This window comes from Ochotona curzoniae, unplaced genomic scaffold, assembly GCF_017591425.1.
Source record: "Ochotona curzoniae isolate NIBS_2020 unplaced genomic scaffold, NIBS_Ocur_1.0 contig_883, whole genome shotgun sequence".
In the NCBI taxonomy this organism is placed as follows: domain Eukaryota; kingdom Metazoa; phylum Chordata; class Mammalia; order Lagomorpha; family Ochotonidae; genus Ochotona; species Ochotona curzoniae.
The window spans coordinates 16,987,203-17,109,098 of record NW_024466599.1 but is presented as its reverse complement, the minus strand read 5'-3'; the positions used below and the strand labels follow the sequence as shown (position 1 = coordinate 17,109,098).

Here is a 121,896-nt window from a genome sequence, read left to right as displayed (position 1 = left end):
AGAACTTGCTGCGCACCAGGCATTGTCAACACTGGACGGATAGCATTTCCCCACATCCCACGTCACTGTCCTTGGGAATCTCTCTTTGGGATGCTTGTTTGGCATGGCTGTTGAGATGCTTCTTGGGACACCTGCATTCCAAGCTGGAGAGCCTGGGTTCAAGCTCTGGCTTTGGTTGCAGTTCCAGCTTCCTATCACATAATGCAGAGAGAAGGCAGGTGATGGCTCCTGTGCTTGGGTCCCCGCCTCCCAGGGCTGAGAAAGGAATGAAGCCCCTGGCTTCTGGCTGTGCCCTGGCCCAGTCTTGGGGAGTAAACCAGCAGATGAGCAATCTCTTGCCCTGAGTCTTTGCTTTCCATACGCACACATCCTCTGCTGGGTTCCCAGGGGCAGTAGCAGGGAACTGGATCAGGAATGGAGCCTCGGCAGGGACTTGAACCTGTACCCATTGGGGCTGCTGGCTCCCGAGGCAAAGGCTCAACCCACTGTGCACAGCGCTGCCGGCCCCACACATATCTACATTAAAACAAAACAAAATAAAACATTTTGGGCCAGGAGATTTTTAGAGGAAGCGATTACAGCCTTGTTTTTAATAGCCACATTCTAGTCCATTTTGCATCCATCATTTGGTCTGTGCCCTGGTTGCTTTCTTGTCTTTGCCCTGCATAAGTCTGGCATCGTATTTTAGCATGTTCCTCCACGGATGGGCCTACAGTTACGTAATATTTTGTAAAAACACACAACAGCCTAACACAGAACAGAAAGCAGCAGAGAAAAGCATGGCGCTGGTGGCAGGGTGCTGGGGACTGTAGTGTCCGGGGCTGGGCTGGATGGGGACGGGGCGTTGAGGCCACCTGCGCGACTGCTGTCCCCTCGCAGCTGGACACCCCGAAACCGGGATGGGGTGCAGCGGCCCGGCGCTTGCGCGCGCCGTCCTCTGGAGGCTTCCGGGAAGCCAGGGAGGTCCCGCCTCCCCCGAGCGCAGCCATGACTCCCGGGCGCGAGCGCGGGCAGCAGGGCTCGGCACCCCTAAAAGCGTGTGGGTCCCCATGCGTGTCCAGGAAGGGGACACACAGGGCCCGGGCAGCCCCGTGTCGGGGTCGCAGGTGGAGCGGTCCAGCCAGGAAGGACCCCGGGGGAGCTTGGGGTGTGTCCTCGCGGCTCGCTGATGGGACCCCACCAGGCAGGAGGGCGCTGCCGCGGAGCCCAAAGCTTTGGGGAGTGGGACGGGGAGGGCAGCCTGCTGGAACTTCTACCCCCTGCACCCCCATCCAACGTGCTCTCATGGCCTGGGGCCACCCTGGGCAGCAATGGAGCACCTGTGAGAGCGGCCAGAGATGCGGCTGTGTGACTAAATGGGCAGCACGCCCTGTGGCCGGTGGCCACGGTGGGAAGGCAGACCTGCGGCTGTGTGTTGAGGGGGGCTGGGAGTTGGGGGTGCATTCGGGTCTTTGCGACCCCACAGCTTCCCGTCGTGCATTTCCTCGGGTTTGTTAACACCTGCCTGTCCTGCTACGACCACAGGGACTTGGTGACTGCGGGGTTGGTGGTCCTGGGGTCTCAGCGAGGGAAATAGGATGCGGCTCGCCCTTGCTTCAGAGAGGGGAGAGAGAGACTGGGCTGGGACCGCGGGCAGGGGACAAGCTGTTTGGGTGGCTGAGAGGTTGGTCAAGCCACTGCCTGCAACACCATCCCCTATGCGTGCTGGTTCCAGTTCTGGCTGCTGCACTTCCCATTCGGCCCCTGATAACGCACCTGAGGCAGCAGCGGCTTTAAGTGTTGGCCTGTCTGCACCCCAGTGGGAGACCCAGATGGGGCTCTGGGCTCCTGGCTTGATGTTGCTCTCACCCAGCCCTGGCCTGCCTTTGCGGCCATTTGCTGGGAATCTCTCTGTAACTCTGCCTTTTTTTTTTTTTTTTTTTTTTTTTTAAGATTCATTTATTTTTATTGGAAAGGCAGATATACAGAGAGGAAGATCTTCCGTCCGATGATTCACTCCCCAAGTGACCTCAACGGCCAGAGCTGAGCCCATCAGAAGCCAGGAGCCAGGAATTTTCTCCTGGTCTCCCACTCGGGTGCAGGGTCCCAAGGCTTTGGGCCGTCCTTGACTGCTTTCCCAGGCCACAAGCAGGGAGCTGGATGGGAAGTGGGGCTGCCGGGATTAGATCCCATATGGGATCCCAGGCGCTTTCAACATGAGAGCTTCAGCCACTAGGCGACTGCACTGGGCCCAAGATAAATAAATCTGTAAAATAAATAAATAAATGGTTTCTTAAAAAAAAAAAAAAAGCCTGGATACTGATCATGGAAGGAATACGATGTGGCCCAGCAGAGCAAACAGATCAGTTGTAATTCTAGCTTTTTTTTTTGAGTTAAACTCAAACAGACACAGTTGGCAGCCTCTTTCCCCGCGGTGGTGGTTGGGATTGTTACGATGGCTGATCAGCTCCATTGCAGATGGAAATAACTGCTCGGCCAGTGAGCTCCAACCTTAGGGGGTCCAAGTGGCTCTAGCCCGACTCCCTTCCTTCTTCTGAGGGATTCCCTAGAGCAGAAGTAAAGCAGGAGGGGCCTACTCGGATGGAAAACTGACACCTCCTCCATCTTCTTCCTTTACCTGCCCGGGATGGCTGGTCGGACTACCTGGCTCAGAACTTCACACTGGCTGCCAGCATCAAGGTGGGCACAGGACCTGGCTGCAGGGGGAGATGTCCTGAGGGCAGTGAGTACTGGGGTCAGATGGCCACCTCCCACTAGATTGTGCACCCCAGCAGGCACCAGGCTCTGCTTGTGTGTCTCACCTTTGTGTCCCCAGTGCCCAGGTGGCAGGGGGTGTCCTGCCTTCCCATATTCCCATCCAGAACATCCAGGAATCTGGGACATAGGATGCGGAGAAAGCTAAAACCCATGCAGGAGTCTCCTTGGAACCACCTCCCAGCCTCACCTGGCTTCCAAAGAGACCAGATGCTTCTCTGTGCCTCCTTCTGGTCCAAGAGAGAGGCAGTTGGCTGGAGACACTCTCCCTAGGCATGGAGCTGTGCAGCATAGGGTGTGCTATGAAGTGAAAGGCCAGGACCAAGGGCCCTGCAGAATAAAAACAGCCAGGATGTAAGGGACACAGCAGGGTGCTGGCCATGCTGTTCTAGGCAGTGCTTGGAGTTCCTAACCCCTTCATGGGATAAAGGAAGTTGATCGGAAGCAGAAATGGGGCTGGGAACTCCAGGATCACCCAATGTAGGGAGGATCTGTGGCTGCTTCTGATTCCTGCGTGTCATGTCTTCCAGTGTGTGGATAGGGACCGTGGTCAATCTGTACTCAGTTTTCTGCAAGCTTTCCCGGATGGCATTGCACAGCATCACCACCAGAGGGCAGGGCCGGCCTAATGTCAGGGTAAAGGGCAGGATTAGGTACAGAGCAGGGAAATCACCTGCCCCTGGTCAGACGTTTATGATGAACCAGAACACAAGAACCAGCCCCAACCTGGCTCCCTAGTTGGGGAAAAGTGTCTCTCACTCTCAGAAAGTACAAACACCTGACTCCCCAGACCCAGTGCTTGCGAGTGCTTGTGGAATTAACGGTGACCAGAACGAGCCTGCCCCAGTCTTCCTGAGCCCCAGGAGCCCCCAGAAAGACACAGCCCTGCGGAGTGCCAAGGTCTTGTGCGATCATCACCAACTTAGCCTGGGAGCCCGGTGGGCAGTCACAAGTGCACCCACTCAGAAAATCCCTACTCATCACCACCGCTTGTAACATTGCCCATTGCCTTTCAAATAAACAACGTGTGTATATTAAATTTTTTTTTTTTTTTTTTTTGAAAAAGGAAGCAAGTGCAACAAAGACCAATCTTCCATGTGCTGATTCACTCCCCATGTGCCCACAACAGCCAGGGCTGGGCCGGGCTGAAGCCAGGGTCTTGGAGCTCCATCCAGGCTCACAAGGTTGGCTTGAGTCCTCACCTGATGCCTCCCAGGGCGTGTAGTGACAGGACGCAGGTAGGAGGCGCTCGGGTTTGGGATGCAGGAACTCTAGGCAGTCTCTTAGGGCACACACCACGTGCCCAACCCTGCTAGATTTTTAACTTGCTCATTTTAAACAGCAGTCGACTTTCACTGTCTCTTCCTTGGCATCCTGCTATGCATCCTTCTCAAATGGATGCTTCACACTGAGTCAGCCTTAAGATTGGGTTAATATCGCTCACTGCAAAGACAAACTTGGGGATCCGATTATACCTCCTGCCTGGCAGAGATTTCTGCTGTTCTTAGGGCTTTCCATTGCTTCAGTGTGCATTCGCACCCCTGAGGTTGTATCTCCCCCACCCCCCGACGGTGTGAGGCTTCGCACACTTGGCAATCAGGGTGCATTTGGTCACTGACCTGCCTACCGGTCTCTTGTTGGAACACAAGCTTCTGAAACGCAGCTTGTTGGATGCCACACAGAGTTCCAGCACCTGCTATGCTGCCTGTGTCTGCCTCATGGTGGAACCTGTCTCCTGAATGGAAGTGGAGTGACCACTGGGAGCTGGCGTGGCCTTGGGCAGCTGAACAATGCTTTCTGGAGTGCTCAGGCACCAGGTGCCAGGCACTGGCAACTACTGCCCTTTTTCTCCTTGTTGCCAGTCAGACTGGCCGCTGCCACACAGCCCTGCGCTGTGTGCGAGGACTCTGGGTCAGGAACTCAACTCCACGTCAGTGTCCTATAGTTCATTCTATTTTTTGAAAGGCAAACTTATGGAGAGGAAGGAAGAGAAACAGAGAGAAAGAGAGAGAGAGAGAATGGGAGCTATTCCATCTGATGGATCACTCTGCAAGGGACCGGCTGGGCTATGCCAAGGTGAAACCAGGACCTGGCACACCATCCAGATAGTCCATGTGGGTGGCAGGGCCCAAGCCCTGGGGCCATCTTTTGCTGCTTTCCTAGGCACGTTAGCAGGGAGCTGGATCAGAAGTGGAGCAGCTGAAGCGCCAAGGGTGCTCCTTGTGGGATGTGGGCATTACAGATTTAACCTGCTGTGCCACCGCACGGCTCCCTTAAGTATGTTTGTAAGGAAGCGGCACAAATAAGACGTTGGCGTGGCCTTGGCTTGCAGTTTACTGCTGGCTTGTCGCGGAGTGTAAGCCACTGTCCCCGCAGTGCAGAGGCCCTGAAGTCTGTCCATCTGAGGCCGGCCTTGGACACCATGGTGGGCAGCCCCCTTGCACTCTCGTGCCAGCACAGTGGGAAAGAACACCGAGGTATCAGAACAGCAAGGCTGTGGGTTCTTCCTCCCCTGACTGTGAGAGACCCAACTTTAATCCCCAGAGACTGGATCTTATCCCAGATGGTTTTGGGGGGACATCTGGAGGGCACTCCTGCCGCTCTCCTCCCTTGCTTCACTCCCTCATCCTTCCCTCCACTGGACTCTCCCTCCCACCTCCCAAGCCCTTGCCTTCCCATTACCAGGTCAGTCCGGGCGCAGCAGCATCTGAGACATTGCCGGGCTGCGAGTCACCAGGCCGGGGGCCTTTGTGTGATGGCCACTTCACCGGGGAGAGAGCAGCGGGCTGAAGGCCACAGGGACAATGGCAAATGGCTGTCGTGCCCGCACCAACGGACGCACGCACAGGGCCTGTCTGCTCCCCAGCGCCGGCTCCATCAGGGGCCACTGCCTCTTCAAGCTGACTGCTCTCCTGGTCCCGGGGCTTTTAGAAGCATGACGGCAGCTGGCGAGGGATATGTCCTAGGCCCCTCTGATCCAGCACCTCCCCCCAGCTCCAGGCACTGCTGCTTGGCTAGGGAAGCAGGACCTGGGCTGTCCTTGACAACATAGGTTTCCTGTGGCGGCTGGTGGTGGTGGTGCGGTACTGCGTTCTCAAGGCCCCCAGCTGCCCTAAGCCCCACCGAGCTGGCCCGAGGTGGGCCTGGCCCTGCCAGGTGACTGCGGGGTCTCCCTCTGTCCTGGCTGCTGGGAGAATCACGGGACACCAGGGACAGTGAGTCACTTCATTCTAGGGTGCTGGGCATTTGGCACAACAGTGAGGATGCCAGGAATCCCCATTGGAGGGCCACGCGGAAGGTTCAAGTACTTGGGTCCCTGGCTGCAACGTGGAAACTCCGGAGGGCGCTCTGGGCCTCTGGCTGGCGCTGGAGAATGAATCACTGGACAATCTCTCTGCTTTTCAATGAAGCTGAAAATTTAAAAAATCTTTGCAATGAGGGTTTGATTTTTGTTTTTTTTTTTTTAAGATCTATTTATTTTTATTGGAAAGGCAGATTTTTCAGAGAGTGAAAGAGAGTCAGAGAAAGATCTTTCCATCCACTGGTTCACTCCCCAAGTGGCCGCAGTGGCTGGAGCTGAGCTGATGCAAAGTCAGGAGCCAGAAGTTCTTCCAAGTCTCGCACATGGGTGCAGGAGCCCAAACTCGGAGTCATCCTCCACTGCTTTCCCAGGTCATCAGCAGAGAGCTGGATAGGAAGTGGAGTAGCCCAAACATGAACCAGTATACTATGGGATGTTGGCACTACAGGTGGAGGATGACTTGCTGTGCCACAGCACTGGTCCCCGAGGGTCTGGTTTACACACAGTGACTCACGTGGCTGAGGAGTGATCGGCTTCACTTTCAGCAAACTCATACCTCTGTGTATCCCACACCTGCATGCTCACACAACATTCTGCCCAGAAGGGCACTGCCTGATGAAGACAGGACATTTCCTGGCCCTCAGCGAGTGCCCTCATGCTTCTCCCCATCCAGTCCCCTCCTCGCCCCATGCCCATCCCTAAGTGACCACCACAGGTGATATCCTAGGACCCGGATGAGCTGGCGCTAGGCAGCGGGGATGATCCCACTTCGTTTCAGCCTGGGGACCGGCATAGGCAGCTCCGACCTTCCCATTGCTTCCCTTTTCCATTACACTGAGATGTCACCCCTTGAGTTCACCTGTCAGCGGACACGTCAGCTATTTCCGTTCTGTGACTTCAGCCGGGGGTGAAGCTTTTGCTGGCTGAATGCCTGGGGAATGACGGGGTCACATGATAAGAGCATACTTACATTTTCAGGAAACTGTCAGATTGCTTGCTGCAGCGCCTCTCATCTGACATTTCCACCAGCTGGGTATGCGAGTCCCAATGTCTCCCTCTCCTTGCCAATGTTTGTTTGTTGCTTTTTGGTTTGGAGGCTTTTCCTAGTCAGCCTACTAGGTGTGAAGCTGTGTCTCATTGTGTGTGTGTGTGTGTGTTGTGCATATGATTCAAGATTTATTTATTTGAAAGTCAGAGTGTCAGAGTGATGGGAGCCTGGTGTGATGACTCAATGGCTAAATCCTCATCTTGCAGGTGTCAGAATCCCGCGTGGGCACCAGCTTGTGTCTTGGCTGCTCTACTTCCCATCCGGCTCCCTGCTTGGGCTGGGAAGGCAGTGGAAAATGGACCAAAACCTTGGGTTCCTGTACCTGTGTGGGGAGACCTGGAGGAGGCTCTTGACTCCTGGCTTCAGGTCAGCTCAGCTCTGGCTGTTGCGGCCATTTAGGGGTAAACCAGTGGATGAAAGATCTTTCTGTCTCTCCTTCTCTCTAAAGATTTGCCTTTCCAATAAAAATAAAGAAATAATAAAAAAAAAAAAGAGTGATGGAGTAGTGTGCGTGGGGAGAGAGAGAGAGAAAGACTTCACTTGCCAGCCTGGAACTCCATCTGGGCCTCCCCTGGGGGTGGCAGGCACCCCAGTACGTGGCCATCGTCTGCTGACTCACAGGTGCACCAGCAGGTAACTGGGCAAGCCACCTGCACATCTGGAATGTGGGAGCCCCAGTGTTTGGGCTTCCCTGTGAAGACATAGGCCTTGCTGTGGTTTTGATTGGCATTTCCTGAAGGGTTAATGCCGCTGGGCATGTCCTGCCCCACCCCTGCTCCCGCCTTTTTATCTTCTTTGGAGAAAGGTATATTCAATTCCCTGCTCATTTTAAAAGTTGACTTGTCAAGGGCCCAGTTTGATGGCCCAGTGGTTAAATCCTCTTCTTGCACGCAATGGGATCCTGTATGGGTGCCAGTTCATGTCCCCAAAAGGCCACAGTGGCTGGAACTGAGCTGAGCTGAAGCCAAGAGTCAAGAGTTTCTTCTGGGTCTCCCTCATGAATACCAGATCCCAAGGCTTTGGGCCCTCCTCCACTGCTTTCCCAGGTCACAAGCAGGGAGTTGGATGGAAAGTGAAGCAGCCAGGACACAAACTGGCACCCATATGGGATGCCACGCTTGGAGGTGCAGGGTTAGCCATTGAGCCATGCGCTGGGCCTTAGATAAATCTTTGTTCAAGTGAAAGTTCTCCTGCAGTCTTTACAGGAACGGAGGGGGGGATATCAGCCGTGCATTTCATTTCAAGGTAGTAAATACGATGTTACCGCTTACTTACCGGCTCTTAAAAGGCAACTTTGTTGCCAGAGAGAATATGAAATGAGGCTCTTCACCAAGCAGCTTGGCAGTTCTTCAGAAAGTCAAACATGGCTGTCACTGTGAGACCCAGCAATCCCAGTTCTAATGATAATCCACTCACATGCTTTTTAAATGTGGGTGCTCAGAGCTGACTGGCATTTGGCATGCCGTTAGTCACAATAGCCCACAAGTGGCACCGCCCCGAGGTCTGCCCACTGTCACATGCATCAAGAATGGATGGTTAATGCCTACAATGGACATTCATTGGCGCTAAAAAGAAACGGAGTGCTGACGCCTGCTGCAACCTCCATCGCAATATTAAAAATACGATGCTGGGGCTGGCATTGTGGTGCAGCGAGTTAAGCCACTGCCTGCAGCATCTGCATCCCATGTGGGTGCCGTTTTAAGTCCTGGCTGCTTAACTTCTGATTCAGCTCCCTTCTGATGCATCTCCAAAAAACATAATAAATGAAAATAAGGCCTCTGTAACAGAAAGAGACCATTAACTAGCAAAATAACTAATTAACTAACTAAATACAGAGACCATAACAGATATTTTTAAAAATGTGACTTTCAACTTGGAGGTTGACCTTCTCAGGCAAATTAAAGCTCTCCTGAAGGCAGCTCCCCAGAGGTTTTGCTAAGGCCCCATCATGGGCCCAAGGGAGCTGCCCAGGGGGCTGTTTGAATAGAGCTTTACCCACACATCAAGGTTTGGCCCTGTTTGTTTAAAACTGGCTGAACTGTGGCCAGTGCAATGGCTCAATGGCTAAATCCTCACCTTGCAAGCGCTGGGATCCCATATGGACTCCAGTTGGTATATTGGCTACTCTACTTCCCATCCAGCGCCTTGATTGTGGCCTGGGAAAGCAGTCAAGGACAGCCCAAAACCTTGGGACCCTGCACCCGTGTGGGAGACCCAGAAATAGCTCCTAGCTTCTGATGGGTGCAGCACCAGCCGTTGCGGTCACTTGGAAAGTGAATCATCAGACGGAAAATCTTCCTCTCTGTCTCTCCTCTTTTCTGCATATCTGACTTTCCAATAAAAATAAATAAATCTTTTTTTTTTTTTTTTTTTTTTTAAAGCTGAACTATCTTACAGAATCCTCACATCTCACACCATACACGTAAAGTCATGGCCGGTCACAGGGTCCTAAGGTCATATGGTCACGGCTTTTGGCTGTTGCTGGGCAGGCTACTTGGCCTGTGGCAGTGACCCTGGGAACACAGCAGGGCCACGTGGGATCAGGTGGGCTGCTCACATTTGCAGGAGGTTCCTTTGAGTAATAGGCCTGGAACTGGATGGCAGGCAGCAGCGGCCCGCAGAGCAGGAGCCGGGAGCCCAGGCTGGGTTGAGTGACGGTAAAAGGCCACTTGAAGCCCATTGTTGGGTCTGGAGGACGGAGGCCCGCTGCGGCCTCTGAGTGCCTCTCCAGGCATGCACTAATGGATGGGCATTGTCAAACGTCCTTCCTGCCCACCTACCCCGAGCCCCAGCCAGAGAACACAGCATTCTTCGGGAAAAGCGCATCCATGCCTGAGGCTCACAAAGGCTTCTCCAGCGAAGACAACCTCGCCATCACCCCTGAGTCAGCGTGCTGGCCGTGGGCGCAGGGCTGCCACTGAGACGGGAGGCTGCATGTAGGGACATTGCCCAGGCGGGGCTGGTAGATCTGCAGTGCAGAGACCCAGCCTCCGGGAAGCCCCCTTGGATTGCTCTGGAAGCAGCATTTCAGTGTGAAAAGTTGTTGGGATAAGGAAGCCCTGTGACTTCCCTTGGCCAAACACCCCCACCTGCAGAGTGCAGGGTGAATGCAAGCAAACCTGACGGTACGGCGCGGTAGCCTAGTGGCTAAGGTCTGCTGGGATCTCATATGGGCACCGACCAGTTCGTATCACAGCAGCCCTACTTCCCACCCGGCTCCCTGCTTGTGGCCTGGGAAAGCAGTTGAGGACAGCCCAAAGTCTTGGGACCCTGCACCCTTGTGTGAGAGACCTGGAGGAGGCTCTGGGCTCCTGGCTTCAGATCGACACAGCACTGGCCATTGCAGCCACTTGGGGAGTGAATCATCAGATGAAAGATCTTCCTCTCTGTCTCTCCTCCTCTTTCTATATCTGACTTTGCAATAATAAATAACTAAATAAAAGCAAGCCTGAGTTTTTCCCCTGCTTTCCCTCTCACTTTTCTTGTTCTCTCGTGCTATCAATGGACACATTATGATTACACCTGTGTGTGTGGGCACAGGGTAGAGCCTCACAAACCAGTCATTAGGCCTCTCTTTTATTTGAAAGTATTTAGCTGTTTATTTGAAAGAGAGAGAATCTTGCAGCCACAGGTTCACTCCTCTAATGGCCAGGATGGCGTGGGCTGGGCCAGGAACTCCATCCGGGTCTCTGCTGTTGGTGCAGGGGCCCACTTGTACTTGGCTCTGCTGCTTCCCCAGACACATCAGCAGGGAGCGGGATTGGAAGTGGAGCAACAGACATTCTACCCTGACCCCATGTGGGATGTCACCACTGCAGGCCCCAGAATGGGACACTTCTGAGGCAGGGCTCTGCACACTCATGGGCCTTTGCTCTGGCGATTGCCCTGAAACAGGCCCCAGGGGTCATCCGTTGTAGGAACCATGGTGGTTAGTTAAATTCTGACGTCTGGAGGGTGCTCAAGTTGGGGTGGAGGTCAGGGCGAGCAGGTGTTTGAGGAACAGGGTGACAGACAGAGGGCGCTGTTGTGCCCCTGGCACCAACGCTCCAACTCTGTCTGCCCCAGGGCTGGAGTCCAGGTGAATATGAGACTCGGCATGCCAGGCTCACGACCTCCGCCTCCCCATGGCCAACCTCTGACACATCCACCCTTCTCGGAGGACGAGAAGGCTGAGGCCCAGGCTGCCAAGGCCAGGTAGCCCAAAGCTGGGCCACAACCCAGGTCACCTCATACTTCCTCTGCTCTGCCTCAGCAGCTGACTGCACTTCAGCTCCTCCTCCCCTTGTCCAAGGATGGAATCCCAGACCAGGGAGGGGGCTGGGCCCTGGGGGTTCCCTCTCCCGCCCTCAACCCCCGCCGTGGCTGTTGGCCTAATGCACACATTAGCCATGGTCTCAAGGGTCTCTTCTCAAGGCCCCTTTGGTTGCCATAAAGCAAATTAAAACCCTTTTGAAGGTCAGTTGAAACCTCTTCCATTGCAATTCTCTGCACAAATTGATTCCTACTCACCCTCGGGGTCAAAAGGGGGGCTGAGGAGGGAGCAGCTGCTGGGAGGGCAGGGCCAGGGGTCCAGGCGCTGCAGCTGTTTGGGGGTGGCTGGCAATAGGGCTTTGCCATCCCTGGGCCTCCTTCCGCAGGCCAACCCTGTGTCTGCCCCTCCCGCCCAGCCCGCTCCCCTTGCAGGAAGTCCCCATCAGCGCTCCCAGTCTTCGGACTTTCTCAGATCTGCTGGAAAATCAACGATGGCCCAAGTGCTTGGGCCCTTGCCACCCGTGTGGGAGACCACGATGGGAGTGCAGGCTCCTGGAATCTGACCTTGACGGCTGTGGCCATTTGGGAAGTGCACCAGCAGATGGAAGACAGCCCCACCCCTACATCTTTCCCTCTCTTTGTAATACTTTCAAATAAATAAGCTAATCTTTATTAAAAACGAATGGAAACACCCCAGGGAGGTGAAAACCAGCAGCGGTTTATGAAGACGTGTGTTTCGCTTAGATGTGGGGAGTACTTGGGAAGGAGCAGCTCTGAGACGTGGCTGTGCATGCCAGCTCACCTGCCTTTCACAAAGCGCAGTGGCAAATGGGCCCCCGGCGAGCTGGCGAGCTTGCAGGTCTTGGTCCCAGTGCTGGCTTTTGGCAGAGGTTGACTCAGGCTTGGGAGGCCCACATCCCATGTCAGAGTGCTGCTCTGGCTCCTCCACCTGCCAGCCAGCTTCCTGGTGCTGTGCGCCCTGGGAGGCAGCACAGGATGGGCCCTGGGTCCTGCCACCCACGTGGGAGACCTGGAAAGAGTTTGGGGCTCCTGGCTTCAGCCTGGCATGGCTGCCCCGGGCATCTGGGAGAGGGTCCCAGATCTCTGTGCAGCTCTGTCTTTCAAAGGAAAATGGAATAAAATAAATGCATCTGTGCTGTGCTATGCTGTGCTGTTAGGCACCGAGAGCAATCAGAGAGCCTTTCTGTCCGGGGCCTGGCTGGCTGTGGCTCAACAGACCCTGCTGTTTGGTGCTGGCACCTTCTGGTCAGCCACAGCAACAGCCCCTGAGACCTCGGCCCACGGGGCTCTTCCTTCCATAGACTGCCTTCTGCCTGTCTCTCCCACGCTGCCCCAGGGTCCTGCATCCCTGCCCTTCCTCTCCATCTCCCATGGCACCTTCCCCGCCCCCCCCCCCTCGCTGTAATGATGACTGCTCTCCCTAATGGAATGCCCCCTGCTACCAAGGCTGTAGCTCTGCCTGTCCAAGGCTTGGATCCACTTTTGGTCTCTGGGAGGCCCCTTCCAGCCCAGAAACCTGTGGTGAGCCTCTCAGAGCTGTCCTGGCCCCCTGCTGCTGCCACCCGGGAAGGCTGTGGGCTAGCAGCAACTGAGCAGGCCCGTGCATCCCAAGGCCATGAGCTTCCCCACATCCCGCTCAGCTGTACAAGGAACAGGTGCTGGCCAGTTTCTGCCCTTCCTGGCAGCTGTCAGCTTAGTGAGCCCTTGGAGAGAGTCTGCAGCAGGGGCTCCCTGCCCAGTCCTCTCTCCCGCCTCTTTCTGCAGACACCTTGCCAGGGATGGACCCAGACCAGGCTAGAGGAGCTGGGCCCCTTGGACCCTGTGGAGTTGAACAGCAGAAGGAAATGGGTGGGAGAATGTGGCTGAGAGGGGCCATTCATGGGAGGGGGAGGCTATAGGTCAGAATGGAGCTGAGGTTCCAGTGCTCAGGTGTGAACGGCAGAAGCCTGATCCCTAAACCGCCCCTTCTCCCAGTGAGGCCCGAGGCCTGGAGGCTGAGGGCACTGAGGCCCCTGTCCATGTGCCAGGCCCCATCCCATGTCCCCGACTCCCACCTCCTAGCCCTGTCTATCCTTGTGCTGCCCCCACCTTCCCGCCCAGCCCTGTACCCTCCTGCGGGGAGGCCGCCTCTGTACCTGCCTTTGATTTGGCATACTCACACCCTGGTGACAGCTCTTTTCCAATTAAACACTCAAAGGTGAGAAGCTGGGTTGATGAGAGCAGCATACCAGCCTGCGCCCACGGCCACCTGGCCTGACCCCTGCCAGGGAGGGGGGTGCATACTTCAGGGGGTCCTCCCCTCCAATACCCCTGATGAACCCCACTGCCCCCTTGTCCCACAGACCCTGCTTCTGGCTTCTCCTTCATCCCCCCACTTCCTCCTCCCCCTCCTATCAACCCTTCCACAGGCTGAGCAGGTGCCTGGCCCAGGTTGACCTTGCTGGATCCCTGTGATGGAGGGAAACATGACAACGGAGAGCAGCTTCCCCCCACCCCACTTTCCCCGGGGTGCTCTGGCTGGAAACCCTGCCAGTTGTCAGCTCTGGCTGTCAGGAAGGAGGGGAGAAAGCTTGGAGAATGGACTGTGTGCTCGGGGCTCTGTCTCCTTCAAGCAACTGGACACCTGCACTGGCCTGGATGCAGAGGCGCCCTGGGTCAGCGGGAGGATCTGTCAGGAGCACGCGCCTCGTCCCTCTGCTCCAGCAGAGCTGTGCTCCAAGCCCGGCTGCCCCTGGCTGGGTCTGGGATGACAGTGAAGTGTAAGTTAGAAGTCCGACTTCCTGGTGGTCCTAGTGTTCTGCATTTAGAAGGGACTTGAGTGACTGGGATTGCTGGCTGAACTTTGGGGGGTTGTGTTTCCCACTCACACGTACACCCCATGCCATGGGTTCTTATAGGGACCCCAAGGTTCTCTTCTTGAGTATTTGGGGCTGTCTGCCTTCACCCTGATCCTGCCTGGAGTGTGTGACTGCCTTGCCTGCTGGCACGTGGCAGGAGAAATGCTCCTGGGTGGGAAAGCAGCAAGGCTGCCGGCCTGAAGGCTCCCACGCTCTCAGGCCTTGGGGGCAGGAGCCTCCGCTGCTTTGCTGGGGGCATCCCAAGGCTGGGAGGCAGAAGGATCCAGCTCTCCTCGCCCCCAGCCCCAGGGCCAGCCCTGTGTGAGCAGCTGCAGAGAACTTAGCCCTCAAGTCCTGCGTGTCTGCCATGCTGGGTCCAAGCGCTGCTGGGAGCTGCGGCCCTGCTCACCCTGGAAACACCAGGACAAATGAAAACATGTTTGTTTTGAACCATTCAATATGGGTGTGTTTGTGACGTAGCTCAGATGCCCAGATAAATCATTGTTAACACGTTGGGATTAATTTTAATTTTTATTTGAAAAATACAGTTACAGAGAGGAGGGAGGGAGGGAAGGGGAAAGAGAAAGAGTGTGAACCCAGCGCAGTGGCTAAATTGGCTCATCCTCTCTTTGCAAAAGTGCCTGGAATGCCATATGGGCTTCCATCCAGCTCCCTGCCTGTGACCTGGGAAAGCTGTGGAGGACGGCCCAAAGCCTTGGGACCCTGCACCCACGTGGGAGACCTGGAAGAAGCTCCAGGTTCCTGGCTTCGGATCAGCTCAGCTCTGGCCATTGTAGTCACTTGGGGAGTGAATCAGCACACAGAAGATCTTCCTCTCTGTCTCTCCTCTCTGTATATGTGACTTGCCAATAAAAATAAATACTTTTTTTTTTTTTCCCAAAAAGATACTCCCATACAGGAGTCTTCGCTGCTGGGCTAACCACTTGCCCCTCTCTCTGTTCTCTGATCCTGGGTCTATGTTACCGCCACCACCGCCCCATGTTACCACTAGCTCTCTAGAGAGAGCTGTTTCCTTTGTATGCCAGGACCGAAGGGAGAGATGGGCCAAACCACAAGGACAGTGGGGAGATTTTAAAAGCATACATCTTTCACCAAGTAATAGGCTGGGATGACAAACAGAAAGGCTATGGACTATCTGCTCACAGAATGGGACCTGTTTGGAAGTGCGTCTGAAACACTAACTGAAATGGATCATGTGCTCATCGGGGCATCCAGGGTTGTGACGCTGGTTCAGGTCCCAGCTGCTTCGCCTCCCGTCCAACTCCCTGCTAATGGACCTGTGAAGGGCAGTGAAAGATAGTCCCAACTCCTTGGGCACCTGCTGCCCGTGGGGGTGGAGCTCTAGGCTCCGGACTTTGTTGCTGCCATTTAGGGAAGTGACTCAGTGAGATTCTCTCTGTCTTCCCTTTCTCTCTGTAAACCATAAACAAAGAAAAATTTGGTCCGACACAGTGGCATAGCACACTAAGACTAAGCCTAAAGAACCAGCAATGCTTGGGGCACCAGTTCATGTCCCAGCCGCTTTACTTTCAATCCAGCTCCCTGCTTGTGGCATGGAAAAGCAGTACAGGATGGTCCAAAGGCTTGGGACCCTGCACCCGTGTGGGAGACCTGGAAGAATGGTCTAGCTCTGGCTTCAGATGAGCTCAGCTGATGTGCCCTTTTAGGAAGCGAACCAGCAGACGGGAATCTCTGTAAATCTGACTTTGAAGTAAAAATAAATAAAAATCTTTTAAGAAATCATAATTAAAAATTTAAATTTACTTACATAAATATATACAAACGGAATAACATTTAGAGACCAATGACCTAAGTCAAAGCATTTATTTACTATCCAACTTAATGCAGAGGAGAATAGTTCATGAAAGCCTGTGCTGGAGAGGACACATTTCAGAACCAGACCATGGAGAAAAAAATGTACATCCCACGCCAGAATTGTTTCTTTAAAAATACTCATAAAGCTGATACACTCCTGGGCCCAGTGCAAGTGGCATAGTGGATAAATCCTCAACTTATGAGCAGTGGGATCCCATATGGGTGCTGGTTCATGTCTTGGTTGTTCTATTTCCCATCCAGCTCCCCCTTGTGACCTGGGAAAGCAGTGTATCTGCCTTTCCAATAAAAAAAAAATAAAAAATAAATCTTTTTTTAAAAAAGAGTTACCACTTGACTGAAACACCAGCAGGAAACTCAGGCCATCAGAGGATGGGATCCAGGCTTTCAGAGGAGCTAAAGGTACAACACAAGGACGCTGTGGCTCTTCTCTGGTCTCTGGCTGAAGTAAGAACAGCCACTCTCCATCCTGTGCATGGAAGTGGCCCACCGACACCTGTGTTGTTGACAGCTCTACCTGGGGCCTCTTGTCTCCCACGGTGCTCTAACATGCCGTCTCCTCTGGCTCCAGGGCTGTGATCTTGGTGGTAGGTTCAGCCCCCGCTGTGTCTATGGGTGGGTTTCATTCCTCTTTCCCAGTAAAGAACGGTATCCCCCATGAGGCCCGCAGGCTACCCCCTCCCAGTTGATGGTCCAAGGTGAAGGGTACTTGGTGTGGCTAGGGCACAGATGAGCTAGGCAGGTCCCTGCAGCTTACCTGCCACCCCCAGAGGACAGAACAGCTTGTCCCAGACTGCAGGTGAGTGGCTGCACCCCTCTCCCTCCTTCCCCACAGTGGAGGACGGGAGACCCAAGGCCCGTGGCTGGTGATAGCCACATCATAGTTTCCAAAGGCGGAAATCTCACTGCTGTGACCTTACCGGCAAATCGGAGGAGGCAGATGTCAGCCCCACCACGCACAGGCAACTTCACCCTCGCCCCAGGCCTGCCCCACACGTGGGTGCTAAGCCTCTGGCTCACCCCAGGTGGAGACCCAACCCCTCGGTAATTAAGCTCTTCCGGACGGCGGGCTGCCAGGTGCGCCTTCGCCAGGACCCTGCTAATTCCGACCTCCGGCCTTTTCCTCCGACTCGGCTGCGGAAGCCCCTACCTGGAAGCCCCCGGCCTGCGCACTCCCGCCCCCCTCCTTGCGACCCAAGAGCTGATCGTGCCGCAGGAGCGCAATCCGGAAGGTCACAGCGGCTCTCACTCCACCAGTATATAAGGACCTCGGAGAGCGACGGGGACTCAGCGGAGGCGCCGAGGAGCACCGAGGGCAAAGAGAAGCAACCGAGCGAGGCCGTGAGCATCCTCGTCTCCCGGGAAAGCGGCCTCCACACGACAGGTGAGAACCATGCTTCGCCCGGGACCCCGTCCCAGCTCCCGGAGAAGCTCTCCGCTGGCCAAGAAGGCTCGAGGGGCGCCTGGAGTCCTCCGTGGGTCGCAACTTTGCGGACAGTGTTAGCGAGCCGGAGAGTGACTGCACGCAGCATGGGGTCCCCAGGGAGGTGGGGAAGAGTGGCCAGCCACAACCCCGAGACCCGAGGCTTTAGGGAGACCTCGATTTTAGGGACTTTCTGGGTGCTGTTGGATCCCGTGCGCCTAGCGCAGGTTCAGGTTGCAAGTGCAGGCAGGAGAGATGGGACGGAAAGCCACGGTCAACTCCCCATTTAATTTTGGATCCAGATCTTCCCGTTTCCCTCAACCCCATCCTCGTCTCCCTGCCGGCCTCCACGCCCCGACGTGTCTGCGCTGTGAAAGCTGCGTTCTTTCAAGACAGGACTGTCGGGTTGTTGCTGTCCCAGGCCCCGCCAAGGTTAAGAGCAGGTGGCCGCCGGAACTGTCCGAGGTCCTGACTCGCTTAGTCTCCCCTAGGACGCGCTCAGAGGACCCGCCAGAGCACCAGACCCAGCAGACGCCAGCTTGCTGGACTCGGGCATGGCGGAACTCCCTGGGGGAAGGGGAGCCCGTCTGCGGGGGTTTGGATTCTCCTTTGTGTCAAGGGGGCGGGGGACTTCTTACAGATTCTGGAAGGAGGGAACGACAAAGTGACAAAATGTTCACACACCTCATTAATGTTCTCTTGGTTCCTTTGTTATAGGACTTGAAACAGGCAAACCTCCCCGCAGCTCCTCCCCTAATCTTTGCAGAAGGCATGACAATGGGAAGTTTTAAAGTCTTGTACCGTTCACAGGCTCAGAGTCCCAACACCGAAGTCCCAACAAGTGTGCTTTTTATCATAAAATGTAACATGAGGGGTAAAAGTTCCAAATTTTCATTTTTCCCACCCAGGATTCCATGATGGTTTGGATGATCAAGATTGCATTGTTACATTATATGTGCTTCCTCCTTAACAAAAACACACCATTGGCCAACTCCACAGTTTTTGTTGCCATTTCAAAGCGGTACAAATAGAAACGACTGATTGTAGAAAAATGGAGAAAATGTATAAGCAAAACCCAAACTGTTTGCTTTCAGGAGACCATCTATTCGTCGTGATAGAGCGGGAGCTTGGGAGGTGGGGGGAGTGGGAATATCTTTTTTTTTGCCAGGTGCAGCTAGGACTTCCCAAAGGGCAGGCCAGCTTTGAGAACTGAGATGTAGTTGTGGTAACTGTCAGATCTGAATGATTTTATTCTTTTTCTCTACACTTGTGTCCTTTGATGACATCTGTAATGCGATTTTTTCCCCTTGCTCTTCCTGCGACACCAGGGCATTTTTTTTTTTTTTTATGATCTGCATGTGCTGTGTGGTCTCAGAACTTTAATCCAGCTGCCTTGTCCTCTGGCTTCGGGTTGTGTACCAGAGCGACTGCACAGCAGGCTCAGATAGGAACAGGCTGTCAATCCCAAAGGGTAACAAGGTTTTTGGAGTTACCCCCTGGGCAGACTCTGCTCGCTGGCTGCCAGCGCCATCTAATGGCTATTTGGGGAACTCCAAACTTTGCCATCTTTCAGAAGGGAATCCTGATTCCAACCCAGGTTAGGAGAATGGAAATGGGGGTCAGGCAGAAGGAAAGGAAGCAGGGGCCAGGGGGACTCTCACTTCCCAACTTGCTGTGTAGCAAATACCCGATGCGCGTCTCTCTGAAGGAGAGGTTTCTTTTAGGTTTGAGCCACCCACCCCTACTACCTGCAATACTTTTCTCATCTAATTAGGTTTCTTCCTGACAGCTGGTTGGGAAAACCTTCTGAAGTATAAAATGACCACAGGGTTGGTGCTGTGCTGACTGCAGACTGTGGGGGGGACACAGGTGGCATAACAGTTATTGGCACTGGAGACTGTGGGCTCCCACCTCTGTAGTGTTTGTTGATCTCTGGGGCTCCCAGCAGCAGGTGCTTCCGGGATTCACCAGAAGGAGCCCTCTGGGAGGAGGTTTCCCTCCCCTCAACTGCTTTGCCCTTTTTCAGGTCCACTTCAAACGAACTTGGAAAAGTTTGTGAAGAAGTGGAATTAAAATAGAAGTAGGTATTGGTGCTTCAAAAATGCGGAAACTCGCGCACGTTTGAAGGCTCTCAATGCCAGCCCACATTTGAGAGCCACCGCGGACAGCTCAGCTGAGCTAGTTTTTTTTTTTCTTCAAAGATTTATCTATTTTTATTTTTTATTTTAAAATAAGATTTACTTATTTTTATTGGAAAGTCAGATATACAGAGAGGAAGAGAGACAGAGAGGAAGATCTTCCATCTGCTGATTTACTCCCCAAGTGGCCACAATGGTCGGAGCTGAGCCCATCCGATGCCAGTAGCCATGAGCTCCTGGAGCTGGTGCAGGGTCCCAAGGCTTTGGATCATCCTGGATGTGGTTTTCCAGGCCCCACCACTGGATGGAAAATGGGACCACTGGGATACAAATCAGATCCCATGTGGGATCGTGGTGTGTGCAAGGTGAGGACTTTATCCACTAGGCTACTGAGCCAGGCCCAAGATTTACCTAGTCTTTTTATTTGAAAGAAAGATTTACAGAGAGAAGAAGACACACACACACAAAGAGAGAGAGAGAGGGAGGAAGCAAGAGAAATGAGAGACACAGAGAGCGAGAGATCTTCCATCCACTGGTTCACTCTTCAAATGGCCTCAGTGGTCAGAGCTGGACCAATCCAAAGCCAGGAGCTTCTTCCAGGTTTTTCACATGGGTGCAGGATCCCAGACACTTGGGTCATTCTCTGTTGCTTTCCCAGGCTATAAGCAGAGAGCTGAATGGGAAGTGGAACAGCTGGGACATGAACCAGCATCCAAATGGGATGCAGGCACTGCATGGTGAGGCTTAGCCTGATAAATTGAGCCAGTTTTTTTTTAAAGATGTATTTATTTATTTTTATTAGAAAGTCAGATATACAAAGAGATACAGAAAGAAAGATCTGTCTAATCGTTCACTCCCCAAATAGCCGCAACAGCTGGAGCTGAGCTGATCTGAAGCCAATAGAGCTTCTTCCAGGTCTCCCATGCGGGTGCAGGGTCCCAAGGCTTTGGGCCGTCCTCGACTGCTTTCCCCGGGCCACAAGCAGGGAGTTGGATGGGAAATGGAAAAGCCGGGATATGGGATCCCGGTGCTCATATGGGATCCTGGTGGATGCAAGGCACGGATTTAGTTGCTAGGCTATTGCGCTGGGTCCACTGAGCCAGTCTTAAAAGACTTGGATTCTCCTTTAAAAGATGAATCTATGTGGCGTCCCGGGGCTAGGGGCGTGTCTGGAGGCATGGAGAGCACCTGTGTGGTCTGTGTACAGGACATGAGGTCTTGACTAAATGAGCCAGCAGTTCTACTGGCTCTTACACAAACTGCATGCTCGTGGTAAACCGAAGCTCCTAGGGGCTGTGGACTCCTGGGAGAGGGGGAGGGAGAGAAGCCAGAACCCCTTTAGCAGGAACTTTGTCTTTCCCAATTCATCCCCACCCCGGGGTCTTGAGTGCTAGACTTGGCGTGGCTCACCTCTCTCTGCTGGGCGCTGCTCCTGTCCTCAAACAGCCTTGAACTCTCCAAGTGCGGGCGTTGTTACTCTTGGCTCACCAGCCTTCCTGGTGAGTGGCCAACATTGTTCTGTTCCTTGCAGGGGTCCCGCCAATCTTGTTTGCCTCGGCAGAGCCTCGGGCTGCCTGGGAGATGCCGAGACCGGGCTCCAGCTGCTCAGGGGCCCTGCTGCTGGCCTTGCTGGTACAGGCCTCCACGGAGGTGCGTGGCTGGTGCCTGGAGGGCGGCCGGTGTCGGGACCTCACCACGGACAGCAACCTGCTGGTAGGTGCACCATTGGTGATGGGGGCTGGGACATGGGATTGGGACTTGAGGGGCTTGGACAGCTCAAAAGAAAAGTGCAGCGCTTGGGGGAGGAGTGGGGAGAGGAAGTTCCCAGTGTCAGGGCTGGGGCAGGAGCGGGAGGTAGGCTGTGAAGTTACAAGTGTGCCTGGGGTGGGAGCATGGTGGCGGGGAGGTGTAGAGGAAGCCACCTGCTGGGGGATGGGTCCTGCTCACAGCTGCTGCTGTTATCCTCACCCTCTGCCCCTGTCTTCTTTGGCGACTCCCTGCCACTGAAACTAGACGCGGTGCCATGCCTTCAGCCCATCCTAGCTCTTCAGTTTCCTAGTGCTCATGTACGTTATTCCCTTTTCAACAGCCATGCAGGATTTGCCATTTCCACTTCGTCTTTCTTCTCTGTTACTGTTGTACAAAGCCAAGGGAGGTGGCTTGCTGAGGGAGAGGGAGTGTCGGGGACCCGGGGCCTCACCCTGCCTCTGAGGGTTGGTCTTCTGCCAAGGTCACCTGTAGGTCTTTCCAGAAGCTGCTGGCACGGGCAGGGAGCCCCCTCAAGGTCACAGCTGTGTGTGTGTGGGGGCACGCTGGCACCTGTGCATTGTGTGTTTTGTCCTTGGAGAAGCTCTCTGAACTAAAGGTGAACAGAAACAGAACAGGTTTTGTAGGGGGAAAAGCCCAGGGTGGAGTGAGGGTCCTGTGAGACTCCCCCCTCCCAACACACAATTCCTGGGATCACTCCCCTCACCCCTCGCCCCAGAAGGAGCGCTGGATGCGTTCACAGCGGGTTCTAGTCCCACTTCTGCCACCATGAGGCAGTGAGCCTGTACCCAGATCCTTTTGCCCCAGCCCCCTGCTCCCTTCTGGATCCCGGGGAGGCTGTCTGTAGTAGTTGGTTTTACTTTGTTGCGGTGAACAGATTTCTATATAATTCGTCTCTTCGTCTCTTCGCAAGTAGGTGTGGGTGCCAGAGGACGCAGCTCACAGACCATGGCGTGGCCTCGGCTGTCCCAGACGCCCCATGTTTCACACTTGCAACCCTCTGGGCCTCAAATCCCCCTCATCTTTATTTATTTATTCGTTGGCTAGCCAGTGTTGAGCAATTCCTGTCAGGTGGGCAAAGTGCCTCCACCCACGTCCGCTGCGTGTGACTTGTGGGCGCCAGGTGCCCTCACCGCCTCCTCCTCGCTGTCCTGCAGGAGTGCCTTCGCGCCTGCCAGCCCGACCTGTCGGCCGAGATGCCCGTGTTCCCGGGCAACGGCGACGAGCAGCCGCTCACCGAGAACCCGCGCAAGTACGTCATGGGCCACTTCCGCTGGGACCGCTTCGGCCGCCGCAATGGCAGCAGCGGCGGCGGCGGCGCGGGGGTCGCGGGGCAAAAGCGCGAGGAGGAGGAGGAGGAGGAGCGGGTGGCGGCGGCCGGGGGTCCGCGCGCGGGCAAGCGCTCCTACTCCATGGAGCACTTCCGCTGGGGCAAGCCCGTGGGCAAGAAGCGGCGCCCGGTGAAGGTGTACCCCAACGGCGCGGAGGACGAGTCGGCCGAGGCCTTCCCCGTGGAGTTCAAGCGCGAGCTGCCCGGGGCTCGCTCCGGCCCCGGGGCCGCGGCCGAGGACCTGGAGTACGGCCTGGCGGCGCCGAGCGACAAGAAGAACGACGGGCCCTACCGCATGGAGCACTTCCGCTGGGGCAGCCCGCCCAAGGACAAGCGCTACGGCGGCTTCATGACGTCCGACAAGGGTCAGACGCCGCTCGTGACGCTCTTCAGGAACGCCATCGTCAAGGGCGCGCACAGGAAGGGCCCGTGAGCGCCGCGCGGGGCGGCCTCTTCACGCCTGCTGTAGTTAGGAAATAAAACCTTGGTCGTGTCACACCCACCCGCCTCGGACTTTGAATGGTGACCGGAAGCCACGTGGCCACGCTTAGGTGGCCCCCAAATAGCCTGGAGGGAAATGCACGTCCAGTTCCTCCGACGGCCCAGAGGAGGGCTGGGCAGCGCGAGTCCTCTCCGCCTAGCACTTCCGTGGTGTCCACGAGTGTACTCGCTTCCGCCCAGGGTGATTGTGGGGATGGATTGCAGCTGCGCCTTTAGGAGAGGTGGCCCACGTCAGGTGGCGGCCCGCGGCCGTGCCTGTGGCCCAGGCAACTCCCTGCCCGTCTCACCCTCCACCCACCTTTCCTCGCTAGACTGAAAGGAGAAAATAGGTTTTTTTTTTTTTTTTTTTTTTAAATCCCCGGAAAGCTAAGTGTGAGAGTGACAATGTCTCAGGCGACTCACAGATACGCTAACACGTGGTCTCACTTCCCCAGCACACACCCACGGAGACACCCAGTTCAGGAAATGGGACACAGTATACACAGCTGCCTCTTCCAGCCCTCAGCTCACTCCTCTCCTGCTACCCACCCTGGCTGGGCTCCTCCCTCCTGTTGCCGGGCTGTGCTTACAGCTCTTATTCCTCCCAGGTATCACAACAGCATCCCGGCCAAGGAGTCTTTGCCTCAGCGACTCTTTGCTCCACCTCCCATACAAACCTCCCCTGACCAGGCACAGGGAAATCTTGCTTTCTCCACATCCCAGGGCTCAAGAGCCCAAGTGGCACCCTCTTCCCCAATTTCCTATTAATTCCCAGGTACTGGGCATCGCACTAGCTAGCCCCTTACCGAGCCAATTTCTACCGACCCCTGGATGAAGGCTCCTGGTCACTGGCTGGTATTCTCCCACCCGCTTCACCTCTGTCGGGGTCTCCCCCTCCCCTGCTGTGCTTCACCATGAGAACAGGCTCAAGTTCACCTCTGCCGGCTGGTCTGCCCTCTGTCAGCAGCCCGCCTGCTCCCTGCCTGGAACCTCCCTTGCTTCATGCTTGTCCTGTCCCTTCCTCCCAGAGGACACCAAGCTCTGCAAGGACAAAACGAGTTTGTTTTCACGATCCATTTTTTTTTTTTTTTTAATTTGAGGGCATTGTAGCCAGAGAGGGAGACGCAAGAGCTCTTCCATCTGCTGGTTTACTTCTCACTGGGCTACAATGGCCGAGCCAGGCCAGATCCAGGAGCCTCTTCTGGGTCTCCCATGTTGAGTGGCAGCAGCCCAAGCATGTGGGCCATCCTCCACTACTTTTCCAAGTGCACTAGTAGGGAACTGGGTCAGAAGCGGGGTCACTGGTGCCCACTCGGGCTGCTGTGTCACAGGTAGTGGCTTTCTCGGCTATGCCACCATCTCCCGGTGGTGGCTTCACAGAGCTGGGGCTGTACGCATCGACAACTCCCTCGCGGGAGGCTCCCCTAACACCAACATGTACACACAAGTGTCACCGTCACCAGACAAGCTAGTCTGCCATAGAAACTACAGCTGGCGGAGCTTAGCCAAGGCCCGGGAGGTGCCATGTGAAGGGTGTCAGGGTGTCGGAAGGCCAGCTCCAGGGAGGTCTGACCAGCCTGGCCTTCTTCACCATGAAGGGTCCGTGTGGCAAGGCTGCCTCACTGCCTCTTCCCACCCAAGACAGCCAAACAAATGATGGCTGGAGGTAGCAGGGAAGGGGAGTTGCCAAATAAATGCCAGCGGCGAACAGCTGCTATTTTCAGATTGTTTTCATTTTTTTAAAGATTGATTTTATTATTTACTTTTTAAAATTGGAAAACTAAATATATAGAGATAAGATACAAAAAGAAAGCTCTTCTGTTCTCTGGCTTACTCCTCAAGTGGTCACCATGGCTGGAGTTGAGCTGATCTGAAGCCAGGAGCCAAGAGCTTCTTCTGGGTCTCCCATGTGGGTGCAGGGTCCCAAGTCTTTGGGCTGTCCTCCACTGTTTTCCCAGGCCACAAGCAGGAAGCTTAGAGGGGAAGTGGAGCAGCTGGGACATGAACCGGCACCCATATGGAATCCTGGTGCATTCAAGGCAAGGACTTTAGTCAGTAGGCTATTGTGCTGGGCGCCTGTTGTTATCTTAAAGGACCATTTACCCTAAAGGAACCAGATCGACAGCCATGTGGTGACAATATTAACATTTATTGGCAAAGGGCGTTTGTGAAGGCTCCCTAGGAACCTGTGCCGAATCCTCCTAAATAATGCTAAGGTGAAGTTCCCTCTTCCTGTCTTCCCCCCTCCCCCACCTCTCCCTTCCCTGAAAGAACATTCACCAGACTGTACAAGTTCTAAAACACAGAAAGCTGCCATGGCCACTAAGTGTGCACTCACACATACGCATCGTCCACTATGCACGCACACCCTAGCCCGGCCACGAAGGTCCAGGGGCAGAGACAAGGGACGGCCAACTACGGCCGCAGCATCTGTGGATTCATGACCATGCCTGCCACGTGCCAGGATCAACAGTCACAGTGGAGGAGCTCAAGGGGGAGGCAGGGGGGACTTGGAAGGCCGGTGGTCCCCAGAAAGACCACTAAGGACATGCTAAATGACTGCACAGAAGATGACCTGCGTCCAGCCAGCCTGCTGCCCCACGCCTACCAGGCCCCCGCGCCTATAGCCCTCAGGTCTAGGCCACATCCGGGCTATGGGGTCACACTAGCTAGAGTTCTAGGGGTGACAGGTGCCAGCTCTGCCTTAAGCCTCCTCCCCAAGAGGTAAGGAGGCAGTTTTGCTTTGGCACAACCTACTTGCTAAGATGTGGGTCACAGGAAGCAGGGGAGGCCTGCTGAGACCACCTGCCTGTTGACCTTTAACCCTGACCTCAGCCTAACAACATAGGTCTAGTTAGTCCTTCCCATCACTCATCACCCAGCTGCCATTTTCTGTTTGAAGAGGAGGCTGATAAAGACCCTCCCTGCTCAGTGGTGCCCCCAGTAGCTAGGCTGGACGGCCTGAGGACACTCATGTGGTAACTGGAAGGCTTTGTGGCCCAAGGGGCAGCCTTGCCCGACTCAGTCCAGTTGAAACATGTCTGTGGGCACCTAAGACTGATGGCCAGGCACAGTGCCCGTGTGGCCCTGGTGCTGCTGATTGGGGGCAGGGTGCTAGATGGAGGGAAGGATGAAGGAAGGGGTCTCTCTGGTTCTGACTGGTACATGTGCCTTTTTTGGCAAGGAGTCCATAAACCGCTCATTTTCAACTTTTCAACCACAGAAGCACACGAGCCTTAGTACAACAGAAATGGGGGTGAGTGGGGGGCATTCAGCCCATCGGTGGTACCCTCCATCCTGCCCTATGCATGCATGTGGGTGGGGCTTCCAGGGGCGGCTGGTCTGACTGCACCAGCTCCTTCCGGCTTAAAGCTGCAGAGAAGGGATGGGAGATGGCGTTGCCAGACGCCTGAAGGCCGGGCAGGCGGGACACAGCGAGGCTGGGCTGGGGCCCGGGCATCTCCCGCCCTCTAGATCCCACCCCTCTCTGCCTCTCTCCCAGGACTCGGCGGGGTGGGGCCCGGACACCACCTCGTTGACCATCACATTGTGCGCATGAACACTCTGTATTTACTAGGATCCAGACCCTACTCCCTGTCAGCAGACACCCTGGTGTTCTTCTAAGTGTAAATCTCAATGGAGATGTAGGAGGGGACACTCCAAAAAACAGCCCGTTCCAAGGACCAGTGGCACAAGAAGAAGCAGCGGGCAAGCCCAAGGGCTTGGCACAGGAAGTGGCTTCTGAGTCCCAGGATGGCTGCCACTCCGGGGGGCAGGGCTCACGGTGCTGCTGCTGCTGCTGCACAGGGTGGATGCCAGACATCGGTGGGAACTAGTGGGCCCCTCCACAAAGCACAGCCGAGGACAAAGGATGGCAAGGATGGCAAGGCCCAGTGAGAAAAGAAAAGACTTCTTTGTGGCTCCAGGTCTAGACTCTCAAGTTTCTTCCTAAGGTTTTTTTTCCCCTCAAATTGGTTTAGTGTTTTTGGGATGTGGGGCTGCTTCATAAGAGATATTGAAGAGAAACTGAAGTTCCTGTTCATAGATTTGAGCTTAAGTTGAAAGCCATACAAGCAAAAAAGCTGTGGGGGAGAGCAGGGGCTGCACCTGCAGGACAGAAGCCACTGGACAGGGTGAGGCGGGGAGCAGGCAGCCACTCCCCAGGAAACATGCACACGTGATGGGGAAACCCATGTGCTAAACTCTCCAACACCCGCCTCCCACTGTCTGTGCAAAAACAAACAAACAACGAATTCTTCAGAGGGAGTTTTGCCCATTCCTTCTCACTGCAGGTTACACCTGCTCAGGAAAAGTTAGGGGAGGACGGACCGGAAGAGAAGGGAGGGCTGGATGTGGATCACAGGCGGGGAGAAGGCGCAGGGAGAAGTCTGCTACCCATGATGTCGGAGGGGGCCATGCCCTTGCAGCTGGCTCCTTCACCCTCTCCTGATGCTCCTCAGCTATGCCAGCCCCTCCTGGGCAGGTGGCATCCAGCACGAAGGCGAGTGGAACCCAAGAGCCACAAGCGTTGTTCCCGGCACTGCCATCCCAGACCTTGCCCATACAGGCCAGAGACATTTCCTGTCTGGGGTGCAGGGCCTCGGACCCCAAGTGAGACATTCAGAGAGCAGCCTTCTGACGTTCTTGGGTCCCAGAGTGGCACCCATCCCACCCTTCCTCCTTCTAAGCCCTCCCCAGGCCCAGCTGGGCGCCTCTTCTGTGGGAGGTGACCTTGGAGTGACCTTGGGGCTCCTGTGGCTCCTCCCCCTTCTGAATCTGGTTATCCCATTCTACCTTCCCTTTGGCTCTGAGCCCAAGAAGCCCTTTGGGGTTCTTTGGGGAGAGACCCCCCAATTCAGAGAAATACCTAGAAGGGAGGGCCTACACAGGCTTGTTCTGAACTGAGTCAGTGAGAGGGTGCCACAGGGGCACTGGGCAGAGGGGCCTGACTGCTGCCTATTCCAGCCTTACAGCAAGACACGGGGTGGGGGCTGCAGGAGCAGAGCATGGGCTCCTGCTGTCCTTAAGCAGCAGCTGCGCCCCATAGTCATGGCCTCTCTTGGGAGGCAGCCTGACTCCTTGGTCCTGTGGACCCAGAATGGCAGACAAAGGAGGGCTCCCTAGGGGCAGGCAGGAAGTGGCAGGAGGGCTACGCAGGCCAGGAAGTATGGGGTTCCACCTCTGGGAGCTGTTGCACCCCTGGGTAGGAGGGCATGAGGGCGGGCCCTTCCCTCAGACCCCGCCCCCCAGGGTGTGTGTGCTCAGGGTCCTGGAGTTCAGTACACACAGAGATCTGGGAACTTCATCTCGTAGACTGGGATGGAGTGGTTCTGTGGCTGCCCATAGGCAGCTGTGATGGTTCCTGAAGGACTGGGTGGAGGCCTGGGGGCAGGAAGACAGTGGGAAAAACAGGTGTGAGGAAGGGGTCATGGGTTCCCTGTGCCTTGCAGCTGAGCAGCACAGGTACCCAGGTGTCCCTTGGCCTGGGAACCACGACCCTGTCACCCCTTGGTTCCCCAGGTGCTCAGGCTGTTCTAGAATTACAGCTTGATGTCAGTTCCTGTGGCAGCAGTGGGGATGGGGGGCTCAGGACCCACTAAACAAGCCCCCTTTTCCCTCTGGTCTAAGAGGAGGGCTTGGCAACAAGGAGTCCCAGCACTGGGTCCCGGATGTGGGGGCCCCTGCCCGGGGGTGCTACTTACCGGATGGTGATTTCAAAGATCTGATTGAGCTTGCTCTGCAGCAGCGATGCCTAGACACAAGCAGAAGAGGCAGTGAGCTGTGGCTTCGGCAAGGGCCCTCCTGTCTGGGGTGTGCACTGTGTGCAGTACTGGGAGGGCAACCAGGCCCAGCCCACTGCCAGCACGCATCACCTGCTGGCATGACTGAGGGTTCAGGTCCCCAGTGAGCCACTCCCTGCAGGCTGGTCAGAGATAGGGCAGAGCGCCAGCACCCCGCGTGAGGACCTGGGGCCAGATGGATTTCAGAGGCCCTTGCTCTGTGCCTCTGAGCCACTGGCGGCTCTGCAATGTGGTGGCCTGTGACCCACGGCTCTGCTGCAGCCTCGTGGTCTCTCAGGCTATGAGAAGGGATCGCGCATACTCCGGGCTTAGGCCTCGACTCCAAGCTCAGCAAATGGGCAGTGCCTGCCTCTGGCTGTGGGAGGAGAGGTGCGGGTAACACAAATCCAGGAAATTCCTATTTTATACTGACTTAATATACATGTATGTCTGTGTGTGTGTATAATACGTAAATATTACATGAGGGTACTTCAAAAGGTTCATGGAAAAGTAAGTTCAATGTTGAGTTTATTACAATATTGAGTTTATTACAAAATTTTGAAAGCATGTATATGGGAGGTCCTCAAAAACTTTATGGCAGGGGCCTGGCGGCATGGCCTAGCGGCTAAAGTCCTCACCTTGAACGAGCCGGGATCCCATATGGGCACCGGTTCTAATCCCGGCTGCTCCACTTCCCATCCAGCTCCCTGCTTGTGGCCTGGGAAAGCAGTCGAGGATGGCCCAAAGCTTTGGGACCCTGTACCCGCATGGGACACCTGGAAGAAGTTCCTGGCTCCTGGCTTCAGATCGGCATAGCATCAGCCGTTGCGCTCACTTGAGGAGTGAATCATTGGATGGAAGATCTTCCTCTCTGTCTCTCCTCTCTGTATATCTGACTTTCCAATAAATAAATGAATCTTAAAAAAAAACTTTATGGCAGGAGCACATTACAAGGGACAGTGTTGTGCTGCAGCACATTAAGCTATCACACTGGCATTCTATATCTAGTGCCAGTTCAAGTCTACTACTTTACTTCCAATCCATTTTCCTGCTTTTGAACTTGACAAAACAAGTGGGGTTTCCAACTTGGGAGACCCTGTGGGTGGCAGGGCCTGAGTACTTGAGTCCTGTTACCTGTTGCCTCCCAGGGTGTGTGTTCCTATCCCAGGAAGGTGAAACTGGGAGCAGAGCCAACTCTGAGCCCACGAACTCTGATATGGAATGTGTCTTACGCGCTGCCTCAACCCCAACTGCGCGCTGCCTCAACCCCAACTGCGCGCTGCCTCAACCCTAACTGCCTGCCCCTGGCTGTTTCGTTCATACCTAATTCCTGAGGCCTGGCTGCTCCCTCCCTGTGCCAGGTGCCCCGGTTGGAAGAACACTCAGCTGTTTGTGCTGCCCACCTTCACTTGCCATCATGATTATACTGAGAACGAGCACAAATACTGTCTGACACAGGTGCCCATGGGGTCAGGGCTCTTCCCTTATATGGGAATTGCACATAGTGCTATTTATAAACTTGCCATCATGACTATACTGAGAACGAGCACAAATAGTGTCTGACACAGGTGCCCATGGGGTCAGGGCTCTTCCCTCATGTGGGAATTGTGAGTTCTGCAGGACAGTCTGGCTGACACCCATGTTTCCCACATTTCCTGGTTCATGGGGGAGCAACAGGGGACATGGGAAAGCTTGAGGTGGCAACAGCAGAACTTGCTGTGGTGGAATACAAACCCTAATTTTGGGGGGTGGGGACAAAGCGCAAAGGTCTCAGTCTTGCTCTAGACTCACTTACCCGGGCCCCGCAGTGTGCTGCAATCTCCTCAAAGGGAGCCTTCTGGAACTTCTCCACCACCTGCCGCCGCCGCTCCCGTTCCTGTTCCTCAACCGCTACACTGTCCACTGTGGAGCAGAGTTGGTTAGCACTTGGGCCCTGTCCCTCTGACAAGAACAAAAAGTGTCTTGAGAAGACAGGAGGTGGACAGACTTCCTGCAGGGGACTTTGCCCTCTGCTGATGGTAGCCTAGAGGGTTTGATCCCCCTCCCCCCATACCTCCACCAGCCCTTTTCTTGTTTCTGCCTGAAGCTTGGCCCTCTTCCATGTGTATGATCTTGTTAAGGTGATCCTGGGGCTGAGCTTTTAAAGCCCTAATTAGATGAACTGCCAACAGGACTCTTGGATAGAAGACCAGAGAACATCTGATCCTTTGAAACTCTGGCGCTATTTTTAAAAAGGGGCATTAACAATGGAAAAACCAGAGTGGCCATGAAATAGCACTAATGCAGAAACCTACAGCAGGCAGTCTCGTGCCATCTAGCTTAAAGCTTTATACATGCCACTTGGTACCCCTCAAAGAGGTGGGAACCAAAAGAAAGAAAATGAGGGTCTACACTAGCAGGACACAAGAGTTAGGATCCAGAGCCTGGAATCGAACCTAAGTACTCAAGGTGAGACATGAACATCTTAACCACCTGGCTAAACATCTGTTCTGGATTTCAAAATATTTTTGCATGGCACATCTTCCTGTTCAGTTTTTGCGGGGAATTTTTCAAGTGCGTTCCTGTTGTGATCTGTCATGGTCATCATTGGTCAGCTTGCTCTTCTGTATCACACTGAGCTAAACAATGATGGACAACTGCCTTCTGTCCATCTGCCTGGCTCTGTCCCTCAGTGGTCCTATTAGAGGCAGCTGTCATCTGTTCAGATAGGGCTATCTGACATGTGCCATCAACCCCCATCACAACGGTCAGCTCTGGGAACCAGCCCTCCTCTCACTGGGGCCCTGACTCACCGATGGCCTTCTTCAGTGTCTCGTACGTGATCTCCTCGGCGGGCACGCGCTGCAGGACATGAGACGGGAATACTGAGAGAGGCAGAGGACTGGGACAAGGGGAAGCAAGGGCAGAGGGGGTCCCAGATTTTGCAGCATCTGCCAGCTCCTCTTGCTTCCCAGCCTGATGGCATAGCTTCCCAGGACACCCCCATTCTTGTCAGGATCCCCCAAAGCTCCCTGGGCAGGTGTGAAGAAGGGCAAATGAGGCATAGAAGAGGAAAGTGGATTCCATATCAGATCCTGGGTCACAAGAGCTCTGTCCCCTGCGCAGCCTGTCTGGGTGGGTAGGAAGGGACAGAACCAAAGAAGAAATGCAGAGAAGTGTGGACCTCAGTGAGACACTGAAAGGAGGAACCACTTGGAAGGAGTTCTAGGAATTGCCCCTGGGGACCTCATGCTGCCTGCAATTTATTCAGGTTGCTGCACAGACATTGTGGCACGTGGAAGGAGCCAGCACAGAAATGATGAGTTCATAGACAGATCAGAAAGCAACATGATGCAGGCTGTGGCTTCCACTGCGAAGACGGATGCAGAGGCCAGGTCTTGGGGCCACAACCGTGTTCCACTCCACAGCCCAGGTATGAGGTCATGGACATGCCCACTTTGTGAAAACGCAGTGGGCTGTGTGCTTTACTTGGTCTTAAGCAAGTGTTTGTGTGCGTAGGCAGACAGGAGTGTAGACATAGGACACAGTCATCCCACAGAACAGGACCGGGGCCCACTACGTGTGGGGCTCTGAACCCAAATGCTGAGCTGGGCTGGCCCAGAAACTGCAGGCAAGAGACAGTATGCTAAGCTGTATGCAGCTCCAAGGTGCCCTGCACCTGCACATGACCGCCGGGCACTGGCCCACATCAGAAGTTCACAGGCAGTGTGCTGGGGAGCTGGGTGCTGGCAAAGAGAAAAGGAAGCCCTCTGGGCAGACAGGTCCATGCAGGAAGTGGTACATGAGCTGGGCGCCAAGGTGGGAGGACAGGCAGCTCTGACCCAGATGTGTGCACAAGCAGAGTGGAGGTAAGGGGTATGGGAGACTGAGAATGGGACCACGGTGCTGGACTGGAGACAGGTACTGGGGACGCAGGTAGGTAAAAGGAAACATCCATTTCGCCCAATCCAGCCAAGCCCTGCCCTGCTCAGCCCACCCCAGTCCCACCCAGCCCAGCGGTGGCTCTGACTGCCAGGAGCCAGCACTGCAATTTGCCTGAGCAAGCACTGATCTGTCAATCACGATGCTTCAATTGCTTAGGCAGAGCAGATGCTGGCAGGAGATAATCAGTGTGGATCTAAATGGAAATCAGATAGTCACAGCTCATAAGAGAGGGTATGGTGGAGGGAGGGGGATCTTGGAGACACTGCTGCCGCTTTCTCCGAGAGAGCTGTGGGGATCGGGGTGGACCTGAGGGCGCACAGGGTCAGCGTGGTTATAGCAGTGAAACTCGATCCTAGGACAGCAGAGGTGTGCTGTCAGGCGTCTGTCTGAACCTCAGGACAGACAATACCAGGAGATGTGGGCTCTGGGCAGTTTCAGTGCTGGTGGCAAATGCACCTTTAGGTACAAATATTAATCCTCAGGGGAGGTGGGATGCAGAGGGCAGGAGAGCTCTGCCTCTTTTTAATTTTGCTATGAACTTACAGCTGCTCTAAAAAATCTCCATCTGGATACAAATTGGAGAATCTATTAGTCCATGTGGAGGAAACACCCCAAAAGCTACTCTCACCCTCGTGAGTCCGGCTGAGAGTGCCTGCCCGCTGTGAGAAGGGGGTGACAGTGACAACACCCTCACAGGGGCACAGGGACACTCGCAATATCTCCACTGAAGCTATGCATGTGTGTGGGAGCTGGTAAGAAAGCAGAGTTGTCTGATAAATGACTTTCCAGGTACCTTCAAACAGCTGTGTGGGCATACCCAGCCCACGTCTGATGACCTGCCGGATGGCTTGGTCTGGCCCTACGCAGGACACTATAAACATCCACTTGGCGCTGGGCAGAACAAAGCTTCCCTGGTGTTGCACGGGGAGCCTGGTCAGCACCTACTTCCCAGTGGCTGGGAGCAGTCTCACCTCCTCCTTCTCTGGGCTGTTCCTCGACTCGACCTCCACCTGCAGTGAAATGGTCTCTCCAATGCTCTTCCTCTTGGACAAGCGATCCTCATCTGGAAAAGCAGCGGCCAGAGCTGGCATCCCCAGCCCTCAGAGAGCCAGGGTTGGCTCGCGGGTCCCCACTCCTGCACCCCAGAGCCTTTGGTTAGTCCATGGCTCGGTACCTGCTGTGGGTACCCCTGAGTCTCCAGACCCTTCTGACACGATGGGCGTTCCCCACTCATTTTTGTCTGCTTTTGATTTGAGGGAACAATGGTCTTAGTTCATGGATGAGCCAGGGAGCAGAGCTCAGCTGTCTCCCACCAAGGGCAGTCACTGGGCGTGTTACTTCATGGTCCTCTGAGGTCTACCCTCTAGGACAGGTGTTGCGAACTCACCTGGTTTACAATCAGGGTGACTGAACTCTGGGGATGGCAGGCACTTGCCTGAGATCTCCCTGGCTGTGGGCTGCATGGAGGTCTGGAACTGGCCACTGAAGGGTCCAGGGAGACTCCCCTAGCCAGCTACCTCCAGGGACACCACCCTGAGGGAGGTGAGGTAGGATAACCAAGAGGCTCGCACCACAAATTCCACCATGACATCTGAGACATCACGAGTGATCCATGGTAGGGGACCGAGTCCTTCACACTCAGCCCCTCTCTCCCCTGCCCTGCAGGGCTCGTACCTGTCAGCTGCGGGACATAGGGCAGGCAGAGCCTGTCTGCGTTGTAGCCGCTGCCCCCGAGGACTTCACTGATCTTACTCTGGCGGAAGAGGAGCTCGATGACTGCTCCGTCGAGACTTGGAGACAGCCTGGCCCACACGGGGAGAGGAGACGGGTCAGGGAAGGGAGTTAGGGGAGGTCGCCAACAAGCTCCCCTTAGCTCCCTAACCACACTGTGCGAAGAGCCGAACAGGGAAAAGGTGAGCCAGATGGGCCGCGGCCCCATTCCTGGGGATGACTGCTACTTGCAAAGCTGCACCCAGGTCCTTCAGCCTCAGCCGTCTGTGCAGACACACGCGTCCCTCCCCACACTGCCCTGTCCCCATCTCTGCTCAGAGAGCGCAGATGCACTGAATGCCCTCCCCACACTGCTGGTACAGTCCGCCCCTCTGTCATCATGGGGATGGGCCATCACCACTTTTCTCAAGGTTTCTGAGTCTTTCTGATGCTGAAGGGACCCTGGCCCACGGCCCTGACTGAGGAATTACATCACTGGCTCCGTCAGGAACCCTGCCTGGGGTTGTATTTCCATGGGTTTAGGCAAAGCTCCACACGGAGTGAGGATGGTGTGGCTCACAGGAACACGGTGAGATCCAGTTTCACCCGTGATTTTCGGGTCTCAAGGCAGGGTCCACATGGGCACCCCAGCCCCCTGGCGTCCGACTTCTCCTGGGCCACATCCTAGGGGCACGCCTCACCTGGGCCTCTCCACAAACAGATCCTCAGGGAGCATGTAGGGGGCTTCCTTCTTCCTCGTCTCTATTACCTGCATTGGGGGAGGAATTGAGCGGTTGGAGCTGGGTCCAGCGGGACAGGGGTGGGGGGCTCCAGGCAGGCTGCGGGCAGACCCCTCTACACACTGCTATCTCCACGTCGACTCCCTGTGGCCTCCCAGCAGAACCCACCACAACAGTGCTTCCCCAGTAGGAGACTAGGTCCCTGGTGACCCTTGGTGACCCTGGTGGCCTACGAAGCCACGGGCCACCAGCAACACAGCCATGGCCAGCGTCCTTCACACACGGGGCAGGAGACTGCAGCTTCTGCCTGATGTGCCTGTCTTGGGGTTTGCTGTCTCACTTGCCAAATGGGAATCTCTTATACCACATCCCCAATCCACATCTGGGAGAAGCAGCCTGACGCCTTTTCCTTTCCTTGGTACTCCTCTGCAAGCTGTTGACAAGCAAGGTGGCCGTCTCAGAGGTGGTGGGAAGCTGAGGGAGGGGACGGGGTGGCCCGCAGGTATGTGCAGGAGGTGGGAGGGGCCTGCTTCTGCGGGGAAGCTTCTGGCACCTTCCCCCAGCTAGCCTGGGGCCAGAGATCGCCGGGGCTGCTGCTTTCTGTTCTGTTTTGTGCGTGTCTTTTACAGTCATCCCTACACAGCACACCATTCTACCTGCAACTTCAGGGAGATCCTGATGTGACAGCTGAGGCACAGGGTGCTAGCTGATCTCAAGGAGGTCTGCTAATGTGCATCGTGTGATCACAGAGGGACTTTAAGTAGCCTTGGCCCACTCACTCTGAAGGCTGTGTCCCCTGGGCACTCCCTGCACAGGCTAGGGGTTTGGGGGGCGGCGGGGAGCGGGTCAGCAGTGGGTGCAGCACACTCCCCGCACCCTCCCGTCTGCCCGACTCTATTATGTCAGAGAATGGGGGATGCTGCCACATGCAAGTTCTGTTACAGATCTTCATTTTGATTTTTTTCTTCCCTGCCTGAGACCTAATGCAATTCAGGGTGAGCTGGTCCTGGGACCCCCACAGGGAGGGCCTCCAGGGCACAGGAGGGGGAGGATCAAACCTCGTGAATGTGCTGGCAGAAGGCAGGCACGGTGGTGAGCTGGCTGATGAGGTTCAGGTAGGCGGCGCCCAGCGCATAGAGTGCACAGCGGTTGTACACAGGCAGGTTCTCCTCATTGACCTGGGCCACGTCCTGCGGCGACACACATGGCCCCTTGCGGTTTTACTGACAACCTTTACGTTTCTGTACTGAGCCTTTCTCAACATCTGTCCCCTATCTTCCCACCAGACAAAAATCATCCTTCTGAAAGGGAAAGCAGGGAATCCCTAGAACCAATTACCTGGGCGGGGGTGGTTCTCAAATACTCAACTCCTGGGCTGGCGCTGTGGACTAGCGAGCAAAACTGCCGCCTTCACAGCTGGCATCCCACATGGGTCCCGTTTCTGTACCAGCTGCCTTACTTCCTGTCCAGCTGCCTGCTAATGGCCTGGGAAAAGCTGCAGAAGATGGTCCAAGTGTTTGGGCCCCTGCCTCCCATGTGGGAGACCTGGATGAAAAGCTTCTGGCTTCTGGTTTCTATCTGGCCCAGCCTTGGCTCTTGTAGCCATTTGGGGAGTGAACCAGCAAGATCTCCGTCTCTCCCCATCTCCAATTCTTTCAAATAAACAAATAAATCTTAAAACAAACAACTCAACTCCCCACTCTGCAGCTCCAGTTTTAGTGACCTTGACCATCCAAACCTTCATCAGTAGCACCCCAACCTGTTTCATGCTAAGATGCTATCTTCTTCACTACTGCTGATTCTTGGGCTAAAGGACTGGCTCGCTAAAACAGGTTAGCATGTTAGGTTGGCAAGGCTGGGGTGGGGGGACTGGGATACAAAAGAATTCCAAATTCTAGCTCTTCAGCCCTGCACAAGCTAGCAGTACTGAGCAGGTGGCCTGAGCGGCTCCATCACTGGCTTCTCAGGCTTGCGGAGCTAGCTCGGGCTCCCCTGGGCTGGCGGGGCTAGCTCGGGCTCCCCTGGGCTGGCGGGGCTAGCTCGGGCTCCCCTGGGCTGGCGGGGCTGGCTCGGGCTCCCGCTGGCTTGGACTCCCGCTGGCTCGGGCTCCTGCTGCCCCAGGCTTCCGGAGCCAGACTCGGGAATGCACCTTACCAGCTGAGCCCGGTGCCATGCATGCTCTCTGAGTCATATGGGGAGTGCTGAATGTGCAGGTCACCAGGCCGGGGCAACTCCAGGCAACCCGTAGTGGGGACAGCACTGCGAAGAAGCCCTGGAGGTGGTTCTGAACACAGCTAAGCCTGTTTTGGGGTTCCTCGGGGTTCATGGGCACTTTTTTTGGGGATCCTTGGAGGCGCCCTCAGACACTACAAAAGACTTAGAATCTTGTGGCTAAGGGATGTTGCTCACTGACCCACTTCCCATAGCTTGAGGATGAGTCGAAGCCATGAACTAAGCAAAGTTCCAGAAACCCACAGTCTGGGGTCTTCCTGGGGGAATGGCCAACCAAGAGTGCAGTGTTCCCAGGGACCCCAGACAAATGCACAGCAGTTGCAGCTTGGTCCTGCCAGCAGTGTTTGGCCACAACAGGCCTCCCCTGCACACCCCGCGCCCACTCCCCCAGGTCCCTGTGCAGCCCACCTGAACAGCCAACACCAGGCGGATGAGGTCTACCACCACCTCCTCGTTGGCCAGCTCGATGCTGATGAGCGCCAACAGCCCGTAGAGTGCCTCGTAGTGCTGCTGGACGTTGCTCTCCTCCTTGCAACTCAGGTAGATGTGTCGGTAGAGCTGCTGGGAGTGCTGGGGGCAGGGCCAGGCAGGAAGAACACAGACACGCACACAGAGGCGCTGCATGAAACCAAACCCAGCCTTGGAAGTCGAGCACAGGCAGTGGCCTTGGCAGGACCCACTGGGAGGGCATTCCTGCCCCCAGCCTCTTCCTGGTGAAGAGTCTTCAGTCACCCTGGCTAAGCAGCTGCCTGGGGTGGGGAAGGCAGGCACTGGGGGGCAGGCAGGAGGGCTGGGGGCCACGGGCCAGGTGCCCTGGATGTGAAGTTGGGTCTGCTTACCTTCTTCATGAACACTGTGTCCTGCCGTGAGCACTTGTCCACTTTCAGCTTCAGGACGGAGATGTCGCTGAGGGTGCTGGGATGGGGTGCGAAGGGGCCTCCTTAGCCTCAGAGCAAAGCCAGCTTGAGCCACAGGGTGTTGCTGGGCACTGCCCCCAGCATGGGTAGCTGGTATCAGAGTCTTCCAGTGCCCTTTAGGCCCCAGTTTCTGAGTCCAAACTCCACCTTTTTCTAAGTCCTCAAGTCCTTGTTTCTAAAAATCTCGATCCCCAGTATTCTCGTCCTACCCTTGTTCCTCCCAAGTCTCCAAGACAGGCCTCACTGCATGGCTGCACTGGGCTCCTGCTGGGGGCCAAGAAGACAAGGGCTGGCATGCTCAAACCCCGCCACACGCTGCCTACTAGGTGGGTAAGCCCAGTTCACCTGATGGTGGAGAACTTGTGTCGGTTGCCATGACGATCAATGAAACTGATGAGGATCTCCAGGACGAAGAGCCGGATCTCGGCATCCTCCATGAGGGCGGTGGAGAGGAGGCGGTCCAGGAAGTTGCTGGGCAGAGCTGACATCATGTTGCTGCACTGGAAGCCGGTGGACACCTGCGCAGGGTGGTGGGTTGGGGGGCAGACGTGGCCAGGTATGCTTGGGGCAGAAGGCCGAGGAGCAGCAGTCAGCAGAACTGGGGTCTGAGGGACCACTCCTCTTGGGGGCCTCTGACTTAAACTAGTGGGTGCCATGGAGTCACAGCCTAGGCAGGCTCTGGGTCCCTTACACAAGATATATGGGGCCAGAAGTGTCTCAGATTGTAGACTTTTTTCCAGACTCAGGAATATCTGCATATAAATAATGAGCTATCTTGTTGGATAAGACTCAAAAGTAAATAAGAGATTAACTTAGATTTTATAGATATCTCATACACAAAGCCAGGAGCAGCGGCATAGCTCCCCTGTTATGCTCGTATTACAAAGCCACACCGCGGAGGACTGGAAAGGCTCCTGAGGATCCAGTACACTCCAGGGGCACCCGCAGCGAAGGGCAGGGGCAGGTGTTGTGGTACTGTGGGGTAAGCCACCAAGTGCAATGCCAGCATCCTACACTGGAGTGCTGGTTCAACCACAGCGCACTCCACTTCTAGTCCAATCCCTGCTAATGCACCTGGGAGGGGAGAAGATGGCAAGTGCTTGGGTCCCTGCTAGTCCCATGGGAGACCTGGACAGAGTTCCAGGCTCCTGGTTTTGGCCTGGTTGGTGTGGGCAATTCCTGACACATTGCCTTTCAAATAAATACATCTTTTGAAAAAAGAAAAAAAAAATGCATGTCAATATTCCGTGCAGGATCATGTGAGTACCCCTAGAATGGTCATCTCAGTAGGTGACCAAGGAAATGGGGGGAAAATGCAACCAACAAGGGGCAGGATAATGAGGACCTGAGAGACAGACAGACGGGGACAGTTTGAGAGCCGGAGGGGCTTTCCAAAATACTGCGACAGGCAGTGTAAGCGCTGGAGGGGAAAGTTTGAGCAGAGTCTGGTGGTACAGGTGGGTGTGGCCAGGCCAGAGGCACCCAGGGGAACCGGGGAGGTGAAGGGGGCGGTCCTTCCAACTTGATCCAGAAGGTCTAAGCCCTGTGTGTGCTTAGCCCTGTGGGTGCCCAGCCCTATGGATGCCCCAGCTCTGTGAGTGCCCAGCCCTATGTGTGCTCAGCCAACAAGGCTGAACACACACAGGGCTGGGACGCCAACAGGGCTGGGCATCCAGAGCTGGCGAGGCACTGGTTTCTGTTCACTGGCTACTGATGGTCTTGTTATTGCAACACACGCATCTTGGGACAGACTCTGTGGGTTCTCACCCTGCGACCCTGTGGGTGTCCCTCCTAGGTTCTGTCCCCTCGGTCTCACTCTGGACACACATACCCTGCCATCTCCCAGCGGCCATTTCGGCCTTTCTCTTTGTAACCCTGCAGCTACTAGAGGAGTCTAGGCCCATTGTGCCCAAAGCCCTCCCCACGACCAGCTGGCTAACAGGTGCGGGTGTCCTAGGGAGTGCCCAGCCCTGTGGGTGCCCAGCCCTATGGATGCCCCAGCACTGTGGGTGCCCAGCACTGTGGATGCCTCACCAGCTCTGGATGCCCAGCCCTGTGGGTGCTCAGCCTTGGTCAGTGAGTGGAACACAGGATGGGACTCAGCAGCCTTCCCTACCCCACCCCGCCAATTCAGCCTTTTGACTAGGCATGTTTGTGCAGTACACAACTTGCACTACTGTAAGACTGTAAGCAGCACAGGGATGGGGTCGGAGACACTGACCTGCAGCAGGGACTTTAGCAGCATTATCTGCGTCAACCGGTTCCTGTTCTCCCTGTGGGTCACACACGCACTCAGCAGGAGGATGACATGGGCTGAGACCTCCACACTGGCCCGCGCCCGTCTCCCCTGGCTTCTCTTCCAAGAGGAAGCTGCCCCACACAGGGTCTTCCAGACCCAGGCAGATGACCGGGGAATGATGCTATGCAACCCACGGTGGGGTATACAGCCTGGGAAAGTGTGGAGCATCCCCCAGGGCCCCGCTAAAAGCTGCTGAAGTATCTGGGAGGGAAGAGAGTGGAGGGCTAAGTCCAGAAAGTCCACATAGGTAAAGGTGAGAGAAAAGAGGCCAGAGGGAAGGTGGTAAGGAAGCTGCTGGGAGGGGCCGGTCTTACCCGGTCCTCCCGGTCTCCATGGGGTGATGCAGGGAGGGCAGCGGGACCTTGCTCATGATGAACAGGATCACCTCCGAGCGCTGGTAGGTGGGTAGTGTGCTGGCGAAGGAGCCTGCAGAGAGGTCAAGGTGGGGGTTCCTGATCTGGGGGCCTCTGGGGGCTTGGCTGCCCAGCCAGAGAGATCTGGCTGGTGGTAGAGTTGGGAGTCTGCAGCCTAACTAAGGGCTGTGTCAGCCTCCGGGGCTGTCACTTGCTATTCACAAAGAGATGCTCAAAACTCCGGGCTCCTGGACTGGGGCAGCCTCCCTGCCCACTCATGCCCAGGCAGGGCCTGACCTAAGGCTTAGCCCCTCCCAGCTTCGCCCTATCTCTCATCCCTGCCCCATCAAAGTCCTGCCCCCAACCCAGGACCTACCAAGGTCAGTACCCAGGCTCTGCCCCAGACTAAGACCCCACCCTGCTCCACCCAGGCCATCTCCCAGCTCAGGGTCACCAAAGCCCAGCCCTCCCTACCAGGGCCCCGCCCCTTGGCCCCATGCCGCCCACACCTCACCTATGGTCTTGATGACTGCCTCTTGGAACATGCGTTCCTCGTGCTCCTTGATGATCTTGGTGCCCAGGCTAGCAGCCCCATCGTAGCTGCCAGTCAGCGCGTAGTCGATGCTGAGCCGCAGCTGCCTCAGCAACGTGTTGAACATCTCCAGCACCGTGGGTCCTGGCACGCCGTGGGGCCGTGGGAAGACACCCAGTCAGAGCCCCTGCAGTCCCGGCCAGCTTTCTCCTGCCACACCCCTTCCTTCTGCCTGGCATCCTGCTCGCAAGCGGAGCCCACCAGCGCAGGGACGCCCCCTTACCCACAGAGCCAGTGGCGGCAATGACGGCGGCCTCGGACAGGACCTCCACGATGCCGGCGCGCACGGTTGCCGCACTGCGGCTGTTGGCATCCAGGTGGCTCAGGAGCTGCTGGACAACCAGGTGGGAGTGCTGCGGCTGGGGGGAGAAGACAGCGAGCCCACGTGGCCTCCGAGCCCAGGTGCCCTTGGCCATGGACCCCAAGCCAGAGCGGGGCGCAAGGCCAGCCCCAGTTAAGACCTGGCTCTCCACACTTCCCTGCACCTGTTTGCTCCACCCAGTTTGGCCATCTAAAGGCACCCCTCTTTCACTGGGTCTGGGGTATGAGCAGAGGTCCAGGGGTATAGCAGGCTACTGGGACGCACAATGGCCTTGCAGTGGTCTGGGGGCTTGCATTTCGCCAAGCTGTGTGTTTAGCTTCTCCAGGCTTCTCTGCATTGCAGTGCATCCAACTAGGGGCTGCTAGGCCCAACTCCTCAGCCAGCCTGGACAACCCTGGTGTGGGTGACAGGGGCCTGGCATGCCGGGTGCTGACTGCAGCACCCAGTCCTGTGGGTAGGCCAGGGGCTGAGCTGGGCCTGGGGGTGGCCGTACCTGAATCGAGTACATGATGATTTTAAAGCAGCGCACAGCGAAAACCTTGGGTTCCCAGAGGGAGTGGTTGTCCAGGTGGCTGTGAGGGAGAGGATGTGGGCCAATGACGAAGCAACTTTCTGTTGGGTTCTCAGGGGTGTGAGGAGGTGGACCCCAGCTCCTGGGAGAGCCCCCTGAGACAGCTGGGGATGGGGCTGGGGGCAGGGCACTCACATGAGGACAGGCTTGATGGCGTTTTTGATGTTGCCGTAGGCAGCCCGGCCCAGGAGCTCCCGGAGGCACCTCTCGGCTAGCTCTGCCGGGTTCTCCTTTTCCTTCTCAGGTGCTTGCAGGGGTGAGGGAGACCGGCTGTGGTGGACAGAGGGCCATGGTCAAAGGCAGGGAGCCAAACTGAGAACCCCAGCACTGCTATTCCAGCATCAGCCACCAGAGGGCACGCTCACCTTCCTGCCACCCAGGCTGGACAGACATGGAGAGAATCCCAGGGTACAATGAACCAACTCCTGCAACCCATTCCACCCCAGGGAGAAGAGTGATACAGCAGGGGCAGGAGTGAGTCCCAGGAGTAGGGTTCCCCTTGTGTGTGTGCGCGTGCAGCCCCCCACCACGGGGGCTCTGGGGCTGGCCAGAGCTGTTGGTTGTAAGGGCCTGAAATAGCATCAGGAAGCCAGAGAGGAAGGAAGTTCGATGGGCAGCGGGGGGAGTAAGGGGAAAGTCCTTCCAAGCTGGAGCCTCGAAAGGAGGCTGACAACCTCCTCTGCCTGCTGCTTCCAGATACACAGCCTGACCTACTTGGTTCCCTGCAGGGAGCCCCCCACCCCAATGGCTGCTAATGGAGTGATAGGACCATGGCAGTGGCAGTGGGCAGGAGGTGGCACCCAGGCCCACTGCAGAAGGAACCACAGAAGAAACCTGGCAGCTAGGGGTTACCACCTGGCAGGGCAACACCCCAAGTTCCAGCTCCCCAAGCTCCACCCTGGCCCCCCCGTACCTCTCTGCCTCCTCCACGTGCTGCAGGTTGAAGAGCAGCGATGGGACAATCTTGTCCATGTGCTGTGGGTCCCAGATGTTGGCCTGCAGCTCGTCGTTCACCGTTTTCCTCACCACGCCCTGCAGGCCCTTGATGCCTGACATTCGGATTCTGCAGGGAGAATGGTCACATGGAGCAGCCCAGACTCTGGGGTGAGGAGATGGGCTGCGATCAGTGGGAAGGGATGTGTCCGCCCATCAAAAGGCAGACAGGGCAGCATGTGCTGCTGGCTTTCCATGCAACCTGCCTGCTGGGTGGTGAACAAGGGCCCCGGAGCCATGCCTTCTTAGCTCACACTCTGGCTCACTCCTGAACAGCTCTGGCCCTGCGGCCATTCCTCTTTAGGACTCAGCTGGTCTGTTCTAGCTTAGGACCCAGAAGTAAATGCTCCAGATGCCGCCCAGAACTCAGCAGGCAGAACCCAGGGCTCCAAGCAACTTAGGGAAGGCAGGTCTGCAGGAAAGGCACAGAACTACAAGCTGAGGGACATGAAGAGACAGCTCGGGGGTGCCCACCTGAGCCTCTGACCTCGGCTCAGGATTGCCCCATGGTGGGAACCCTTGGCACCGGCCACTTGTCAGCCTGGAGTTAGTTTCTTTTTTTCCTTTTGTTTGTTTCAAATCAATCCTTTTCCTGATTGCAGAACAGTATATCTTTACGGGCAGTGTGGAGGAGAGCAGGCATGCTCCTCCCAGCAGCACTCAGGTGCGACCTTCCTGGCATTGGGGTGTCCCTGCTCTCTTGGACAGGGGATGCTGTAGAATTCAGACCCCCAGCACATGCCCCTGGCATTGGCTTTTTAAAAAACTAACATTTGAGGGCCCGGTGGCGTGGCCTAGTGGCTAAAGTCCTCGCCTTGAACGCGCCGGGATCCTATATCGGCACCGGTTCTAATCCCAGCAGCTCCACTTCCCATCCAGCTCCCTGCTTGTGGCCTGGGAAAGCGGTTGAGGACGGCCCAAAGCCTTGGGACCCTGCACCCACGTGGGAGACCTGGAAGAAGCTCCAGGTTCCTGGCTTTGGATTAGCTCATCTCTGGCCATTGTAGTCACTTCGGGAGTGAATCAGCACACGGAAGATCTTCCTCTCTGTCTCTCCTCCTCTCTGTATATGTGACTTTGTAATGAAAATAAATAAATCTTAAAAAGAAAAAAAAACTAACACTTGGCTAAAAGCGTCTTCCTGTATCATGAGCTCTTCTTCAACACGTCGAACTGCTGCATGGTCTGCACCACCGGCCCCCCAGGGGTCACTGCAGCTGTCCCCAAACTCTGCTGTTATATTTATTTGCTACCATGGACGTGACCTGTATGAAGTTTATACCATGTTCCGGAGCCAGAGGGTGAGAAATCCAAGATTCTCAGTGTCACTGGATACCTCTGGCAGCTGTGGGCACATGCCAGCCATGGGACAAGTGCCGACCCAGTGTCCCTGTAGTGGCCAGCAGGTGGTCCTTTCCGGGTTCTGGTGTTCAACTTGGCTTACACTCACGCCTCAATAAGAGCCTTGCATCTCATGGCTACTTCAGTGCCTGGCTGAGCTGTTCTTGGGAAGGCTTGGGGGCCAGGTTCGCAATTACGCTTTCCGGGCTGCACCCCGCTGCACCTTGTCAGGAAGGTCACCATCCCTGCAGGATGGCAGGAGCTGCACGGTCCTGAGCCATGAGACGGTGAGCTGTGCAGGTCCCTGTATGTGTGTGTGTGTGTCACACAGGATGTATGAAAACCCTGGGGCAGGAGTGTCCCTGGCATGTGGGAGGCATGTGGTGTGGCTGGAGGGGAACTGAGTAAGAGGGTAGAGGAAGCGAAGGGAGGAAGCGGTGGGGATCGGCCAGTGTGCAGAACTTGAGCTCTCTGCTGGTGGGCGTGTCTGTGGGTGGAAAATGCAAGGACTGGATGGAAGAGAGTGTGTGTGTTTGTACGAATGTGCTCCTGCACCTCTGTGCTGTCACTGACTCCCCAGCCGGGCCTAAAGGGCCGTTCTCTGCCCTCAGAAACTGTGTGTTGGGCACCCTGAGCAGTCAACTGCACTCCTGTGAGCAGTCTGGGCTCTGTCCACCCCCGCTGTAAAGCCAGAGAGAGCAGAGAAGCTACCCGGGTGGGAGAAAGCCGAGACCACAGGCGGCTCTCACCCCCAGACACGCAGCCCCCGGCCCTCCCCTACTTACTTGGTCTTGATTTCCATGTCGTCATGGCTCGAGTGGCACATCTCGCTGAAGCGGGACACGAAGAAGTCGTAGCTCCTGTGGTAGGACGGGGTGTCTTCCTCGATGTTGGCGAACTTCACAAACTGCAGGGGAGGACAAGGATGCCAGGGCCGGCTGAGCATCCCCTGGGCCGTTGCCACGGCAACTGCAGGGCCCTCGCCTTCCAGGGTCTGTGTCCCTGAGCACTCTCGGAAGGCTCGGGTTCAGACCTTGCTTCCCCGTCCTGTCTACACCACGGCTTCCCTTGCCTCTGGGAGCAGATGCTGGAAGACAGGACTGAGCAGGGGGCACACTCTTCTACCCAGAGTCGCACATGCCCATCTGCTGTCAGGGCTAATACTGACACTGAGCACCAGCCATGGTCAAGGTGTAGGGCACTGTCCTTCTGGGGCCCAAGAACGAATGTGAAATTCCACTTAAAAATGTCAACTTTTCACATTGGCCACTTTGCTTCAGTTAAGTCTTTTACTATAAAAAGCAAATAGATTTTGTTATTTAGAGGACTCAGTGACACAGAGAAGAAAGACTCTTCAGTTCACTAGTTCATACCTTAGTGGCCAGCACCAGCTTGGTTGGGCCAGGCTAGAGCCACTGGGGGGCCATGGGGGTAGCGTGCTGGCAGGAGGTGGAGTGGGGACTCAAACCCCGGCCATGGCACAGGACGCAGATGTCCTGAGGGGCGTCTTCACGCAGCCCTGCCCTCTGTCCTCTCAGCTGTGTATCTGTGGTTCTTTTTCAATTAGCAATAATTGTGCCTCGGATAAACCTCATTGGCTACAATACTGCTACTGTGCAAGGCTTGCAGCTGTGGTTCTAAAGGAGGACTTCATGTCAACTCAATCCTGTATGGAGGCAAAAGTCATGAGCTAAATGGGAGGGTTGGATTACTAAAGAGGCCATCCTGATAGGTTAGTATTTTTGTGTAATGTTAGAATTTGAGTGCCCTAAATAAATCTAACAAGGTTAGATTTAGGGAAAGGTGCTTGGGTCAGCACTTAACTTGGCACTTGGGGTTTGCCCACATCCCACGGCACAGGGCCTAGCTCACATTTTGGTCTTGCTGTTTCCAATCCAGCTTCCTGATAACGCGGCCTCCTTGGGAGGCATCACAGGATGGCATTCCGCATAGAGCTCCAGGCTCCTGCCTTCAGCCTGGCCCAGCCCTGACTGCGTTGGGCATTTGGGGAGTGAACTAGCAGATGGACACTCTGCTTCTTTACCTCTCAAACAAACAAACAAAAATAAGATAAAAACATGAAATTTAAAATAAAATACAGGGGATGATACTGTGGCTTAGTAGGTTAAGCTTCTGCCTCTGGTGGCAATGTCCCATACAGGGGCTGGTTTGAGTCCTGGCTGCTCCACTTGGATCCAGCTCCCTGCTGGTGCTCCTTGGAGATCAGCAGAGGAGGGCCTGAAGTATTTGGGACCCTGCACCTATGTGGGAGACCCAGAGGAGGCTCCTGGCTCCTGGGTTTAAATCAGATCAGTTCTAGCCATTGTGGCCATTTGGAGGAATGAACTAGCGCATGGAAAAATGCTCTCTCTCAATCTATCCTTCAAATAAAAATGAGTAAATATTTTTAAAAAATAAAATCTATTTCTTCTTCTGCCTCGTGCAGTAGTTATTGTTACAAATATTTGCTTTCAAATGCCATGAAGATACATTCTTCCTAAAAATAGTTCATGTATTTTAATAGTCTTCAATGTGAACTGGCAATCTACATCCTAATCAACTATTGAAACCTTGTTAATAACTCCAGATAAAAACAGGCATCTTCTACAAATGCCATTTACTATGGTAGGACTTTGTTCTTGCCAGAAGAAATACACACTTATCTTCTGCTGAGGAAGGCTCGCAAAGCCCATGAGGTCTGTTCTTCACATCCTAACGCACGGCTAAGAGTCAGTATGCTCAGCGTTCTTGCTTGCATTGTTATTTATTTATTTTTATTGCAAAGTCAGATATACAGAGAGGAAGATCTTCTGTCCGATGATTTTCTCTCCAAGTGACCACAATAGCTGGTGCTATGCCAATCCGAAGCCAGGAGCCAGGAACTTTCTCCAGGTCTCCCACGTGGATGCAGGGTCCCAAGGCTTTGGGCCATCTCTGACTGCTCTCCCAGGCCACAAGCAGGAAGCTGGATGGGAAGTAGAGCTGCTGGGATTAGAACCGCTGCCTATATGAAATCCCAACACATTCAAGATGAGGACTTCAGCCACTAGGCCACTGTGCCGGGCCCTTGCTTGCACTGTCGATGTGGTGTGCTGAAGAGGCTCTGTGGGAAACCACAGGGCCTCAAGCTGCCTGAGTCCACGCAGGGTCAGGAGTTGCAGGGACAAGGCTGCAGAGGGCCGCAAGGCCTTCCCCAGGCTCGGGTGTCCACTGCAGTGGGAGCCAGGCTTGGCTGGAGCTCAGTTTAGGGGCACCGCTGCTCTTCACACAGAAGCAGACACAGGCCGTCCCCCAGCCACACTCCTGGCTGCTGCATCACGGTGCCTTGGTCCCATCCCAGGGGACACATGTAGCAACCGCAGGCTCCAACTGCAGGCCGAGCTCTCAGCCCCCACCCAGTGTGTGTGTGTGTGTGTGTGTGTGTGTGTGTGTGTGTGTGTGTGTACCTGAGTACACACATTTCAGAAAAATTAATCCTGCAACATGAAGAGGGCAGCAATGCAAAGGGCAGAACGGTGAGACACAGCCCCTGGCGACCCGTGAGTACACGGGGTCAGGTGCACAGAGAGAATGACAGATTCTGGGTTCGGGAGCTGGTGGACTGAGAGCTGTGAACAAGGTCGGGTTCTATTCTGAGCAGTTCGGATCCAGCATCTCTGCTGTTCCCTACGGCAACTCCAAGAGTTGGTTCTCCTCCTTTGCACACCAAGAGGCCGAGATCCACCCAGCACGCAGTCTCCACCTGAGGCTTCTCCAGTGGGTGTGTCCCCCAGTCCCCGGTGCACTTCGAGGGTGGGAGCTCTGTTGCTGCCTCTCAATAAACAAATAAATAATCATTTTTCTTACAAAAGTAGATGTCCACCCTGATGCCAAAAAAAAAAAAAAAAGAGTGAAATTTATGCACTCCACAGGTCTTCAAGAATCGTGGAAAATGTGTATCATGGAAATCCAGCGCATGGATCAAAATCTCTTTCACTTTCCCCAGGCACAGTGTGCAGCACCCAACAGGTGAGGCAGCGCCCCTCCCCCCAATTTCTCGCTTGGCCTCTGGTCCTTGGGGTGTCTGGGAACAAGATGGGGAGCTTCTGTGTCTGTTCCCCTGTCTGTAGGGTGGAGATACTAGGGCCAACATGTGTGGTCTCCAGGATCCAGCGAGCACATGTGCGTGGCACCTGCCAGTGGTTGGTTCTAGCCAGTGAGGTGATCTGGGGCAAGTTGCTTCAGTTCCCTGGGTCTCAGGGACACTGTCCCCCCCCCATGTGGGGGACAATGTGAGCCCCTGTCTTATAGGCTTAGGGTGACCAGGATTCTTTGAACCCTGCCTGTCACAGTTCAGAGATGCCCCCTCCAGCCCCACCGTCCATGGGGCACTTCTGACTTCCGGCCAACACTCAGGAGTTTCCATTGAGCCCACCTACCTGGGTGACTGGTCACTTTTTTTTTTCCCCAAATGTATAAGACTGCAGGAACTTTTTGACTAATTCAGCCCTATCATTGCTAATTTATCCCTTATAAATGACCTTTATTAGAATGATTGCTTCCTTTTGTAGGAGAGTGTGAAAGAATAGGTAGGTTTATTTTTTTTTAAGATACAGCAATGATGAGGAAGGTCTCCATAGCAACAAATGGATCTTGCACAACACGTGATGTTTCAAAGGCCATGGGCACTGCTAGGGCCACCTTTTAAGATCAAAGCTCCAGCTCTTCACACACAACAAAGGGAGCCACGCTGGCTAACTCCTTTCTCGGGGGCAGACAGGCTGAGACACCATGATGTGAAAACAGAGGGTTACCAAGGGACCCAAGGCCATAAGGAGAAGGCAAGCCCCAAATATTGACACTGCCCCAGCAGCCGGCCCTGCTCTAGGAAGGAAAGCTGCTGATTCCTGCACAGAAGTTCACCTCCCCTTCTCCTCCACAACGGTGTCCTGAAGCGAGCTGCCTGCCAGCAACCACAGAAGCCCAAGTGGAAAACACAGGGCGCACGCAGAAAACCCCAACTCTCACAGCCGAGGACAGTGGGCCTTTCTGTTACATGAGCAACTTTCTCGGTGCCACAAAGACAGATACTAGGTGGAAAGCACATCGTGCAAACCACTTGGTTCTTTCACACTGTTCTTGTTTATAGCCACTTCTCAGAGTGGTTTTCGTTACTGCCACCGGCACCACCTCCCCATAACTTGATCAGGAACCAACCCCCTGACGCCCTGCCCCAGGGTATTAGCGCCTGCAGCATCCACAAGTGGAGCCCCTGGACCGAGTGCCTTGCAGGTCTCGCAGCTCAGACGGCACCTGACCTCACGCTGGCCTCCAACAGTGCTGACTACTGGAGCTGGACTTGTCAGGGAGGCGCGGGGTGGGGGCAGAGGGCAAGGGATCGGGCACCACAGACCTTTCGGGATATGGACACTTCAGGAGAATCACAGGGAAGCTGTTAGTGTCCTCTGACTGGGCAATGAAGGATCACAATTTGCTGGCTTCCAGCGACACCGATTTACTCTCTCACAGTTCTGGGGCCTGGAGATCTGATTCATCTCTGTAGGGCTGTATTGCCCCTGCGGACCCAGGAAGAGTGGCCCTTGCCTCTTGCCTCCCTTCTTCCCCCTCTGCTCCTTGGTGCCCTCTTTCTCTATGGCCAAGACCCTATGGCACAGCAGCTTCCAATTCCCCTCCTTGCCCTCTGCTTCTGTCCTCGCCTCTGCCTGACCCTGATTCTGGGAAGCCATCAGGATAATGCAGGATAATCTGCATGCCTTAAGATCCTTAACTCACCACTCTCACTGGGCAAAGTCCCTTTTGCCATGGAAGGCAGCAGAAGGCCCCAGAGAGCATGTGCATGCGTATTCTGGTGGGGAGGAGCTGCAGAATCCAAGAAGGATGAGCCAAAGGGAGGGTGGAATGACGTGGGGGACGGAGAAGGACTGAGGAGGGGGGCATCAACAGACCAAAGCAGCAGGTCCCTGACAGGCCATTGGCCCAATTCCCACAGGTTTCTGACTACAAAGACAAAAGCCTGGCTTTACCATGGAGAGGGCCATAGGCCATGCCCCTAGCCAAGGTCATGATCTGCACCCAGGTACCCTGCACCCTGGACAGCTGTGCCTCCTATTGGTGCGACAGCTGGCACCTCCCAAGAAGTTGTATGGCTGGAGGTGGCTGCCTGCAGCCAGTTGCATCTTCAGATCTTATTTCACTTGGCAGGGAATACAGCAGAAATGAGAGCAAGGTCAATGGCACACTAGGCGATCCTTAGACAAACCCAGAGTGCAGCACCTACAAGGCAACTGACCCAGACTTTCCAAACAAAGTCAAGGACATGAGGGTGGGGGGCGGGGAGAGCAAAGAGGTTGGAGAGTGAGGTCAGAGACAGGGAGGCAGGGCGGGGACTCTTAGGTTTGGATTTATTTAAACTGAGGGAGTGACTATTAATTTTGTCAGGTGACTTACATTCTGTGGTTTTGTGGGAGAATGTAACCTTTTCCTTGTTTTCCGTATCCCATTTATTTCTACACTGAAAGAGACCTGAACTAGTGTTTCGAGGCAGTAAAGAGCTGGAGAGGTTGGGGAAGAGCGAGAAGGTGGATGTGGGAGGTTCCTAGGAGGCTGGGAGCCCTGCTTCCCCCCTCTCCGAGACCTCTGTTTCCTCCAGATCTGGAGAGGGGGTGGGGAGATGAACAAGGGAACTTTGCCAGGGTCCCAGTGAAACTGCTCGGCTTGCACCTGTGTTTGTGCCACTGGCAGGCCATGTGGTTCTTGCAGGTGTAGGCATTCAGGTCAGGAAGGCATAGGTGGCCATGAAGGACCCTGCAAGGGAGGCAGGGGACCAAGCAGGTGGTCCAGCTGTGTCCAGGAGAGTGGCAGCAGGCGGCAGCTGCTCCTCGGAGGGAGGTGAGGCCCGGTGGAGTGTGGGGTGGAGTGAGGAGTGATGGGATGAGCGGGAGGGACGGAGTCTGGTATGGTTTTCCTGTTTCAGAAGAAGCAGAGCCCTCTTCAGGGTCCCGATCCCTCCCATGGGACATGCTGCATGGAGCTGTCCTGCTCTGCTCCAGCCTCAGGTGGGGCTTGATTCAATGCCAAGGCCTCATGCCAGGTACTCTGGGTCTCTCAGAGCTGAAAATATGCTGCTTTGTAAGAATGAAGGCAAAATTCACCAGGATTCAGCAGCAACAGGATGGCATGGCCTGTGACCTGCTGGGCCATTGGGAAGTGTGCGTATGGGAGCATTTTGTTTCGGGTCTACACCTGGGAGGAGTCCCTGATTCAGACGCTTGCCAAGCCTGTAAGGGCTGCTCTGTTTTGCATTTCCCCCATGACATACACAGGTTCCTGCTTCTGCATGCTCGTGCCAGCCCCCTGTGGATGAGTGTGTATGCACGTGTGTGCCAGCCATGCCCCTGGCGTTTCCTTGATAATCAGTGATGTCAACATCTTTTCATGTGCGTGCTGGTCGTCTGTGTCTCTTCTTTGTGTATTCCCCGGATTCCAGTGGGGCTGCCTTTTTGCTGCTGAATTGTAAGAATTCTTTATATATGCTGGCGACTGAACCCTTAACGGACACAGTAAATAATTCTCCCCATCATGTGAACTTTCTACGTCTTTGGTAGTGTCCTTCAATGTATAAAAAAGTTTTTAGATTTTCTGAAGTCTAATTTATCTGCTTCTTGTGTTTGGTTTCCTTGCTTTTGATGTCACAATTATGTATCTATTACCGAACCCAAGCTCATGAAGATTTAGCCCTACAGCTTCTCCTGACAGCTTTATATTATCTCCTACACTTGTTTTTTTTTCAATCTGTTTTGATTCATTTTTTGCGTATGGTGTGAAGCAGGAGTGAAAGTACATACTTGAAGTCCATGAATCCTCATAATATTTTATTATCTGTATGTACTAGGCTAGTCATTTGCATCATTGATACAGTGCGATCTTGACGTTGCTCCTGGTTTATCATCAGCGAGTGCCCCTTTAGAGGGTAGGAGATGTGGTCAATTACACCGTCCCCAGGACACACACTCAGACCCCTCCAGCATCAAAGGAACGGCACAGAAGCCAGTCCCAACAGTGAGCTTGGCCGGCCCAGGCTCCCCACACCCTTCCTAGCAGCTTTTCCAGCTCTTCTCCATCACTCGAAGCCCAAGCCTCCTGAAGGGCTCGAAAACATCACTTACATTTAATGACAATTTCCCACCTGGTCTGTGCACAAATGGTGTAGGCAGATGTAGGTTTTGTGACCAGACTTGGCACCAGTACAGCTTCAGAGAGCTTTGCTGCACGGTAGGGGAGGATCTACTGTAAAAGGGGAAGCATGGGAGGAAGTCTGCCGAATTCCAGGCTGTAGAGGGTCAGAATCATGGCCAGCACCACATGGGTGCCCAGAACACAGGCTCCAGATCTTTCTTTCTTCCTCTCCTTCCCTCTTTCTTTTAACTGAAATTGAAAGTTATGAGGATCCATACACACAGCTATGAGGAACTGGCTGTTGAGGACAGCAGGAATGAAGGGCCAGGGGCCCCTTGTCTCCCACTCCCTCTGCCTCAGGACCCCAGTAACATCTGACCATCCCAGACCAGCCCTAGATCGCACCAAGCATTGACAATGTGATCTTGCATGTGAAGTTTCTAGAAGGTCCTGGTGGCTTCCAGGGCAGGAAAGAGCATGGGGGCAAGCAGGGCTGCCTCCCAGGCTGCATCCAGACTGTTGCCATAGTTCCCAACACCAGCTCAGCCTTATCTTCTGTGTCTGCCAAACAGCAGCCACTCACCGACTCACCCTCAGGTCCACACAGACACTCGCTGTGCTGGACACTGAGGGCCCAGCCAGCAGCAAACCAAACACCCACCCCAGGCTAGGGCCTGCCAAAGGAAAGCTGGGACTGGCAGTGGCCTATGCCCAGTGACCATGCCAGGCTCCTTTCAGCCGTTCTCTCCCTAGGCTGCAGGCACCATGAACAGCAAAACTAAAACAGTGGTGGAAGCTGTTGCCAGGGCAACCTGACCATGAACTTTACCCCCAGCTACTGTCTGTATAATTTGTCTGAGGCAGCTGGTACAGACAAGGCAGAAGAGTGCAACTCTTGGTCCCACACAGGGAAAGTTGGAAGGCTTTTCTTTTCTGGTCCAGCCAACCTACGGAGCTCAGGAATGCGGACCTGGGAGCTGGCTGGAGCAACAGAGATTCAGAGAAAGTCAGGCTTGGGGTGCCAGGGGCAACCTGGGAATTTTTCTTATCTTGTGGTATCAGCAGGCCTGAACAACAGGTGCATCTAAGCTGTTGGAAGACCCAGGGCTTCAAACAAGCTCTGAAAGAGGGGCGAAGAGGAGGGCAGGAGGGAACGGGTAAGATATGAATGGCAGTAGAGACGACACCTGAGCTTGTGTGGCCACACATGGGGTGCAAGCATTTTTGCATGCGGCGGCTGATACCTCATATCACAAAACCCCGGCCTCTCCTGCCAGCAGCTGCCCCTACTGAGACCAGCATTAGAGCTCTGTGCTTAGAGACCAAGTTCAATGAGCACATGGCATCCACGCAGGCTGGGGCCTGTGTCTCCAGAGACCCCCTGCCCAAGATGGCACAGTGAGCTAGGACTGCATTGAGCCCTGCCTCCCACCTGTCCACAGTCTTCTCGCTTCTCTGGGCTTTGTCTGGGCACCTAGATTTGTTCCATCTTTGAAAAAGGCATGACCTGGCTCAGCTTGCAAGGAAGCCTCATGGGGCACTGAGCTCTGAGCTCCCTGGACAGCCCCAGTCTCAGACAAACACCTCTATTTCCTTCTTATTTTTATACATCTTGGGGGCTCCCACTTGCAATTCCTTAAGGGAAAAGCCTATTACTGAACAACACAAGTTAAGGATCAGCAGTCTGGAAATATCTTAGTATTGACAAGACTGTGTAGACACCACAACTACTAAGCCGCATGCTTGGAAGCCCTGACTTTGGCTGTATGTGTACATAAAGCATAAGAAATAAATGATATTTAATTAAAAATAAACACCCTTTTGGTCACACACAAGGAGACACGCAGTATGCTGTGTGTAGGCCCAGAAATGGAAGTGAAACAGGGCATGATGATGGTGTTTCCTCCACCCCCCGCACCCCCAACCCCCTTCTCCAGGCCCCCAGATGCCAGCAGGAGAGCTAGGCCCCTGGCCACTCCTTACCCAGCTGGCCCTGGGCAGATGTATACCCAGTTGGCCCTGGCCGCTCCTTACCGAGTTGGTGCCGAGGATCTGCAAGTTGGGCTTCTCTGACTCCAGCAGCTTGGCCACCATCTTAAGGAAGCTCTCCACGAAGAGGTTGATGCTCTGGCAGTGACAGGCCATGAGCAGTTGGTCCAGGGCCTCCATGGCGATGCACACATACCTGGGGAGCACAGTTTATACTGTCATCAACTTCACACTCCTCCTGCCCCACCCCACACACCTGGATGGAGGCAGGTGTCAGTGCAGTGACCTGGACAGCATCCAGGGGCTGAGGCTCCTCCAGCAGCTGCCAGTGTCTCTGGCCCAGGATGGACTAGAGCTTGCTCAGCTCTTGGTTTCACAGATTATAAACAGGAGCACTGGGGTTCCAATCCTAGCTCCAAATTCTGATTCCTGCTTCCTGCTAATGTACACCCTGGGAGGCAACAGCAGAGACGGCTCAAGTAGGTGGGTCATGCCTCCAGTGGAAGACTTGGACTGAGCTCCTGGTTCCTGGCACCAGCCCTAGCCCAGTTCAGCCCTAGCCTTTGCAGGCATTTGAAGCGTGAACTGACAGGTGGGAGATTCTCTCTTTTCTTCTCTCACTCTCTGAAATAAATACATAAAAATTTAAAGAGGAGCACAGATGTGCCATAAGCATTCCTGCGTAAACACAGCTGGAAGGATTGACACCCAGCAGAGCAGATTCTGAAGCCTGGGGAGACAGGAGGTGGCCTCCAGAGGATGTGCAGAGGATAGGCCCCATCCCCAACAGCGAGAGGAGCAGGAGTGAGGAATGGCTGCCCTTCAGCTTAAGGAGCGGGAGGCTGGTGTACACGACACAGAGATCTCTTTCAAAGGGAACAGCAAATGCCCCCAGTCATGCCCAGTGGCTCGTGAGGCTGCCACAGAAGGGGAGAAGGACGGTGCAAGCACGGAGGACATCAAGAACTTTACGAAGGCTCTGAGAGGAGTCCAAGGAAAACTCCAGAATGTACAGAATGAAGCGCTATGTATGCACAGTGGCTGGTGGCATCACCACATCTGGGTGATGTGTGTTCTACTGCGGGGAGGAGAGACAGTACAGAGAATAAAGATGCCCTTAAGAAGAGGGCCAGGTATATATGATGAGAGATATCACCCACCTACAAGGCATTTGCATTACACACACACACACACAACACAACACACACACGTAGCCATACCAAGAAAGCCACTTGCTGTTTGAGTGTCTCATGTACATATCACATTGGTCAGCCATCATTTTTTTTTTAAGATTTATTTATTTTTATTGCAAAGTCGGATATACAGAGAGGAGGAGAGACAGAGAGAGGAAGATCTTCTGTCCGATGATTCATTCCCCAAGTGACCGCAACGGCTGGTGTAGGAGGACATTGTGTCCCTGGAAGGCCAGCAGCACAGGATTGCAGTTCATTGGGCAGTATTTGCATGAAAACAACCAAATGGCTACCTTTTGTATACCTGTTGGGAGATAGTTCCTACGGGTCGAGTAAACAGCATGTAAATGAGAACACCTAGCGCGATATACAAGACAAAAGGAATTCCAATCTAGAGTGTGAAAACAGTTGATGGTTTTGTTTATGAGCTCGATACTTCCTCCCCTACCCCATACGGACTTTCAGAGTATAAAGTCTGATGCCCCTAATAAACTTTGGCTTTTGACCATCAGTCAGAGTCCACGCGTGTTATTATCGGCTCCGTGCACCAAGTCCATCGCTGCAGGACAGCGACAGGCTGGTGCTGCGCCGATCCAAAGCCAGGAACCAGGAACTTCTTTCAGGTCTCCCACGTGGGTGCAGGACCCAAAGCTTTGGGCCGTCCTCGACTGCTTTCCCAGGCCACAAGCAGGGAGCTGGATGAGAAGTGGAGCTGCTGGGATTAGAACCGGTGTCCATATGAGTGAAGATCTTCCTCTCTGTCTTTCCTCTTCTCTGTATATCTGACTTTGCAATAAAAACAAATAAATCTTAAAAAAATTTAAATAAAACATGACTACATTGTATTATTAAAGAAGTGCCCTCGAACACATTGATGAACGGAGGACTGTGCCTCTTAGCTCCTTGGTGGCCGGACACCTGGGCTTCCACTGCTCCCTGGCCTAGGGGCAGCCACACCCAGCTACCTGTGGTCTTGTCCTTTAAGGACCATCACAACCATCTGGAAAGCCTGCTGTACCTTGCAGGCCTGCCTTCGTGTGTGTCAGCCCCTGTGGTGTGGTGGGGCCTGGCAGTTTCTTCATAGAGACACCCTTGGGTGGCCACACAGGGTGGCAAGGAAGCAAGGCCAGGCGCCAGGCAGAGCACATTGCCAGCATTGCTCACTGACCTCAGTGGGTTGAAACGAGGTAAAGGAAGCGGTGGGTGGAGTTAGGCAAGAGAAGAAGGTCTCCCAAAGCCCAGAGCTCAGTGACTGCCCTTCCTTCCTTTTCCTGTTTAAAAAAAATTGGCTACTGACCCAGGGTGGAAATTTTGGTGGAAAGTGACAATTAAAGTAGAAGGACAGAAGTGCAGAACCATATTCCCTGAATGCTGTCCTTCACGCCCCAGCTCTGGTTCCAACACTAAGGTTGGAATGACTGTGACTGTGAACTTCAAATTTTCCAAGACCCTGAGAACCCTGGATGTGAACAGGACCTGGGAACCTCTCGTCCAGTACTCTCCACGTCTGTTCTGCTTCATCTCTGCCTCCTCAGGTCAGCCGTGCTTGGCCTGTGCTCTCAGAAGAAAGACCACTTGGGGTTCTCAGGGTGATGGCTCAACAGAGATGAGCTCAGGGGACTCCTCCCTGCAGACCTGATCTGGAGCCAAGATCCTGGAAGGGGTGAGACCTGCCTAAGAGGCCCCTGGCGGAGGCACAAGCAGGGGACAGACCCCAGGGGCAGGTGACAGGCAAGGGTCTCCAATGCACTAGGAAGGCAACCCTGGAGAGGAGGGTCAGACTGAAGGCCATCTGTGATGCAGTGACAGAGGCTGGGAGAAGACACCTGGCCAGTTACAGCGGGGAGAAGTGGGGTCAGAGACCAAGGTGGAAGGCAAGTGACAGCAATGAGGAAGATGCACAGGGGACTCAGCCCACAGGCAGAAAGTACTTTGCCTTGAGTCCAAGGCAGGTGTCAGCTTCTGCTACAACTTCTTGTGCTCTGTTGGCAATGGCCCAGGGAGGAGCTGGGCCCTGGCAGGGATGGAAATGGGGTAGGAAGAAGGGAAGCCAGGCTGAACTGGAGGGGCTAGGCAGGTTCAGAGTCAGGGATTGGGATCACTGGGCAGGATGTGGCCTGTGTGAAGCCAGCCCTTGCCCAGGAACCACTTGAAGGGCAAGACCAAGAGTCTCCTGTTCTGGGTAGTCTGGATTGTTATTTGGCCATCCTGCTCCTTCCTGCACAGAGCTTTGTGGGTTTTTGGAGCTCAGAAGTGGGTGTGGGGATTAGGGGAGGAAAGATAGGGTGTTTCATACCCTAACACCACAGAAGGAGCCTGCGGAATCCATGTCTAGAAGCTCAGGGGCCGCAGGAAGCAGGGGTCTAACCCTTTGCTTTGGGCACCTCTGCCCTTGGGGGCTCCATGCTGGGCCAGGAGAGTGCCTCAGGCCTGGGGTTCCTGACAGGGTCTAACACAGCACTCTGTAGCTGTCAGCAGGCAGGGGCTCATTGCACTCCAACCCTGCACTCCCACTTGTGCCCCCTGTTTCCTGTTTCTAGGGGTGTCCTAGTAGCTGGGCTGAACTGGAAAGGGCATGCACAGAGGAAAAAACAAGGAGTGTTGTCCAGGGCCTGTCCTTGCCATCTCATACTCACAAACAGCACCTTAGCGCCCACCTCTCTGTGCCCACAGCTGGCTGACGCCACAGCCACAGGACACCTACGGACCAGAGCCCGCCTCCGACTGGGATGGGTGATGAGGCCAGCAGGTGTGGGCTGAAGAGGGTGGTTGTGTTGTTGGGTTTGTATCCCAGACACATATCCATGTGGTCGAGTGACACAGGTGCCGTGCTTGTGGTTTGAGCACACAGACTTTTCCAAAGCTGCCATCAGTGATGAGGCAAATGGCGATCGTGGATGTGGTATTGGGTGGGGGAAGGACAGAGAAGGCAAGGGCAATAGAAAAGAGGTGCGACCTAACAGGTTTTTCTTCTCCAGTGTTTAGGATCAAAGCCTTTCACAGGCCTCAGGTTTTAAATTTCCAGACGCTGCCATGGCTATTTGTAACGAAAGGACACAACGCTGGCTTGCAGTTCTTGAGGTGGTAGAAAGATTCCAAGTGGCTCTGCTGGCTGGAAGACATTTTTCCTGAATTGTTTATTTAAAAAGCACCATCTCTGTGTAGAAGGTAGGCATAAGGCGTTTAAATGTTTAATGCTGCAGTTGGCTCCTTAGTTCTAGGTTCAGTCTAGGACAAAGTAATTTTCTACTTATTTGAGCATACTTCATGTCAAGGCCCCTTATGCAACCAGCGTGTCCATTGTTCCTGCCCTTTTTAGTGAGGAGGTATCCACATTTTGATTAAATAAGATGATGACAGAAATGTGCTGGTTTGGGTCCAGACCAGCTTTCTGGGCCTCTGTACCATGCCACCACTATGCCAGCACCATGCAAAGTTTCTCACCCCAGTCAGGGTCCACACCATCTTCTTCATCAGGAGCAAGGTGTCTTGGAGGGGGTCAAGGGATCTTCTAAGGTGGGGGAGTGGGTGAGGCAAGAGAATTCTTCAGAGGCAAGAGACCCAGAGAAACAGAGTGCGTGCACAAATGAGCCAGTTTGTCCAGGTGGGTTTCCAGCAGACATGGTGGGCTTGGCTGAGGTTGTGACAGGTTGTGGAACATTCCAGAAGTCAAGCAGAGGTGCTTGGTATAGTGTGTATATTAGCTGTATGCCTCTTCCCCAAAAGCCCACAGGTTGGGAGATGGGTGCCCAAAGTCTTATGTTAATGTTTAGTGGACTAATGTTAATGATCAATGCATTAAAAGTGAGGACTCAGTTCAGCCAGGATGTCTGAAGGTGGAGTCTTGGGAGATTAGATTGGATTACATGCGGGGGTGGAGCCCCATGATCAAGGCTCAATGGCCGGGGATGAGCGTGCTTTCCAGCTGGCCACAGCATCCTCCCCTCACTCATTCCATTGGCCACAGCTCTCACTGGACACTAGACCCACACAACTGTCCAGGCTTGGACTCTGAGTCTCCAAAACCAACCTCCTTCCTTTGTCAGCAGCTTCCCTCCGGAGTTTCCTTGTGGTCACGAGAAGCTGATAATCATGTCTACCACTGTCAATCACAGCCAATGCCAGAGAGCAGGGAGGCCAGCTCGAGGCTGCAGCCAACACATGTGCTGGAGGGGAGGGTGGTGGACAGGTCCTGAGCCAGGAGAAGCAGCACACACAGAACGGCATGGAAACAGACTCGCAAAGAGGAAACCAACAGGAGTTAGGGGCAGCTTCCTGAGTTTACCACACCCTTGACCTCACCAGGAGTCCCACATCCACCATGGTCTCACATCCAGCCTGGGCCCACGGACACCTTGTGCCCTGGCTGTGGTGCACCATTTCCCTGGTGGGCACAACATATGCGCATTAGGAAGTACAGAGGAAACACAGACAGTAGATGGAAAATGAAATGCTCAGCTACACTGCTTACAACATATACATTCAACCTATGGGTATCTGGGGTTTTTATTATGCTTTCTAACCACTCAGGGGTTTTTTTGGTTGTTTTATTTTCTAACTTGATTGTACATTGGAGAGCATTAGAAACTGTGGAGAATGGAATCAGAAGGTAAGTGTATTTGAGTGCATTTTTAAAAATTCATGCATACCTTCATAAAGTACTTTTTGTGAACTTTCTGAAGGCCATTGTGCTCCGTGTGTAATTATGCGTTCTATTTTTCACTGGGTTAAGGGAAAGCCTCCTTATACATATTTTTATTGACTAGGTACCATCTTATCCAGTGATGGACACTGTAATTTCCGAACTCTTCTTTTTTTAGACATCTAAGTTATTCCTGCTTTTCCATCATTCTTTAAAAAGAAAAGCAGAGCGAACCTCTCTGTGTATGAGGTGAACGTGATAAACACTAACCAGCAAAGCCCTTTGTGTAAAGTTGGACTGTGTGTAAGACTGAGTTCTTGCAACAGACAAAACGGAAATTAAATTACTGGGTCACAGGGCATGAGCGGTTCATGAGATTTTGATGTGTATCTCAAAATTACTTTCTAACAAGTTTCAACTACTTGGCACTCTTTCTGGAAAAGTAAGAAAATGCCTCCCAGTTTTGCTGCCTCTTGGTGAACACTGGAAATTATGTTTGCATTAATTTCAGATAGTATGTGAATATTTCAACATACACGTTTGATTCTAAATTTACAAAATATTTTCCTCTGATATCTTCTGAAAGTTGTTGTCAACCTTACTTCAACCTGTGTCATTTTTTGAAGACTTATTTGAAAGTCAGACTCTCTCTCTCTCTCTCACACAAACACACACACACACACACATCTGCATCTGTGAAATCATTCCCTGAATGCCCACATGAGCCAGGGTTGTGGCAGGTGGAATCCCAGCAAGAACTGCATCCTGATCTCCCACCAGGACAACAGGGACCCAAGCCTTGGCCATGTCTGCTGCTTTTTCCAGGCACATTAACAGGAAGATGGATCAGAAGGAGGAAGCAGTTGGAACTTAAACCAGGACTCCCTTATGGATGCTTGCCTAGCAAGTAGCAGTTCAACTTACCGTGTCACAGTGCTGCAACCACCACCATCTACCCCTGCTTTTAAAAAAAGAATTGCTTATTTATTTGAAAGGCATAACATCAGGGAAAGCAGGAGACAGGGATCTTCCATCTGTGGATTCACTCCCTAAATGGTTGCAACAGCCAGGACCACATGGGTGGCAAAGCCCTAAGGACCTGGGCCACCAATCACTGTCTTCTGCAGGTGCTTCGTCAGGGAGCTGGATTAGAAGTGGAGCACCCAAGGTTCAAACAGGCACTCTAACACGAGATGCAGACATTCCAAGCAGCAGCTTCATGCACTGCACCACAGCGTCTGCCCCACCTCAACCTTTCAAACTCAATATGCTAACTCCATGCCCACTATCTGTCGTCAGCTACCAGCACAAGATTTTGAATCTTTCTACTTATTTTTTGAAGATATTTACATTTTTATTGGACCTTTCGTGAGATTGAAATATTTCAAAGTTTAAACAGCTACATCTGTGTGGATCATTTTCTTTCTTCTTCTTCTTTTTCTTTTTTTTTTTTTGTCTAAACACGGAAAGTCTTTCTTCTAAAATGGATATACATGGCACTTGGGCAGATCTTGAACCTGCATGCTACTCCCAGCTCTGCCTCCTCTCTGCAATGATGCTGTTTCCTGCTTACATTAAGTTGATCAGGGCATGACACATCTAGTGAGAACAACAGCAGTTTCTTGGCTACACTAATTTCTTTAAGGCCCTGCAAGGGATAAGCAGATGCCAATGGGGCTCCTCCCAGAAAGCCAGCATCCACTTCTGCCTGTTAGACCCCACCTCGGGGAGGGTGCCACAGCCCATTCTCTGATCCCAGCCCCAGTCTCCCACTTGCTCTCGCTTTCTTTAAAGGACCCACACTTGCCCCAGTGGCATCCCAGTTGTGGGAAATGCCTCTCTCTGTCTCGCTTGCCACTTACCCGTAGCGATGGCGGCCTACATCTCGAATGAGCCTCTCAGAGAGATAGGCGCCGATCCGGTCCAGCTTCTCAGGGGCAGAGAGGGCATAGAATGTCAGCTTCTCCATGTTGGTCTTCACCAGGCCATCCTGCAAGGGGACAGGTCAAAATCACTGTGTCCAGTCCATGGACAGGGCTGTTCAACTCCAGAGATAAACATTGACTCAACTCTTATCAGTATTGGTAGGGGCTAGCATTGTGGCCAAGTGGGTTGAGTCACTGCCTGTAATGCTTACATCCCATGGGAGAGCTGGTTCAAGTCCCTTCTATTCCCTTTCACTTCAGCTTCCTGTTAACGCCTCCTGGGAAGGCAGTGGATGATGGCCCACGTACCTGGGTCACTGGCACCCATGTGGGACACCAGGATGGAGTTCTGTACTGTTGACTTCAGCCTGGCCCAACTCTGGTAGATTAGGCTGTTTGGAGAATAAATCTTTCTCTCCCTCTCTCTAATATTATTATTTTAAATATTTATTTATTTTTGTTGGGGAGGTAGGTCAAATTTATGAGAAGCAGAGACAGAGGGAAAGTTCTTCCATCTGCTGGTTCACTCCCCAAATGGCTGCAATGACTATTGCTGGGCTGGTTTGAAACCTGGAGCTTCAACTGGGTCTCTCATGTGGGTGCAGGGACCCAAGAACTCAGGACATCTTCTACTGTTTTCCCAGACCTTAAAGCAGGGAGCTAGATCAGAAGTAGAACAGCTGGGACTCACATTGGTATCCACATGGGATGTCGGCACTGCTGGTGCAGGCTTAACTTACTATGCCATCGTGCCAGCCCCATAATTAAACTTTTTAAAAACTCAGCATCTGAGTGAGCCTGCTATGCGCACACCAGACAACATGCTGTGGATCAGTGATGGAAGCGATTAGGCTGGGAAGTTTTCCCTCTACAAACTCACCATCTAGCTTTAAGTCTACTTATGGGGGTGATCCTGTGTGCTTCTGAATGCACATATGCCTATGTGTGTGTGCCTTGGTCTCCAGCACCGAGTTAGGTGTAAGCAAGGGAGAGGGTAGGCCTGTGGCTTGCAGGGAATCCTCCAGGACTCAGGAAAAGGGATCCTCTAGCCATCTGACAGCAGGAGCCCAGAGATTCCAGAAAAGCAAGTCGAGTATACTGGCTCCTGACACCTCTAGAGCACAACCTGCAACATAGCCAGGGTGGTGGATCAGACGCCGAGCAGCTGGGCCTTCTGGGCATGGACATGCAGGCTGCTGGCAGCTGCCAGAGTGGGGGAGACAGCCTTGGGCTCCTGGACCCAGCTCAGAACAGGGGAATGCTTCCCCTGAGAGGCAGGGAGATGGTTCATCAGGTCTGACGCTCAGGGAATGAGCACATCAATGGCCCCAGTATGCAGACCCCGACTTTCCCAGTAACCTCCCAACTGTGCCCCTGACTGGGGTAGTGGTCCAGGCTGGAGCCATGACCCACCTCAGGATCCTCAGGGAAGATGTTGTCCACCAGCCTTTTGTACCTGGGACGCAGGGCCCCACAGCAGCCGCACACACCTGCAATGAGAACAAGAAACCAGTGAGCGCAGCCCCTGGTCAGGCTGATGCCCTGGGGCCAGGGAAGCCCGGGGATGGAAGCAGACAGGTCTCCCTCTTAGCGGTCCAGCACCTTGTCTTTCTGGGGGCATGGCTTCTCCCACTGCTTCCTGACCTCACCCTATGTCAGGACACTGGCTATTCAGGGCTCAGGTCTTTGTTAGAGGCCAGCAGACTGACAGCTTCAAGGCAGAAGCAGTGGACAGCCACTATTCATGAAGTCAGGCCACAGAGGGGCACTCGGAGGTGTGAGGCTTTGTGGGCGGGCTTACATGAAAGGCAGGTGCACACTGCTCACACCCCTGTCACTCACACACTCACATTCATCTCTCATGTTCCCTCCCAGGGCTGCATGTTACAGCAGTGAAAACACAACTTAAGGCACCTGCATCCCACGTCAGAGAGCCTGGGTTGGAGCCATGGCTCCACTTTGGATTCCAGCTTCCTGATAATGTGCCCCCTGGGAGGCAGTGGATGATAACTCAAGCACTTGGGCCCCTGCCAGGCATGTGGGAGACCCTGATGGTTCTAGGCTCCTGATATTGGCCTGGCCCAGGGCCAGCTGTCACAAGCACTCAGAGAGTGAACACGTGGGTACAAGATCTTGGTCTCGGGCCTGGCGGCATGGCCTAGCAGCTAAAGTCCTCGCCTTGAACGTGCTGCGATCCCATGTGGGCGCTAGTTCTAATCCCGGCAGTTCCACTTCCCATCCAGCTCCCTGCCTGTGGCCCGGGAAAGCAGTCAAGGACGGCCCAGAGCTTTGGGACCCTGCACCCGCGTGGGAGACCTGGAAGAGGCTCCGGGCTTCGGATTGGCATAGCATTGGCTGTTGCGCTCACTTGGGGAATGAATCATCGGATGGAAGATCTTCCTCTCTGTTTCTCCTCTCTGTATATCCGCCTTTCCAATAAAAATAAAATAAATCTTAAAAAAAAATCTCCTCCTGAAATACAAACACACCCTGGCAAGATTCAGTGTGGAGTCACTGGGCAAAGGATGAAGTTCCTTTGGAAGGAATTATGCCAGTCACATCTGCTGCTTTGAGGGTTTGCACTGGTAAGGAGCAGGAAAGTGTGAGTGGTGGCTGGCCTGAAAAACATTCCCCCTCCAGGAGAAGTTGTGTGGCCCTCAGGTTCCTGGTGGCCAGCGCCAAGGGAGGGCAGGATGGCAGGAGGGTGGGCAGATCACAAGTCCCAGCTCTCCAAGCTCTACCTGCTGGAATTTCTTTCTCTCCCCTCCCTATCCCTGTCAGGATGACTTCTTCCAAGGTGCCCCGGCAGGACAAGCCCCAACTTGCTGAAATCTCCTATGACCACTCTGTTTTACAGTTAAAGAAACAGACACTTGGAGGGTATATTCTTTGTTTTGTTTTGTTTTTGTTTTGTTTTTTTTTTTTTTATTGGAAAGGCGGATATACAGAGAGGAGAGACAGAGAAGAAGATCTTCTACTCCCCAGGTGAGCGCAATGGCCGATGCTATGCCAATCCGAAGCCAGGAGCCTCTTCCGGGTCTCCCACGTGGGTGCAGGGTCCCAAAGCTCTGGGCCGTCCTCGACTGCTTTCCTGGGCCACAGGCAGGAAGCTGGATGGGAAGTGGAACTGCCGGGATTAGAACTGGCGCCCATATGGGATCCCGGGCGTGCAAGGCGAGGACCTTAACCACTTGCGCTATCGCGCTGGGCACAAAGGGTATATTCTTAACTAGAGGCCCAGGCTGGATGGCTCTGCACTGTCATGGAGCTGGGGAAACAAGGCATCCACAGGAAGAGGGGATCCCAAAGATAGCGCATCCAACACAAGTCACCGGGGGCTTGCCAAGGTGCAGTTCTGACTGGGCACGTCCCTCAGACTCATGACACATGCTGCTGCCCCTGTTTCAGTGGCTACATGTTGAGACTGCACAGCACCAGGGCACAGGGGTTGAGCATCTGGGCTCAGCCTGGGACTCCCAGCTCTTGTGATTTCTCACTATGCGAGTCTGAAGGATGCAGGAACTAATCACACCTGCCTTCTCTTCAGAAATGAAGCTGGTAACAGGTCCCGCCTAAGGGGCTGCGGTGAGGACCAAAGCACACCGTGCAGGGCCAGCCTCCTTTCTTGCCCAGCTCGCTGCAAGCCCAGGCTGGAGGCTGCAGGGGATGGATTCTACCACCACTCACACGCAGCTCTGTGAGCTTTCTGAGCAGTGGCTGACTGGTAACAGTGCAGAGGTGACAAGATGGGATCAGATGCAGACACTTGGGGCAGAGATGGGAGGATGGTCGGTGAGTTGTTCCAAGCTGGGGCAGGGGAGAACCTGTGCCTGAACTGAGTGATGCTGTCAAGTCAGGGGTGGTGTTGAGTGGTGCTGGTTAAGTGTCCCGTGTGCACCCACGCCCATCCCTCGCTGACAAGCACCCAGACAGCAGATGTGACAGCTCCAGGAGCAGGGCTCCCACGTAGAAGAGATGTGGATGGAGTTGCTGCTCCTCCCTGTAAGCTCTTCCATGCCTCTCCCTGGCTGTGACAGGCAAACAGGGAGGGATCTGTACAGGGAAGGAACACAACGAAGCCAGGCCAGAGAGGTGCTGTGGGGAAGCAAGAGGAGGAAGGGACAGAGATACCTGTAGGTTTCCAAGCAGTATCCTGAGCAGAAAGGGAGCTAGCAGAAGTGGCTGGGGTGGGGTGTAGACACAGCCTGATGGACTCATCCAGCAGGTGGCAGGAATAGGCACTTGTCTGTCCCTGCCACAAATGAGGGCCTGGATAGGGCTGTGCAGAAAGTTGTCAGGCGGGAACCACGAGGCACCAGGGGAGACTATTAGGGGCTGGCCACGCAGTGCTTGTGCCCAGAGGTCCCGGGGGGAGAGTGGAACCCTGGGATCCATTCCTGTCATCAGGGCCCATCTTCCAAGGCTGAGCCCCCCACCCAGAGTTCTAGGGGCTGGCTCACAGGGGTCTGCAACCCAGCTTCCTGTCTGTCTCACATCAGCTCCCCCAGATCCTCCTGCAACCTGCTGGCTGAGTCTGTGGGCACTTTCTCCAGGGAGGGTAAAGGTATCTGAACTACTCTCCAGGGAGAGGGCACAGGGCCTGGCTTGGCCTGGCTCCTCGCTCGGCCGTGGCATGGGAAGACACATTGGGTGCTCTACCTCTTGCAGGGCCTGCCTGGCAGCAGCTGTGCCCCCATGACCACAGCATGATGCGGTCCTGCTCCGGCCCAGTGCCATGGCTGAACGGTGTCTGACACTCAGTACACCAAACTTTCTAAAGGCTCAGTCCCCTCCCTCCCAGGTGCTCCACTAGGGACCCAGCCTCGTGTGCAGGTCGCTAAGGTGCTGTGCCAGCTCCTGGGGACCCTGTTGCCTCTTTCAGCACTGGCCAAGCCTCACCAGAGCTGACCTTCAGTAGCTGGAGAGCCCCGGGGTTTGGCACCGGCTCTAGGCATAGCACCTCACAGATATTTCACATCATACTTGTTATTCCTTTCCTAGATACAAGGGCAGGATCAGAGGTGGAGCACTCTGGTCAGGAGCTGCCATGAGGCTCACCTGATGCTCCTCCCATTCCTTCTCAAGTTCACCCTAAGCTTTCCTTTGCCAGCAACTAGCACACTTCATGCCTCCTCAACCCCTGACACCTGGCCTTGCATGTCTGGCCACTGCAGCAGGCTCCCTGTTGCTGCAGTGTCCTCCGTTTGGAGCTTCAAGGAGGTCCTTAGAATTAGTTTGCTGCAGGAGCAACCAGGGTGCCCAGCTCTCAGCAGTCTTCAAAGCCAACCTTTCACCCTGATACCTGGGGCCGGTGCCCCTGCCCCTGGGAGGCCCTTCAGGAACCTCACCCGTGAGCCACATGGCAGAGGCATCGTGCCCACTGGCCACTGCGTCTCCCATGCACTGTATTTCCTTACACAATTTCTTCCCTCTGCTGGCTCAGGGACTCGCCTCCTCCACTCCCATCAACTGTAAATTCCTCGGGCCTCACCTTCTGGTGAGCTCAGTACAGTAGCCTGGGCCCAGCGGGGCTCCAGGGACGCCAGCGCCACGTGCATGCTCAACCACCTTTGATCAGCGTGAGACTCAGGGAAGTCACGGACTCTCCTTGAACTAGGCTTCCTCTATGAAAACATCAATTCCATTATCCCCATGCACAGACAAAAATGTCTTTTCGGCCTAAAATAGTTCATATTTGTTTTCTTAGCTTTATAATCTGCTTGTAAAGACAAGGGCTGGCCTGGTCATTGAGGCCAAAGCCAGCGGCATGCTTTGTAAACAGTGTATGGCCAATTCCAAGCCAGGGCTAACACCACAGACACCCCCTTCCCAGTGAATTGGAGGAAGTGAAACAAAGCTCAGAGCGAGCGAGCGAGCGAGTGAGCAAGCAAGGGACACGTGTCCAACTCCAGGGCCTCCCAGGAGGCCAGGGCCTTGCTCAGCTGACACCAGTGGACCTAGCAGTCTGTATAGCACCCAATAGGTGGTGTGGGGAAGGCAAGAGTTTAAAGCATACAGGTGCTGCTACTCAGGCACATGAGACTCTCACACACGTTAGGTTGACAGGTGTCCAAGTGAGACCCAACAGTTTGCACAACCAAAGAAATCTCTGGCAAGCTCAGGAAGGCTTCCCGGAAGAGGTGAGTCCTGAGCTAGATTGATCTCCAGTGGGAGGGAGACCCAACAAGTACTGGCAAATTCATGATCTGAAAAATATACTCTCCTCAACAGGGAAAGCTTCAAGAAATCCAAAAAATGTCCCTTCCTCTCTTCTGCCCATCTCTTTGCTCCTGGTTTTAAAAAGAATACACGGTGATAGGGATGACTTTGTAAAGCAGGAAAAGTAAAAATGGACATAAACATCACATTAAAACCTCAGGCTATTCTAGCTTTCCTTTTGGGGGCTTAGCCACACTTTTTAAATGAAATTGGGATCCTACAGGAGAGCGTTAAAACCTGTATTTTCTTACGTTGTAAGCATTTAGTTGGTTTTTTTTTTTCAAGTTTATCCTTCTATCTTTTGACCAGATGCTGATTTATGGATCCTTCTCTGTTGTTTCCAATTTTTCATGATTTTCCGGGTGAGCCAGCAACTGCCCTTGGTAATGAGGGCTGGGACTCTCACAGCTGGGGTACGGTGTGGTTTATTGGTGATAGGGGAGTCAAAGCTGTGGGGCTGGCAAGCAGCTGCGGGTGGCAAGCAGGGGCAAGGAGGACCCATCTCTGGTCATCTGGAAGCCCCACGATTGACAAGACCAAGAAGAGGCTCAGAAAAGAAATGAATTTGGGGGAAGGGCAGGGTCTGAATTCCCAGGCAGAAGTTACTGGAAGTGGAACTAAGCAGTAGTGGCTGACTTCTCCCTGGGGTGACAGTTTGGGTGAGGGACCCGTCTGAAGTCTCAGCCAATGCCCGTATGGAGCATGGCCTCCTGCAGGTCCTGAGTATCCAAGATGCTCACAGCTTTCTGGCTGCTCTTGGTCAACCTGTTTGCCACTTTAATTAAGGATGGGAGGTTTAAAGAGAGAACTGCATCCAACTGATTTAACATCAGGGCTTTAATTCTCTGTTAACTGCAGATTTCCCTGGGCATTGATAACTCTCTTGGAGCAAATAATGGATAGAAATAAAACAGAATGGTTTTCCACCCTCTGCCTCCTGGGACCAGACATTGTCAACAGCCAGCCTCAAACCTCAGAGTCAGCTCGGCTAAGGCCTACAGACTCAGGCAAATCACTCCAGCTCTCTCAAGGGCCGTGGTTATTCACCTGAACCATGGGAATAAGCCACTTGCTTCACAGGGTGCTGGTGGAGCCTGGGTCATGTCAACACCAGGGTCATTCTTAGGAATGTTCCCAGCACACACTGGGCTCTTTCAACATTACCATCATCACCACAGCTCCCACTGTGACCATCATTACCTTCGCCGTTATCACCATCACAATCCCCAGGACCACTGACAACAACATCCTCATCACTTCCGTCATCATTTCCATCACCATTATCAGTACTGCTGTGATCATTATGGTCACAACCACCTTCTCAGATCAGGGAAAAGAAGGCATGATGGGATAAAATAGAATGACAACACCAGACTAACCCTTACAGCCTTCTGACTTTATTTTACAACTATACTGGGAATGTGGTACACAACCTGTTAGAAGTCTTACCCCAAATCCAGAGAGATGGACCATCATCCCTCAGATGGCCCAAGACAAAGCTGAGGTGTAGAAACCCAAGGGAGGGGCAAGATTGTGACCACCACACTGAGCTTCTCCATGTCTCCTGGACTTCATCTCACAGAAAGTCTGCGAGGCCAGTAACATTACCCTCGTTTTCCAAACAGCACCAAATCTAGGCTCATGTCTGATTTGCAGAGATTAAAGAATGAAGGTGTCTTCCTGCAGGTACCATGTATGGCTGGTAGATGAAAAACAGGAATGGAAACAAATGCAACAGGAACGTGGGACCCGTAATCAGACTCCTACATTAAAGGCTACACACGCGCAGAGTGGGGCTGCCCGGGAAACTTAGGATGGGGAGGCATCCAAGGGGATGGATTTTAAACATAATTTAAAGAGAAGGGAGTTGGTTGTGTTGTTAGAGATGGGGCTTTCCACAATAGGAAGACGACCCTGGGTGTCCCTTGAGTGTTTATGACTTATGTGCTTACCTTGAAACTTGAGCACTCTGCTTTCCACAGAGACCATCCCAGGATTCCACAGAGGAGAAAGCCAAGCTTGGAGAGGGTACCTAGGTAGAGCGAGTCAGGGGCAGGGCGAGGGAGGCCCACAGAGCTACTCACGATCCAAAGTCAGAGCAAATGCATCAGGCAAGGACAGGCAGAAAAATGTGCTCCAGCAGGGATGTCATGTTGAGGATTTTAATTGATCGGGATGATACTCTGCTGGCTCTACCTTCAGACCAGAGAAGGTCTCCCCAACAAGTCGTTGAACTTATCTGGAAAATAAGAGACTGGACTCTATGCTTGGTATATGCTTGCAATGAAAGAATCTCAACTCAACTTGAACTGTGGTTATGCAACAAGGTGGAGGAATCCACCATGTGGGGAGGGTTAGCAGAGGGGTGGGGAGAATCCCAGTACCTATAAAACTGTGTCACATAATACAATGTAATTAATAAAAAAAAATGTGATCCAGCAGGGAAAGACTATTTCTAGGGGGTAGAGAGTGGGGTGGACTGCTTTCCCCTTCAAAGTTGTGTGTGATTTGTGACGTCTGAGTCAGTTCAAGGACAGCTGATTCCAGCGGATGTTAGCACATGAGATTCCCCTATGCTGCACAGGAACCTGTACTTCAGATTTAATGGACTCCTTTAAGGCTGGCCTATCTTGGTGGTGCCAAGGTGCAGAACACGCCAGCACCACACCAGGGCCTCTCCGAGCAAACCCCCAACACCACAGCTGGAGACAGAAATAGTATTTGCCAACATGTATATTGAGCCCCACCTAGGGCCCCATAGTGCCAAGGGCTAAATGGGATGTGAAGGATTAATAAGACACCGAGTGTAGTTTTCTGCAGAATGAAAGCATAGGCAGTAAATGTCGGGAAGCCACTTTTTTAAAAAAAAAATTTTATTATATATATATTTTTAATTACATTGTATTATGTGACACAGTTCTATATAGCCCATAGTGGGCTCCTCCCCACGCCCCTCCCCATTGCGCAACCACAGTTCAGGTTTAGTTGAGATTCCTTCATTGCAAGCATACACCAAGCTTAGAGTCCCAGCATCTCATTGTCCGGTCAAGTTCAGTGGCTTCTTGGGGAGACCCTCCCCGGTCTGAAGGCAGAGCCAACAGAGTAAAATCCCGGTCAATTAAAAGCCCCTTACTACACCTGCTTCTTAGGGAGCCAGGATTTAGGCAGGGCCTTGGGGTGGGGAAGGAGAAGGAGACAGGAGTTGGACAAAGGGGCCCGCCTGGAAGTGGCTTGGCAGCCTGAGCTTGCCTGGGCCTTCCTGCCAGGCACCAAAGACCCAGCTCTCAGGGTGCAGCAGGCATGCGGTGAGATTGTTGAACAGCTTTGACAGTATTCACGTAAGGCGGTACTGAATGAACAACATTCAGCACTGTCACTCCGCAAAGGACTCATACCATAATGCAGACACAGCTCTGTATTTTACAGCACAGCAAGAACGTGCCTCGGAGTTAAGCAAAACTGTTGCTCTGAGCTGCAGGTCCTTGGACACGCTGTCCCAGCCCCCCTGGGGGCCTCCACAGCACTGAGGGTGGGCTAGGCACCCTGCTCTACAGCTGGGACCGCCCAGGAAACGGACTAGTCCTTCACCCTGATGGTGAGAGGGGTGAGCCAAGGGTCTTGAGGCAAGGAGGGGCATGAGGGGTGACGGGTGTGTTTTAGGGATTAATCATGAGCCTGGCTGCTTGAGTTCAGAGGGAAGAGAAGACAAGAGACCATGAAGCACAGGAGCACGAATGAAGGCAGAGCCAGAGTGGTGGCCAAAGGGAGTGGAAAGGGCAAAGCCAGATGGGCCAAACCCTGGGGAAGAGCCTCCCATGGCTGTGGCTGACGGCACAAGTAGCGAGGAGCCAAGAGCTTGGAACTGGAGGCAAAAACAAGGAAAAACATTCATGACTGTGCTAACTGGTTCCCGGCCTGGAAGCTGGGGAACTCCCTCCCCCCGACTACCACTGCATTAGAAGCACAGACACGGCTTCACCAGGATGTCGGGAGACAAGCGAACTATGAGCAAGGCTCTGCCAGCAGCCTGAAAGGCGTCTGAATAAATAATGCAAGGACACACTGAGCTAGCAGTGTTGGGAAGATGAGGGCACAATGTAGAAAAATTCCGAGGATGAGAGATTTCATGAGAAAGGTGCCCAGAGGTCTCTACGATTGCCAGCTTCATTTTCCACTTTCAGTTCCCTGTGGTCAATCATGATCCAAACACACAGAGCAGTCTAGAAAAGAATAACTCCTAAGTTTTGTAAGGGGGGCTGTTCTGAGCAGTGCTATGCGATAGCATGCTGTAAATCCTCCCCTTTGCCTAGTGCATCTGCATTGTATGCAGTAGCCATCTGTTACCTAGCAGCCAGCTCAGCCACCAACCTGACCAGCTAAGTATCGTACTGCTTGGGTTCTTATTTTACTTAATAATGCATTCCAAGTGCCAGAGTAGAGAAGCTGGTGATTTCATTGCCCAACTTGTTACAACTGTCCTAGGACTGGCTGTTGTTAATCTCATATTTCACTTAATGTAAAAATTAAGTTCTTCACAGGTATGCATGAATGAGATAAAACATAGGACATACTCTTACAGGGTCTGGCATTCACTGCAGTTTCAGGCTTCTCCTGGGGTGGGGGAGGAGGGGTGGTCTTGGAACCCATCCTTTACAGATAGGGAGAACTACTATCTACTAAACTGGTCCAAATGAAGGAAACATGAAATTATGGCAGAGGATACACACAAGGAAAGACAGCTTGGCCTGGAGGAGAGCAGGGCATTCTCACTCCTCTGGAAGCTACAGGGAGGTTGGCCTCTTTAAGTGGTGCTGTCTTCTCTGCCATGCCCAAGGCCTGTACCCTGCTCTTCCTCATTTAGAAAGAGGTTCTGGTGCAGATTAGACAGTCTAAGTGTGATCACATCCATCCTCTGAGATCTGTGCCCCAAGACGGTGCCATGCGCATGGGTGGCAGAAGCCAGTCTTAAGAATGAGGCACCGAGCATGCCCGCTATTCCTTGTGAGCCCTTGGCTCAGCCTGCAGTGGAGGCTGGCGGTGTGGGCTGTCTTCAGAGGGTTATGAATGTCTCAGTAGCCTCAGAGCTAATTGCAGTCTGTTTGATAAAAATCTAGGTTTCAGCACACAGAGTGAAAACAGAGATCAGAGCAGGACAAAGCAGCCAGCTTTCTATTAAAAAAAAAAAAAAAAAAAGGGAACGGCTCCCCCATGGCGTCTTATACACAGGGGCTCCTGCCACTGTTGCTGCCCACCTGCGAGCTCTGATCCCACAGTCCAGGAGCCAGGAGCACTGGGATGGAACCCTCCATGCCCTTCCCACAGCTCCAAAGGCTTCCGGCTCTGCTTTGGCACCGGTTCCCGTGCAGGGGGCAGCAGCAGGCAAAAGACAGCTACAGTGGCTTTGGGAACATTCCAAGTGCATGGTGGACGGCTGACTCCACAGTCCTGAGGGTATCCACACCACATGCAGCAGGGCTGGGAGCACTGCCACACATGGCTCTCAGAAGGCAGTGTTCCTCCACAGGGAAGCCATGGGACCCACGTGTAATGGCATCATGTCTCATGTGATGTATACAGAACACCTGTCAGGATCCACAGACTATGTGAACATCACTGACATTTGCAGGGACCCTGGAGCTGGGGCTGAGAGGAAGGGATGGGAAAATTGAGCTGCATCATTCAATTTGGTGGCTGGTGCCACTTGTGGCTGTTACGTTCCATGAGATTAACAATCCAGTTTTTTGGGGAGGGCGGGGTTGTCTAACTTAGCAGTTGAGACGCCTGCATCCCATGAGAGCCCCAGGGTCTGAGTCCTGGCTCAAGTTCTCTGGCCCAGCTGCCTGTTCATATAGAACCTGCAAGGAGCTGGGTCACTGCCACCCACGCAGGAAGCCTGGATTTTTTCCCAGCCTCAGACTGCTCCAACCACAGATGCTGCAGACATTTGAGAAGTGAACAAGTAGATGAGCGTGTGCTGTCTCTAATAAAATAAGCCAAAATAGAAAAATTAAAAGCCCAGTCTCTCTAGCACATGAGCCGCAGTTGACGTGCACAGCAGCCACACGTGGCCCAAGCCTGCCAGGCTGGAGGCTACAAGTGTGGGATGCAGGCAACCAGGGAAGCCTCTCTCAGAGGGCCTTGACTCCCAGCTTTAGTCTCCAGTTGTGTTTCTTTCCCTAACTAAAACATGTTATGCCTTGTCTGCTGAATTACAAATAAATACAATTTTTTTCATATTTTCTCTGTTGTTCTTTTTAGGTCAAAACTGCTCACCAAAATTGACAAGAACTGTTTTCTGCTTGAAGATCTGGAAGGCTGGAGTTTACACATGGGCAGACATGAAGACTGTTTCAGAACCTGCTCAGCTCTCTTGCTGGAAGTTTTATGCTAAAGGGCTGACTGGGGGCCCAGGAGTTATTTTGTTTCACACACACACCCACCCCATCGGTGTGGGTCAGACTGTAGAAGGTGAGAGGAACAGAGACCTGTCACCTGCGAGTGACAGCAAATGCACTGGCAGCAACAACAAGAGGAAGGACAAGTGGTCGCTCAGTCCCACAGACGGAGTGCTGCACACGGGCTCCCTCTGAGATGGACTGAGAAGGCAGACATCCCAGGCACGACAGAGGGGTCCACACCAGCAAGGGCACTGCAGAGGGGTCCACACCGGCAAGGGCACCGCAGAGGGATCTGCACCGGCAAGGGCACGGCAGAGGGATCCGCACCGGCAAGGGCACAGAGGAGCCAAGGACAGGGAAACATCCCAAGAGCACTGGGGTGGCTGCTCTGTCTAGATCTCTATGAGTGACACTGGTGTAGTTAGGGAAGCAGCCACTTGGAGCAACACCCTCAAATGCCAGGCCAGTTGTTGCCACTAACAGCAGCCATTATTACCTCTCCTGGTGCTCTTAGAATGTGTCAGGGAACAGCCCCACACTAAACCACCCAGGAGGAACTAAGAACTTGACCACCTAGAATACAATAAGCAAGGTGAGGCCTGGAGCTGGAAGTATCTACTTGGGACAGCAGTAAGCTAGGGCCAGGGGGATGGCATGAGGTGGGTGGGGACATATGTGGTATCAAGCTTGCTATGAAATGCTCAGAAGGTAGAACAGAGTCAGAAAGAAGTTTGAGGCTCTGACTGGTGCCTCTGGGCCACACCCTGGAGGTGACACCACAGATCAGCACAGAGAATCAGAGATCAACTCTGCTCCCTTTACTTGGAATCATCACCAAACAGGTGGCAGCTGATGGGACTACTGGGGGGACCCCTGAAACAGGCCAATGGCAGGGGCTGCAAACAGGGCCTCACAGCTCTTGCCCAGTCACTCTGGGTCATTGTGTAACATGGCTGGGCTGGAAATAGTGCTGAACCAACCCAGATGGAGGCAAGGACCCAGAGGGCATGGCCACCTGGCTGTCTGGGGGAGGCTGAGGAGGAGTACCGGCCAAGAGGGAGGAATGGCAGAAGGTGGAGGACCAAAGCCATGCTTGGGACTCCCAGGAGTCTCAACCAGAGAAAGTATTAAGTTCTGTGTGGCTGACAGCTGGTGTAGGAAGCATAGGCAGATACTACCCAAGTCGCTAATTTCCTAACAGCAGCAGCAGCAGACCGGAGGGGAGGAGGTGGGGCTTGGACTGGACCCAGGTGGACGCACAGCTTCGGCAGTCCCATCACCCTCTGGTGTGAGTACCTGAGGGACTGTAAGCTGCTCCCAAGGCCTTGGGCCAATGTGCACCAAGTTAGGGCTGAACTTCCCTCTTTGTTTGAAAGGCAGAGAGACAAAGACTGACAGAGTTAGGCCAAGAGAGATCCTCCCTCTGCTGGCTCAAAAACCTGCAATGGCTGAAGCTAGGCTAGGGCAAAGGGAGGAGACTGGAACTGGGGCTCCCACATGAGTGGCAGGGACCCAAGGACTTGAGCCATCCCCTGCTGCCTCCTAGGGAATGCATTAGCCCCAAACTGGATGGGCAAGTAGATGGGGGATGCAAACCTGGCCCTAGAAAATGAAACGTGGGCATATAGCCACTGAGGGTCTAACCCTCGCTCCGGGCCTGAGCTTCTGAGGTGGCCAGGGGGATCTTCCGGCTCCTCACTGTAGCCTTAGGTCCCTCCATGTGTTCTGCAGTGTTGACGGTAAAATCCCCATTGCACAGAATTGTGGGCATTTTATATTTGTTTGGTACTTACTGTGTAAACACTGGTTATCATTGTTAGGATACACTGGTTACGTTGATGGGTCTTTTAAGGTTCAGCAGTCCTAATAAATGACAGTGAAGGGTGGGGGGAAATGACTGCTGATATGTAGACATGGCTCTCTGTGAGTGATCTGGTTGTGGGCTAACCTGTTCATTGGAGTACCTATTGCCACACACTGAGGCCTTTTTCAAGGACACAGGAACTGTAGGGGGCAAGAAGCATTCCAACAACTCCTTTCCAACAGCCTGTGGCAGAGCGAGTGGCACCTACCCCTAAAAAACAACAGCTTTCAACTCTCTGGTGACTTGGTTTAAATTTGGAGTTAAACACTAAAAGTCAGGATTTAGGATTTACAATGCAGGAATGCAGTCCCCTTTCCTAAAACACACAGCCAGTTTCCTGCCATGGTCCCCAGCCAGCCCTGCCATGGGCTCCAGTCAGCCTATAAAAAGCAAGGTTACTCACCCTCCCTGTCTTTTCCCCCAACCGCTTTCCAAATGAACACACAGAATCAAATATAGATACCAGCTTCATTGTTCCGGAGCCAAATGGATTGAGAGCAAGTGGAAGTGCTTAAAATATACAGGCAAGCTAGCAGATTTAGGATGCAGACTCTTACGCGGGCTAAGAATCCGAGATCAATCATTCAAACGCCCAAATATACAATCAGAGCGTCTGTCTCAGCCAGCACATAAGACCGGCGCCAAGCCCAGGGCCGCTAAACCGGTGGGCCAGTGCCAGGGGGCAGGGTGGCCCTGGTGCCAGAGGGAAATCTCAGCAATACTTTTGAAATGCAAACAGAATCAGCAGCAAGCAGAAGCCCTGGGGGGAGGAGGGAGCAAGCAAACCAAGTGTTGGGTCAAGCCCCACTGAAAGCGCCAAGGAAGCAGCAGGCGAGGCTGAACCAAGACCTGTCTCTAACACAGCAGTCTAGTGCGCATGGGCACTCTGGGGATGCCTGCTCCAGGCAGCAGGTCCCTGGGGCCCACTCGCAGAAGACAGAAGGAACAGCAGCCGGAGATGGACAGTTCCCTGGAATGCTCTCCACGAGCACTGGTGAGATCCTTCCCGACCCCATTACTGCTGTGCTGCCACCCAAGAGGATCCGTGATGGTCAAATCTGTGCTACCAGGTCTCGTGTGATGTCCACATCAGCCAACAGGCATCCTGTCTCATTGCGTGCCTGGAACGGCCAGGAGGTTTGATGCGTGTGTATTTAATCCCCACAACAGTCTGTGGCCCCCATTCTACAGATGAGGAAATCAAGGCTTGGGACAAATCAGCAACACTTCCAAAGTAACAGATTTGCTACGTGGGGATAACTGAATTCCAACCCAGCGATCTCTGCTCCAGGGTCGGCACATGTAACTTCTGGTTTGCAAAAGAGAAGATACATAGAGTTTGGCATTTATTATTTTTGAAAGATGTATTTATTTTTATTTAAAAGGCAGATTTACAGAGAGGAGAGACAGAGAGAAAGATCCTCATCTGTTCATTCGCTCTCTAAATGGCCCCAACGGCCAGAGCTCAGCTTATCTGAAGCCAGGAGCTTCTTCTGGGTCTCCCACGCAGGGTGCAGGGTCCCAAGACTTTGGGCTGTCCTCGATTGCTTTCCCAGGCCACAAACAGGGAGCTGGATAGGAAGTAGAACAGCTGGGACACACACTGGTGTCCATATAGAATACTGGCACTTGTAGGTAGAGAATTATCCAGTTGAGCCATCATGTTAGCCCCAGACTTCTGAATTTAAACAAGTCGTTAGGAAAAAGCATGCATTTTGAGCCAGAGAGACAGGCATCTGTGCAGAGATGGTACAAGTCACAGAAGGCAAGCACTTGTGGCAGAATGATGTTATTGTGGATAGAAGCCCCAAAGGGAAAAGGGAAAATCAATTCCTTGCATGCAGCTCAGCCATGTCTGAGCTGGTGCTAGGATGTTGTGGGAGGCCTGGGCGGGGCCAGCCTCATTTGTCAATCAGTCCCACGTCCACCAGACAATGGCCATGCTCCAAAGGCAAGCCCTGCACTCAGATGGCCCCGTGTACCGGCTCTCTGCCTGCTGCTCTGGCAGCACCATCAGCTTCCCAGCTGCTGTGGGACCAGACTCCCCAAGTGAGCATCCCCTGCTTGCTGCCTGCTCAGCACAGAAGTGGCCCCACGCATGCGGCTCTGGCCAGCAGCCCTCAATGGGCCTTTTCACAGGGCTGCTGGGGAGTAACCCTGGCGCAGGCTGGCACAGGCGCTGGGCTGTTTCCCAGCACTGCAGAACAGCCCCATGACAGCTGGGGCACATGTTCTTGCCTTTCCTGGGCTTCCTACTGTTCGACTGCAATGTGATTAACACACGGTAGGATGCACAGCTCTTAAGAGATCAGGATCTTGAGCTCTGACAACCGTGTTCACACGTGCAGAACTCCCACCCAAACAAGAGAGTCCCACCACCCCCCAGCCCCGCCTTCCAGCCGATTCCCCCAGCCAAACACCATCTGATTTCTACCCATAATATAGATTGGCTTTTGCATGTCCTCCTGCATAGTCATTTCTGAAATGTAATTAGAAGGTTCCAGATAACTATGCACAAGGCCTTTGGGGGATGAAAAAAATACTTTCATGTATATGTATGTTCTGTCATTAAAATGCTCATTATGCAAACTGAAAAAGACAAGCTATTTTTTTTTTCCTTCAAAAACTAAAATCAGGAGCTTATCAGCCAGAAATAACCATCACGGTGAGGGTGACTGTAGGTTTCCTTCAGGTCTAGTCCCTGTGTGGAGACCAGAGGTACAGTACTGCCTGCCTGGCGGCATTAGTTGCTGCTTCTTATCTGAACGCATACAATGAATTCTCACTTCAGAGTGGGCCTCTGGAGCTGTCCAACCCCAGAGGCAGCCTGGTGCAGAGTCAGCTGAAATTGCAGGTGCCAACCCTCACAGCTCAGGTGTAGCTGACATCTGCAGTTGTTCTGACATTCTTCTTTGACAAGGCCTAGTCCTCTGCTTCCCACTGGCGGCCACACGAGCTCCTTTCCACCCCCAATGCTGTGGTACCTGGTATCTCGGTTTTCCCACGCAGGACAGTGAGTGCTGAGATGTTGCCAAGGTAAACAGGGCATTGTCATTTATGCGTTTGATAATCGGCCTTCCAGCCATTTTGACTCACTTCAGTAACACATGTGCCTTAGTCCTACTTGCGCTGGTGTGAGCTGGAGCCCTTGAGTGATGCTCTGCATTGGAGCTGGAGTTTTCCAGGGAGCCAAGACAATGCTGTCACTCTCTGGCTTTCTTTTTCTAGAAGCTCCTGAGCAATATGGTGACTAACACTGAGTCATCGATATGATCTACTGCCCAATGGAAATGGCTCCCTTCAGTACCAGCTCCTCCGGGCCCCTCCCTGGCCTCGGTTCCCTTTCTGTCTATGAATTGGATTGTGTTGAGCTTCCTATCCTCACGCAATCCCGTGCACCCCTCCTTCTGTGAATGGCTTGTTTCACTCGGCAGGGCTTCCTGGGGTTCCTCCACGTGGCGGCCTATGGCAGGGTCATTCTTCCTTTTGAAGACCCTGATTCCGTCAGACACATTCACCATGTTTCCTCTACCCCTTTGTCTGCTATTGGACCCTGCGGCTGCTTCAGCCTTAGGTGACTGTGAATACTGCTGCTATGAACATGGGACACTGACACCTCTCCTTTCAAAACTGTTGGTTATACACCAAGAAGAGGAATTGCTGCATCATATGGTGACTCTATTTTTAACTCTTTGATGCGTCACCACAGTGTGTCTCCCAGCAGCGATACCATTTTTGCATCCTCACTCGCAGGACGCGAGGGTTCCAATGACTTCAGCCTTGACAACACTTGTTGTTTTCTGCAGTCTAATCAGAACTGTCCCCGACAGGTGTGTGGTGTGGCACTGGGGGCTTGGACTTGTGTCTCCCTAGTGATTTGCAACACTGAGTCTGTTCAAAGTGCCTGTTGGCCATGTGCACAGCTCCTTCGGAGACATGTCTCGCCTACTTCTTCCCCTGTTTTTTTTAAAAAGATTTATTTATTTTTATCGGAAAGGCAGATTTGTCTGTTGGTTCTCCGAATGATCACAACAGCTGGAGCTGGGCTGATTTGAAGCCAGGAGGATGGATCTTCTTTCAGGTCTCCTCTGCAGGTGGACTGGAGATATATCCTCTGCTGCTTTCCCAGGCCATGAGCAGAGAGGTGGATCAGAAGTAGGTTAGCCAGGACACGAACTGGCACCCAAATGGGGGTTAACGCCACTGTGCTTTCTCCCTTTCAAAATTTTTACATAAAAAATTGTTAATGTTTGCTATGTAACAAGAATTCTACATATTCTAGTCAGTAACCACTTAGCTTACATACTATTTGCAAATATTTGCTTCCAAGCTATGGGTTGATTTTTTTTATTCTGTTGAAAGCATCTTTTGAGGCCCAAGAGTTTTACATTTTGATATAGTCCAACTGGTAAGAGAATTTTATAAGAAACCATGTGGCACAGAAGAAAGCTGGAATAAAACAAACCTGGTTCTTTTCTTAGCTATGCCACTCAATAAGAAGTTATACACAAACAAGGGGTATAACTTCTCTAACTTGATTATATCTGAAAATAGGACAGGAGCTGGGAAAAGGAACACCCACCAGCACACAGAAGTGCTGTGAAACTCAATGTATGCAAGGCAAGAAAGACGGAACTCAGTGTGTGAAGGCACCTGTCACCAGCTCACTGCTACCCCAGCCTTCACATCAGCATGGGCCACCCTGCTGCATGGGACCCTAGGGCAGACCGAACGCAGCAAGGGACCTTTGGTGCTGCTTTGCCCATGAGCAAACTGATGCACAGCCAGGGCACGAACAGAACCTGCAAAGCCTCTGTTCCCACCCAGACCTTTTGGCAGCTCTTGCTCAGGTCTCCACTAATCCCACAGCCTCAGCCAAGGGTTGCACCAGCTGCCCCAACCCAGAGCAGGATGCAAGGACAGGGAAACCCATCCAGTTCACCCAGTCCACCTCTCCCAGCAGACGGCAGTGAAACACGAGCTGGGGGAAGCAGAGAATCTTGCCTGGCTGCACACGGCCCTCATGGGAAGCTCCCCGCATTCAGCAGGGTCCTTGATAAAGCAGCAGGACAGCCCTGCCAGTGGCCAGCCTGTCCACACTGCTCCAGAACACTCTGCCACTTCTTCGCCAGGAGCACCGTTTAGGGGAGAAGGCTCTTCCAGCCGTCCCGGGGCATGGCTTCCAAGCAGTCTCCACCATAGTTGGATGGTGACAGGAAGTCCCTATTGCTCCTCTCTTCTACTCCATTTTGGATCTGCAGCAAAGGATGGTGACTCTGTCCCACACCCCAAAATCCAGGCCATGGGTGCACATGGCTGCACAGTGGTTTCTCTAGATCCTTCTGGCCAGGTGCAGACCTTTTAATCTTCGCTTTGTGAAAGACATTATATGATTGGAAATCCAAATAAAGACTCATTGAAAATGATATCACTTAGGTGGCCTGCCATTTTGGAAAAAAATAAATTGGGACAATTATCCCAAACCCTCTAAACCCAGAATGATATATGTGAGCATGTTTCTAACTGCCTTAACCACACCGGCAGGTGGGCAATTAGTGCCTTAAAATGCAGAGGAAAGGTAAAATGTTTCTGTATTTGCACAGAATTGTGATTAAAGTAGGAAGGCACATCAAGATGACAAAATGTTGTGATTGTCACTACAGAATTCTCTGACCATAGCAAAATCCCCAGTTGTCACTGATTAACTGTTACCATGGGCTGCCACTCATGTATGAATGATACATGCAACTATTCCACAGTTCAATGCAAACATCTGAACTGCCCTATACACCTCAAATCTCCCCAAGACTGGGGAAAGTAAAGCTGATTAAGAAAGAGATTGTGGCCTCAAGAGGTGAGTGGCTCTAATGAGTTGGGAAAACAACAGAAAACAAAAGCAAAGCATTGTGGTGGAAGATGCAGAGGGCCTCTGGCTCACGCCCACAGGCTCTGTTCTAGAGGCATCCTCCCATGGACTCTCCTGACCACCCTTGAGGCTGGGAACGCTGTCCCTCCATTGCAAGCGGTTCCCCTCAAAGGGATTCTCAGGCAAGCCTTCCTGAATGGTGTCCTTTATGATTACTTCTCAGGAAGTTTATAGTTACTTCAAGTGTTCGCCACTTACAGAGACAGCTGAGACATGGACAGGAGTCTTCCTCAACAGTGGTGATCAGAAGTCAAAGACTCCCTAGCTCCCAAATGCTCTCCTTTTTCTAGATCCTTCTGCATGCTCTTGAGAAAGTTGTCATGTGAATCTTGGAGCCTAAGTCTCAAATTTGTAGATGTATGTATGATAAGGTGCTGAATTTACAAGTCCATAGGGGTGTCTGATAAAGGCTTCATGTAATCTGCATCCGAGAGGTGAAGTCACAGCTAAACTACTGCAAATTCACAAAAATATCCAGTATGGATCTTTCAGAGTGAATTTTGCACTTTGGCTTAAGACACTTATAACTGCCACCAGGTACACAGGCACTGTTTGAATCTCATACAAAGCTCAGGAGGCAATGGGCTGAATGGGCCTGAACCCTCTGTGTGAGCTTGGGTACGCTTCTGAACATCTGGATCTCAACATCCTCAGCTCAAACCTGGAAATCGCAGCAGCACTGCCCAAGGACTGTGGGGAACTGAGACAATGAATAGGATTGCAAGGAGCAGATACCGATAAGTTCCAGTACCGCCTAGGAATTTAGAACAGCACAAGGATCTAAAAATGCCATCCCTGTCCTCTTTGTGAGACTAAGAACTCACTTTCCCAGCACAGGGACGACAGGGACACAGCACATTCAGAGACCATGGCCCTGTAGGGGCCCTCCAAGAGATAAGCAAATGCTCCAGGTCAGCGGGACTTGGAGGACTCCGTGTCAGGGGCAGACACCCAGCTCCCAACATCACCCAAGCCTCTGAGGACTGCACAAACGCAGTCTACACATAATACACCCATCCTTACATGCAAGGACGGTCACTGCTTCTGGAAAGAGAGGGGTTGTGTCCCAGTCGAAGCATTGCTGAGATAGTAAGGACAACACTGTTGAGCATAGTGACCTGCCAAGGAAGCATGCGTATGCAGATGTGAGCTCACTAGGTCCTCTTTGGGGAGGGAGACCAGCTGTCCCAGTTCTCTAGGTGGGAGGGAATGGCCTCTGAGAAAGCTGTACTAACTGTGCAAGGTGCTCTGGGTGGACAGTGGCCATGTGTCCCTCTTTCAGTCTGACCCAGCCCCAACACCTTGCCCCTTGGTCATCTAAGTGCAAAGAACCTACTCAGGAACAAGACCTGCCCCCAAAAGCCCACCTAGCCCACTGCACAGTTCCCAGACATGAAGATGCATGGAAAGAGTTTTAATTCACAACCAGACTGTTGGAGCGGGAGAGCCTCCTCCTGGGACTGGAGCTGTAGTGCAGCAGGTTCAGCCATCACCTGTGACTCTGGTATCACAGTACCGGCTCAAGTCCTGGCTGCTGTTTCTGATCCAGCTCCCTGTTAACACATCTGGGAAAGCAACAGCAGATGGCCCAAGTGCTTGGGGATCCTGTCACTCTCCTATAAGACTAAGATCCAGATGGAGTTCCAGGTTCCTGGCTTCAGCTAGTACAAGTCATGGCCATTAGGCGAGTGAATCAGTAGACTGAAGATCTCTGTCCCTCTCCTCTCTCTCTCTCTAACTCTGCCTTTCAACTACATAAACATCTTTAAAAGGAGCTTTTCCTGCTATAGAAGAATTCTTGCTCTCTGCTCTTCTCCAGGTCGAGCACAGATTGTGGAGTGTCCGTGAGAGCAGGTGCAACCCAGTCTTGGGTGTACAGCCCCTTTCTGCTTTGCCTACTGTTTCTCAAGTGGCTCTGCTTCCCAATTTCTTACATCATACCCTCTGTGGGGCTTGCCTACTGTCTTCCACCCACAACCGCTCCATTGGGATCAAGGGCTGCCAGCGTTAGGGGCTGGACACAATTCCAGCTTCCTGCTAACGTGGATCCCCAGAAGCAGTGGGGATGGCTCAAGGAATGGCATTCCTGCTGCTCCTATGGGAGACCTAGATTGCATTCCAGCTCTTGACGGTCCCAGATGTCATGAGTATTTGGAAACTGAACCAGCAGGTAGGTTCTGTCTCCCTGTCTCCCAATTAAAAAAAAAAAGTCTTACGGCAAATCAGGAAATTAGCCAGGACAGGACTACTTACAATTTCACAGCACAGTATGAGAACCCCCAAACTTGCTGTTGGTCTTGCATATAGCAGATAAAAGTTGACTCTATTATCAAAAGGGAAATCTAATTTATATCATCTAGAATGAACTCCTTTCAGATCACAGTGTTACCAAAAAACTATTTGTTGTAGGTAGTCGCATTAAAAAATACTTTTCCCCTCTGGGTGCTAATTGCTGTGATTTGAACGTGATTTGTCCCCTCTGATTATTATTTTTTAATTTTTAAAAATTTTTATTGGAAAGATAAATATACAGAGAGAAGGAGAGACAAAGATCTTCTATCTGCTAGTTCACTCCCAGAGTGGCGGCAGCAGGCACAGCTAAGCTGATCTGAAGCCAGGAGCTTCCAGGTCTCCCACATGGGTGCGGGGTCCCAAGGCTTTGGGCAATCCTCTACTACTTTCCCAGACTACAAGCGAGGAGCCAGAAGGGAACTGGAGCAGCCAAGACATGAAATGACACCTACATTGGATCCCAGCACATGCAAGGTGAGTACTTTAGCCACTGGCTATCATGTAGGGCCCAGTTTGTCCCCTCTGAAAGCCCAGTTGAAATCTCACCTGTTTCATGATGGGATAGGAGGCAGAGACGGGGCAATATTCTTGTGACTGAGCCAAGCCACTCTTGGTACGTGTAGGTTAAAGGTCATCTTGAGAGTGGGTCTGTGGCCAAAGCCAGTTGTACCCAGGTCTGGGCATATTCCCTGTCTTTTGACATGTGATACCCTGTGCTGTCACATGGCTCTGCCAGCAAGAAGGCCAGATACAGCCCTTCCACCAGAACCGTGAGCCAAAATAAACCTCTTCTCTTTATAACCCATGAACCTAGTCGGCAGTTCATGTCATTAGCAACAGAAAACAGACGGAGCCACCAATGAAGCTTGTAAACACCTTCCTTCTCCACTGTGGCCAAAAGCAAGCTCAAAACCGAACTTGCAGCTCTCCTTGCTTGTACTTTTTTCTTTCTGAAGTAACATATTCTTCAGAGATTTTTTTTTTTGTCTATTTGAAAGAGTTACAGAGTGAGAAGGAAAAAAAGAAAGATCTTCCATTTACTGCTTTGACCTGTGTATCTGTGTAAATCACATGCCTCTACCCTTTAGAACAAGTTTGATTGCAATAATTTTGTAGTTCTAGGGAATTTAGTACCTATTTCAAAATCAATTGTTTAAGATTTACTTATTTCAAAGGTAGAGTGACAGAGACCAGAAAGAGATCTTCAGGGTGCTGGCTCATTGCCCAAATGGCCACAATGGCCAGAGCTGAGCCAGGCTTCGGCCAGGAACTAGGATCCATCCAGGTCTCCCACGCGGGTCACAGAAGCCCAAGTGTGTGGGCCATCATCTGCTTTCTCAGCAACATTCGCAGGGAGCTGGAATTCCAACTGTTAGCCAATAGAACTGTTAAGCCAATAGAGTGATGGCTTAACCTGGTACAGTACAAGGTGACCCTTCAATTTTTTAATAGATGCTTCTAAAATTCACATTTGATACACTAAAGGAAATGCTTTAAAAAAACATTCAGTCCACATTATAATGTTGCCCCACAGCTTTTTTTTTTAATCACTTATTTTGACAATCTTTACATAGCTGATTAGGGCACAAAGGGTCAAGGGTTACAAGAAAGTGGGTAAGATTATCGTTTCCGCATTATTGCTTTTTTTTTTCCTGTATCTAGGGTAAAGGGGGAGATAAAGGGAAAAGCCCCACCTAGCCTCCCACCCATCCCAGGTCCCTGATGTGGGGCATGCTCCGAGGGTCCTGCTCAAGTGGTTTTGATAATTCAATAGTTTTGAATTGCTGCCAGTCTTGCCATTCAAAGCATGATGAGGTCGCTGCAGAATCCACTGGTTGACACAGTGTCTCCATTTGCCCAGATTTCCACTGCCAACATATGGCTGGGGTAGTTGATTCATTTGTTCTGCCCTCTGTCCTCCGTTTGGTGCCAGGTGTCCTCTGCAGGTTCCGATGGACCGCCATATCCTCCACTTGCACCTGGATGTGCTGTGCAGTGGTCCGTCGGAGTCTCTGAGGAGGATCAGCTTTGACACCTGTACTCCATGGTCAGACCATGGAAACTACACTTCTCTCCATGGTTGGGGTTCTGAGTCTGGCAGTTTGGGGAGATCCCCAAAGAAACTTCATCTGAGATGATCCCAGACCAGATTCTTGTGTGTATTTGCAAGTACAGGGCCTGGCACAGTCTGTCGCCCCTATCAGCTGGTAGTTGCAATTGCTGGGTCAGTTCTGTTTCCAGCCCTGTCTTCCACACGAACTGATGAGTGTTGTAGTCCAGCCTGATCCTGCCCACCACACACTCGGGCCTCACGCAAACCAGTGGGAGCTGCAGTCTAGTTGGAGTGACCCACAATAACTCCCACCAGACCTGCCCCCTGCCCTGGTTCCCATGCTTGCCACTATGTGCAGCAGACTTGCTCAGTCTGTCCCACATTCCATTCAGCTCTCCTACATGTCAATGGGCATTGAAGCCTAGCTCAACCCACCCAGGCCCACTATCCCGCCCATGCACATGCTGGTGGGTGCCATTCTGTCCAGCCAGGTCTGCCCCTATCCTAGTTTTTATGCTCTCCAGTGGGAGTGATAACCCAAGAAGGAGGTGTCCACTATTTTCCTACTGGGCCCACTCCTGGATTATGCACTTCCCCGGTGGTTCTGCGGTTTAACTTGAATTAGCCCCCAGTGCCAGCATCTGCCAGCTGATGCTGCAGCAAAGCCCAACTAACCCTCATCCATTCTGATCTATGCTTGCACTAGTAAACAGTCAACCAAGCCTGGTTCTTCCCTGATCAGGCTCACATGAGGCCCACCGACATTGTAGCCCTGCCTGGTCTGGTCTGCCCCCACCCCAACTCACATTCTCCGGTGGGAGTGCCCCACAGCTTTGCACAAACATCTTCAACTGTCACTTCAATGGTCCTTCAAGTGTCTTCATCGTTAGACTCCCACCTGTGGCTGCAGTGACTGTCTCCTCTCCTTGCCCTTCTCTCACTTCCATGTCCTTGCCCCATCTGGTATAGCCCTTAGCTTCATTTCCCTAAAACCTCAACTAAGCAAATCAGTCCTTTGTTGGAAATGTTCACTAGATCCTGATGTTTGCCAGGATGAGAGAAAATGCCTCCAGACATCACTTCCGTCTCCACCACATCCTCCATCTAAACTCCACCCAGGCTCACGCAGCAGCCCCAACTGTCCAAGATGGACAAGTCTTCTCTTTGCCCACTGTTTCTGCTTCATTCATTCTCTTTCACTTCCCCTCTCCCTCAGCATCAACACCTGCTCCTCTTGAAGGCCCTTCCAGTGCCTCCACCCACCCTCATCTCTCTCACTTAAAGACTCTTCTGACTGCTGGTCACAGGAATAACTTCATCCCACTTTGCAAAGTTTTGTGTAACTTTATGGAATGTAACTTCTGTAGCATTTAATCTTTTCAGGTTTACAACGTGTTTGCTTACTTAAATTGTAGTCTTCTTGGCAAAAAAAAGATTTAAAATTGTAAAACTTTGTATGTGTGTACTTCTTTAAATAATTTTTATTTAAGAGAAATTTCCTTTTACTGGTTCACTCCTCAAATGTCCACAACAATTGGGACCAGGAACTCAATTCAGGTGAGTGGTAGGGACCAGTTATCTGAACCATCACCACTCTCCCCTGGGGTCTGTATTAGCAGGAAGCTGCAGTGAAGAGTTAGAATGGGCTCTCAAACTCGGGCTATAAAACATGGGCGTCTTAACCAGGTCTTCACTGCTACACCCACAGCCATTCCTGTGAGGTTTCCATCTCCCCCAGGACACCCTGTGCATCACAAGCAGCTGGAGTTCTACAAACACCTGACAGTGTACATCTATTTCAACACAGAACACGAGGCACATGGCAAGCAAATGAACAACACCTTCAACAAGTAAAGCTCTTACACTCAGGACATGCCAGTGAAAGGCAAAAGTTAAAAACACAGGAACTGTCTCATCCACTAACAAAGAATAGGAGTCAGAAGTCATACAATTTTTCTATTGAATTAAAAAAGATGGGGGGAATTGCAATACTTAGAGCTTTTGAGAGTACAAGGAAGACAGGCAGTAAGAAGTAGAAAACAATTTGACAATCTGTAGCAGTTCTCCGAAAACTTTCAAAGATCAAAGCAAACTTTGAGAATCAGAAACTTCTGCAAGAGCTGTAATACTGGAACTTTCTACACTAAATGGACAAGAAGTGAATTCTTTTTTTTTAAAGATTTATTTTTATTGAAAAGGAAGATTTACAGAAAGGAGAGACAGAGAGAAAACTCTTCCATTTGCTGGTTCACTCCCCAAGTGACCTCAGTGGCCAGAGCTCAGCTGATCTGAAGCCAGCAGCCAGGAGCTTCTTCTAGGTCTTCCACATGGGTGCAGGGTCCCATGGCGCTGGGCTATCTTTGACAGCCTTCCCAGACCACAAGCAGGGAGCTGGATGGGAAGTGGAGCAGCTAGGACATGAACTGGCACTCATATGGGATTCCAGTGGTTGCAAGGCAAGGATTTAGCCACTCAGCCATCGCGCTGGGTCCAAGAAGTGAATTCTAATCCACCACATGGCAGCCTGTGTGGGTAGTTGTGGTGCAGAGGTAAAGTCCCTACTTGGGATGCCTTCATCCCTCAACACAGGACCACTTTTGACACAACTTCCTGCTAATGAGTGTGGTGGATGGCAGGGGTAGAAGAGGGTGGTACATAATGGAATCTACATGAAAGACTCAGACTGAGTTCCTGGCTTCTGGTTTCCAACTGGCCTGGCCCTGCCTTGTGGGCACATGGGGAGTATGTCAAGTTATCACATAGAGACATCCATCCATCCATCCATCCATCTATTTATCTGTCCATCTAATCTATTTCTTCTGTTCCGCCTTTCAAGTAGATGAGAATGATTTTTTAAACAGAAGTCTGGTGTTCTACTGAAGAGAAAGACGGTAACAGTATATTGTATATTTTTTAAAAAAATTCAACAAAAGGATTCTGAATATTGGAAGAGACAGATAAGACTGAACTTCACATCAGGCACACATGTACTGTGACAGTCACCTGTGTCCATTTCCAGAACGTGGTGGACATTAGGGCTGATGGGGTGGTGAGCAGGCAGCTCGTGCTAGCTTGCTTGGGAGGGGAGAGAGAGGCGAGTTGAGAGCCTTGGTGACTAGCAAGGTCAAGGTCAAGTGGGTGGAGAGGTGGTGCCAAAGGCAAGTGCAGGAGAAGAGAGATGGGCAAAAAGCCACAAGGACCTGGAGGGGACAGGCTCCCAGGCTGTGGGCTGTGAGGACAGCACCTCTTCTGATGGCCCGTCTATCTCTACCCACCCAGCTTGCAGACTCCCAGCAGGGCACAGGGATACACCAGCACTTTTGGCATTCATGTGGCATCCCATAAATACATATCATGATTATGTGTCAATCGTAAAACATTAAAACATAGTTAAGAAAAGGACTGCCAGGGAATTTTTATTAATAGGGGGAAGAGCGGAAGTTATTTTACTGCTTTGTGGGAAAAAAAAAATAGGAGACAAAATCATACAAAATGAATAATTTTAACCTCATAAGCAAGTGCATGGATCGGAAGACAGCAGAATGATATTTGTTTACAGTTTGCAATATTTTAAGATTTTCTTGAAAGACTGATCATCACCAGAAAAAGAAGCCTTTTTTTTTTTCAATTAGATTTTCATTTGTTTGATACCAGGAACAGACCACAGCAATCTTTTTAAGCTTTGATTTCTGCTTCTTTTTAATCAATGTTGTAGTATAGTCACTGTAATGCTGGAATCCCCACATGAGAGTGCTGGCTGCTCCCTTCTAATCCAGCTTCCTGCTAATATGACGGAGAAAGCAACAAAAGATGGCCCAGGTACCTGGACGTCTGCCACTCACGTGGAGACCCGGGTGGAGTTCAGGCTCCTAGTTTCAGCCTGGTCTTGCCCTGGCCACTGAGGCCACTTGGGGAATGAACCAGTGGATTGAAGATCTCTCTCTGTCTCCTCTGTCACTCTGCTTTTCAAATAAATAACAAATTTATAAAAATTAAAGCTGAAAGAGAAACATGGAAGAGAGGCAAGCAGCAAAGCGACAGCTCTCCCTCCTACTGGTCACTAAAGTGAGGTGAGGAGGCGGCTGCAAAGGCCCAGGGCCACGGTGATCTGAGCAACAGGGGTAGAGGTAGGGGGACTCAGACCCCAGCCATGGGTCCTCTCATACCTGGAAAGGGCCAGGGGATGCACATGCAAGTCATAGCAGGGATTCTACGTAAGGTACAGGGGCAGGTTCAATAGCGAGGACTCTGGGTTCTGTTGCTGCTTTTTCTTTAGCAGATTTTCCAAATAGTGGTATTAACTTGTTATTTTTATTTATGTTCAAGAAGAAAAAAACCTCTGAATCACTGTGCTGTGCGCAGTAAGAGTGAGAAAACAGGCTCTCCATTTCTCTCCCTGTCCCTTCCTGCAGAGAGAACGGCAGCTGGGGCTGATGGGAGGGAACAAGCCACCCAGCACCCACAGGCACAAGACAGGCCTAGCACAGGGCTGTAGCGGCCTTAGATTGGGCGGGGAGATTAAAGCACATGTGCACACACGTGTGTGGCATGGACAACACGTGTGTGACGGACAGAAGTATCTATGGAGATTTTGGTGAAGCTGAGACCCTAAGCAAAATCCCCCATATGGAGTGGGACACCATGCCCTGCCTGGACTCGGGGCTATGTGGAGCGTGAGGCAACCTTTAGATGTGGGGATAAGCAGGGTTGAAGAGAGGAGCTCTGGATTCCGTGGGGTTGGGAGCACAGACATGCAGGAGAAACCACTTACACTCACTCCTCAAGCAGCCACCCCACTTCTGGGGGAAGCACCTCTGGGCTCACTTGGGCTCAGCACTGTGGGTAAGGAGCCCACCTATAAGGCAGGGCCTCCATGGCACTCACCCGCATCAGAGAAACGGGGACTCCTTCATTACGCAACCCAGCAGAAATAAAAGTGATGGAGATCCCACTGCAGATACTTCGCCCACGATCCCCCCACACCCAAGTGCTTCGTCAGTCTACGCTCATCTGTGACAGTCACCTGTGTCCATTTCCAGAACGTGGTGGACATTAGGGGTGATGGGGTGGTGAGCAGGCAGCTCCTGCTAGCTTGCTTGGGAGGGGGGAGAGAGGCGAGTTGAGAGCCTTGGTGACTAGCAAGGTCAAGGTCAAGCTGGGTGGAGAGGTGGTGCCAAAAGGCAAGTGCAGGAGAAGAGAGATGGGCAAAAAGCCACAAGGACCTGGAGGGGACAGGCTCCCAGGCTGTGGGCTGTGAGGACAGCACCTCTTCTGATGGCCCGTCTATCTCTACCCACCCAGCTTGCAGACTCCCAGCAGGGCACAGGGATACACCAGCACTTTAGCATTCACAGGGCTCATGGATCTGAATGTGCTGACCCTGGGGCTAGGGTTCTCCCTAGCACAGGCAGCTCTGTGTCCTTTGGCTGCCGCAAGAGGCCCTTAGTTTTCCACAGGCAAGAGAAGGGAGAGGGAGGAGGCTGACAGCCCAGCATGACAGAGTTGGGGCAGGTAGAAGAGAGGGAAAGGAAGCCATGCACAGCTGGGGAGAGCATCAGGAGCTCATCTCCGCGGCTGACTTTACCTGCAGCTGGCAGGAACTTCTGGCTCCACCAGGGACCTCACTGCCCTGGGAGGCAGACATCTTCTAATGCGCATTCCCCTGGGGTCAGGGGTCAGGGGTCAGGGGTGGTGGTGGGGGGTGCAGCACCATGCAGGAGATCCTGGCTCTGTGCCGCCCTGCTCCAGCATACCCTGCTGCCACCTGTGCCCTCCAACCTCCCTACTGGCATTTGCTCACCCCCTGCTCACTGATGCTGAGGATCACACAGGCTTTTCTGTTTCACGCAACCAAGGAACACGCCAGAATCCCAGCAGCCCAGCCGTCTCCTGGGAGAGTGGCTGTCTCTGCCACCTTCTCAGACCAGGCTTTGCACACACGCAATGACCTCAGCGACAACCCCGCCCCCCTCCAGTCCTGGTTTGGCCTTCCTTTGTGTGGGCAGTTGCCCAGGGGATTCCTTGGTTAAAATCTCCATGACTCATTTGGGGTGAGTACCCTCTCTGTGTGCCTCTGAATGAGACATGAGAACTGACTAAATATCCGGGCACAGACCCGAGATCTTCCGACCTGCGGCTTGGCCCTGCCCAGCTCTCCTTGCACTGGCTTAACACCACAGACCCCCAGCTTCCAGCACCCCCACTCACAGGGTGAGCAGCCACATTAGTCTGGGCTAAGTCCAAAGGGTGGCTAAGTCCAGGCGGGAATCAGGCTTTCCGGTCTGATCCCCCTATGCCAGGCCTGTCCCAACTCCAACCCCACTGCAGGTTCCCCTGCAGTCACATGCTTTAACCTAGGGATTTGCAGCTTCAGGAGGCTGCTTCCTTGGCAGAAAAAAAAGGGGGTTGGGGGGAGAGAGGGAATCACAGCATTTTACAAATAAGAAAGCCTCTGATCTCCCAGCTTGTCAGGCACCTGTGACTGTCATGTCCCTGGTACCCCACCCCAGGTCCACTCAAAAGAAATGACCTTTTGCTAAAGGTCCATGGTTTAGAACCACAGGTGCTTAACCAACCGGGCAGGGGCTGAGTCCAGCTCCCTGGGAATTCAGAGCTGCGGGGTGCGAGGAGGTGCGTACAGCCACTGCTCAGCCCTCCCACCTGGCTCGCAGCTTCCTCTGCCTCCAGCAAAGTTTGTGACTCACGGTGTGTGCAGAGGGGAAGCTGCGGGTTAAATTGGGAACGAGCCCTGCTGGGGCACCTCTGGTGCAGCCTGAGCCCTATCTGGCGTTCGGGGCGGGAGGTGTGTGCAGCTTCAAGGATGAAGGACTCGTCGTGTCCACGAGCATCTCACACTCACAGCCCTGGAACGTCTCCAGAGCTGGGACCACCCTCCTCAAAACCCTCACCGCCTGCCAAAACCGGACACTGGTAACCCAAGACCGAGCCTAGCACCGTTAGGGTCTGCGAACTGTTGCACCTGGGCGGGGGCCGCGGCTGTGCTGCACCCTTCCCTGATGCGCATGTGGAAGTTGGGATCTCTGGTCCCCTCACCTAGTGTACGCCCGGGGCCCAGTCCATCTAAAGGCGATGAAAGAAGCCCCCGCCTCCCCGCCCCAGCAGCGCTAGCAGCAGTCTCCCCATCCGCAGGCCCGCGGCGAGTGTCTGCCTTCAGCCGCCGACCGGTTTCCGCAGTAAAAGTCCCCGGTACAAAGGCGCAAAAACGCTTTTGTCCATCCTGCGTGCGCTGTCACTCGGCCGCCTGCACCAACCAGTCCCGGCTTCAGGGACCCCCGCCTGGCCCAGAGCGCGGCCACTGCGACCACCTGGGCCCCTACCCACCGCGGCGGCGCCCGCCGGGCCTGAAGCGGCTCCAAGGAGCCGAGCTCCCCAGCCCCGGGGCATCTTTGTCCTCTCCGCACCGGCGCGCGCGCACCGAGCGCACGTAACCGCCCTGCCGGGCGCCGCCTGAGAGCCACCCTCGACCCTCGTCGGGGCCACGCAAGGGAAACGGGGCTTGGGCGCTGGAAGTTTGCGGAGCCGCCCCCGGGCCCGGTCGGCACGGAAACCCTCCTTACCGTACATCTCGGCGGGGAGCGCGCCTCCGGGGAGACCGGAGTCGCCGCGTCGCTCGCAGCCAGCCCCCGGCGGCGCTGCCCTTCACTCACCGCGGAGCCGGGGCTGGCGGCGGCCGCAGAAGCCGGGCGGACGGGCGGGAGCGGCGCGGGGGCCGGCCGGGGCGGGACGCAGCCGGGAGCAGTCAGCCCATTCAGCGCCCAGGCCGCCGCGCCGCCCCCCGTCCTCCCCGGCTCGGCTTTCTGGGCGAGGCTGCGCGCAGGGGCGGGGGCTGCGCCGATGCCACGCCCCCTGCCCGCGGCTCGGCCACTGCGCGGCCGCCCCGGGCCCCGGCCCCGCCCCTGCCGGCCCCCTCCCCTCAGGATACCGCCCGCCCCCGGCCAGGTGCACCTCCTGCCAGTCTCCGCGGGCTGCGGCGTCACCTGGGCAATCACCCACCTTGGCTCCAGGCTCAAATCTGAGGCCGCGGGGACCTCCCGGGTCCGGCAGGCTCCAGGGTCGGCGGGGGGCGCTGGGATCTGTGGCTGTCCTCCCCTCCCCCAGGTCCCCACCCTTTCCCGGCTCCCTCAGCCTTAGCCCCCTTACGTGAAGAAGCCCTTCCGGGTACCCTAGCCAGGTGCTTGCCGCCGAAGTGCGTGCTTCCTGAAGCAGGTACGCAGGAAACGCGCCGCACTCCCAGCCCAGGTGCCGCAGGAGGACTGCTTGATTTTTCCTCTGCCAGATTTAAGGGTGTAATTTGCAGCTTCGCCGCCAGGTTGCCCGCCGCGGCGCCCAGGGCTGTCTTTAATTCCTGCTCTGCATCTGCGGTGACCCTGGGAGACGCCGGTGGCCGCGCCGAGGCCCCAGGCCACCTCGAAGGGCTCTCCTAGCCTGGCTCCAGCCAGCTCTGCGTCTGTATCTTCCTTAATTTCTCCTCTTGCCCCAGTGAGAATCCCACCGCCCCCTCCCGTTAGTGGAAATCCTGCTAGTAGAAGTTGGAGCGGGTGAACTGGCCTTCGTTTTGCATCATTTAACCTCCAGAGGCTAATGAGTGTACTGTTTCTTTTTTTTTATACATATTTATTTTATTATTGATGATTATATAATAGAGAAGGATGTATGCCCATGTGAACCGCTAATTACGGTGGGAAGGGCTGAGCAATGGGAGAAAGTGACTGAGACCATTGCTTCCAGTTTTTTCTTCCTGTATCTGGGGGTTGGGGGAGAGAAGGGGAGAGGGCTGCAGCCTAACCGTGTCAGGACCTGGGGATGGGGGTCAGCCACCGATGCCATCTCAGGGCCCCCCAATGTGGAGCATGTTCTGAGGACACTGCTTAAGTGGTTTCGATACTTCTGAGATGCTGTTGATTTCATTGCTCCAGGGTTGAAGAAATCCTTCCAAGGTCCGTTGGCTGACATAGTCCACCTTAGTGTCCCCACTCACCCGGACACCTGCTGTCACAGCTTGATGGGGAGAGCTGTCCATTTTGTTCTGCCCTCCATGGTGAGTGTACTGTTTCTTTTGCTGTATTGAGCTGCATGTTCACATTGCTCCGAACCTCTACACTCTTGAGAAATTTGAATAAAGCTTACTTTTTTAAAAGTGCATAGGAGTCACTAATTTAGGGCAGAGCGAGAGAAGGCATCCAGCCTGCCCGGTTTGACGCAGTGGCTGCTGTACCCACACCCCTGGTGCCTACTTTTCTCCACTTGCCCCTCTCCCCCATGCTCTCTAACTGTTCTCAGGTTTGTTCTTGTCCCTTACCCTCTTTCCCTACCAGCAGTATTCCAGCCCCACACTTCCTATGGGAAACTCTGGGGTGGCTCTGGAAATCACGTTTAGTCTCTCCCTTGGACAACCTTGTTTGTTCTCCAGCAGTGAGGGAGTGGTGGCCGGTGGGGGACATATAGATTGGATGAGAACTGGATATGAACAAGGGCAAGAGGCAGAATCTGGGTCCGACTGGATTCTCTCATCCCACAATCCTAATCAACATAAGCTGTGGCTGTAAAACAGGCTGGTACCCACAGCAGGCAGGGAAGCACTTGCTCCTTTTCAAGGACCACACTGTCCATCAGGGAGCTGGGGCTGGACGCTGATAATAAGGCTACATTCTGAGCAAGAACTTAAATGCCACATCTGCACAACAGGCACAGACCTCCATAAGAGGGCTTCAAGAAAAAAGTGTATATGTGGAATTAAAAATACATTTATTTTGGTGCAAAAAAAGTTTTGAAACCCACCATGACTTCTTCATAATATGCACACTCATGAGCTTGTAATGGTACTTTCATATTTAGATGGTTGGAAGGATTGTCTTGTTCTAATATTTGTTGATTTTTCTGTAGTATGTGCTGGATATTGTGGAATATACGGTTGGAGAGGGGAGCACACAAAAGCCATCCTAAAATCTGATAATGACTCCAGAGGCACGCATAAGGAGCAGGCGAGGGGTTCACAGAAAAAAGACACATGGGGGACAAACACCAGAGAATGGGCAGATCATGGCTGCCCCTAGGGGGGAACCTTGTAACGGTCAGGGATGTTTGCAGGTGGACAGCATGCGGTACCACGTGGCTGGCATACAGTGCAGGTGCAACAGTGCCTGACGAGGCTAGAATGGTAGAGTAGGGCCGTTGGCAGGGCCTTGGGTGCCCAGTCTAGGGGCTTTCATGTCAGCTCCAGGGTGGCCAGATTTCACAAATAAAAATGTGAGGTGCCCAATGAGATTTGAATTTTAGGTGGATACAAATCATTTGCATTCTCTATATGGTTACTAAAAACTCTGCTGCTGTGTCCTGAAGCCCAGGCTCAGTCGTGTTGCACCTGGCAACTTTAGATAGCATCACCCTCTTGGGGGCTGCTGTTGGAGCCCCATGACTAAACCAGGCCTGGAATCGGCTCCTGCTTCCCCCAGACTCTCAATCGGTACTCCCCACTAGCATGTGGTTTCTCAGGGGACAGCAATGGGTTATCTGGCCAGCCTGCACCCCTTAGATTATGTAAGGAAAAGTGAAACCAAACAGATTTGCAAGACTTGGCCAGGATGAGAAGTCAACGAGAGAACAGCAAAAGGCAGGCAAGACCAGACTAAGGACAGCCAGGGGAGCTGCTGAAGCTGGTGCTGGTGCTGGTGCTGGCAAAAGGTACTTGGGGGTTGGATAGAGCAGGTGCGAAGCATTTGTGATGCCTCTGCTTGTGTTGATGGTGTGAAGTTTTCAGAAAGAATTAGTTTGCTATAAAAGACACACACACACACACACACACACACACACACACACACACACACACACACACACAGGAAATGGTGCTGTAGAAGCCTACAGTGGTGTTACTCATGTTGGAGAAACTTGGTGGGGACACAGGCTCTGGTTGTGGAGCAGCGGAGCAGGGCCCAGGAGCTCCCTCCCCAGTACGAACAACGTGCCCATGCAGAGACTCCAGGCATGCCTCAGTTCTTGGGGTGAACTTGGGGAAGGGTGGCATGTTAGAGACGGAATTCCTGTCTTGAGCAGGTTCTGGCTGTAACAATCCCAACTGTGGCAATGGCCGTGGGATGGATTCCCATGTGCTCTCCCCAAGGGCACCAGCACATGTGCCAGGCACGGCACAGGTCATCCCCCTGTAAGATGCATAGCCACCCAGAGGGCTAAGCCAGACACTGTCACAACTATTTCCTAGCTGGAAAGCTGAAGCCTGAGAGGTTCTACAACCATCAGCAGGACTGCAAGGTCAGAGCACAGCCCTGGACCCCTTCCCTTCCCACCGCACCGAGCTGCCCTGGGATTCCGACAACCATGCTTCACAATGAGTCCTGCCTCCCTCAGTCTGCCTCCTCGGGTGTCACCTCCCCTGTTAGCTGGGCTTAGAGGTTAGGGGATATGGGCTATGAGGTGGTCTCAGCCAATCCAGATGCCAGACCAGGGCATTTGATTCCTCACCCCAAGGCAGGAAGGCCCTGCATCTCCAATTCACGCCAGCACTGAATTACCCTACGTTTCAGAGAAACAGAGGGCAAGCCATGGCAGACACCATACCGCCTTGATAGAAATGGTGCAGGGGAGGGAGGAATCTGCATTCAGATTTGGGGCATCAGTTACACAGTATAGACGCCCATGCTCTGGCCAAGTACTGCCAGCCTTACACAGTCTGGCACTAAGCTGTGTCTGCACAAAATATGCACCTGACTGTAGCTGCTCTTGCTCTGGGCACCAGCCCCCAATGCCCAACAGCTTTAACTGTGTTTTCTGGAGGCAGGGACGGGGTGACAACCCTGGGAAATAGAACTTTGGGCAGAAAGCAAACCTCAGGGGACATAGAGAAGGGCTGAGGAAGTCCCAAAGGGAGAGAATCAGCCCTCAAGAATGGTTGTGTAGCTGTTAGCTGTAAAGCTAGAAATAGACCTTGGTATCCCCGGCTTGGGGTTATGTGACTTGAACCCCAGCACTCCTCCCTCAAAGCAGGCTAGCCACTTTTGTCCTCTTTCCAGGATGCCATGGGCGGAGAATAGCCAATCAGAACAAAGCCCCAGTGAAGGGATGAAGCAAAACGAATAGCTCAGGACAGGGCAGCAGTAGGTGCTCTTGTCAGTGAGGGTGACAATTTGAGCTGCAGGAGGGATACGGGGCATGAAGAGCTGTGGGAGCATTTAGGGGTGGAAGAGGCTGCCACTGACCAGATGTGCCCAGTGGGTGTGGCTGCAGTGTTTGGGCCCAAGCCTATCTCCCTAGCCATGGCTCCCTCTGCAATCGCATGTGAGCCAAGTCATGTTCCTGGGCTGCTACTCTGCCAGTCCCTGGAAGCTCCTTTCCCATTGGGAGCTTAACTCCAAGTCCATTCTTTTTTGGTCAAGAGCACAGCCATTGCCTTGCCCATGGCCCCACTCTCCTGTCTCAACTGTGGAAGTCCTATCTTTCCAAGTTTGTCTTGCTACTAACTGTTTCTAACCCTTGCCCCTCATCTCTGGACAATTGCATGCAGTAGTCCTGTGCCCAACCCATACTCAGGAGGCCCTGAAGGTCTGTGTGTCATTGTCTTATGGATGGCATATCTCAGAAAAGAAAGGGAGAATGAGGAATAATTGGCCAGCCAGACAGGTGGTCTCAAGGGGTCAGGTCTGGCTTTCCAGTCCTTCACTAAGCAAAGCTACATCTCCTTCCAGCCAGCTGCGTGGCTTATCCTGAGGCTGACCACCCTTATCAAAGAGTAATTCTAACAAAATTGAAGCATGGGGAGAAAAAACACAGGCTACTCAGGCAAACACTGAGAGAAAGTGTATGTGAGAGTTACCTGACAGTTGGGGCTAGCAGGGATGCCCCTGGGTCATCATGGGGATCTGAAATCAACTCCCCATGTTGCTCCCTTAGCCCATTGGAGCCAAACCCAGCTTTTCACACCTTTCTGCTTACAGTCCTGTGCTAGATTTGGATCATGTAATTGTTCCTAATTCCTGCTCACAGATACCACCTTCTACATTACTGGCAGGCCAGGGACCAACACCCTGGTTATGCCCACTGTGGATGCTGCCTGGCCAAGGATCTCCTCTCTCATACATAGCCCGAGTGCTCAGCTTCTAACTGCCACTGTTCTGCCTCGAGATAACAGCTCACTGTGACCCCATGGCATGGACTGGGGAACAAGTGGCTCAGCAGCTCTGGGTGAAAGTAGCAGAGAAACCCAGGCATCCAAATCTCGCCTTGCACGTAACGAGCGAAGCCGAGCAGAAGCTGCACAGGCATTAGCTTCTGGTGTTCGCAGGTTGGAGCTCATTCAAACTCTTAAGTTACAGCACGTGCATGTGTGAAGCATCTGCTGTATATACAAGAGACCCTGTTAGACATGGCACAGAGAAAACACTCCCACCACCCAGAAGTCTCACAATCTAGCCGAGAAGGTGAGTCAAGATGAAACATGATGTGCCTGAAGATGGATGGAGGTGGGCCCTAGAGAAACCAAGAAATAGCATCTAACTGGGTAGATGGAAGGGAGCTGGGGTGACTCAGGAAAGGAATCAGATGGTTGGGGGTGGGAAGGGAAGAACATGATAGGAGCAAAGTCACAGATACTTACGAAGAAGCACAAATGGCTCATCTGATCAACACATACACTCACCACATCAGAGACACAGCAAAGAAAGTCAAGATGGGGGGCCCAGCCCCGCCACCTAGCAGCTAAAGTCCTCGCCTTGAATGCGCCAGGATCCCATATGGGCACGGTTCTAATCCCAGCAGGTCTTCCCATCCAGCTCCCTGCTTGTGACCTGGGAAAGCAGTTGAGGACGGCCCAGAGCCTTGAGATCCTGCACCCACATGTGTAACCTGGAAGTAAAGTTCTTGGTTCCTGGCTTCGGATGGGCACAGCGTCGGCTGCTGCAGTCACTTGGGGTAGTGAATCATTGGACAGAAGATCTTCCTCTCTGTCTCTCCTCCTCTCTGTGTATCTGACTTTGTAATAAAAATACATCTTTAGGGGGGAAAAAAAAGGCAAGATGGGGCCCAGCTACTGAAGACCTTAAGTGCTGGATGGAGAGTCTGCTTTTTCTTTGATGGCAAAAATTCTTCTGGCAGTTATAAGCCAGATGGGAGTCCCAGCTGAGTGGACTGGTGCAAGCAGGTGAGGGCTGCATATAAAGCCTGAAGGTCATCAACAATGACCAGACACTGCTCCTCCCTTTGAGCCTCCACCCCTGCCACTCCAACTCATGGCTGCCTCTTTCAGAAAGTAGCTCCTGGCCCAGGAGTGTTGAAGGTGTCCATCGGGGCTATGCAGAATGGTCTCCCTTCCTCACATCCACCAGGAAGGAATGGGAAAGGACAAGAGATATGCCATATACACCTTCTGCCACAGGGGCAGCCATGGCTTTGGAGGACTCTGTTGGGTCCTGGGGGTACGCTGGCCTGGTTCTGGCTGTCAGCTTCACAAAGCAGGGGCCCTGGTCAGATGTCAAGCAGAGCTCCTCTACAGCCAGTCCTCTACACCCATCTCCCAGGAACCCATATGTAGCAGGAAGCAACTGGACTAAGCACAAGGTCAGCCAAGAGAAATGAGAAACCAAAGGATTTTTCAAGTTTAGGAGCATGGTGGGACAAGAGAAGGGACTCGGTATTCGCCAAGTTCTTACTAGGTGTTAGACACTGCACTTTGCCCAGCAGCCAGTGCCTGGCATACAGCAGACATTCCACACACATTTACTGAATGAAGTATTTTCCTTTAAGTCTCTCGACAGCCCCGTGGCTTCGCTGCGATGAGGAGGTTCATTTTTTAAGCGAATATCCCAGAATCCCACAGCAAGTGGTAGGAGCAGGATTACAGTGTTGGTCTGATCTTCCTCCAAGCTCTGTTTTCTTCCTTTTGTTTCTCACCAGATTGTAAGTAGTTAGCAGCAAGTTCACCAGACGGCCACAGATGAGGCAGCAGATGAGAAAGGCAGTTGCCACTCTTCTAAGGAGCTAGCTGAGAACCGAAGGGGATGTTTTACTAAGGGCTTCCCCTTCAGCTGGCATTAGCACCCCTGGGGGCTGGCCAAAGGGCAGGTTCTTGGCTCCACCCCAGACCCAAGCAGGGTGAAGGCTGATCCCTACAGTGTGAGACCCTGGTGAACATGGCTGGGAGAAGGTGAGAGCCAGCAGAGGAAGAGACCTAGCCTTTAGAGCAAGGAGGAAGCTGTCCCAGGAGAGCTGAGCGGTTGTGGAGGGGGCCCTGCACAGAAGAAATGGGGCTGGGTCTACCTTAGTAGCCTCGGAGAGGGTGGATGGTTCTGTAATGAAAGGATGAAAATTAAGTGAGTGCCATAACTGAACACAATGGTGGCTGGATGTGTGATTAACAGCAAAGTTGTCACTGCTTCAACTGGCATGTACTAGCTGAGAGCAGCCACTGGAAGAAGGAACTATGTTTTGTGATGGGAGCCTCGAGGATCAGGGAATTGCAGTGATAAAGGCGTGTGGGTGCTGTCACACTCTCAGAGAACAGCAGCAGCCCATCAGAGCGCTACCTCCTCCACTGAATTGTCCTCCTGCTCTAAGAAGGTACGTTTGAAAATAAAGCAGGGGATCAGATGGAAGCCTGTGAAAGGAGTGATGGGGAAGTGTGGCTTTGAGAGTGGAACTGAAACAAGCTACTCTGCAGAATGTGGGCATCCCTGGCCAGCAGGCAACAGGTACTCTGTCCCTTTGGAGAAGATGGAGGTATTAGACTCCCATAGCCTAATATCATTAGATAAATCTGCCGATTCCTTTTGTTCTTTTTTCTGGCTCACCACAATCTTTTGATTATATTTTGTAGTCAGCTAATCAGTCAATCTGAACATTCCAGTCCTTTATGTAATTATTGCTCTAATTGTGCTTAGACATTCTGAAAACATTCATGCTTAAAAAGATACCTCCAAGACTCCTGTCACCCGTGTCCATTGCTGACTGCCCTTGAAGATGGCCTGCCTTTCAACCATTGCTCTCTGCTTACTCTACTTCCTCTTTATCTCTAATAAATCAATACTTCACAAATGAGCCTGGATGATATGTGTGTGCGGGATTCAACTCAAAGCAGATCCTACGAGGATTTCACTACTTGTCTTTGAACCATTTCATTTCTCCTAAAGACAAAAGAAACAAAAGGAATGCAATTTTTGAAAGAATTTCTAGAAACTTATTGTCACTGTGGAAATTCTAGAAACATTTAGAAGCATGCTATTAGCTTAGAATTTGTAACAACCAGAAAAGAGCATATTAGACCAAGTAGATGAATAACCCAAACTTCAGGAAAGCACAAATCAAAAAAAAAAAATCTAAATCTGAAAATGTAGCTATGGTTACAGTCAGGGACTCCAAAGAACACCAACGCACAAGAGGGCCAGTGAGTCTCAGCTGTGACATGGTGGCCAGGAGGAAGGTGCTGCATGCATGAATGGGCATCATTCTTTCAGCACTGGGGACAAATGGTTTTACATAAGCTAGGCTTCCATATTACAACAGAAATCAGCACCGGCTAAGAGCTGCAGAAAAAGAAACTCATTGTAAGAATACTGGGTGACAGGAAGGATCAACAAAAAGAATCTGAAAGCAGACACAATCCAAAGGAGTCTACACAGCCAAATGCAGCCCTGGAAACGTGTCCCAGGTCACTGGCTTGGGGGTGGCCATGGATGCAGCCGCCATTCAATGGCCAGATCTAGCCAGCATGCTGGACCAACACTCATGGATGCGTGTGCCTACTGCTTCATTTGTAGACCCTTGATTCAGATGCTGTCACTGCAAATCTTTCTTTGCCACTGCAAAAACTTTCTCTGCCTGGAATCTCTCCCTCAAAATTCAAGTTCCTCAGCTGCGGTGCCGGATTGGCTGAGCTAGGTCACATGTCACACTGCTGCAAGGAAAAGAGATGCGTTATAGCAACAGGAGACATTCTTCCAAAATAGGAAGTCTTGGCTCTCAGGCAGCCAGAATACATAGGTATATTTATTGCAGTCCACCAACATCCATTATGCCCACTTCTTTTCCTAAATTTGCTTAATATAATGCAACAATTCCCATGACAATTAAAAATAGGAACAGGGGCTCAGCACGATAGCCTAGTGATTAAATCCTCACCATAAACATCCACTGGGATCCCATATGGACACTGGTTTATATCCCAGCTGTTCCACTTTCCTTCTAGCTCTCTGTGACCTGAGAAAGCAGTCGAGGATGGCCCAATGCCTTGGGACCCTGCACCTGTGTAGGAGACCCTTCAGGGGCTCCTGCCCCCTGACTTCAGATCGATTCAGCTCCGGCAATTGTGGCCACTTGGAGAGTGAACCAGTTAATGGAAAATCTTTCTCTTTGTCTTTCCTTCTCTGTTTATCTGCCTTTCCAATAAAAAGTCTTTAAAAATAGGGACAAATGTTTGATCTGGTGGGTAAACTACTGGTTGGGATGCTCACATTCTCCTAGCAGAGTACCTGGGCTCAAGTCCTACTTGCCTCCTGATTCTAGCTTCCTGCCAATGTGCAGTTCAGGAATCAATAGGTGAAGGTTCAGGTAGCTGAGACTCTGTTACCCACGTGAGAGAATAGGACTGAATTTCTGGCTTCTAGCTTTGCTGCACCCTCCCCTGCCCCCAACCCTGGACAGATGTATGCATGGGGGAGAAAACCAGCAGATTGGAGCTCCATCTGTCTGTTGGTTTGTCTGTCCATCTCCCTCTCTCCCTCCCCTTGGGGAAAAAAATACGTTCATGCCCTCCCCAAGAGAGGAAAATCCTAAGCATGTCAGGTACAAAATTCAACTCCAAGTCTGAGATCTCAAAGGAATAGTCATTATTCCTCACAACTGCATAGTGGTCTTGTGTCCACATTTGATTCATACAAGTTAAATTATAACCTTTAGCCTCTACCCAAGATATACATATGCAATAGTAGAAGTGAAAAAAAGAGGAATTTACTTAAAACAGATAAATAAAGGTGCAGTAGCACTCTGTGTCCCCCATATGTTCAACCAATGTTGGGGAACCACCAGGCTTCTCTTTGTTGTCGCTGTTCCTGAACAATGCAATAGAACAACCAGTTACCCAGCGTTGACGATGCTTTAGGTATGATAAGAAATATAGACATGGGTATACAGAAGGATGTGGACAGATTACATGCCAGTACTACTGCATTTTACATAAGTGACCTGAGCACTCGTCAGGTTTTATTATTCTGCAGGCGTTCTGCAAGCTTCCAGCCATGTGAAAGGGCAAGTGTATGCAGCATTCTAAGGAAGGGAATAGGTAAAAATGACTGAGCAGGCATTCCACTGTAGCTAGGCTAACATACTGCCTACAGCTCACTGATGAGTTGGACTTCGGTTACCGCCTCCTGAAGGCAGAAAGAACAGAGAGGCGTTGTACATTGGTCTGCTCCCCGGGGGATGTGCCTTGGCTGGTGGGGAGCCCCATGAGAGACCACTGAGGATGTATGCCAAGAAGAGGCAGCAAAGCAGTCGGAGCTGGGGTGCTGGAAACACGAGCCGGCTTCCCGCACGCTGTCACCACTGGTGTCTTGGGACTTCTTGGGCCTTTCCTCCAAAGCTCCACTTTCTAGTGTGCTGCAAACACATCCCACTTCATCCGAGGCCTTTTCTGGAATTACTCCCATCTCTGAGGATGTCTGGGTCAACTCTATGCACAAGAGCAGAGAGAAATACTCTATGCACAAACTGAATGTGGGGTGGGGTGGGTGGGGGGAAGGCAGGGGCGGTCCTACACCCCACTGTGAAGTAGATGCTAGGCAAAATGCGTCCTACCTGACTCTCACGGCTTCTCCTCTGACTTATGGGAAGTATCAGTGCTGAGCCTTCTGGAACATTCATAGTGGCTAAGACCCAGTGTCTAATAGCCCATTCCCAGTCTCTCCACCCAGTTATCTTGGTAAATGGCAGCAGATTCCTTTGCAAAGAGTACAGGCCATACCTACTGTGGATACACGGGCTGGAACTGCAAGTTGCTACCCAAAAACCCAGGTCCTCTCTTTGTTCCTGGACACTGGGGTTTAGAGGCTGGGGGGTGGGGTGAGCTGTAACTCTATTGGGATGACCTCAGTCCAGTCCTTCTCCAGCAGACTTGCTGTATTATTTTTAGTTATTTATGTATATATTTATTTGAAGGTTTTTAAAGTGTATTTGCTAGGCACACACACATTTATTTATTATTTAGGTTCTGGGAGTCACGTGATCAAAACACCTTTCGAAGTCCTAAAGCTTCTGATAATCCTGCTGACTTTTCTGCTGAAGACAGAAGCCCCAGCCCCTCCTTGCTGGCGGCCACTTGGCCTCTGCTGACCCAGTACCTGTCCGTTGCCTTTGAAGCAGGGAGGACGTGCAGCCTCGCACTCCCCACTGCCATTTCTAGACTATTTGAATAGTCATTAGAGCGTTCTCAAACATGCTGGTATTTTCTTCACCAGCATTTTCTGAGTAACCATGGGGACCTAAAAAGGCACCCAAGAATGTTCTCCAATATTTCTAATCTTCCAACAGCTCTGAATTCCTTCCTCAACACAATGCCACATTGTAGCTCCAGCCTCATTTGGCATTTTGCCTTGTCTTGTGGACTGAGTTTCAGGCAATCAAGTGAAAACAGTATTTAGAAACACTTCCACTTACAGAAATCAACGTATCAAACCCACATTTCTAGAAAATGTAAGCATGTCAATAAGGTTAGCCTAAGTTTTTTTCCCCAAGATCTGTTCATATGTGATCCTTCTATATTAATGTGAATGAGAAAACCCTGGCATGTCTGTGTGTGTGTGTGTGTGTGTGTGTGTGTGTGTGTGTGTGTGTGTGTGTGTACATGTACACCTTATCCACTGTGTGTGGTAATCAGTGCCTCGCAACTCATTATAACTATTCCCCCAGGCATGTGGGTCCCTGATTCTAGCTACAAATCTAGAGAGAATGAGGAGTGAGGGGAGGACAGCTTGAGGATAATTGGCTTTCTTTTGCAAGGAAGTGAGATGAGGTCCCACAGGTGCAGCTCGGGTGAAGCAATAACAGCCTCATTAGACTCAAAAGCAAGTTCTGTTTTGGCTGGTATGGGAGGCTGACTGAAGTTTGGGGTTGAGTTCCACAATTCCCACCCCAGCTCTTGAGGTACGTTCCTGATGGATGCCCTACCATTCTCATAAGAGACCCACTGAGGCTGAGAATTCAGCTGACTTTGTCATTTGACTACTCAGGGAATCTGGCTTTCCGGTATCTGTGTCCTGTGGCTGTAAGAATTGAGATTCCTTTTAGCACACTGTTTAAAGTGCTTTGTGTTTCTCTGTGTTATGATTGGGTCATTTTAAGATCTGGGTTTGTATTTTATTTAAGCAGACTAGAGCCAAAGGAGAAAGCTACATCATCCTACAGTCCTTGCTCTTTTTTTTTTTTTTAGTTTCCTATGGCTTGCAGGAGCTAATAGCTGATTTTAATGAGCACTGAACCAGAGTAATATCTCCTTTTAGTTTTGTACTTTTGTAGGTCATGGATATATCCCCACTGTCTACTGTCAGAATTTCTACTGTTTTTGGTCCGGAGGAACCGGCTAGCCCATTTCAGCTTGCCGCTCTTATCCATGCTCTCTCAGTTCCATTGCTTGCAACCATCCCCACTTACCAATTTGTTTGTACACATCAAGGTTCTCGGAGCAGATAACACAAATGAGCTCCGACTACCTTGAGCAGAAAAGGACTGAACTGTAATGGCACAGGGTAGTTCACAGCTTCCCTGGGAAACCCAAACAACTAAGATCAAAAGCCAACCAAGTGGGGTCAGATAGCCAGATACAGGATCATGGCGCCAGAACAAGGCCACATCATGCCAGCTGGTACTGCCCCCCTGGCCACTGACTGCTTCTGCTCTTGCTATCACCCATGAAACACACCCACTTGGATCCATCTGTACTTCCCACCCCACTGCGGCTTCAGCCCAAACACTCCCACGCCTGCTGCCTTGCAACACTCCCTCAATATTCCAAGTCCTGTTCAGCAGCCTGGGAGGCACTGAGGCGCCAACAATCACACTAGAGAGGGGACGAGGAGGAAGCCCTGTCCCACTTCGCCCTGGACTGATGCAAGGGAAGGACCTGAGAAAAGCATTTGGATTCTTGGCATCCCCATCCTATCCTCCGGAGGAAATGTCTGCTAGAAGATTTAACAAGGCAAGATTCAGGACACAGGTTGTTCAGTGAGAATTAAAACCTAAAGTAGGTGAGGTAATTGACTGAGATGAATTATTTTAATAAATAAACCTTCAATGTTTAGGCAAATTTCTTTCTAAGATACTGGAAGGACTTGGAAAAGGGGATTACAATGTGGCCATCAATGCAGCTTAAACATTTATAAGAAACAAGAGTTTAAATTAAGTTGACCTTGTAGGAAACGAAATGAACTCTGCTGATGACCAGCTTGGTGTTGAATATTGACAATGAGTGTGGTTGTTTATTGTGAACATTCGGAGCCGCTGTGAACTTACTAAAGCCAAGCCGAGGGAACCGCAGCTGGTTCCACTTTGATTCAACAGACTCATACGCTATCAGGCAATGCAAGAAAATGATAGGACTGTGTCTTTATAGCAACGAAAAGATCTTTATTTGCTTTTTTTTAAAAAAAAGATTTATTTATTTTTATTGCTAATTCAGATGTACAGAGAGAAGAGACAGAGAGGAAGCACTTCCCTCTGCTGATTCACTCCCCAAGTGGCCACAACGGCCAGTGCTGAGCAGTTTTGAAGCCAGGAATCAGAAGCCCCTTCCAGGTCTCCCACACAGGTGCAGGGTTGCAAGGCTTTGGGCCATCTTCAATTGCTTTCCCAGGCCACAAGTAGGGAGCTGGATGGGAAGCAGGGCCTCTGGGATATGAACCAGAGCCCATATGGAATCCCAGTGGAAGTTCATGGCAAGGACTTTAGCCACTAGGCTATTGCACTGGACCCCTTTATTTGCTTTTAATGTGCACATGAAACACAGCAATTATTTTAAAAGGAAGAGAGTTCCAGTGAAAATAACCTAAATGGTCATTTTTGCTTCCTTCTCACTAGAAAAAAAAATTAGAATTCTAATAAATATCTAAACAGGGTAAAAGAGACTGGGAGAGAAGACAACAGGGCCAGCAATGACAGCACATTTTTCAAAGATGGAAAATTAATGGGTGGGTGGCAACTGAGTTGGCAGAACAAAGAAAACTGAAAGCAAGTGACTGCAGAAGGAGATGCCAATGAGAACAAGACAAGTTGTTGTTGCTGTTAAGAATTTGTTGATTTTTATTGGAAAGGTAGATCTACAGAGAGACAGAGAGAAAGATCTTCCATTCACTAGTTCATTCCCCAAGTGGCCACAACAGCTGGAGCTGAGCCAATCAGAAGCCAGCAGCCATGAGCCCCCTTAGGGTCTCCCACACGGGTGCAGGGTCCCAAGGCTGTGGGCCATCCTTCTCTGTTTCCCCAGGCCACAAGCAGGGTGCTGGATGGAAAGTGGAGCTACCAGGACATGACCCAGTGCCCATATGGGATCCCAGCGCTTGCAGGGAGAGGATCAGCCAATCAAGCCATTGTGCCAGGCCCAAGCAAGACAACTGGGATAGCAGACTCCAGACATTCAAAGAATTATGGATATCAGGACTCTTAGAAGCCAGGAGTGGAGTCACCTATCCCTGTCCATTTGAACTTCTGATCCTTGTTTTACTGAAATGCTTCTGAATAGCAGCTGCCTGTCAAAGATCATCAGACCTTTGAGAAAAATAACTAACCTGAAAAATAGGGCAAAATATAGGATAAACAAGACAACAAGACTCCCCAAGTAGTCGCAAGGGAGTTCCAGTGACCAAAGGAGTCTTATTTTGCTTTATATAGTGAAATGTTTTAAATGGCTTTTTTTTTTTTTTAAATTGGAAAGGCAGATATACAGAGAGGAGGAGAGACAGAGGGGAAGATCTTCTGTCCGATGATTCACTCCCCAAGTGACCGCAACAGCAGGTGCTGTGCTGATCTGAAGCCAGGAGCCCAGATCCTCTTCTAGGTCTCCCACACGGGTGCAGGGTCCCAAGGTTTTGGGCCATCCTTGACTGCTTTCCCAACCCGCAAGCAGGGAACTGGATGGGAAGTAGAGTTGCTGGTATTAGAACTGGTGCCCATGTGGAATCCTGGTGCATTTAAAGGGAGAACTTTTAGCCAGCCACTAGGCCATGGCACCGGGCCCTAGAACCCCATTTTTGCAGATATCTTTAAATAATGACAATTCTGAAGATTTACTTATTTTTGTTAGAAAGGCAGATTTGGGGCCCGGCACGGTGGCGCAAGTGGTTAAAGGTCTTCGCCTTGCACGCCCAGGATCCCATATGGGCGCCGGTTCTAATCCTGGCAGCCCCGCTTCCCTTCCAGCTCCCTGCCTGTGGCCTGGGAAAGCAGTCGAGGACGGCCCAAAGCTTTGGGAACCTGCGCCCGCGCGGGAGACCCGGAAGAGGCTCCTGGCTTCGGATAGGCATAGTATCAGCCCATTGTGCTCACTTGGGGAGTGAATCATCGGATGGAAGATCTTCCTCTCTGTCTCTCCTCTCTGTATATCCGCCTTTCCAATGAAAAAAAATAATAATAAAAATAAATCTTAAAAAAAAAAAAAAGAAAGGCAGATTTGCAGGGACAAGGGGAGACAAAAAGATCCTCCTGTCCACTGGTTCACTCCCCCAAGTGGCTGCAGTGGCAGGAGCTGAGCCAACCTGAAGCAGTAGAACAGCTAAGACATGAGCTGGCACCCATATAGGATTTCGGCACATGCAAGGCGAGGATTTAGTCTAGGCTATTGCACCAGGTCCAAACAATGGCAATTTTGGACACTAAGTACATTGGTCTTGCAAACAGGATGGAGAGCGGCACGCTGCTAGGCCTGTCCCATCGACTGGCAGAGACTTGGTGAAACTTTTGCTGACTTCGCTCATGGGCTCTTTGTGTGGAACAAGTTAACACTAGAAGGTGAGTCAAACCCCTGGAGGAGGGGTTTGGGAGGAGGGAGAGGATTCCTGAGCAGTGCAAGGCAGGGATATGCCTGACCCTAGGAAAGCAGCAGGAGGTGATTCAAACTCTTGGGCCCCTGAACTCAAAGGGAGACCTGGAAGAAGCTCCTGGCTCCTGGCTTCGGAATGATCCAACTCTCTCATCTCTCTCTGTCTGTCTGTAACCTTGATTTTTAAATGAATAAGTAAACCTTTAAAAAAAGGATCTATCATGATTTTTGTAGTCAAGATTGGAATGAGACCAGTGCAGTGTGGAAGTCTGAGAGACTCAGGAGGTCATTCACGTAACTGCAGTACGGAATGGTGATGGCTGAGACATGGACCATGGGGCTGAAGAGAAGATGGGAATTATGCAGGGAATGACACGCACACCCCTGGCCAGAGATGGTTTCGGATGCTCCATAGGTTGATGATGGATCCCCATACTTTTCTAAGAGTTTTCATTCAAATTAGAAGATCATATAACTAGCCTTTGAACCACTGACGCCCAAGATAGTATTACTTAAGATGAAACTAAAGCAGATGATCAGGCTAAGCCAAGCACACACAGGTGGCATTGGGTTTCAAGAGCTGTTGGCAAGGAGTGGGGCCAGGGAACTGCTGGATGCCCCACGGGGATCTGCCAGATCAGCCAGACCTGCTCCTCCTTACCCTGCCCTGCCTTCTTTTCTCCTTCACCTTGTTCCTGATTGGCTTGTTCTTGATATGTTGCCCTGTGCCTGTGTGGCAGCAGCTTTCTCTCAGCATCTCCTTAATCCTGGCATTTGCATCCTTTTGTGTAATATGAAAATTGGTGCTCCTAGACAGCACTCCGATTTTTAAGATTTTAAACAGCTTTATCTAAGAGCTTTAGAGCATGCCCTTCTTGCTCCTCGCCCCCCTACCTCTGTCTCAGGCTCACAGGGTCTCCCAGCCCCTCCAGCATCATGCCTTTCTCCCTTCTTAGTGGAGCAGGGTCCCGGTAGCATGAACCGGCTGTGTTCTGATTGCACTGCTAAGAGCATGACTGTGTCATGAAACTCTCCCTCACCTGCCTTGCCAGGACAGAGCTGTCTGCACACACCTCTGCTTCGTGTGCCCAGGCACCTCAAAGGTGACCTTTTGTTTAGAGCTGGGATCTGGCTCACTTCCCTAGCCTCAAGCCAGGGAAATGTGTGATGCTTCGTTTAGGCCCAGGAGCAGGAAAGGAGGCCACAAGGTGACATCACAGAGGCCCGAGTGGAGGGCACATGCCTCATGGCCCCAGGGCAGCTCTGGCGTGGTTGGCTTTGATCCCCTGCCACATGACTCAAGGGCTGGCCAGAGATTTAATGCTGAGATAATCACAGCCATTGCATTGGGACAGTGACGTGGGCAGCCAGGGCGCTGACAGCAATGCCCTTGGGGACTAATAGCACAGCTCTTGCCTCCTTCTCTCAGAGGAACTGCAGGGGAAATGTGGAGATTTCCAAGGGCAATAGGAATCATCAGAAGAGAGTTCGTGAGTGAAGCCTGTTACAATCCCTTCTTAACATCTAAAAATAAATCATATAAAATTATGTGACTGATCACAGTTTTAAAAAGGAAGCCCACAGAATGTGAAAATGGTTGATGATTAAGCCATAAAAACTTACATTCCTTTAAAAATTAGATTTAATAATCATTGACATGACTAATCCTTAGCTGTTTCTTAGTGATTGATCAGAGTATGAAAAGAGAGGAATAGATCATTTTATACACACATAGGACAATAGAAACCGTGACTAAAGAATCAATGGAAATTAGATCAATACAATTCTAGCAGCTTGGAGGTTCTGTATCTACCTACAAGTCCAACAGAAGTGGAATAATAAATACCAGCAGCAATGAGACTTACATAGAAAACCAAGAAGAAAAAGAAATTGTACAATGACGCCTTTATGGTGTTATTGATGATGATGAAATCATTCAGAAACTGCCCCCTGAAGCTCTCACAGTAAAATGCCAGGGGAAGAATGACAGCATACCCATAGAATAGAACACCATATCACTAATAAAATAATAAGCATGATTAGTCTCTGAAATGTGAACAATTGGAATAGATGCAGAAAGCGAGGAGGAAGGCAACAACTTTAGGTGGCTGCTTAGCTGCCATCAAGGGTCAGAATGATTTCAGAGAGATTCATGCGTTTATGGGATGTGCTTACCTGTAAAGATGAGTGTTTAATAAACATGAAAGTGTACCGAGATGTATGTCAAATAGCAGAGGTGGAGGGAGTAATTTCTCTTCTCTCCTTGCTCCCCAGGGGAGCCATGAGGCTGAACTAAGTGTCTCAAACGTCTTGAATCAAAACATCAGATGCTAGGCCGAATGAATGATGAAGGCTCTTCCTTGGAGGCATTTAAGAAACGCCATCTGTCAAGTAAGGAGGTTTTTGAATCAAATTAACGGGCTCAGGAGATGGTCATGATTCGTGTGGCTTTGGTGTTTGGTTATTACAGGTTGTAGGATGCATTCCTCCTACCACCTGGCTCAGGCTGCCTTTCGCACAGTGTGTGTACAGAACATTAGATATTGTTGTGTAGCAGGAATAAGTAAAGGAGAGAAGGAATCTCCCAAGTAGGTATTCACAGGCGCCTCCAGGCCTGACATACTTCATTCTTGCTCTTGGCTTTTCCTTATCACTCAGTGTACTAATGTCCCCTGCAAATCCACCACTGTCCTCCGACAGCACTAATACATCATAGCATGAATTCAGACATTCCACATGCATTCCTTCCCCTTCCTCTCTGTCTGTCTTGACAGTTCTCTAAAAGAATTGATGCTCCAAGATGCTCATCTTACATCAGAACAGAAGAAGTAGACAAAGAGTCCTGCAGTTGTTTGGGCCACTTCTTAAATGAAAATGTTGAATCTTTTCCTTAGGTAGGGAAGTAGAAATATTGATGCAGAAGCTCATTTTAATACAATCCTCAAGCATAGCATAGGTTTCATGTGTTAATAAATGAGGTCCCGTATTGATGTCATAAAGCTCTAAAAAAAAAATTACAGTAGAGTGGTCTGTCTCATTCTCTGATCAGAATGTGCTCAAAATATATTACTAAATGAAAACAAAATCCAGCATGCAAAATCTTGTTTGTGTGTGTGCTAACAGGTCAAGTATGCAACATACATACTCAGAAAGTCTTTAGCAGCAGATGTCAATAAAATGGTAGAATTGTACTTTATATTTTCTTTCATATAGATTTCTTTTCTGCTGCTGATGTTAGATTGAGAGCAAGGAGAAGATCAAAAGAGTTATGAATAGAAAACGTTGTATGACAGGCTGCGAAGAAGCCTGTTGCTACATGCAGGGCAGACAGAATCAGGAACTCCCACGGGTGGGAGCCATGTTCCAGGGAATCCTGTGGAGTCAAGGGCAGGCTCTTCAGGGTAGGCGGCAAAGATGGGCTGGAGAAAGCAATCAAACCAGAGAGAATGGTGGATGGGGCAAAATCTCATTAACACTTAGCTTGGATGACTGTCAGTAACATCAGTCAGGATGCTGACTGCAGTCCTGGACTTGAGAAAGGCTCCATGGGACCTCAGGAAGCCCCTGACACAAGGAGAGCGTGCCTTGGGAGAGCTCAGCCTTAGAGCAGGCCTGGGGACTCCAGCAGCCTCATGCCCAGCCCTGCACTCGCCACTCTGCAGCTGTCTGCTCCCCAGCGTGGCAAGTGCTTGTTGTGGTGGCTATTACAGTTTTTGTCACTGTCTCCGTTAAGAAAGGGTGCCTTCAAACTATCATCTGCGATTTCTCTAATTGTCCTCTCGGGTTTCAGCTGGCACTCCCTGTAGAGCAGTCCTCATTCCCTCGCCCACAGCAGCCTCCACGGTGTTCTTCCTGCCCCCAGTCTGGCTCCATCCACTCCATCTGCTGCCAGCAGGAGAATGCCCAATTGCAAATCTGCACACGTTCACGTCCTGTTGAAAATCCTCTAGGGAACAAGTTCCACTCTGCAAGTTTGGCACTGGGTGTCTTGGGATCTGGCCTGCCTTGTGGGGTTTCTCTCTCTCCCTGCACCCTTCAGGTACTCTGTTCAAGCTGCCAACCCTTTCCCAAACCACCCTATCGCACACTCTCAGGTTTCTGCAAAAACTCCTCCCTTCGCTCGGCCTCCCCATCTGACTCTCACACATCATCTCCTCTGGGCCCAAGCAGCCTCTCCAAGACTCCTAACACAGGGCCCACTTTCAGCATCACACCTGCAGCTCTGACTTGTTACACTTGCTGATTTGCTTGTCTCTCCTCCTTGATTGTAAGATTTTTATGGGAAGATAATTGTCTTTCATGGCTGCTTAACAGAAATCAGTGAATCAGTGTCAGGTGCAAAGGAGCATTCAGATGTTTTTGAGTGAATTCATTTACACTTCCCCATATGACTAAGTAAAAAAAGTGTCCAGCTTCCAAAATAGCTATATTGCATGGAGCTACACTAGGAATGAAATATGGAGCTAGAGCTGTGCCATGGTACGTTAAGCCACCACCTGTAATACTGGCATTGTATATGGGCACTACTTCGAGTTCCAGCTGCTCTACTTCTGAGCCTGTTAATGTAGCTGAGAAAACAGTGGAAGACGGCCCAAGTGCTTTGGATTCTGACTGGCCTAGCTCTGGCCGTTGTGGCCACTTAGGGACTAAACCCATGGAAGGAAGATATCTCTCCCTTTCTTCCTCTCTGTAACTTTAACTTTCAAATAAATAATAAAACTTTAATAGTAAATCATAAAAAGTATTTGTGCTGTCTCCATCTCCCATACTTTGTTTGCTAATTTGTACTAGCAATGAGTGAGCTAACACTTGCAGATATGGGTGTGCACCACCATTTTTTATCTGCTCAGTGTATCTTCCTTTGAGAATTGCTACTCATCTGCTTTATAGGATGGGCAGTCCCTGCCTTGGCCTTCCCAAACATGGTGGGTTCCTAGTGTGAGGTGGCTTGCCAAAGTGCTCCAGGCTCCCTGACTACAATGATTGGTTCAGATTACAAACACTTCACCCAAGCCAGCCTATCATATTTTGTCCTTAGACTTTTCTCCTTTATAAAAAAAAAAAAGTACTTATATTAAAGGCACAGTGATAGAGCAAAAGGAAGAGATGGAGAGAGGTCTTCTGTTGGCTGGTTCACTCTGAGTGACACAATGACCAGAACTGGGTCAGACTGAAGGCAGGTGATAGGAACCCCATCCAGGTCTCACACAGGAGTTGTCAAGGACTCAAATACTTGGGCCAACAACTGCTGCTTTCCCTGGAGCATTAGCAGGGAGCTGGATCAGAGGCAGAGCAACCAGGCCTTCAATTGGCACTCGCATGTGAGGCTGGTATCACAGGATTACAGGTGGTAGATGAACCTACTGTACCATAGCACTAGCCCTGTTGTGGTTGTTTTAAGATGGGGGTCGGGGCAAAGCCCAGCACAGTGGATGAAGTCCTCACCTTGCACACTCTGGAATTTTGTATGGTGCTGGTTTGTGTCCTGGCCACTCCACTTACTTTCCATCTCCCTGCTTGTGGCCTGGGAAAGCAATCAAGGACGGCCCAAACCCTCGGGATTGTGTATCTGCATGGGAGACCTGGAAGAAGCACTTGGCTTCTGGCTTTGGATTGGCTCAGCTCTGGCCATTTCGGCCATTTGGGGAGTGAACCAGTGGGTGGAAGATCTTCCTCTCTACCTCCTTCTCTCTGTAAATCTGACTTTCCAATAGAAAAAAAAAAATCTTAAAAAAAAAAAAAAGGTGGGATGGGGAAGGAAATAACCAAGCTCCTTTTTTGTTTTGTTTTGTGCCTTTTTCCTTTCCTTCTTTTTAACTAGCTCTTTATGAAGAGTATTTTCATGGCTTTAGTTGGAATTAGTTTAATTAGATGCCGTTCTCCTAACTACTAGCTAAGATAAACCACCGCAGGAAAACCAGAATTATGACACAATGTGGCAAATAGAGAAAAGAGAAGTAATCTGGCTCATTAGTATGGAATCTGGCTGAGGCCTGGCTAGGGCGTTTCTGAACAGAGCAGTCTGCGGTGCACCCTGGACAGAGGTAAACTGGAGGAGCCTGGTGCTGTAACACAGCATGGCACTGGTTAAGCCAGCACCAGTGGTACCCACCTCTCATATGGCTGCCAGCTGGGAGTCCCGGCTGCTCCACTTCTGATCCAGCTCCCTGCTGATGTTCCTGAGAAAGCAACAGAGAACGGCCCAAGAGCTTGGACAGCTGCATCCACATGGGAGACCTGGGTGAAATTCATTCCCAGCTGTTAGGGCTCTTGAAGAGTGAACCAGCGGATGGAAAATCAGCCTCCTTCTCTCTCTCTCTCTTTGTGACTCTGCTTCAGATAGATAGACAATTTAAAAAGATAGAGAGATTTTAAAAAAAAGGAAAAGTATGCAAGGGGGAGAGTGCAGAGGAAAAAAAAAAACAGGGCACCCAGGATAAGCCAGCATTCCTCTGCCATTTCCCATGAGGGCCAAGCTGCTGACCATGTCCTGGTCTGTCCTTCCCAAAGATTCAAGATGAAGATGCTCAGAGTCCATCTTTGAGGCTCTGGGATTGGGAACACAGATACAGCCATCCCCGTCCCTTCTTTAGGGTCCCATGTCAACTTCTCCCTCGATTCCAGACATTACCCCTGGAAAGGGTGAGAGCCTGGCTCAGCACGGTGGGGAGAGACAGAGGAGCAGAGTGGATCTCGCTTCCAACCCATGTCTGGGGTCTGCCCCATTTATCTATTTCAAATGCAATTAAATACATCTTAAATACATATGTTTGATGTTGAATTGTGAATTTTATCTATTTATTTGAAAGGCAGAGAGACAGCGATCTCTCATCCACTCATTCTCTCCATAAATAACCACAACACCTAAGGCTTGGCAGAAGCTGGGGCCAGAACTCAATCTGGGTCTCCCATTGTGAGTGCCAGGAGCCCCACCGTTCAGAGCCTTCACCTGTTGCCTCCCAGGGTGTGCATTAGCAAGAAGCTGGAATGGGATTCAACCCTGGCATGCTAATATAGAATGTGAGTGACCCAGACATGGCGCCAAACACCCACCCCAAATAAATAAATAAAATTTGAAAAACAAAAGTACAGTTTGGGCCCGGCGCGGTGGCGCAAGTGGTTAAGTCCTCGCCTTGCACGCCCGGGATCCCATATGGGCGCCGGTTCTAATCCCGGCAGCCCCGCTTCCCTTCCAGCTCCCTGCCTGTGGCCTGGGAAGGCAGTTGAGGACGGCCCAAGGCTTTGGGACCCTGCACCCGCGTGGGAGACCTGGAAGAGGCTCCTGGCTTCGGATCGGCATAGTATCGGCCCGTTGCAGCTCACTTGGGGAGTGAATCATCGGATGGAAGATCTTCCTCTCTGTCTCTCCTCTCTGTATATCCGCCTTTCCAGTAAAAAATAATAAAAATAAATCTTTAAAAAAAAAAAAAAAAAAAAAAAAAAAACAAAAGTACAGTTTGCTAAGAGGAAGGAAAGACAGAGAGCTGCTCCCTTCTTGCCCGCAGGACTGCAGGCAGCTTTCATTCCCCTGAGCCTTTGACTTGTATCGACTGAAGACCTGGGGACTCCAGAGCTTTAGACCATAGCCAGTGCTAGAAGAGACACCAAATGTCATTTCTCTATCATAGGCGTAGGGAGACAGAGAACTGAAGCCAGAGGACACAGAAGGGAGATGAAGAGCTGGTTCCGGTTGCAACGGTGGGAGGATACTCTTAGCTGTCACTTGTGCTGTGCCTGTCACTGTGGCACCCCCTGGAGGTGACCAGCTCCCAAACACACCCCTGCACCTGCAGCTCCTCCTCCCGTTCCCTGCACGTCCTTCATCAGCACCCAGCGCTGATCCTCCTGCTGTGACTGCTGCTGCTGCCTCCTCACCCCCGTGGCTATCACTGCACTGGATCCCTGCAGTTTCCCAAACATCCAGAGAGGGAGAGGCTGAGCCTGCTTCCCTGACTAATGATCACGCCTCCAAGGGGCAAAGCAGCTGGTGACTCACTGTGGAGACACAGTAATGAGAAGAAAGAGTGGGAGGGAGGACAACGGAGCACTGAGGAAAACAGAGATGGGGTGGGCCGGGGTGGGAGAGGGGGGTGCATAAGGAGCAAGGTGAGAAAGTTAGAGAATCCATGGCACTTTCCCCCAACCCTGCATCATCAAGGATGGGATAAACACATTCTGATACTCCCAGCTGTCCAGTCTGATGCCACCTTGCAGGGAAGTGGGGACTAAAGTTATGGAAAAGTGCCATTACAAGTGCAGCTACTGGAATTTACTGTCCCCCGCCCTGCACACCCACCCAGATTCAGATGTACGTTAACTGAGCACTTCGGGACGAGGACCACAACTCCTTTTTAAGCTCCAGAAGTAATCATGTATGGCAAGACCATTGCAGTTGGATCCCCTTCCAAGAGTATGAGTCCAGCCAGGAAGGATATTGCTACACAGCTTTGGTTCAGGCTTTTCACGGGAAGCTGTTGTGTGCTAGAATAAATAATGTGAGATGTATCATATCATAGTATCATAAAAATATTCCCATTAATATAGTGTGTGTATCTGTGTGTGTGTTCACACTGTAGGTTAATAACAGTTTTTTTTAAAAAATGCAGGTAGTGAGGCAGCCAGCGTGCCTATCAGTGCTGGGCTCCACCCACTGACCGCCTGCCTACAAGCTCTGGGGTATTGGGGTTAAGGAATTACTGCCTAGGGACACCCATGAATAAGGCCACTGTATGTGTAGGTGAGGAATGATCCTGAGAGACACCCAACAACAGGACCACTGTACTTGCAGGTAAGCGAGGGGACTGAGGCCTGGTGGTTTGGAGAAAGCGATTGGAAAACCTGTATGGGTCAGACTGACACATCAGCCCACATGCGAGTCCTGAGATGGGCTTGTTAGCACAAAACATCACTGACCACCACATTTTGCAGTTGAAGAAACAGAACTTGAGGTCATGTTAGGAGGAGGCGAGGCATCTGACTCCAACCATTGCCCACAGTCTTCTCCACAGCATCCTCTTCCTCCTTAGTTGCCCAAAACATTTGTTTTAAGATTTGTATGTTTGGTAGGCAGAGTGATGCAAAGAGGGAGAGACATAGAGTTATCTTTCCTTCACTAGTTCACTCGTTCAAATGCCTTTAACAGCCAGGGCTGTGACAAACTCAGACTGAGAGCCAGGAATTCCATTCAGGTCTCCCACATGGGTGGCAAGAATTCAAGCAACTGGGTCATTAATGGCAACCTTCCTGGATGCTTTAGCAGGAAGCTGTATGGGAAGCAGAGGTGGGCCTCAATCCAGGAACCCCAACCTAAAGTGTAGGCATCCCAATCAAAAGCTTAATCTACTGTGCTGCAACACTCACCCTACATTTATGCTTTACTTAAAAATTTTTTATTTTATGATTTTCTTCTACTTGAGCCAAGAGTAACAGAGGCTGACAGAGAACTCATCTGCTGGTTCACCCTCCAAGTGCCTGCAACAGCAAAGCCTGCATCAAGCCAAAGCCAGGAGTCCAGGATTCAGTCCATGTCATCCACATGTTTGTGCAAGTAACTGAGCCATCATCTGCTACCTTCCAGGGCAAAGCAGGGAGCTGGATCCGAAGTAGAGAGGCAGGGTCTGTAATGTGCCTCTGATGTGAGCTGCAAGCATCCTAAGGAGTGGCTTCATGTACTGCGGCACAACCCCTCCCCCCATTTTAAGGCCCCTGATATAATCACAGTGCTTTCCATAGATGCGGTTAGCAGAATGATGGTTCCCAAAGATTTTCTTGTTCTAATTCCTGTCAGTTGTAAAGACATTACATGGCAACGGGAACTTCACAGATGTGATTAAAGGCAAGGATCTTAAGATGAGTTTACAGAACTGCAAACATCCTGGTAAGAACAAAAAGCAAGAGGATCAGACATGGAGAACTAGAAGCCCTTCAACTTTGTTCTTCGTTTTTAAGGTTGTGATGGCTCCTCAGGATCCCTCAGAAATTCATATGAATGTTAGGATGGATTTTCTTATTCTATAAAACACCTTGTTGGGATTTTGATAGGGACCAACTTAGATCTGCAGATGGTCTTGGTTAATATTGACATCTTAACAATGTTGGGTCTTCCAGGCCATGAACAAAGAGAGGTCTTTCCACTGATCTCTCCTATGCTCTTTTTGATACTTTAATTATTATAGCAAATCTTATTTTCCATGTAAAAA

At 52.2% G+C, this 121,896-nt stretch overlaps 2 protein-coding genes and 1 pseudogene across 4 annotated transcripts; 1 reads left to right on the top strand and 2 right to left on the bottom strand.

The window, feature by feature from the left end:
- Positions 1–21,208: 21,208 nt before the first annotated feature.
- On the top strand, positions 21,209–23,157 carry POMC (proopiomelanocortin). Its single transcript, XM_040992739.1, has 2 exons — positions 21,209–21,340; positions 22,552–23,157. The coding sequence occupies exons 1-2, from the start codon at positions 21,209–21,211 to the stop codon at positions 23,155–23,157; spliced, it is 738 nt and encodes a 245-aa protein (XP_040848673.1).
- Positions 23,158–26,948: 3,791 nt separating this feature from the next.
- Positions 26,949–95,477, bottom strand: EFR3B (EFR3 homolog B). 3 transcript variants are annotated; one of them, XM_040992926.1, is made up of 23 exons: positions 95,232–95,477; positions 64,316–64,392; positions 62,840–62,967; positions 55,188–55,338; positions 45,764–45,885; positions 43,558–43,707; positions 42,780–42,914; positions 42,567–42,645; positions 41,975–42,110; positions 41,674–41,835; positions 41,121–41,232; positions 40,729–40,780; positions 38,853–39,025; positions 38,430–38,505; positions 37,999–38,160; positions 36,417–36,548; positions 35,320–35,387; positions 34,583–34,710; positions 33,880–33,971; positions 31,777–31,825; positions 30,780–30,886; positions 28,907–28,956; positions 26,949–28,586 (listed from the first exon to the last, which is right to left on the bottom strand). In XM_040992926.1, exons 1-23 carry the CDS (start codon positions 95,236–95,238, stop codon positions 28,481–28,483), a joined length of 2,454 nt encoding a protein of 817 aa, XP_040848860.1. In that variant the 5' UTR covers positions 95,239–95,477; the 3' UTR covers positions 26,949–28,480. The 3 variants fall into 3 exon arrangements, with proteins under 3 accessions (XP_040848860.1, XP_040848861.1, XP_040848862.1); XM_040992927.1 differs by lacking the exons at positions 64,316–64,392; positions 95,232–95,477 and having other exon boundaries at positions 30,780–30,879; positions 31,773–31,825; positions 62,840–63,005; XM_040992928.1 differs by lacking the exons at positions 64,316–64,392; positions 95,232–95,477 and having other exon boundaries at positions 30,780–30,879; positions 31,773–31,825; positions 33,880–33,992; positions 34,547–34,710.
- Positions 46,519–46,602, bottom strand: LOC121165429 (annotated as a pseudogene).
- Positions 95,478–121,896: the final 26,419 nt, after the last annotated feature.

Bases quoted from the DNA above. Each gene is read 5' to 3' on its own strand.
- POMC (XM_040992739.1), top strand. From the start codon at position 21,209: ATGCCGAGACCGGGCTCCAGCTGCTCAGGGGCCCTGCTGCTGGCCTTG. The intron at 21,341-22,551 runs GTAGGTGCACCA...GCTGTCCTGCAG, and splicing joins CCACGGACAGCAACCTGCTG to GAGTGCCTTCGCGCCTGCCA.
- EFR3B (XM_040992926.1), bottom strand. The intron at 43,708-45,763 runs GTAAGTAGGGGA...TTCTCCCTGCAG, and splicing joins GACATGGAAATCAAGACCAA to AATCCGAATGTCAGGCATCA. The intron at 31,826-33,879 runs GTGAGACTGCTC...CATGTCCTGCAG, and splicing joins ACAGCCCAGAGAAGGAGGAG to CGCGTGCCCGCCGAGGAGAT.